This window comes from Marmota flaviventris, chromosome 19 (genome assembly GCF_047511675.1).
Source record: "Marmota flaviventris isolate mMarFla1 chromosome 19, mMarFla1.hap1, whole genome shotgun sequence".
In the NCBI taxonomy this organism is placed as follows: Eukaryota; Metazoa; Chordata; class Mammalia; order Rodentia; family Sciuridae; genus Marmota; species Marmota flaviventris.
The window spans coordinates 21,956,085-22,077,980 of record NC_092516.1 but is presented as its reverse complement, the minus strand read 5'-3'; the positions used below and the strand labels follow the sequence as shown (position 1 = coordinate 22,077,980).

At 40.4% G+C, this 121,896-nt stretch overlaps 2 protein-coding genes and 1 pseudogene across 3 annotated transcripts; all 3 read right to left on the bottom strand.

Annotated features, from left to right (window-relative positions):
* Positions 1-477: 477 nt before the first annotated feature.
* On the bottom strand, positions 478-1,846 carry LOC114103165 (protein odr-4 homolog pseudogene; annotated as a pseudogene).
* Positions 1,847-2,476: 630 nt separating this feature from the next.
* Positions 2,477-23,761, bottom strand: Itgax (integrin subunit alpha X). The gene is given in 32 exon segments (XM_027948553.2): positions 2,477-4,109; positions 4,619-4,729; positions 5,010-5,111; positions 5,238-5,351; positions 5,527-5,610; positions 5,723-5,830; positions 5,940-6,018; positions 8,347-8,430; positions 8,535-8,614; positions 8,703-8,813; positions 11,310-11,451; positions 11,659-11,732; positions 11,820-11,951; positions 12,611-12,765; positions 12,907-13,064; positions 13,201-13,331; positions 16,629-16,838; positions 16,931-17,074; positions 17,239-17,336; positions 17,339-17,380; positions 17,469-17,598; positions 17,761-17,834; positions 18,139-18,289; positions 18,552-18,705; positions 18,939-19,084; positions 19,203-19,333; positions 20,846-20,960; positions 21,112-21,182; positions 21,478-21,581; positions 22,264-22,363; positions 22,965-23,067; positions 23,693-23,761. Coding segments are annotated over 31 exon segments (3,471 nt in total). The 5' UTR covers positions 23,002-23,067; positions 23,693-23,761; the 3' UTR covers positions 2,477-4,010.
* An 18,833-nt stretch (positions 23,762-42,594) lies between these two features.
* Itgam (integrin subunit alpha M) lies at positions 42,595-88,484 on the bottom strand. Of its 2 annotated transcripts, none has more exons than XM_027948437.2 (30): positions 88,369-88,484; positions 87,130-87,235; positions 84,772-84,875; positions 84,383-84,453; positions 84,119-84,236; positions 76,548-76,678; positions 76,052-76,197; positions 74,797-74,950; positions 73,137-73,287; positions 72,537-72,610; positions 72,235-72,364; positions 71,803-71,945; positions 62,922-63,062; positions 62,620-62,832; positions 51,602-51,732; positions 51,357-51,520; positions 49,587-49,741; positions 49,363-49,494; positions 48,959-49,032; positions 48,556-48,697; positions 48,336-48,458; positions 47,476-47,555; positions 46,561-46,644; positions 46,170-46,245; positions 45,325-45,432; positions 45,070-45,153; positions 44,813-44,926; positions 44,626-44,727; positions 44,268-44,378; positions 42,595-43,829 (listed from the first exon to the last, which is right to left on the bottom strand). In XM_027948437.2, the coding sequence occupies exons 1-30, from the start codon at positions 88,394-88,396 to the stop codon at positions 43,758-43,760; spliced, it is 3,462 nt and encodes a 1,153-aa protein (XP_027804238.2). In that variant the 5' UTR covers positions 88,397-88,484; the 3' UTR covers positions 42,595-43,757. The 2 variants fall into 2 exon arrangements, with proteins under 2 accessions (XP_027804238.2, XP_027804239.2); XM_027948438.2 differs by having other exon boundaries at positions 62,620-62,829.
* Positions 88,485-121,896: the final 33,412 nt, after the last annotated feature.

Here is a 121,896-nt window from a genome sequence, read left to right as displayed (position 1 = left end):
AACTGCCAGGCACCATGGTGAGCTCTATGATGGAAAGGTGGCATGATAAAAGAATGACCTTTTGATTTTAACTCCTTTAGATATATATTGATTAGTGGTATAACCAGGTCCAATTTTTTTAAGGAACCCCATAACTGGTTTCCAGAGTGATTATACCAATTTGCAGTCCCGATAGCAATGAATGAGTGTAACTTTTTCCACACATCCTCACCAACATTTATTACTTAAATTAATGTTACTTGTATTCTGGTAACTTGTATCTTGATAATTGCCATTCTGACTGGAGTAAGATGAAACCTCAATGTAGTTTTAATTTGCTAATTGCTAGAGATGTTGAACATTTTTTCATATATTTGTTGACCATTTATATTTCTTTCTTTTTTTGTGTGTGTGTGTGTGGTAGAAGATCTGACTGCTAGTGTCTTGACTATAGAGGGACTGTTTATATCTTTATTATTTATAGTTGTTGACCAATGTTCTCTGGATGATCAGGAAGCTCTTTGTGCCTCACCCTAATCACTGAAGTAATGAAAGGAGATACCCGCAGCAAAAACTGCAACTGCAAATGCTGCAATCACACCTGTGTTTTGCCGAATTTTCAACATTACTGTAGTTTTAATTGGTTGCTCTAGCTGTTTATCATCTTTGTGTTCCAGTGAAGCTTCACTATTCATAGAGCTCATACAAGCTGTGTTGACTTCCTCTGCAATTTCCAAATCTTCTATTTGAACCATATGATCTAACATTTCTATAAAATGGTCTCTGATTTCTTCGGCTGATTCATCACCAAATTTATAATCACATAACTTTACAGTGGATCCAGGAATGGGGACAATGTAGAACTCTTTTTCAGAATCTTTTTTTTTTCTGGGATTTCATTCAAAAGCAGGTCCTCAAATAGTATTTCACAACGATCAGCAACTGTGTTCAATATATCTCTCTTCACTGCCTGCATAGCATCTTTAACCTTGGGTTTGTTGCTGTGAATATAAGCTCTGCATTTCACAGAACCCTTAAGGTTTACAGAACCACTGCAGATCTGAACTGTGGCTGTAGATCTGTGGTCTGAATTCAGAAGCAATTGTGTTAGCACTCTCACATCAAAAGAATGACTAGTTGCTTGAGTATTTCCTCTGAAAGATTTTTTTCTGTCCTTCTAATAGATCACAATCTTCATCTTTAACTTGTCCATTAATCAAATAAACACCATTTTCTATTTGCTTGGCCCAGCATGTAAGTCCATTCTTTGTAATTTTTTCCAGAGTATAGCTGACAGAAGTAGAAGAAAGTAGAATGTGAATATCAATGTGAATGGTACAATCTAGAGAAAGCCATGAAGTAGACAGTCCACTTTGATACTTCCAATCGGCTGGTCTTGCTGAACTCTTTGGGTCATGGACATCATGACCCAAAATATCGACAAGATATTTTTTTTGTAGATGAGCAAATGTGAAGTATTACTCGTTCTGAGAGCTCCTCCTCTGTGAAATTCCACATTCTTTTTCTATTCATACACTTTTCCATAGCAAATATTAGTCTGCGCAGGGCATTTTGAAAATCATTTGCCAGTTCCAAAGTTGTAATGATAAATACTCCAAGAACTAAAAGTCCCCCTGGATACCTGATTGGCATGTTCTGTGGCCCATTCTTCATCCAAATTATCCAACTTAGCTTTGGAATGTTTGAGGTTCTCATTTTGTTCTTCTTTGGGTGGTGTTCTGTCCTATCAAAAGACCAGAGACAAAAGCTTTTCCTTGGAGACTGATGTTTGAAAGATATTGGCCAACACTCTCTTCTACAATGTAGGTTCTTCCCATTTTTGAGAACTAATTCAACTCCTGTTCTCAGAATGCGTACACTGCCAGATAAATCTTCCGAACCGTCGGTGCACTGAGAAAAGGAGTGAAGTACATGAGCCCCAGCCTCCAGGGGCCAGAATACCCTCTGGTTCCAATTCCACAGCCAATGAATTCATCCGACCATTTATATTTCTTCCTTAGAGAAGTGTCTGTTTATTTCCTTTGCCCATTTATTGATTGGGTTATTTGGGTTTGTTATTGTTGTTGTATTTTTTTTGGGGGGGTGTTAAGCTTTTTGAGTTCTTTGTATATCCTGGAAATTAATGCTGTATCTGAGATGCAGGTGGCAAAATTTTTCTCCTATTCTGTAGGCTCTCTTCACACTTGATTATTTCCTTCACTGTGAAGAAGCATTTTAGGGGCTAGGGTTGTGGCTCAGAGGTAGAGCACTTGCCTACCATGCGTGAAGCACTGGGTTCAATCCTCAGCACCACATAAAAATAAAATAAAGATATTATGTTCACCTATATCTGAAAAATAACTATTTTTTAAAAAGAAGCATTTTAGTTTAATACCATCCCATTTATTGATTTTGGGGGAGAGAGGAAGAATTCATTGTATTAGACAAAGGGAATGAAGGGGAGGGAGGGGGGGTAAAAATAGGAAAGACAGTGGAATGAATCTGACATAACTTTTTTATGTACATATATGAATACACTACAGTGAATCTCAGCATCACATACATCCACAAGACTGGGATCCTAACTAAAATAAGATGCATTCCATGTTTGTATAAATACATCAAAATAGATTTCTGCTGTCATATGTAACTAAAAAGAACAAATAGCAGAAGACTGTTCTTTTTAGTTACATATGTTCTTTTTAGTTACATTTAAAAATGTAACTAAATGACCTTTTGGGGAGAAGCAAGTTCCTGATATGGAAGTAAGAGTGTTATTGAATCATTAACCATATGCAATCAGTATGCTTTGCAACACATGCTAGGATTGGTGAGAAACACTTGTGTATTGGTTCACTCCAGTGACCTCTCCAGATGGAAGAGAAGCCAGTGAGGGCTGCCATTTCTTTGTTCTTGCCTCCTCCCACCAAGTCTTTCTCCACAGCTCCATCAGCTTCCATTAGCAACAGTCAAGAGAACAGAGTGAGTAGAGTAAGAGGTCAGGTTATCTATCCTCAATATAGGGACGGTCCTAATCCCCATTCTGGTTAACTGTCTTGGCCTGACTCCAGGTCTCAGGGCTGGCCAGAGTCCACCATGGTAAAGGGACCCATGGGCATTAATGTCCAAGACTTACTCCATAAAAGGCCTGAACTTTAGACTTTTAACATATTTTCCATTAAAGGTACATACATCTTTTTGTGCATGTTTTAATTTACTAATGCAAACATTTAAAACACACTTTTTAAAAATGTTCTGGCATTTCTTCATTTATTATATTGGGGGCCTCAAAAAGTGGAAGTGGCTTAGGCCTCTTTGGACCTGGAACTGGTTGAGCTTCAGTAGCACTGGGGCAGAATCCCTTCCGAGAGGATACCCTCCCTCCCAGTTATCAATGCTGACCAATGCCAGAAGCCAGCTTTATGAATTCCAGTGTATAGTCATTTCATTCCCAATTCAGTTTGAGAAATCTGGACTGAAATTCCCAAAACAAAGCTAGGAAATGACATGACAGTAATTTACTAAGAATGGGGATGACAAGGAGACACAGAGCATCTCATGCTGTGTGCTATGAAGCCCACCTTCTAGAAATGGAATGGGATGTCTAACACCAAAATGAGAGTTCAGACATTATCCTAAAAGTAACGGGAGCCACTGACGATGGATGAGAATGAGTGACTCATTTAGTTCTGTATTTTAGAAAGATCACTGGTGGCTAGCGGAGGGAGGGAGACTGGAACCTGAGACTATAGTCCATGGATTTCTGGGTAGAAATTCCAAGCCCTCTAGATCATGACAGAGACCCAGTCCTCAGGGTTTCCAGCTGGAGCCTTGACAAGATGAATAAAACTTCCCAGACAAGACACTCTGGGGTAGACATATTGCATTTTCCCAAAAAGTGAAAGCAGCCTGATCCCAGCCTCCTTCGTGTGGAATGTTCTTTCCCCCTTAGGCCCAACACAGGTGAGAGTAAGAGGAACTAGAAAACCTATCGGGGAGAATAGTTCCAAAGGAGAACAGGAAGTCATTTTTCACTGAGCATCTTGGGGGTCTAATGTTCCATTTTCTGGGACAAGCTGTCCATTTGCTTCCTCCATCATTTCCTTATATTGACGTTTGAAGAAGCCAACCTGTAGAGAAGATCAGGAAGTCCAGTAAGAGAAAGGAAAAGTGGTGAAATGGGGAAAAGGAAGGGATCACCATTTGTAGAACTCCTACTATGTTCAAAGCACAGCATAAGGAGCTTTGTACTCATTATCATTTAGAATTAGATCCAGATTCTGTCAGCCATAAGTACAATCAGCTTCACAATGAGAAAAGTAAAGACTTACAGTGGACTAGGCACTTTCCTACAGTCAAAGAAATAATTAATGGTGGTATCAACATTCAAATCCAAGTATTCATGGCTTTATGTTATGTTCTGCTGCAAAGGGAAAGACTAGAAAGGTAAAGGAGCAGAAAAGAAAGGGAGAGATGAGATGATATCTGAGAATCAGGAAGATACAAATGGAGGGGGGAATTGGTGACTGATAATATGAGGGGAGGGAATTTCTCATATGAACAGACTTAATGAGAATGCACATCCAACTCCAAAATGAGCTCTTTCTTACCCTCATGGCTAGAGTGGGTTTAAACTTGCCTTATACAATGTGGCAGTGATGAGAGCCAGTAGCAGCAGACCTCCCACACAGCTGCCCACAATGAGGGGGATAGGGTCATAGACCTCATTCTTCTCCAGCACTGTCTTCATCTGGAGTAGAGGTGACCCATCAGAAAGTATTGGGCCTCATGCAATCTCAGAAACCCCCAACCCCAACCCAGTTTTCCTGGCTTTAGATCCCTCCCCTCCTTCCCTAGGCCCTGCTCTAAGAGGTGAGATGCAGGAACACTCAAACTCTTCAGGGCAACTGTTTTGCCCAGGGACCTTCCTCCCTCCTCCCTCTAAGCTTGCAAACCCCCCACCCAGCAGCACAGATTTAGTATCAGGAGCCTCTTACCAGCCTGGCCACTGCCTACCCCACAGTCACTACCTGGGCTCTCAAAAATGCCTCCTGTCCTGGAAGCTGGGCATACACAGATCTGTCAAATGTGATTTCAGCCACACTCATGACCGACAGCTTCTTCTGCAATGTCTGCAAGACAGTGTTAGGGTGAGGGGATCTGGAGAGGGAAGCTCAGAGTTCAGAAAATGATCTGGCCTAAGGCATGGTACAGACCCATCAGGTACCATGTGAATCTGAGGGAAGGGGCCTACACACCTGGCTGACCCAGCCAAAGCTGAGGTTGCCCTTCAGGATGAAGTCAAGCTCCTCCTGGATGCCGAAGGAGGGGATGTCACAGCGGAACCTCAGGCAGCCAGCAATGGAACAGTCCTAGGTAGAGAGACATAGTATCAGGCCATAGGAAGGTGAGTTTGAAGGTAGAAGACAGACTTAAACCACATGATTAGAGGGAAACATCCACATCTGAATCTGATGTAACAGGATTCCTGAATTAAATTCCTCTGATATGTGGCTAAAGTGGCGAATAGCCCAGAGCCCACCTCACCAGCACAGGATTCTTATGAATATGAGTCAGGAAGTCAGACTCTGTGGGAACTAGTCTCTCCGAAGAGCACTGAATGGATGGGTTCTGGGAGAAAACATGAAAAAAAGTCTCAGTTGGGACATTGGCAGCTCATGAGGAAAATAGGTAATCCAGGTAAGGGATATTAATGGAGGAACCAAACACAGTCTTTGGGTACCTGAAGGGGAGAGACCTCCACCTCTGTCCACACAGCCACTCCATTCAGATTCACAGGCACGCAGAAGTCAATGCTGACAGGCAGGTCCCTTTGTCCCAGGTTATTCACCTGCACAGAAGGCAGTGAGGGCAGAGCCCATGCCAGATTCCCATCCCTCCTGGCTCTCCAGTTCCAGGGCTCCTTCTCTAGACCAACCTCCTTTGTCTCCACCACTTGCCTGGTATCTGTGCTTGGCCACACTGCCTCCCTTTTCCTCTGAAGCTGAGAAGTTGAGGTACTTGGTGGATTGGTCGTGGCTGGAGAAAGAAAAGGCATGAGTGAATTTGAAGACCCATGGTGGTCTTCTGAGGAGGCTGTGAATCTGGCATGATGAAAGAGGTGGTCAGTGGGGCCTCAGCATGACTTGGAATGAGATCTGAGTTGGGATAAAGGATGGTTTCGAGAGTAGGGCCAAGCTTTGACATGGGTGTAAAGTACTTGCAGGAGTTGCCCACAGAGGAGATTTCTCAGGGCACTGAGCAGGGTGGCAGTGAAAAGAACAGTTATGCCACTAGCTTCTGGGAGGGTGGGAGCCAGAGCCTGCCCCTCTCTGCACCACAGTTCTCCTTTCAGTTCTTCATGAGCATATAGGATGCTGGTGGGCATATAGGACACAGCAAAGATTGGGGGAGACTCAAGCTGACCCTGCCAGCCATGTGCCTACTAAGCACTGTGCCCCTTTCTGAAGTCCCACAGGCCTTCCCTAGGGCCCTTCTCTCCTGTTTCCTTGGCTTTTCCTGAACTGGGGCTTGGGGTGAGGGGTCCCAACAACAGACTCTTCACGGGTTCTCACTGTCACAATACTTCCTAAGGTCTACTTGAGCCTAAGCCAAGAGATGCATTGGCCAGGATGATGGCTGGTCTCACCTCTGACCCTCACTGCTCCATTCCTTGGGTACCCCTCCTTTGCCTGCATAGTCCAAATTCCAGCCCACTATTCCTAATTTAAGTTTCATTCTTCTTTTGCAAGAAATGTTTCAGACTGGGCCTGGGGCCCCCTTTGAGGGTCCCCACCCACAGAGCCACATCTGCAGAGTGTGGCTGAGCTGTAGGGTCACACATAATGATAGTGTACCCCACCTATGGGTCCCCTGAAAGAAGGTGTGAGAACCCCAGTATACACCCCAGCAAACGAGTTCACAGCATGCATCTGGCTGGGATCCCCCAAACATGCAGGTGCAAATGAGAAAGTGAAACTCTAAACAGGAAGAGATCAGTTAGTGAGGCATGTCCCATAAGAGCAGAGGCTTATATTTAGCTTTGATGATGCATATGAGCTCAATAGATTATTGTTGAAGGTCAAATGAATTTATAGAAAGTAACCACAGCACTGTGCCTGCCACATAGCAAACACTAGGAAGGCATTTGTTGAAGGAAGTTATCTGCTTAAAAACTGGCTACTTCTTAGTTTTAAACACCTCATCTAATCCCCTTGAGCAGCATTTTAAGGCCCTATCCTTTTATCCAACTTCTTCCTGACATCCAATCTCTGTAGCAGGCAGATCATCTATCCTTATTCTTACCAGGAGGGCAAAGGGGGAGGGGATTCTAAAGTCCTATGGTATAAATCTGCTCTGTGAAAAGAAGTGTCCTGCCCAAATGCCAAGAGCCCCTTTCAGAATCACTGTTGGTCAAGACCAAGGCTGTAGACCCTTCAAAATTTATCTGAGACCACCTCTTACAGGAGGCCCTAGTCTCCCCTTGGAAACTCACTACTGTGGTTTGGATATTGAATGTCTGCCAAAGGCCCATGTGGCACTTCTGGGAGGTGGTAGAGCCTTTAGGAGGTGGGTGTGGCCTAATGAAAGGTCTTTAGGTCATTTGGGGCCTGCTCCTAAAGGGAACTGTGATACCACAGTATCTTTCTTTTCTGTCATGAAGTGAGCATTTCTGCCATGATGTGATACCTCATCACAGGCCCAAAGCAACAGGGCCACCTGATCATGAACTAGAACCTCCAAAACTGTAAGACAAAATTAATCTTTTATATTTAAGTTGATTATCTCAGGTGTTTGTTATATTGAGGAAAGACTGACTAACACACCTATATCATCTTAGGGTACAGAACCATAGAGCAGCCCTTGATGAGATTCTGGCTTGGATCAGGGTAACATTGCTACTCAATAAGGTTGTAAAAAACCTCAAAGTCAGGGACTTGTCTCATATATCCTAGGGAACCCAAGAGAATCTTTTTAAAAAATCTCTTTTTTGGTATTATTTTATTTTTTTTATTTTTCCTACATTTTCATTGGTGCATTATAATTATACATAATAGTGGGGATCATTATTACATGCACACAAATCATTATTACATGCACCCAAGAAACAATCTTGAGGATTTTTGGAAAGTGTTCTGAGACTTATAAGCTCTGTTAAATTATTAAATGCAGGATATAATATCATATCTATCCCACAATAAACAACCATTGATTAATAAGCACTACTAGAAGATTTACCTAGCACTTGAAAGGATAATGATAAAACCTAAAATAACGCAGACGTTCACCTGCTGCTGAGGTGAAAACCACTTCCTTCTCCCAATTAGGAAGATGGAGAAGAACCCTTTTGAGGTCTCAGTGGGGTACCTGCTGATCACAGGGTAGACAGCATACTTCACCGGGAGCTCCAGCTGGAAGGTGGTCTTGCTGGTCCTGGGGGAGTTATTCTCACTGGAAAAAGATGAAATGCCAGTTTCCAAAGGCCCCAGAGGAGGAGGATGGGATGTGAGGCTGGGGGTGAGAAGGGTGCTGCCCCTGGGCCTAGCCCATCTCACCTGCTCACATTGGCTGTCAGAAGCAGCCTGTCTCCCAGCACAGCTTTGGGGGAGACATCAAAGGTAGCCAAGAAGGTGATCTGAGAAAGAGAAAGGAATAGGGAGGTCACAAAGGAGTAAAGCCTGGTGGAGGCAGGGGAGGAGGGGGTGTGCAGAAGCCAGGCTGACCTTAGTGCCCCCGCGGAAGATGAGATGGTGGATGCTGCAGCTGGTTCTCCAGGTACCCTGGCTCCCTGCTGGGGTGCTGTCACATGTCCAGTGCACGGGGCGCAGCTTCAGCTGATTTCAGAAAAAGGTAGGCAGGAAGGAAAAAAAAAAACAAGATGCTTATTTATTAGAATTTCAAAGAGACTCTAATGTAGGGACGAGGCAGGGTATTGTTTTCAAAGATTTCAGCAAAAGAAAAAAATAGACAAAACAAAATGAGCAATCTACCTTCATGTTATCCCCTACACTCTATCTGCAAACTTCCTCCTAGGGTAGAAATCTCTAATTATTAGAATTTTCCTTTTTTATTTATTGTCATTTCTAAAGGTACTTGTTTTATTCAGCTATCTTCACCTTCTTTTCCTGAATAATTTATTTTTTAATAGAACATTAAAATTATATGTAGTATTTGGGTTCATTGTGATAAAAATCATGCATGCAAGGAATTTGATTTGAATTCCCTTTGCCCCTCTTATTCCTCCCAATATTCTCCCTCTTCTGCTCTACTAAACTTCCTTTGGTGAAATTCCCTTTGTACCTTCATATATGAAGACAACATGATTTTGTTAAATTCATTCCATTTATTCTTTTTCTGAATAATTTAAAGCACATTCCAGACTTCATATGGTTTTATCCAGCTTTACTTCAGTGTCTACCACAAGTAGATACCTCACCACAAGCCCAAAGCAACAGGGCCACATAACCACAAGACCCAATAAACCACACCCAGAAAAATTAACAGTAACTACTTAATATGAACTTCACGTTCCATTTTCTTGGACAGTCTCCAGGTATTTTTCACTACTCATTTGCTAAAATCAATACATAACAAGGTCTACATATTGCCTTTGGTTGATATGTCTAGAAACACTTTCAGTGACAGGACAATATGGGAAGAGCCCTCCCTAAGTGAACAAAGTGATTTGCATTCCATCTTTCTCAGGTCAAATACTGTTTTCCTTTAAGTTCTCTAAAATGCCATTTCAGGAAATCATGTTTTCTGTTCTGTAAAATGACTCAGGTAAAAGAGGTCTTTTGTTGTCATTGGCATTAAAAATAAATTCAGGATAAAATAACTTGGAACCAGTTTTAAAAAAAGTATGATCCTATTGGAAATGTTAGACTAAGGAAACATAGCAAACATGACAAACAAATTTAATGTGCAGACCTAGTTTAGATCCTTGTTCAAATAAACCAGGCACAAAAAGACATTTTTGAGACCATCAGGGAACTTTGACTATGGTCTAAATACCAAGGACTCATTCATTTTTTTGAGTGAGATAATGGCTTTCGGGTCATGTAAGATGTCCCCATTTTTCAGAACTACAGACTAAAATAAGAACTCAATGTCTGGGATTTATTTTAAAATATTTTCAGCAAAAGAAAACAAAAAATGAAACAAATTGAGCAAAATATTGATAATTATTGAATCTAGGTGATAAGTTTTTAGGAAACTTGTTGAACTATTCACTGCTTTGGAAATGTTTAAATTTTCTCATAAAAATTGTTTTTTGAAAAAAAAATCTGTTTCTCTTTGACTCCCTATAGCCATAGTTCTGTCTTCTAGAAGAGAGAATGGCAAACAGTAGCCCACCACCTATTTTTATAAATAAAATTTTATTGGATCCTAGCTTTGCTCATTCATATACATATTCTTATCAATGTCTGCTCTCATTCTACAGCAGTGGAATTGAGTGGCTGGGACAGAAAATGTTTGGTCCACAAAACTGAAATATTTCTTATCTAGTCCTTTAATAGCAATACTTTGAATTAGTAATTCAATTCAAAGTAATTCAAAGTAATCAAGAAATTCTTTCTTCTACAGAACCATGTTTTAAAATACTTGAGGGTTGAGATAGGTTTTCCTTTAAATGAGGATATGGTAAGGCATAAAAGAAATTTAAAGCAGGCTACCCTCTCTCCATACTAGTAGCCTCCTAGGAACTTATTTCTGATAGTCAGGGTCTTAAAAATGCAATGTTCAGCTGGGCATGGTGGTACATGCCTGTGATCCCAGCAGCTCAGGAGGCTGAGGCAGGAGGATCATAAGTTCAAAGCCAGCCTCAGCAACTTAGTGAGGCTCTAAGCAACTTAACAAGAGTCTGTCTCAGGGCTGGGGATGTGGCTCAAGCGGTAGCGCGCTCGCCTGGCATGCGTGCGGCCCGGGTTCGATACTCAGCACCACATACCAACAAAGATGTTGTGTCCACTGAGAACTAAAAGTAAATAGATAAATAAATAAAAAAAAAAAAAAAGAAAAAAAAAAAAAAAACAAGAGTCTGTCTCAAAATAAAAAAAATAAAAATAAAAAGGGCTGGGGATGTGGCTCAGTGGTTAAGTCCCTCTGGGTTCAATCCCCAGTACCCCCACCAAAAAATAACCAAAGTCAAATATAGCAGGCATGAACAGGGACAAACCCCAAACAGCACAACTATATCCATCTAACCAAGATCAGCCCAGATCTCTTGGACCAGTAGAGGCTGCTAAGCAGTGGCCAACCAGCCTGAGCGTTGAACCTAGAACAGGTATATCCTGATTCCCAGCCTCTTCCATCCCCAGAAAGAATACCTGGCCCCCTGACACACGTCGATAGGACAGCCCTGTTGGGTAGAAGAAGGTGACTGTGGTTCCATAGGAATCTTCACCGTCATTTGACACTGTTACTTCTGCGTTCAGCTCCAGGTTACTTCCCACCACCAAGGTCTTCATGCTAGGTTATTGGGGTGGAAGGAGGAGATGACTCTGTGACTGAGGCTAGAAATGTTCTGGGGATAAAATATGGGGTAGGAGGATGGAAAGTAGACAGGTGACAGGTTCTTAATCCCAGGTGGGAACGTTAGGGAGCCAGAGACAGGAGTCCCAGGTTGTGGGAGTGAGGCTGGGGCCCAGGGTCAGGCCCAAGCAGGTGGAAGCTCACCCTGAGAAGTCAAAGGTGATGCCAAGGTCATCCTGGCAGATGTGGTCAGCCCCACAGTTCTTCTCAAAGGGGAGCTGAGAGGAAAGACAACACAGGATTTTCCAGAGATCCAGAGGCCATCCTGTGTTATCCCTCTGGGAGACCCCAACACCAGGGCTCACCGAAGCCGTGAAGTATGTCTGAGCATCTGCAGCCAGAATAGGCCGGAGGTCTCTGAAGGAAGGGATGGGCTTGCCCTCCAGAGAGAAGTTGAGACGCAAGATGATGGGAGTCAATGAGTCCTCCACACAGGACTAGAGGACATTGAAGGGAGGATGTTAAAGAAAATACTGCGCAAAGTTACTAAGTGCATCTGTAAACGGAGTAATAATGAGAGCTATCTGCACTCAGTATGTATTTGTTGCTATTATCCCCACCATGCAGAATCTTTGCCCAATATTCACACATGGTTCCCTTGATTTGCTCAATGTCTTCTCAAACTACACTCCTCCAAGAGGCCTCCCTGACATCCTCCTGATTTTGTCTTTCTTCCTAGTAGTTTTCACAACCTGACACCTATTATCTGGAAACTTATTTGGTTTGGAATTCCCCCCACCCCACCCAGAACCTCCTGTGAGCAATAGCTGCTTTGTTCCCTGCTGTGTCCCCCTAGACAGGGCCTGTCTCAGAGAAGCAAAGCCATAAATAAGTGCCCACTGGATGCCTGAAAGTCAGCCTGAAGGAAGCTCCTGAGTTCTCTCAGCAGCCCTTTTCTCTTTCCTGAAATCCAATTGTGTAACCTCTCGCAGTTGCAGCCCACCTTGTTCATTCCTTCACTCATTTAGTTAACATGTTTGAAGCACCATCTGCATGCTAGATTCTATGCCCCATTCTTTATCTGACCAGCCTGCTGCCAGCCTCCAAAATGGCCTCTACCCACATCTCTCCCTGCATCCATCTGAGGACCCCTCACCGGAAGGAGCAACTTCATAGATTCACAGTACTTGTTCAGTCCAAGGTCTTTGACTCTAGTAAGGGTCCTGGTATTTGTCTCTTTGAAGACAGCACGGGGACTCAAGTGACCAGGGTCAAGGGCTAAGTCAATGGTCACAGAGCTTTGGAGGTTATCTGTAGGGAAAGCAGGGCATGCAGAGGGCTGAGTGGACCAGAAACTCCCCAGGTGGGTAAAGGTCAGGCAGGAGACAGGAGTCCTAGGCAGGAGAACTCCAGAGGTCAGGGTGTTCTGGGTAAGAGAGGGAGAGGACTCACTTTGTTGGTTCTTGGGAGTTCCATAAATATCAAGACAGATAGTAGCATCACCCAGTTCCTGGACAGAGGAGTCCTGCTCGTGACACTCAAACACAGACCTGGAGATCTCTGCAGGTGTGAAGTGTATGGTCACCCACACTCTGAGAACAGGTCTGGTCCTATGGGCAGAACATCAAGCTGAGAACAGGTCCTTGGCTCCTAGGAGCACAACCTGCAATGGGGGGCGGGGGTGCAGGTATCTGATCTGGACCTAGGACCACATGGGGAATATCTGAGGAAGGAATCTGTTCTTACCTGAGCAGCAGCACTTGTCCCTGGGACCCTATAGCCAGGTCCACCAGTCCATCCATAGTGAGGTCCTGACCCCCACTCAGTGACTGCCCAAAATACTGGAGTGTGGGGGAGAACTGAGAGCCTGCAATTCTCTATTTAGAAGAGAAGGTGAGTCAGGAGGAGACAGTATGGATTTGATTGGTCCTCCAAGGGTTCCTTTATTAGAGGCTTGGTCCTTGGTGCAGCAGACCCTTTAAGAGGTGGAGGCTAGTGGAAAGTAACTGGGTCTTTGGGGCATTGCCCTCTCAAATCATTAAGTAGTTCTTATGTGGGCCCAATTAGTTCCATAGAGAATTGTTATAAAAGAACAAGACCATCCCCTCTCCTTATTCTCTCTGACATCTTGTCTTGCCATGTAATCCCAACTTCTCACATGTGTTCCCACCATGACACCATCTGCCATGATGTGATGAAGCCAAGGGCCTTTTTTTTAAATACATTATTCAGCCTCAGATATTTTGTTGTAGCAACTGAAAATGGAGTGAAATGGGGTAATGGGACAAGTTGGAAATAAGCAACAAAAAAAATAAGAGGTATGAATGTGAAAGATAGAAAGGGTGAGATGTGAAAAGAGGTCACCAAGAAGGGCCTAAAAAGAAGAGGTTATAGTGGGAAAATTATGACTGAAGAAAAGAAACAATTCCTAAGAAGTAAAGAAGCGGAGATTAGAAGGCTATGCTGTTGACCTGAGTTTCATTTATTCATTCATTCATTCAGTTAGTCCCTGGTTCCAATTCTAACTTCTCCACAAATCTTTATGTAACTCAGTTTCCCCCATCTTCTACAGGAAGTAGTAATACTTCCAAGTTTAATTATAAGCGTAGATGAATTTATCCATATAGCTTTTAGAACAGCACGTAGAGTATGGTCAATAAATAGTCAGTGACTTTTTGATGAATCTCAAGGTTAAAAGTGACCAAGAATCCATCTAGTCTCACCTTTCATTTCACAAATAAAAGAGAGAGGTTGGGGGATTGTGCCAAATTCCCATGACCTTTTGGAGGCTGATTCCAGACCTCAGACTGTCTGCCTCCAAGCCCAAGGCACCTTTTGCTATCTCTTCAAAGAACAGGAGAGGCTGAGTTGGGATGGGGGTGGCCACACCCAACCCAGATTCTACCTGCCTGGGCATTACTCCTGTGGGTTCTTTTCCCTTTATTTCCATTACTGTTGTAATGCCCAATCCTAATCCCCTTAAATCTCTCGCACTGTGAGGACTAGCAGAATAATAATTATTAAGAAAAATAATGAAATAAAAATAGAAACTTACCAGTTACTAAGGATGGCAAGGCTAGTGGGGTAGAAACAGCACAATCAAGTCAATGCTCAGGGCCTCAACTCTCAGAAAAGCTGACCCCAGTGCTGTGTCTTCAGGGTTAGTGTAGGAGCCAGCAGAGAACAAGGCAAGGCCAGTCCAATCAAGTGTGTGATGAGACAAGTGATGGAGTGGAAGGAAGGGGAAATCCTGGTGGGTCAGTGAATTCAGAAAGGCTTCCTCTTGGAGTCAGGCCTTTCAGGTAGAACCCAGGTGATATTTGTAATCAAGGATCTACCCAGATATACCTCTGAGCAAGCGGAAATTAAACAAATTAGTGTGGACTGAATGCAGTTTCTGGTTATTCTCCACAAGGTCTTTCACCCTCTTCTTTAGACCCCTCTTCTTGAACCTATATTAACAGTAGTTACAACATTAACTGATTATAAGAGTATAACACCTTTTATGAGCCCTCCATCATGCTCACCCTCATAGCATCAGCCATATGAGGTTGATTCTCTTATGATCACCATTTTACAAAGAGAAACTGAGCACAGAGAGGTGAGTAACCTGACCAATATATAGATATTAGTAGAACTACAGGGACCATCCTTGATACCTTTTTTGTGCTAATTTTTGTCTCTCTGTATTTGCCTATTCTGTTCATTTTATGTAAATGTAATCATGTAATATATAGTCCTCTGTGACTGCCTTCTTTCACTAAATATAATGTTTTCAAGATTCATCATGTTGTAGCATGTGTCAGTACCTTGTTACTTTTATGGCTGAATAATATTCTATCTAGTGGGCATACCACATTTTATTTATCCATTCATCTGCAGATAGACATTTGGATTGTTTCCATCTTTGGGCTATTATGAACAATGCTGCAAAGAACATTCTCATGTACAAGTTTTTGTGTGGATTTCTTCCAGTAGTGGATTTTTTGAGTCATAGAGCAACTCTAACATTTCTGAGAAACTGTCAGACTATTTTGCAAAGCAGCTGCACCACTTTACATTACCACCAGCAGTGAATGAGGGCACCAATTTCTCCACATTCTCACCAATTGACCTTCTTGATTCTAGTCATTCTCATGGGTATGAAGTTGTACCTCACTGTGGTTTTGATTTGCTGATGCCTGATGTCTAATGATGTGAATATGTGCTTATTGGCCACTGCCCTCTTTTTTTTTTTTTCCAAGTCTTCTTTGGTGAAACATCTACCCAGATCCTTCACCTGTTTTTTAATTTGGGCTTTCTTGATTTTTTTGCCAAGGAAATCAGCTTTCTCTTCTCAGGGAATTCTTGCTCCACTGGGTGAAAGGTTCCTGCCTATATGGGCATTTGGTAGGATCACTGATGGCAGGAATGGAATAAAATCAGACAGCATCCAGTGAGATGGAGGGGTGAGTGGACAGGCTGACTGAGGCAGCTACATGAGCAACAAGGAGCCACTGAAAGGCTGAGAACTAGGCTAGAAGTCGGAAGACCCAAACCAACCTAATGGTCATTCCTGGTCCACCATGAACTTTGGACAAGTCAAGTCACATCTGTAAAATGGGTTTGCTAAACTAAGAAAGTCAAGGGTTGTATGTTTTATCTCATATGTGGAAGCTAGAAAGAAAAAGGAGGAAACAAGGTAGAGGAGGATCTCACGAAAATATAAGGGAGAGCAGTGGAGTAGAGGAAAGGAACCAGGGAGAAGGAGGAGGAAAAAGAAAGAGAAGGTCCTCGGGAATTAAAGGGACCAAATTATCCTACTCTAGTGTGTGCATGCATGAACATGTAACAAGAATCCCACTGCTATGCATAATCATGATGCATGAATAAAAAGGTTAAAAAAGAAGAAGAAAGAATATGGGTTTGCTAATGCCTAGTCTGGTAAAGCTTCTGTGGGATTAAAAGTCCTGAGTTGCAAATTACACAAGCATCCAGTCTCCATACAAAGCAGGGTGTGCAGCAGTGAGTGTTCCCATGCCTCAATTCTTCGGGTTTTACTCACTTCCACAATATGCCCAGTACTATGGCAGGGAGGAAAATGTACTAAAGGGGGACATTTTTCCAGTTGATATTGTGAAAGGAGGAGAAGCAAAGAGGAAGCTGTCACAGTGACAGGAAAAATAGTGCTTCACCTGGCTGTGGGAGGGACTGATGTCCAGTCCTGAGGTTCCATGAAATAAGTAAACAGCACCCTGGTTCTCCTCCTCTCCAGGGGCCCCAACGGCCACATCTGTCAGATAGTCCCCATTAACATCTCCCAGCACTGTCAGAGCTGCTCCAAAGCGACCCCAGGGATGGCCCCGCTCTCCACAGAGAATGATCGCACACTGCCACCTGCTCCTCTACAGAACAAAAAAACCAGTGCCAGGTCCAATCCAGGCAATCCACACCTCACACCCGGGCCCCACCCAGCCCAGGTCCCATCACCACTCACCCCCCTGGGCATGGGGCACACGGACACCTGCCCTCCTCCTCGGGTCTGCTCGTAGTAATGGGGGGCCCCAATTAGGACCACATCGGTGCTGCCATCGCTGTCCACATCCACAGAGCAGAGGGAGGCCCCAAAATAAGAGCCGACCTGGGAGGAGAGTCTGAAGTCATCTTGCCTGCCCCTGCCAGAGGCACCTCCTTTCTGGGCCAGGTCCTGCCTCTCCTCAGGTACCAGGACCTGCCCTATCAGCTCCCTGCCCCTAGCCACCCTGCCCGCCCTCATGTTCCACCAACATGGTCTTCCACACCAACCTGGGTCCCTGTGACTTCAGCCTTTGGCCTCCATTGCCTGGATATCTGGGTGAAGATGACAACCTTCCCAGTGTGCTGGTGGCGAGGGGCCCCAAGATAAGGCTGTGCACCCCTTTCCAAAGGGCCAGCTCACTGGAGTAACCTGAGGGGGCCCAGAGTCAGCACTAAGGCCTCTCCTCCCCTTCCCACAGCTTGTCATCCACCTGTCCCCCACCACAGCCTTTTCTCACCTAGGTAAGAGTCCCTCATGTCCACATTCTCCTGAGACATGTTGATGAAGGTGGGGTTCATATGTGGCGGGTACAGGAAGGCACCTCCAGACCAGCTAAAGCTCCCCACAGTCCCCAGAACTGGTCCATCCTGGGAGGAAAAGATTCCAGGGCTGAGCAGAACAAAGCAAGAGGGCAGCCTAAGCCAAACAAAGTCTGCCATTGGCTCTACACAACCATCCACTCCTCCTCTGCCTTCCCTCCTCCCAATCTTCCTCATCCTTCTTTGTCAGCCTGAAGAGACCCCACTCACAGGTGTGAACACAGCGCTGAAGCCCTCCTGGGACATTTCCATTTCGAAAGAGCTACTGCTTATGGTCTCTGTACCTGGGGAAGGCATGATGTTTGGATTTCAGGGAGAAATTCAGCCTTTCCAAGTCCAGGAAGGATTCTTAGGAGAATCTAAGATTGGAAATCAACACCTACAACAAGGGTTATTGCCCATGACATGGGGATCTAGATTCAAAAAGGAAAAGAGGCTGGGAATATAGCTCAATTGATAAAGTGCTTGCTTTGTATGCATAAGGCCCTGGGTTCAATCCCCAGTACAAAAAAAAAAAAAAAGGAGGAAGGAAGGAAAAGCCCTTGTGGATGAGGATTTCTGAAGCAAGTAGCTCTATCTCTGACTTACCTTCAATGGCAAAGATCTTCTCCTGGAGCTGGTTTTGAATATCCTTCAAAGCATCAAAGTTCTCCACTTTAAATATGTATTCATGAGCAGGCCTCGATGCAATGTCATTTAATTCTTTCCAGGAATTACTCATTTGAAAAGCCTCTCCAACCTGTCCAGAGAAAAGACCAACTCCATGGAAATAAGAAATACAATATGCCTGTATGTCTGGGTGTTGATCTCTTCCAAGAACACTGCACGTCAGGCTTATAGCACAGGTGAGAAAAATAAGGCTCAGATAGCATCAAAAGATTTGAGGGAAAGGATCATGAGTCCCCAAGCTGAGTTTTAATCCAGAAGGCAGTAGAATCTCTACCCTTGAAAGGGAAGTTGCCTGCTGGGGAGTAGTAGTAGGTAGCATCTCTATGCCCTACCCCAATTGCATAACGGATGATGCCTGCCGCCTCAGCCATGGGAATGACATCCTTATAATCCAGGTAGTCCCCTTGCTTCTGCCCATCAGTGATGACAATCAGGATCTTGGTGGCATCCTTGCGGGCCCCACTTTGGGTGGTGAACAGTATGTTTCTGTCAGGAAAGAAGAGGGTCCAGAGGCCTGTGAACAGAACTACAGCAGCCTTTGATGGCTTTGTAAAAAGAAGGCCATGCCCCTTGCAGTCCCACTCAAGAGTCCCCAACTTTGCAAGGGGGTCCCAGGCTAGATTTTCAGTCTCTGCCTGGCCCTTTCTTGAGAAGGCAGATGAGGCTCAAAGGAAGACCTGGATGCTTTGGGAAAGGAAGTAGGAGAAGTCTGGACTCACATGACCTTTTGGATGGCTGTGGCCGTGTGAGTGTACCCTTTCAGCTGGTGTACAGAATCCAACAGTGTTAGAGGGTCTGAACTGGAGATGAATTTGTTGAAATTGAAGTGTACCAAGAATTTGCTGGAGAACTGCATCAGAGAGAACTGGGAGAACCATATAGAGCTGGGGTATGAGACTGCTTCACCAGGTCCCCAGACTTTCCCCAGCAAGCCTGCCCCAAGCAGTGCCCAGCAGACTTGCACCCCTCTCCCAAGAGCTCACCTGGGTGTTGGGTCTCTGGAACTGGCTCATCACAGCCTTCACGAATCTTATCATTGTGGCAAAATTTGTGTTGGAGATGCTGCCTGAGCCATCAATCAGGAACACGATATCCTGATTCTGCCTTGGGCATTCTAGGGAAGGAGGTGGCCCTGGTCCTCCAGTGGATTCTCCAAAGAACCCATGACCTTAGCTTTCTGGTCACAAGAACTCAGTTTCCCAACACCTTCCCCCTCACTCCAGTCTGACAATCAGAGTTCAGCCCCCACACCCTGGTCCTCTCCTTGTTAGAAAGTGGGGGGGGTCTGGGATTGTGGCTCAGTGGTAGAGAGGTAGCCTCCCATGTGCGGGGCCCTGGGTTCAAAACTCAGCACCACATAAAAATAAAAAATAAAGATATTGTGTCTACCTAAAAAACTAAAAAATAAATATAATAAATGGAGCACTTGAGTTTCCTAAGGTCTCAGAGAGGCTACAACTGTGATTGAGCTGCTTCAGCCTCGTCCATCAAAAAACAGAAAAGTGAAAGTTCCTTCCATCCAGATGGTAAGAAGCTGAAAGCCTCCCCTACCCCTGGACCTGACCCCACTTATTCCCCTCTACCCCCAACTTCTTGCAAGGAAAGAAGCCTGTGCTAGCCCTGGTCAGTGTTTGTTCTTGTTGGTCAGTGCTAAACTGTACTTTTGTTCACTATTTTTAATATCATTCCTGGCCACAGCTACACACTGGTCCTATTCTGTTCTCAGCTTAAATATACACCCTTACTTTTCTCCTGGGCAAATGTGGAATCTGTCCTCAGAAAAAGGAAACTTCCAGATCAGGAGGGGAGGCCCCCATTCCATTCCCGCCTCCCAGCTTCCCCTTTCTTCCCTGGAGGTCTCCCATAGAAAGACTGGTATCCTGGGGGTTCTGATGGCCCCTGTGGGTGGAGTCTCCACCCAAGGAGGTGATAAAAGGGGCACCCTTCAGTAGTCAGATATAGTTTTCTCCAAGGGCATCAGAGTGAATGTGAAACCAGGGAGTGGGCTCAGTCTGACATGGGTAAGTCTGAAAAGCTCATTCACTGTTTAGCCTCCTTATCTTGGATTCCCCATCAACACCAGAGAAGACAAGCCCGATGCCTCAACCTGTATGAACACATGCCCTTGCGCATGCACACACACACACACACACACACACACACACACACAACTTAGATTGCACCCTTACCACCATTCCCAGACTGCTGGACAAACCAATTGGTTATATCTATCTCAGAACACACTGGAGGAAAATGAATCCCCTTCTCTCTAAACATAATAGCAGTTTGCATTAATGGAGCTCTCCCCTTGTGTCAGGTACTGTGCTAAACTCTGGCCACAGATCATCTTATCTTACTTTCAGTGTGGGGTGTGTTATTATCCCCATTTGGCAGATGACAAAACCAAAGCTCAGAGGGTAAGGTCACATAGGAAACGTTGTACTGTTGAACGGTGATGGGACAGGGTTTCAAAGCCAGCAGGGAAGCCATGTTTGGAGTCACTACACTGTCTAGTAAAATTTTTTCTAGATCTCCCCTTCTTATCACTCTGGTAAAAGCATCTCTGACCCCAATGCACCCCCAGTTGGATATATGTGAGCTCCCCAAAAGATCACCAAAAACTCACCCTGCAAAGCAGCTGGGAGCCTTTGGCCCTGCTCAGAGGGGGAGACCAACAGGAAGCAGAGCCCATTCAAATATATGTTCTCTCTGCATGCATGATGTACAGTGGGGCCACAGGCCTGGGGACACAGAAGGCTAATGGGAGCAGCTGTCCCTGTCCTGCCCACCCTCCTATCCCAGCACTTCTACCATCCACAAGATCACCAATCTCAGGAGTCCCAGGTCCCCACTCCTTCCCTCAGGACCCTTTTGTGACCCAGGGAAACTCACCAGCAACTTGGAGGGCTTGGTGGTGGTTGCCAGGGACAGGCCTAAGGACATATTCACAGCCTCCGGAGGGACTAAGGAGACAGACACATGCATGTTCACCCTCAAGAACAGTAAGATATGGGTAGACATCCCCTCAACTTGGGAGACAAGGAGGTCTAACATGTGAAGGAGGCTTCCAGGTCTTGAAGGAGCTGAGGGAGTGCGGGGGTGCAATGGGCTGGAAGGTCTTGAGGGTATAGGAACCTCCTGTCTGAGGTCGAGGGGCTGCAGACAGAGCTGAAGCCAGCCAATGGAACACCTGTGCTCTCCGCTGGTCCCAGAGCATTGGAGCCTGGTGCTGCATCCCAGGCAAGGGCAGTGACTCACCCTGCAGGTGGATGGGCTTACATGTGCCCCTGCTGTATTCACACTTATAGAGTCCACCTGTTTGGTTGTCAGCTTTTATCTCCTTGGGGGCTCCAACCACCACCCTATGGAGAGACAAAGAACACTGTAGTGAAGAGTGCCTGGCTGGGGCCTGACGGCCACTCCAGAAAGTTTGCTCTCCTCCCTGAGCCTCGATTTCATCTATAAAATGGAGATTAAGAACAATTTAAATTCTGCAAGGGCAGCACTTTTGTCTGACTCATTCTCTGTTATATACCCTGCTCCTGAAATATATAGTAGATGCTAAATTGATATTTGTTGAATGGCTGATTCCTATAAGGTTGTGGTGAGGACTAAATTAGTGCCCATCTATAACATCCATGCTAAAATGCCTGGCACTTAGTAAGTGCTCAATAAATGTTAGCTGTGATTATTGAAAAAGCAAGACAGTGGGGCAGGAAAAGGAAGTATTGGGGACTGATTTAGAGCAAGTTATACTCTGTGCTTTTCTAATTGTGTTGAAATTAATCCTAATGCTAAGTATAATTAAAAAGAACCAATAGAAATTTTAAAACAAGAATAAATAAATGAATTATTTAAAAAAAAAAAAACAACAAGACAGTGTCTACTCTCAGACCAAACATTCATCACTAGGAAAAGTTGCCACACCCAATAGAGAGAAAGTATGCAAATAATGCCCTGGAGTGTGAGAAGGGGAAGGACAGGGCTCTGTGTGGGGAGAGGAGCTGATGAAAAAGCTAGAAGTCAGTCACTACCGGTCCTCACCAGGAGTTGGCATACTGGACTACACTGTGTCCAAACCCAGCACTGTCCACACGGAAGGTTGTCACCTTCTCTGTGTCCAAGTTGAAGCCAAGAGATGAAGCTGATGAAGAGAGTGAGAAGAGAGCTGTGGAGAGAAGGGTCTTCCTCCTGCCTGACGACCACACCCAGATGCTCAGTCCCATCTTCCAGGGCCCCAACTTCCTGCTCTACTCTCTAGGTCCAATACCCCAGAGTCCCCTGGCCTCCTGGGCTCCTAGATTCATCTCACTTTTCTCTTTTGCACAGTATACAGATGGCTCTTCACCCATTGTTCCATTGTCAAGTTTCAATTCTCCAGTTCCACAGAGCAATACCCAAGCTCTAAATATAATCCTTCCCTACCCCTTACTTCTGAGGCTTCTATGAGGGAGAATCTAGGGAAATGTGGGGTCTGAAGGGGCACTATGGACACAGCACAAAATTGATTTCTTCTACTTCTGAATTGTCAATGTGGTTCACCTCTCTTCCAGCAGCAAATTCTCCCAAAATTGGTTCCTTAATATCCTTTCCCTCCACTAACTCCAGATCCCAAGCCCTACGTACCAACCTCCCCCTAGTGCCAAGTCTCTCTCCCTACTCAGACCCTGATCCCCACAGTTCAGGGGGCCTGGAGCACTCTGACCCAGGTTCCTGAGACCCCCTTCCTCAGGGCCCATGCTCACCCAGGAATAGCAGGAGGGCCGTCCATGTCCTGCTCATGACTGGAAGGTCAGCTGTTGGGCTCTGAGCTCCTGGGCTTGCTGAAGGCACCACTGGACAAAGGTACTGAGGAAGAAATGAGCAGAGAAGTGGTCAGGAGGCCAGAGGCATGGAGGGAAGTTGTCAGTATGACTCAGAGGTGGGGGAGGAAAATACAACTATCATGATCAGAAAAGGGAACCCAGGTAGCCCACGCATTGCTGATCAGGAGCTGTTCTGATCAGAGATGACCTGGCTCGCTTCTTTGGCTTGCCAGTTTTTACTTGGGTGAGTGCAAACCCCCGACCAGCCTCACCTCTCGCACTTCCCTTTTGCACTAACGGTGTGCTCCCCTTGATCTTGAAATATCTATCATCTCAGAGAGGAGAGAAGAACAATGTAGCCCTTCGGGAACTAATGGAAACTCTGGTGTAAACCCTTTACTTCTGACCAGGAAGCCTATAGGCCAAGGAGTAGATCATCTGGTCCCTAGGAGGAGCACAGAGTGGGCATTCATTCATTCCTTTGCTCATTTATTCATCATTTATTCAAAAAGCCTAATTTGAGGCCGATTATAAAAGTCTTTTGCTAGGTAGAAGAAAAAAAACATAAACCACAAGGCCCCCATTCTGGGGTCAGTGGAGAAAGCAAATGGGTAAATAGCAAAATGGTTGCTATGAGAGGGGAGTACGGAGACCACAGGGTGTCTTACCTGGGCTGGGAGGGTGTGAGTTTCCAAGAAGGCTTCTTGGAGGAGGCAGCACTCGAGTTGAACCTTGAAGGCAGCCTAAGTCAGGAGACTGCAAGTGGGGAGGAGGTGCTTCAGAAGGGGCATGAGGCAGAAGGGGCATGAGGCATGAGATAGAAGGGCATGTTTGAGAAACTGATGATGGGAACGATGCACGTGGGAGGTCAGAAGTGACAAGAGATGAGATCAGGGCCTTGGGGAGTTGACAAAGGGGAAGCAGGGCCTTTAAGACATGTTATTTTGGTCCTGCCGGCAGGGGGGGAAATTAAAAGGAATTAGTGAGGACTGGGATCTTCACTTCCTGCAAGTGGGTGTGTGGATCTGAGTCTTAGGAGGAAAGCCTGGTTTGGAGGTATCTTTTGGACCCAACTGCAGAATTGCTGGGGTAGGTCCTGGTGAGAGTGTGAAGAAGGAGGAGAAAGATGGGTCTGGGGTGAATCCCAGGGAATTGCCAGTGTTGGCAGCAGAGCAGGAACCCACAAAGTGGGAAGAGGGATCCTCAAAGAGGGAGAGGAAAGCACGGGGCAAGAAGAGCATCATCCAAGAGAGCTGGAGAAAAGGGGCTCAAACACGGTCACAGGTTGCTAAACATCAAATGATTCTGTTGGTTCTGGCAACAGACACCATCAGTGACCCTGGCGTGAACCATGCCAGGGTAGGGAGAGGCCAGGCTGACAAGGGATGATGATGAGGGGTGAGAACAGCAGTGTCACCTGGAGGTGAGTATCTGCAGAGACTTCAAACACAATATGGGGGGGGTGGAGGGGGCTGGAATATGTGTAGCTAAAGAAAATTTGAAGGGGGTGGGAGGAGAAAGGGTTGAATTCCAAGAAGGAAGTAGTAACAGAAAAACCTGCTAAATAAAAGATGGGGGCTGGGGTTGTGGCTCAGCGGTAGAGCAATCAGACCCTAGGTTCGATCCTCAGCACTACATAAAAATAAATAAACAAGGGGCTGGGGATGTGGCTCAAGCCTGGCATGCGCAGGGCGCTGGGTTCAATCCTCAGCACCTCATAAAATAAAAATAAAGATGTTGTGTGCACCAAAAACTGAAAAATAAATATTTAAAAAATTTTCTTTCTCTTCTCTCTCTTAAAAAAAATAAAAATAAAAATAAATAAATAAACAAAATAAAGATATTGTGCCCATGTATAACTAAAAAAATATTTTTTAAAAAAGGTGTGTGGGAGGGAAGTGGTCCAAGATCTGGATAAAGCTAGTCTTCCGGACAGAGTGAATGCCAAAGAGGCCTCGGCCCTCCAAGATAACACAAATTCTGACCTTTTTGTTGCTCCCTTTCCTCAAGATTTGGCTTTACCCTTAGTGGGTGAGGGAAGTGACAAGAATACTGGAAGAATAAGACCACACTTCTTCTCTCAAGCCACCCAACATGCTTCTGTAATACTTGAGGCTGATTTGAGGTGAATTCTAACCAGAGAAAAACCAAAGTAAGATAGCTCACTTTTGCCAAGGACAACTTCAGATCATTAAAGTGCAGAACACAAAGTGTTCTTAATATAACCCATCCATTTTACAGATGAGAACAGTGAGGCTCCTGCCAGGACCTTAGGGTATTGCAACTTACAGCCTTATTTCAGTGCATCATGACTGTGACATTTCCTTTCCAAAGGGCAGGAACTGAGGGGATGGCATAAGCAGAAAGGGGCAGAGGTGCTGCCCATCTCCTCAGCCCAGTGAGACTATGAGTCAGCCAAAGCCAGCTCTCTCTGTCTGGCACCCCTGTGTGCACAGAGCCCAGACCAAACCTGTGGCAAGAGATCAAAGCCACACAGAGGGTATGGGAGAGTTTGAAGAGCAGCCATTTGGAGAGTTTGGCATTCCCTACTCAATAATTTTCTGCTACATCCTTGAGCTCAGAGGTGCTGAAGAAGGTTCCAGCAGGGTGAAAGGCAGGAAGGGCTTCATCTGATCTGGCATATATGTGTCATAGTGTAAAGAGTGGAGAAACCACATCAGAAGCAGAAGCTTCTTATTTGGTAAGTCTCCCAGGGAGATTCTTGCGGGTGGGGAGATAGAGTATTTTGATGTGCCAAGTGTTGGGGTAGGGACTGTAGGCTTTCTCCAAAGTAGGTTCTGTGTCCAAATTAATTCATGTCTCTGTTTTATCTGCTGCCTACTGGGTGGGAAAAAGAGAACAGAAACCTTGTGGGAAGAAGCCCTAGGGTTGGATTTCTCAGTCCGTTTCCATCTTATTCTGACCCACGCAGCCTGACTGGACCCACCCCACAACTGCTATCCTTCCTCTTGCCACATGCAATCTGTCTTTGAAGGAAAAAATGCTGTCTAGCCCAGGATTTTCTTTAAAAAGAATTTATTTTAATTCTATCTATAGAGTAGAAACATACACATACATAGGAACTCATAAAGAGGATCCTTTCCAAAAGCACCTGGTTCTTCCTGCACTCCTGGGCATAGAATTCTGGAGGGATGCTTTAGGAGTGCTAGAGGACTTTAGCCAATGGTTAGAAAGCTTGGACCATGAAAGGGAAAAGCAAGCATAGGGTAATAACATCTCTATGGCAGAACAAAGGAGCTGTCATAATACTTAACATTTATATCTCTCTCCACTTTCTATTAGCTCACTGAATTCTCACAGTAGTCCTGCAAAGGAGTCTATCATCCCCATACCACAGATGCAGAATGGAAGCCCAGAGAAGTTGAATCCTTTTCCTTGGGTCACCTGGCTAGTACAAGCCAAGGACAGAATTTACGGTGCTGAAGTCTTAACCACAGACTGCTAATGATTTTACTTTCTGCTGTCTACACAACTTCACTCATTCATCACACACACACACACACACACACACACACACACACACACTGATCACAAGACCCAAGCTCTTGGCCATCTAGTATGGGAAACAAGACAAACATAAAAGGGTCCCAGCTGACAAGATTGCACCCTAGAAGACGACATCTTGGAAGTTTTATTAAGTAGCAGAATGACCCAAAAGAGGAAGTAGTCATCTCTTATTTGGTAAGTCTCCCCGGGAGATTCTTGGGGGGTGGGGAGATGGAATATTTTGATGTGCCAAGTGTTGGGGTAGGAACTATAGGCTTTCTCCATTGTTCTGTGTTGTAAACCTTCTATCTACCCCCAGCTCTCAGCACAGTGTTTGACAATAAGAGGCACACAGTTAATCCTTGGTGCATGAATGAATTTCATGAATGACAGAATGTTACTCAGGAAAAGGAATAGGACACACACACACACACACACACATACACACACACAGGGGATTTAATAATTCTTGTCTTTTCACTTTTGCAGCTCAGTTATGTGTATTTGCTACTATTTGTTGTGGCAATTGATATAACCCAATCTTATTTTTTAAAAATTTTTAATTTTTAAAAATGTTTTAAATTGGCACAAAAGTTTGTTTATGGGCAACCATGTGATATTTTTCCATGTGTACATTGTGTCATGTTCAAATAAGGGAAAATATATCTATCTCAAATATTTATCATTTCTGTACAGTGAAAACATTCAAAATCCTTTCTTCTAGCTTTTAAAAAATATACCATCATCATTATCTATGGTTACCCTGTTGCAGGATAGAACACCAGAACCTATTCTGCCTGTCTAAGGAGAAGGTAGTACCTGTTGTTCAACCTTCCCCATTCCTCCCTATCCCCTTCCCTCTCCAGCCTCTGTGAACCACTGTATCTCAACTTCTATGAGATAATGTTCTTTGGATTCCATGAACCATGAAACCATGAGACCATGCAGTACACATCTTTCTGTGTCTGTCTTATTTCACCTAAAATAATAATCTCCAGTTTTATCCACACTGTCACAAATGACAGGACTTCATCCTTTTATGGCAGTCCATTATGCACACATAACACATTTTCTTCATCCATTCTTCAGTTGATGAACACTCAGGTGGCTTCATTTCTTGGCTACTGTGAATAGTGCTATAATAAACATGAGAGAGCAGATGTCTCTTCAACATACCAATTTCATTTCCTTTGGATATATTTCCAGTAATGGAATTGCTGGATCATATGGTAATTCTAATTTCTTTTTTTTTAAGAGAGAGAGAGAATTTTAATATTTATTTTTTAGTTTTCAGCGGACACAACATCTTTGTTTGTATGTGGTGCTGAGGATCGAACCCCGGCCCCGCACGCATGCCAGGCGAGCGCGCTACCGCTTGAGCCACACTCCCTAGCCCTCATATGGTAATTCTATTTTTAATTTTTTAGGAACCATAATACTATTTTAAATTGTTGTCCTGATTTTTATCTGCACCAACTGTGTTTCTTTTTCTCCATATTCTCACCAACACTTGTTGTTATCTTTTGTCTTTGACAACAACCATTTTAACTGGAGTGAGGGTGATATTTCATTGTGGTTTTTATTAGCATTTCCCTGATAATAATGATGATGATCATTTTTATATACCTCTTGGCCATTTTTATTTATTTATTTTTTTTCATAGCAAATATATTTTAATTTTTCTTTTTTTTTTTAATTTTTTATTGTTGGCTGTTCAAAACATTACATAGTTCTTGATATATCATATTTCACAATTTGATTCAAGTGGGTTATGAGCTCCCATTTTTACCCCCTATACAGATTGCAGAATCACATCAGTTACACATCCATTGATTTACATATTGCCATACTAGTGTCTGTTGTATTCTGCTGCCTTTCCTATCCTCTACTATCCCCCCTCCCCTCCCCTCCCCTCCCCTCTTCTCTTCTCTCTCTGCCCCCTCTACTGACATTCGTTTGTCCCCCTTGTATTATTTTTCCCCTTCCCCTCACTTCCTCTTGTATGTACTTTTGTATAACTCTGAGGGTCTCCTTCCATTTCCATACATTTTCCCTTCTCTCTCCCTTTCCCTCCCACCTCTCATCCCTGTTTAATGTTAATCTTCTTCTCATGCTCTTCGACCCTACTCTGTTCTTAGTTACTCTCCTTATATCAAAGAAGACATTTGGCATTTGTTTTTTAGGGATTGGCTAGCTTCACTTAGCATAATCTGCTCTAATGTCTTGGCCATTTTTATATCTTCTTTTAAGAAATATCAATTTGGCTCCATTGTCCAAATAGATTTACTTATTAATCAAATTGAGTTCTTTGTCCATTCTGGCAATTAACTCTTTGTCAGAATGGACATTTCATAGATTGTATCTTCACTCTGTTGACTATTTCCTTTGTTGTACAGAATTTTTTAGTTTGAAGTAATCCCTTTAGTCTATTTTTATTTTATTTTATGTGCTTCTGAGGTCTTATCAAAAAAAAATCCTTGCCTATCTCAATGTACTGAAGGTTTTCACATATGTTTTCTTCTAGTAGTTGTATAGTTTCAGGGCTTATATTAATGTCTTTTATATATATATATATATTGAGTTGATTTGTGTGTGTGGTGAGAGAGGGAGATCTAGTTTCATTCTTCTGCATATGCATATCCACTTTTCCCAACTGCACTTATTGAAGATACTGTCCTCCATTGCATGTTCTTAGCGCCTCTATTGAAGATCAGTTGGCTACAGATGTGTGGGTTCATTTCTAATCTCTCTAGATCATATAATGCCTCCTGCTTTGTTCTTGTTCAAGATTGCTTTGGTTTTCAGGAGTTTTGTGGTTTCTTATTAACCATATCACATCTCTAATTTCTTTGAGTAGTATGGACATTTTAAGAATATTAATTCTTCCAAACTTTTTGTGTCATTTTCAATTCATCAATGCCTTATATACTTTTCCTTGTAGAAATCTTTTTGTCTTTGGTTAAATTTATTCCTAAGTTTTTGTTTTGTTTTGTAGCAATGGTAAATGGGATTGCCTTCTTGATTTATTTTCCAGATAATTTTGTATGTCTTTTAATTGGAGAATTTAGTGGATTTACATTTAGGTAATTATCAAGTAGTAAGGTCTCAGTACTGCCATTCTGTTGCTTGTTTTCTACCTTTATTGTAGTTCATTTCTTTTTCTTCTTCTCTTACAGTGTTCCTTTGTGGTTAAGTGATTTTTCCTAGTAGCATGTTTTGATTCCTTGTTTACTTTTTTGCTTATTTTTTTTTATTGGTTGTTCAAAACATTACAAAGCTCATGACATATCATCTTTCATACATTTGATTCAAGTGGGTTATGAACTCCCATTTTTGCCCCAAATACAAGTTGCAGAATCACATCGGTTACACATCCACATTTTTACATAATACCATATTAATGACTGTTGTATTCTGCTACCTTTCCTATCCCCTACTATCCCCCCTCCCCTTCCCTCTCATCTTCCCTCTCTCTACCCCATCTGCTGTTGTTTAATTCTCTCCCTTTTTTTTCCCTTTCCCCTCACAAACTCTTATATGTAATTTTGTGTAACAATGAGGGTCTCCTTCCATTTCCATACAGTTTCCCTTCTCTCTCCCTTTCTCTCCCCCCACTCGTCTCTGTTTAATGTTAATCTTTTCCTCATGCTCTTCTTCCCTGTTCTGTTCTTAGTTGCTCTCTTTATATCAAAGAAGACATTTGGCATTTGTTTTTTCTCAGCAAGAGAAACAATAAGAGAGGTAAATAGGGAACCTACATCCTGGGAACAAATTTTTACTCCTCACACCTCAGATAGAGCCCTAATATCCAGAATATACAAAGAACTCAAAAAATTAAACAATAAGATAACAAATAACCCTATCAACAAATGGGCCAAGGACCTGAACAGACACTTCTCAGAGGAGGACATACAATCAATCAATAAGTACATGAAAAAATGCTCACCATCTCTAGCAGTCAGAGAAATGCAAATCAAAACCACCCTAAGATACCATCCCACTCCAGTAAGATTGGCAGCCATTATGAAGTCAAACAACAGTAAGTACTGGCGAGGATGTGGGGAAAAGGGTACACTTGTACATTGCTGGTGGGACTGCAAATTGGTGCGGCCAATTTGGAAAGCAGTATGGAGATTCCTGGGAAAGCTGGGAATGGAACCACCATTTGACCCAGCTATCGCCCTTCTCGGTCTATTCCCTGAGGACCTTAAAAGAGCATACTATAGGGATACTGCCACATCAATGATCATAGCAGCACAATTCACAATAGCTAGACTCTGGAATCAACCTAGATGCCCTTCAATAGATGAATGGATAAAAAAAATGTGGCATTTATACACAATGGAGTATTACGCAGCACTAAAAAACCACAAAATCATGGATTTTGCAGGGAAATGGATGGCATTAGAGCAGATTATGCTAAGTGAAGCTAGCCAATCCTTAAAAAACAAATACTTTTTTGCTTATTATTTGAAAATTTTGCTTCATGATTCCCATGAGGCTTACAAAATAAGTCTTTTGATTATAACAAGTTTTTTTGAAATAATAGCACCTTAACATTGCTAATAAAGATAGAAAAATAGAAAACATTTAGCCTTTGGTTTTATAGGATTGGCTTATTTTGCTTAGTATGATATTCTCCATCTCTATCCATTTACCTGAAAATTCCATGATTTCATTCTTCTTTAAGGCTGAGTAATATTCTACTGTGTGTATGTACCACAGTTTCTTTATCCATTCATCCATTGAAGGGCATCTAGGATGATTTCATAGTTTAGCTACTGTGAATTGAGCTGTTATAAACATGGATGTGGCTGTGTCACTATTGTATGCTGATTTTAAGTCCTTTTGGTGTAAACCAAGGAGTGGGATAGCTGGGTGAAATGATGGATCCATTCCAAGCTTTCTGAGGTATCTCAATACTGCATTCTATAGTGGTTGCACCAATTTGTAGTCCCACCAACAATGTAGGAGTGTTCCTTTTCCCCCACATCCTTGCCAACTCTTAATATTGCTTGTATTCTTGATAATTGCCATTCTAACTGGAGTGAGATGAAATCTTAGAGTACTTTTGATTTGCATTTCTCTAATTGCTAGAGATGAACATTTTTGTCATTTTTTAAAATTTATTTTATTTTATTTATTTATATGTGATACTGAGAATTGAACCCAGTGCCTCATACATGCTAGGCAAGCACTCTGCCACTGAGCCACAATCCCAGCCCCTTTTTTTTCATATGTTTGTTGATCAATTATATTTCTTCTTCTGTGAAGTCTCTGTTCAGTTCCTTAGCTCATTTATTGATCCGGGTTATTTGGGGTTTTTTGGTGTTAAGTTTTTGAGCTCTTTATATATCCTGGAGATTAGTGCTTTATCTGAGGTATATATATGGTAAAGATTTTTTCCCATTCTGTAGGCTCTCTCATCACATTACTGATTGCTTCCTTTGCTGAGAAGAAGCTTTAAATTTAAACTAAAATCCATCCCATTTGTTGATTTTTTATTTTACTTCTTGTGCTTTAGCAGTCTTGCTAAGGAAGTCAGGTTCTAAGCCAACATGATAAATATTTGGGCCTACTTTTTCTTCTGTTAGGTGCAGGGTCTCTATTCTACTGTCTAAGTATTTGATCCACTTTGAGTTGATTTTTGTGCAGATTGAGAGATAGAGGTTTAATTTCAATTTGCTATATATGGATTTCCAGTCTTCTCAGCACTATTTGTTGAATAGACCATCTTTTCTACAATATATGTTTTTGGCACCTTTGTATAGTATAAGATAATTGTATTTATGTGGGTTTGTCTCTGTTTCTTCTATTTTGTACCATTGGTCTACGTGTCTATTTTAGTATCCATACCATTACCATTTTTGTTACTATTGCTCTGTGATACAATTTAAGGTTTGGTATTCTGATGCCTCCTGCTTCACTCTTCTTGCGAGGATTGCTTTGGCTATTCTGGGTTTCTTATTTTTACAAATGAATTTCATGATTGCTTTTTCTAGTTCTGTGAAGAATGTCATTGGGATTTTAATAGGAACTGCATTAAATCTGTATAACATTTTGGTAGTATGACCTTTTGTCTATATTAATTCTGCCTATCCAAGAGCATGGGAGATCTTTCCATCTTCTTCAATTTCTTTCTTTAGTATTCTGTAGTTTTCATTTTAGAGGTCTTTCACCTATTTTGCTAGATTGATTCCCAAGTATTTTTTAGGATATTGTGAATGGGGTAGTTTTCCTAATTTCTCTTTCAGTGGATTTATTGCTTATGCACAGAAATGCATTTGATTTATGGGTGTTGATTTTATATCCTGCTACTTTGATGAATTAATTTATTCTAGAATTTTTCTGGAGGAATTCTTTGGATCTTCTAAATATAGAATCATGTCATTGCAAATAGTGATAGTTTGAATTCTTCTTTTCCTATGTGTATTCCTTTAATTTCCTTTGTCTGTCTGATTGCTCTGGCTAGTTTCAAGGACTATGTTGAATAGAAGTGGTTAAAGAGGACATTGCCATATTGGTCCAGTTTTAGAGGGAATGCTTTCAATTTTTCTCTATTTAGAATGATGCTAGCCTTGGGTTTAGCATAGATAGCTTTTACAACGTTGAGGTATATTCCTATTATCCCTAGTTTTTCTAGTGTTTTGAACAAGAAGAGGTGCTGTATTTTGTCAAATACATTTTTCTGCATTGATTGAGATAATCATATGAATCTTGTCTTTAACTCTATGGATGTGATGACTTATGTTTATTGATTTCCGTATGGTGAACCAACCTTGCATCCCTGGAACAAGCCCCACTTGATTGTGGTGCACTATATTTTTAATATGCTTTAGTATGCAATTTGCCAGAATTTTATTGTGAATTTTTGCATCTATGTTTATCAGAGATATTGGTCTGAAATTTTCTTTCTTTGATGTGTCTTTGGTTTTGGAATCTAGGTGATACTAGCCTCATAGAATGAGTTTGGTAGGGTTTGCTCCTTTTCTATTTCATGGAATAATTTGAGGAGTAATTGGTATTAGTTCTTCTCTGAATATCTTGTAGAACTCTACTGAGAATTCATTGGCTGGGCTTTTCTTGGTTGGTTTGCTTTTGATGGCACCTTCTGTTTCCTTGCTTGAAATTGATCTGTTTAAATTGTGTATATCCTCCTGATTCTATTTGGGTAGATCATATGTCTCTAGAAATTTGTCAGTGTCTTTGAGATTTTCTATTTTATTGAAGTATAAATTTTCCAAGTAGTTTCTAATTATCTGCTGTATTTCAATAGTGTCTGTGGTGATATTTCCTTTTTCATCACAAATTTTTAGTAATTTGAGTTTTCTCTCTCTTTCTCTTTGTTAGCATGGCAAAGGGTTTATCAATTTTATTTATTTTTTCAAAGAACCAACTTTTCGTTTTTGTCAATTTTTTCAATTGTTTCTTTTGTTTCAATTTCATTGATTTCAGTCCTGATTTTAATTATTTCCTGTCTTCTACTACTTTTGGTGTTGGTTTGTTCTTTTTCTAGGGCTTTGAGATGTAATGTTAGGTTATTTATTTGTTGACCTTTTTATTCTCTTAATGAATGAGCTTAATGCAATGAACTTTCCTCTTAGCACTGCCTTCATAGTGTTCCAGAGATTTTTATATGTTGTGTTGATGTTCTTATTTACCTTTAAGAATTTTTTATCTCCTTCCTGATATCTTCTGCCATTCATTGTTCATTCAATAGCATATTATTTAGTGTCCAGTGTTGGAGTAACTTCTATTTTATTTTATCATTGATTTCTAATTTCATTCCATGATGCTCTGATAGAATGCAGGGTAGTATCTTCTATCTTTTTATATTTGCTGAGAGTTGCTTTGTGGTATAACATATGGTCTATGATAGAGAAGGATCCATGTGCTGCTGAGAAGAAGGTATATTTGCTCGATGATGGATGAAATACTTTATATATGTCCATTAAGTCTAAATCATCGATTGTATTATTTAGCTCTATAGTTTCTTTGTTTAGTTTTTGTTTGGAAGATCTATTCAGTGGTGAGAGAGGTGTGTTAAAGTCACCCAGTATTACAGAAAATAAATAAATATAATTATATTTATTTATTATATATACATACATGTGTATATATTTATTGTTTTTTTTTAAAGTAAAAATATAAGGATACACAACAAAACTGTAATATACTATTCAGGTACCTCATTCCTCAATAAATTGATGTATGAAAAGTATTTGGATTCAAAGATGGTAGAGATGTGAGACAGAGGGCAATGGATAAAGAAAAAAAAGGGAAAGTCTCAATGGAAAATTGAATGATAGCTTCAGTTGGCTTTCAAACATTTTCTCAGCTGGGGCTGTAGTTCAGTGATAGAGCACTTGCCTCACATGTGTGAGGCACTGGGTTTGATTCTCAGTGATTGATATAGATATATATTTTTTTCCTCCGCTTACCTTCTCCACCAGTAGGTAGAGTTGTCTAAAGATTGATGGTAGCTCCAGGTGGGTAAGCCAATAGCAAAAACTCTCACACCTTCTTCCAGTCTTCCTACTCATTGTAGCCAGCCTCTTCAATCCCCATGCATTTCAGGACTCACTGAGCTGGAGAGAGCCATATTTTCTCCAGTTTCTTCAACCTGAGCTCCCCCTAAGGAACTGTCCTAGTCTCTAGGGTTCCACAGGCTTTCTAGACCCAGCGTGGCACACACAAGCCCAACAACAATCTGACAGACAAGTGATCTGTGCTCAAATGGTGGACGATATGCTAGTAGATTACAGGGATCACCTTCAATGAATTAAAGGGTAAACAACAGAGAGTCAGTGGGCAGCAACTGCTGCCTTGCAAAGAAACAGTATTCCCTCTGCTTGAATCCCAAGTCACAGAGAGTTGAGGAATGTAGCCTCCCTCCAGTCCGCCATCTTGGATCTCCCTGCACTAGAGTGAGATGAAATTGTAGTTTTGATTGGCATTTCTCTAGTTGCTAGAGATGTTGAACATTTTTCCATATATTTGTTGCTCAATGGTATATCTTCTTCTGTGGAGTCTCTGTTCAGTTCCTTAGCCCATTTATTGATTGGGTTATTTGGTTTTTTGCTGCTAAGTTTCTTTGAGTTCTTTATATAATTTGGAGATTAGTTCATCTGATGTGCATGTGGTCTCCCATTCTGTAGGCTCTCTCTTCACATTATTGATTGTTTCTTTTGCTGAGAAGAAGCTTTTTAGTTTGAATCCATCCAATTTATTGATTCTTGATTTTATTTCTTGTGCTTTAGGAGTCATATTAAGGAAGTCAGGTCCTAAGCCAACATGATGAAAATTTGGGCCTACTTTTTCTTCTATTAGGGTTTCTGGTCTAATTCCTAGGACCTTGATCCATTTTGAGTTGAGTTTTATTCATGGTGAGAGATAGAGGTTTAATTTCATTTTGCTACATATGGATCTCCTGTTCTCCCAGCTCCATTTGTTGAATAGGTTATCTTTTCTCCAATGTATGTTTTTGTTGCCTTTGTCTAGTATGAAATAACTGTATTTATGTGGGTTTGTCCTTGTGTCTTCTATTCTGTACCATTGGTCTTCATGTCTATTTTAATACCAATACCATGCTGGTTTTGTTGTTATAGCTCTGTAGTACAGCTCTGGTATTGTGATGCCTCCTGCTTCACTCTTCTTGCTAAGGATTGTTTTGGCTATTCTAGGTCTCTTATTTTTTCAAATGAATTTCATGATTGCCTTTTCTATTTCTATGAAAAATGTCATTGGGATTTTAATAGGAATTGCATTAAATCTGTATAATGCTTTTGGTAGTATGGCCATTTTGACAATAGAATATCATGCTAAGCAAAATAAGCCAATCCCCAAATGTTTTCTCTGATATATGGATACTGATCCATAATTGGGGAGATCCAGGGAAGAATGCAGGAACTTTAGAGTGGGCAGAGGGGAGTGAGGGGAGGGGAGGAGGTGTGGAGGTGGGAAAGATGGTGGAATGTGCATGTATATACCCTATGTACATGTATGATTGCACAAATGGTGTGACTCTGCATCATATACAGCCAGAGAAATGAGAAGTTGTGTTCCATTTGAGTTGAAATGCATTCTGCTTCATGTATAACTAATTAGAACAAATCGAAAAACAAAATTAGATGGTCAAAGTAAGTTCAATAGTATCAGTAAATAACAATAATTGCAAGAGGTTTAAATTTGCTTTTAAAATACAGAGCTTAACTGACTAAAAAAAATCCATTCTGCTTTTAAGAGAGACACCTATTTTTAAAACTCACAGAGGTTTGCTACTGTATTACAAAAGAAACTCTATGCAAAATGTAAAGCTAGCTCTTTGGAATATATCTGTTTGGCATTCTAGTATGGAAATGTGCCACAAGATATTTAATCATCCCTCTATTTATGGTTGTTTTTCATTTTTTACTCTTACAAAGAATATTTATCATAATAATAAATAAATTAAAGCAAGTTGCAACAAGATATATAATGTCTAACACAATTTATATTATTTAAAATATGCAGAAATTGTATATATTTTATGGATGCAAATGTAATAATCCCATGCATATATGCACAGGAATAATAAATACCAAATTCTGAATGATGGGGTTTTTTTGGAGGGGGGGGTTTGCAGAGAGTAAAGTATCATAGAGGAGGTATACTAGGTAACTCAATTCTACCTGCATTATCTAATCTTTTTTAAAACATTTTTTAGCAAATATGGAAAGCATTAGTATCTGATTAAACTGTATTGAGAACACAGGTATTTATTTTGTGAACATGTCTACATTTTCTGTACACTTAAAATATTTTATATTAAAGAATTTTATGTGAAAAAAGAAAAGAATACTAATTTATAAAACTTTACACTTGTATTACATTTCTCCCCACATTTTGATATTTTTTTCTTTTGCAGTACTGGGAATTGAACCCAGGGGTGCTCTGCCACTGACCTACATCATCAGCCCTTTTTATTTCTATTTTGAGACAAAGCCTCACTAACTTTCCTAGTCTGGCTTCAAACTTGTGATTTCTCTGCCTCTACCTTCCAAGTAGCTGGGAATACTGGTTGTGTACCACCACGCCCAGCAATATCTTGAATTTTTGATATCCCAAACATTTCCATTTTTCTACACTGCCTCTTTTTAAATATTTTTTAGTTGTTGTTGGATTTTTATTTTATTCACTTATTTATATGTGGTGCTGAGAATCAAACCCAGTGCCTCACAAATGTGAGGCAAGCACTGTACCACTGAGCCACAACCCCAGCCCTATACCGCCTATCTCTTAACATAATAATATATTTTTTAAACCGTTTTGGGTTCTAGTCTTTGTACTAGAAGCCAAACTTTGTAATGTTTATACAAAAAAACTTTGTACAAACAAATTTTGTAATGTTTATATAGCATTCTTACATTATTGAAGCATTCTGAATTTGTCCATATAGTTAACCTTATCAATGAGTTCTGTATCTTCTCGTGTTTCTTCCTACTTGTTAACATCTTTCTTTCAGTTGAAAAACTCCCTTTATCATTGCTTTGTAAGACAGATCTGATGATGACAGATTCTCTCAGTTTATTTTGTCTGCATCACCTGAAATAAGTAGTGATCTGTACAAGAAAATATTACTAGGTCCATTTATTTCCACTATATATTGCCCAATCACTTTCTCATAATTTACTGAGCCTAGTTCAAGCCTCTTTGTCTTGTCACTATCATTAATTAATTTAACAAGTATCTACTGAGCTCCTTACTCTTCTCTGAATATTATAGGTACCACAAAGACAATCTCTGCCCTTAAGAGCTTGACTATAGCCAGAACAAGGAAACAAATAGACTTTTTGTGTTTTATTAAGATAAAAACATATAGACCTGGGAGCTCTTCAGAATGGCAATCATCCTAGGTCAAGTTTCCTAGGTTACAGAATCTGAGATGGCAGTTTTTTGAAGGAGGCTCTTAGGAGAAGGGCATGAGCCAGGATAGAGCAGGAAAAGAAGCTAAAGTGACAATGAATTGGTCTCCACTAGAATTTGACTTCAGCCTGATCCCAGAGGAAGCATGAATTGCACCATGGATAGGTCCCACTGTGAGACTAGAGTCTGCCCATGGTGCTCCCTTTGACAGTCAGTCATTGGTCACTGAGTGCTCTTCCACCTCTCAACCCCACCACCCAGTTTCCCATTCAGCTAAGAAAATTCTCCAGAAAAGGGAACAATTGTAAGCCTTTAGCAACCAACATGGCAACTGAAAAATTGGTTTTAACCCAGAAGATTGGATCGCAAGGAAGCACAGACAGCAACTAGGGACTGTAAAATAGTTTGATCTTAATCTGTTTTTAGAGCAAAAGGAAGGAACATGGGAATCCTAGGGAAATGAACTAAGAACACAGAACAGAGCAGATATCCAGGGTCTCAGGGAGATTGTGGGCCAAGTGGGGCTGTGCCTGGGAGAGGCTGAGCTGGAAATTCCTGTGTGAATTGAGAGAAGAATAATTCCAGAGAGGGGGAGTAAGGCTAGGTCATCACATCCAGTTTCTATATCTTGGCCTTGGCTCAGTAGTAGGATGGCCCTCAATAGGCAGATGTAAATATGGCAGAACTTGACTACCAATGCCTTCAACTTGTGTTCACTCAGCCTGGATTTCTGAGACACCTCATATTTTAATGGTCAATGTGGGGTGGGAGGAAGATAAAAGGAATGATTTTAGCAATTGTTCTCCAAAACCTGTACTCAAATAGGAACGCCCACGGAGAATGTGGAAAGGAAATTGCTTTACTCATTTATTTTTCACAGTTGTTGGACCAAAGGACTGTGCAAACAAAGACCAACCAAATGAGAACAGGCAAAGGCAATTCTGACACCATCACTGCAGAGACTTAAAAAGAAGGAAGAGGAGTAGGAAAGATTAATAGTAGAAAAAAAAGAAAGGTTTATATGTGCTCTGATCAGAAGCTGTAAGCAGGCAGCTAAAAGCAGCCATCCTATGAGATTGGATAAGTGTACATATTTGATTTTCTCTGATTGGTCATGAATTGGAAGCAAGGACAAAAATTAAGTAAGTTTTCAATTATTAATCAAGACTTGGACATGAGGCCAATTGTTAAAACCATTAGATTTCATGGACTGGTTGTTAGAGATAGTGATCGGACTTCCTGTGAGGCTGACTTCCTGGGCTGGTTTTTGTAGCTAATGTGTTGATTGCTGCAGATGGGAGTCAGAGGCCTAATTTTATTTTATTTTTTTTTTTTAGTTCTATTTTTATTTATTTGATGGACTTTATACTGGTTTTTGATAATGGCAGTACTAATTTACATTCACATCAACAATATATGAGTTCCCCTTTTTTTCACATAGAGGCCTAATTTTATATATAGTCTGGCCATTCATTTTCCTTAGTATATTCAGTCTCTTAGGATATAGAGAACATGAAGCAGCTCAGTTGGATACTATATCATTGTGAAGAAATTTGTTGGGATGAGGGAAATAGATTTTTGAGAGCATTTTATGTTAGTAGAAAACACAAAAGAACAGGGATCTGGGGAAACACAAGTCTTTTCATTCACAGATTCATTTACTCAACACATATACTCAGCAATTATTTATTACATGTTCCAGATATTGTTCTAGAGTCTGGGGATGCAATAGGGGTCCTGTCCTTGAGGAATGTATACTTTTCAGAGGAATAAACTCAGGTTATTATGGCAGCATGTGAGAAGTAGGGCTTCTCTCAACTAGAAAGTCAAGAGGATCTGGAGGAAGTAACATTTAAACTAAGACAAGTGTCAGATGATAGAGAAAGGAACTGAGTTCTGGGAAAAAAAGTAGAACATAGGCAATAGTTGAAAAGGGGTATGGGTAGGGGAACAAAACACATTCTGATCTGTCCCAGACAGGCCTAGCATCTGAGTGCAATGACTAATCATTGTACCTTTCACTTTCAGAAGGATTCTGGTTGGTCACCTAAGTATGGTACATTTGAGAACTGGGAGCTTGAGAGGGAGGAGCAGGATCAGAAGGGGACTGCAGAGGTACTCAGGGCCTCAAATAACTGATCCTGGCCTCAGAGACCAGAGTGCGATGCAGAGAGGGAGGACTGGATATCCATACCACGACTAACATCACATTTCTAGTACCTTCTCCCACTTCTACAGTGCACACAGGTCAGTTAATTTCTCTATCAGGTCATTCTGCCACCAGGTAGGAAAGGATAAAGGGGTAGGACCTTTCCCATGGTGCTCTCAGAGATTGAGGATAAACCTTTGGAGACAAAACCAAGAAGTCCTACCCAGCAGGGCATGGTGGGAGGCTAAGGCAGGAGAATCACAAGTTCAAAGCCAGTACCAGCAACTTAGTAAGCCCTAAACAACTTAGCAAAATCCTGTCTCTAAATAAAATATTTTTTAAAAGTCTGGGGACATGGCTTAGTGGTTAAGCACTCCTGAGTTCAATCCCCAGTACAACAAAAAAAAAATTCTACCCAAGAAGAAAATGAGACTGTAGCCCATGACCATCCCAGAATGGATATGGGTATTGTCCATATCATGATAAGTAATAGAGGAAGGGGACTGAAATGCTAGGAGATAGGGCATCAGTAAGGAGCCTTCAAATTTTGTCACAAGTTCAGTTTCTTGGAACAAAGAGGAAAATGATCTTTGGGAAAGAAGTGATATTAGTTACAATAAAGGAGCAGCTGCTGTATCAGAGGCTCAAAATAACAATGTCTTCAAAAGACAAATTAAAACAAATTTAAAGATCTTAACTGGTTTTCATTTACAATTTTAGAACCAGGCAACCCTCAGAACCAGAACTGTTTCAAGAATTCTGGCCTGCAACATGGCCAGGCAGTGTGCATGGATAGCAAACTGAAGTGCGCTTAAATAGCCTTGAAGGAATCATCTGGATGCCTGCCATTGACTGCAGCTCAGCCTGTATTCAGCCAAGATTCAGCTGTGTTACAAAAGTGGACTCCTGAGTTAGACTTTTCATTCAGTCATGTACTAAGTCAGACTACGATTCATTATATAAGGAGTCAAATGTGAAAACATCTTCAGGCCAAATTTAATGTGTCTACCTTCAACAGTGTCAATGTTCCTTCTCATATATATATATATATATATATATATATATATATATATATATATATATATATATATATATATCAGTATAAAAATGTGGAGTACAAGGCTAACATGGTAGTTCTTCAAAGTCAATATTCAGGTTCCTTCTGTCTCTGGCATTCTCTGGTGTTGCCCTCATCTGCAAGGTCCAAAAGTGGCACACCATGATGTTTACTCTTCATCCCTTGGAAAGATGGTAATGCCACAGAGAGCTGAGATTAAATGCCAGCTTCATTCTCTTCTTATCAGTGTGACCTCAGGCCATTGGTATGATCTAAGCCTTGTGAGTGAAATTCAGATGAATAGCCAGTGGTAGCCCCTTAACAGAGCACCAGTATTAGAGAGGATATATGTTAAAGCCAGGGGAATGGTTACTGCAGTCACAGAAGTGTAGGAGATGGCAAGTGGGCTTCTGACAGAGAAGGGAGGTCCCCTGGAAATAGTTATCAAAACTTCACCTGCACTTGATAGCCAGTGCTGCTGGTACCCCCACTCATATCCCCATGGGATTGCAAGGAGCTGTATTCTTCTCTCAGACTTCAACTGGCAGCACTTACATCTCTTTCTCTGGCCATCAGAGTCTACTCTGCCCACATTCAGGGCAAACCAGAAGTGCCACAGGATTGACACCCTGTCCCCACCAAGAGTGACCCTCAGCCAATAACTATTGGTGTTCTCTACCCACTGCTCCCTTGGCTGGGATAATGCTCACACACAAGTTCTTCATTGTCTCACAGAACTTTCCACTGGAATTAAGCTCCAGGGGTTCATATCTTTGTTGACAATAACACCATTAACATCTGCCTTCCCTTTCCCAGCTTACTTCCCCACCTAAGGCTATTTCATGGAAACACTTCTTAAATTAACTTCTGTCACTCAAATTCTTGTCTTGGATTTGTTTTGGGGAAACTCAAACTTCTAGGAATGTATTCTATAAATTATCCTTACACATATGTGAAAATGGCGCATCCAATTTATTAATTCAGCATTGCTGATAATAGTGAGAAGTTAGAAATAAAATATCCAAAGGAGACTGGTTCACTACATTATTACACAATCACACAATAGAACATTCTGCAGCTGTATAAAAGAATGAAAAAGTAATTTATCTTGGCATGAAACAATCTGAGTTATTAATGGAAAAGTAAGATACAGAACAGTACAAAGTATGCTACCATTTGTGTAAAAGGAAAAAAAGGCTTGTATGTATGTGTGTTTGTGTGTGCGTTTGCACATGCCTAGAATTTTGAAGATATATAACCCTGACTGCCCCCCAAGGAGGGAAGAGAGACTTTTCACCATTCACTCTTGAATGTCTTTCAATTTTTGTAATGATGGACAGGCTTATCAATTCAAAACGAAAAGTAACTTTGAAATAATAAACGAATAAATAAAGGGAGGGTTATCATTCCTCGTTGGACATCTTTATTGGGCCCACTGACTCTAGTATGGAATGGATTTGGACAGAATCCTGCCAGCTCACAAGCTCCTGGTTCCTTCCACGGCTTCTCTGTGTACTTTAAGTTCTGGCTTCACAGGCTCCAGGGGTCTGCTCATTTGCCCACACAGGAAAGTCACTTCCTTTGTCAAAGGGTGGAGCTCCTGCTGCATTTCCCTTTATTTTCGCCCACAAGGGCTGCTGCCATCACCTTTCTCAGAAGAAGGCACAACAGCATCTTTACCCCCACACAAGGAAGCCCAGCCAATTACCTTATTATTTTTTATTATTATTATTATTAAATAATAATAATAAGGTAATTGTCTGGGCTTATAAATATTATTTAGTTGTAGTTGGACACATACCTTTATTTCATTTATTTTTATGTGGTGCTGAGGATCAAATCCAGGGCCTCACATGTGCTAGGAAAGTGCTCTACCGTTGAGCCATAACCCCAGGTCCCCCAGCCAATTACCTTCTGACCAAGAGGTGCTGAAAACACCTGAATCATATACACAATTTATGCATACACACAAATGGAAGCCCAAGCAGGTCTTCATGAGACATAAATATACCAGTTTCCTAAAGGTCATGTCTGTTCAGCACCCTAGGGACTTGCATGTTAGTCTGACTCAAGTCCTGCTTGCTGTCAAAGAGACCATGCATTGGAGAAGGAGCTGTTATTGGGGTGGTGCCTCTTGGGGGCCAGTTTCATTCATCATGTCCTTGTACTGTCGCTTGAAGAAGCCAAGCTGTTGGGGCAGAGACAGAGGTGTAAGGACCACAGAAGCCAGTGGAAAGGCAAGGGTCATGCAAAACAAGAGTGGGGACAAAAGGATAAAGAACAGTACAAAATAATGGGGCAGAGAGTAGAAGGGAACTGGGGAAATGAGGCAGGAAAGGAAATCCCATCAATGTTGGAACCAGGAAAGAAATATAAAATAAAATAGGAGAATTACTCCCTCTATGACAGTCCTTCAGTACCAGGGGCCATTCTAGTTGCTCTACATATATTAACCCAATTTCCTTCACAAAATGGGTATTGATAACTGTTTTACAGCTGAAGAAACTGAGGCACAGAGAGGCCCTAATCTGCCCAAGATCACATAGCTAGCAGCAGTACTAGGAGTCAAACCTCTGCACACAAAGGGATGGGAGGAGGGTTAGGAAGAGGGCCAACCAGGGGATACCTTGTACAGTCCAGCAGTGATGAGGGCCAGGAGCACCAGACCCCCAATGGAGCTACCCACAATGAGTGGCACAGGGTTGTGAATTTCATATGGTTCCACTTTGGTCTCTGTCTGGGGAAGGAAGAGGAGAAAAGAGGTGCATCAGAGCAGACAGATGCCAAATTTCTGGAGGTTTCCCCAATCAGACCTGTACTCCCCCTGAACCCAAAGGCTGTTCCCTCCCCATCTCTCCCAGTATCCCAGCCCTCACTCTTGAGTCCCCACCTGTTTCTTTTTCTCCCTCCCTGACCAGAAATGATCTTGATAAACCCAGTTTCCTCTCCTCCCTCCAACAGTCCTCTGTGTCTGAGCCAGTTACCTGGGACCTCACAAACATCCCCTGTCCAGGGAGTAGAGCAAACATGGAATCGTTAAACAAGATCTCTGCTGTGCTCACAAGCAGGAGGTGGTTATGTGAAGTCTGTGGAAAAGAGCAGAGCAATAGCCAGGTCTGGGGTCCTGAAGTATCACATTTGTGCCCTACAAAGTCTCAGGATCCCACATACCTTGATATACCAGTCAAATGAGAGGTTGCCTTTGAGGACAACGTTGAAGTCTTCCTGGATGCCAAAGAATGGGATTTCACACTGGATTATCTGACAGACAGCAATGGAGCAGTTCTAGGGGGGAAAAGGAGAAGAGAGAAATGGATAAGGATGCTGATGCAGGATCATCATTGGTGCTCAGCCCTCAGTCAAGAGACCATATTGAGCTCCAATGAGGGGACCACCAAGGGTCTACATGTATTCCTGAGGCTACTCACCACCACTGGGGTCTTCTTAAGTACAGCCTGGAAGTCAGAGTGGGTAGGGAGTCTCTTATCAGTATGGCAAGCACTTGAGACATTCTGAGGAAAGAAAGACACCATGAGAAGAGAAAGGAATGGGAGGATGAGACAGCCTGGATCCAGGAGAGGGTCAGAAAGCCTCCAAAGTCCAGTGCAGGAAACAAATTTTAGGAAAGATCAAGACTATGGAGGGAGGAACCAGACCCACTTCTCAGGCCCAGCCAGACTCACCTGGGAGAAGATGACCTCAAGGTGGTCCCAGACTGTCACATGGTTCAGCTGGACAGGGACCCAGAAGGTCACATTGATTGGGAGGCTCCTCTGGCCCAGGTTGTTGAACTACACCAGGGGAAGAATGAGAGATCAGGCTTCTGGACTTGTACTCCACCAACTCTTGGACTCAGCCTCCCTGTTTCCTAGAGCCCAGTACACCTAAATAAGGCCCAAGTGTCCTTTCCCTTTCTGGGAGGGAGAGAATAGCCATTAAACACACACTTGAGAGCCAGACAGGCATGTCCTAAATCCTGGCTAGTCTACTTATTAGTTGAGAGGCATTGGACAGGGTTTGTTTTTTTTTTTGTTTTGTATTGTTATTTTGGTATCAGGGATTGAACTCAGGAGCACTCAATCACTGAACCACATCCCTAGCCCTATTTTGTATTTTTCATTTAGAGACAGGGTCTCACTAAGATGCTTAGTGCCTTGCTTTTGCTGAGGCTGGCTTTGAACTCATGATCCTCTTGCCTCAGCCTCCTGAGCCGCTGGGATTACAGGCATGTACCACTGCGCCTGGCACTTGGACAGGTTTTGTTAACCTCTCTGAGCCCCAGTTTCTTCATCTGTAAACTGAGGGTAGCAACAGTGCCTCAGAGAGTCTTTATGAAGATAAAATGAGTTCATCATGTAGGTATGTGTGCACATACCGATATATATGCTTGTGTGTGTGCAGAGTGAGATCTTCCTTGGAGCTGTGTCTGGCACACACATTTCCCATCTCCATCATTGTTTATATATTTTCTTCACATAAATTTCCCTCCCCAACATCCTCTTAGGACCCAGACATTCCCTGTGCTCACCTGATATTGATGCTGTATAACATGACTAGTCTTCTCTGAGGCCGTGAAGTTGAGATATTTGGTAGAAACCTCAGTACTAAAGGAAGAAAGAAAGAACAGGAAGTGACAGAAATGAGGGGTGCCCTGGAAGGGGCTCACAGGCTAAGTGTGTAAGGAGTAAGCAGGCACATAGATAATGCAGCCCTGAGAATGCAAGAGCAGGGCGATGCATGTCAGAGACACGGTGGGTGCCAGTTAGGCCACTCACACAGAAGCAACATGTGCACACATACACACCATACATGCACACACACACACACACACACACACAAACACAAGCACAGATTCATGAACACAATTGGCTGTGTCCAGCCAATGGAGAAGGCTCAGCTAGGTCGCTGGGGGCCTGCACCTGGTGACTACTGTGATGACAGCATATTTCACAGGCAGCTGCAGTTGGAACTCTGTTTTGTTGGTCCTGGGCATATTGTTCTCACTGAAGGGAAAGAGAGAGCTTAGTCAGCACTTAAGAACTGAGAATCAGCCTTTTCTTCTCCTTCTCCTTTATCTCCTAACTCCAGTCAGTCACCAAGTCCTATTATCTCTGCATCCTAAACCTGACTATTTTCTAACTCCCTTCTGCCCCTACATAGCCCAGGCCCGTGGCTAAAACAGACTTCTAACTAGACCTCTGAATTTAAAACTGTTTCCAATCCAATTCCCAGCCCTGCTGAAAAGTGACCTTTCTAACATGCAAATATAATCATGTCACTCTGATAAGTTAAACTGCAAATTCCCTTAAACCACTTATGGAACATTTTGTGACATGGCCATAACCAGTGCCTTAAGTCTATATCATGTGCTCAGGCCATTCTCAAACACATCTTGATCTTTCCAGGCTTTAGGCTTTGCCTGGTAGGTGCTTCTTTCTGTCTGTCTTTCTGCCCACCTTCAGTTCCTGTCTTTAAGTGATTGACTCACAGACAAAATATATTTTCTTCAGGAATCTTCTCTGAACACCAAGCTCCCAAGAACACTGGACATCCCCCATCTAGTCATTCATTTCATACTGTATTATGATTGCCAGTTTTCTTGTCTATCTGTGCCACATAACCTCTGTGTCTATAACCTCTGTGAGGACAGGAACCACAGTTGTCCTATCTGCCACTGTCCCACAAGCCTTCAACACAACTGTGAGTGCACAGTAAGTATTTGTTGAATGAACAAATGATCTAAATGGAGAATCAGGAAAGGGGAAAGGTTCACTATGGACAAGGGGCTGGGGCCTCAAAGGAGAGGGTACGTAGGAGAGGCAGGGACAGCGCACCTGGTCACATTAGCCTTGAGGAGTAGCTGGTTTCCAAGGAAAGCATCAGGCTCCACATTAAATGTGACATTAAAGGTGACCTGGAAGTAGAGAAAGGAGACACAGTGATAAGAATGGGAGAGAAGAAACAACACAAATATCTATCAACTGTTGAATGAATAAATAAAATGTGATCCACCCATACAATGGAAATACTATTCAGCAATAAAAGGAAATGAAGTACTGATAGGTGAATGATTCTTGAACATACAATGTTAATTCAAATAAATTGATTCCAAAGAATCACATGCTGTATGTTTCCATTTCGATGAAATATCCAGGATAAGCAAATCTATAGAGATAAGTAAATCAGCGGGTGGAAAGCTGATAACAAGGTCTCTAAATCTGATCATGACAATGGATGCACAACTCTGCATATACTGAAAGCCACTGTACTGTCTACTTTAAATGGATGAGTTTATAGTATGTGAATTATATCTCAGCAAAGCCGTTTGATGTCAGGCGCAATGGCACATGCCTGCAATTCCCAGCAGTTCAGGAGGATGAGGTAGGGGGATGACGAGTTCAAAGCCAGCCTCAGCAACAGCACAGCACTAAGCAATTCAGTGAGACCCTGTCTCTAAATAAAATTCCAAAAAAGGGCTGGGGATGCGGCTCAGTCATTGAGTGCCCCTGAGTTTAATCGCCAATAGCAAAACAAAAGCTGTTTTGCAAAAAAAGAATCTTCAATTTTTAAGATGAGAAGAAGGAGGAGGAAAAAGGAGAGGGGATAAGGAAGAGAAGGAGGAAGAAGAGGAGGAGGAGGAGAATTCCAGATGAAGACAATGGATAAAAGGAGAGGAAGAGCTGGTAGCTCAGACCTCTGAGTTGCCTGGGAAAATGGGGTGGTTTATGATGCAGCTGGTGCTCTTCAAAGCCACAGGCCCTTCAGTGGAAGAACCAGAGTCACAGGACAGACGCCAGTATCGCTGTGAGTGCTGGTTCTGGAAGGCAAAGGAGGCAGAAAGGGGTATTAATAACCAGCAGCCATGAAGATGGGGAAAGCAAAGGTCAGATTGGGCCTAAGAAGGACCTGGCTACCTGGGCTGCTGACACCTTCCGAAAGAACAAGCCAGATGGGTGGTAGAAGGTGACCTGAGTCCCATAGGAATCCTCACCCTCATTTCTCACAGTCAAAGTCACAATGAAGTCCTGGGGATCACCCACCACCAAGGTGTCCAGGCTGTAGGGACAACAAAACATGCCAGGAGGTTCTTGAGGGCTTCCCTGTGGGAAGGCTGTTTGAGTGGAAAGGGAGTGCAGCACTTAGAGACATTTCAGACAGAGTAGCCACTAGGGACCTTGCAGCACACAGAGCTCCAATAGAGCTAGCTGTTCTCCGAAGGCTCCCTTAGGAGCCAGGAGAAGAACAGGGTTCTACATCATGAACAGGGTTCTACATCATGCACAGGTTCAAAGGAGGCAATGAGGAAAAGAAACTCACTTCATGAAACTGAATGTGAGGCTTAGGTCATCCTGGCAAATGTTGTCATCACCACAATTCTTCTCAAAGGGAAACTGTAAAAAAAAAAAAATAGAAGAGAATAAAATGAAAGGAAAGAAAATAATGAAGTGAAACAATTAAACAAAATGTTGAAATAAAATTATGTAAAATAAGTTTCAACATAAGACCCCACAATAAATGTGACATTAAAGGTGACCTGGAGGTAGAGGAAGGAGACACAGTGATAAGAATAGGAGAGAAGAAACACCACCAATGTCCATCAAGTGATGAATGAATAAATAAAATGTGATCCACCCATATAACAGAAATATTAGTCAGAAATAAAATGAAATGAAATACTGATGTTTTCCATGACCCTGTAGAGCCCCAACTCAAGGACTCACCAAGGCTGTGAACAGTCTCTGAGCATCCACAGCCAGAACTGGCCGAAGGTTTCCAAAAGAGGATGAGGGCATCCCCACCAGAGTGTAGTTGAGGCGCAGGGCAATGGGGCTCACTGAGTCCTCCACACAAACCTGAGAGATAGTGGGGATTTGGGAATCTGCCCTCCTCAGCTTCCCAAGACCACCCATTCTCAGCCCAGGGATCTGGCCACTCTCCTGCTCACCGGTAATGATAGCTTCAGGGTCTCACATTTCTGCCTCAGGCCAAAGGTCTGTGTCTGTCTGCGTGTGCTGTTCTTTGTCTCAACAAAAATGGCACGGGAGCGTGGGCGGCCAGGGTCCAGAGCCAGGTCATAAGTGATAATGCTCTGGATTTCTCCTGAAGGAATAGAGCAGCATAGTGGTGAGGAGCCTGGGCTATAGATCAGGCAGAGAGGAGTCTGAGGCCCAGCTCCTCTGCTCCCCAGCTGTGTGACTTGGTCCATGTTATCTGACCTCTTTTGAGTCTCAGTTCCTTATTTTCAAAGTCAGGATAATAATCATACCTTTCCAATGGTAAAAAATGAAATAAAATTGTGACCATAAAGTAATTGCTCAAAAAAAGGTAGCTATTCTATTATATATTAGAAAATTGATTGTATTTTTCTGGCTTCATTCAAGATTTTTTGTTCTCTTTGTCTTTTGTAATCAGCAATATGACTATAATGTACTTTGGTATGGCTTCCTTTATATTTATCCTGCTTTGATTATTTTTAAAGAATCTTAATCTTTCAAGATTCTTAACACTGTTAGTTTATTGCTTCTTCTGATTATCCCCTACACTCTTTTTCTCTCTCTCTCCGTTCCTTCCTCCCTCCCTCTCTCCTTCCCTCTGTCTCTAATTACATTGTTAGATTTTTCACCATATCCTATATGTCTCTTACAATTTTGTCTGTATTTATCATCCTTTTCTCTTTGTGTGTTAATCTGAATACTTTGAATTAACTTATCTCTAGTTCAATAATTCTGTGTTCTGCTTCTAAGCTGCTATTAAATCTTTTGAATTCTTAATTTCAGTCATTGAATAGTTCAGTGTCAAAATTTCAGTTTGATTCTATCTTATGAATTCCAGGTCTTTCCTGAAGTTTCCCATCCTTTCCTTTTTCTCTTGAATATATTACTTGTAGGGGGATTTTATTTTTTGTTTCTGTCTGATCACTCTGATTTCTAAATCACCCATGAGTCTATTTCTATTACCTATTATTTCCCTTGGTTACTGTTCATTGTCTTAATGGAAAGACCAAGGTATTTACCAAGGCCCCTCTTAAATCTGACTCCTCAGCACTGGGAAGGTATTTAATTCTCTGCTCAGCTCTTTAGGTTTTCAGCTGCTATTTTCTACTAGATTGCCTGGAGTATTGTCCTGGACACTTGTGGCTTATGAGTCAGCCAATGACTTAAGAGAAATTTCTGTGTAGATTTTGGGGTGCCTTTTACATAACTCCTTATTCTCCAAAACTTTTCTTTCAATTTCAATCCATGTTGACTGCCCCAATCTCTGTTTATTATCTCCTCAAGCCAGTAAGACTGCTGCTAGAAAGATGATTTTTTTTTTCTCCTCCTCTCACTTCTTTCAAGTACTGTCATTACTCTTCCCCGACCAGAGGCACAATTCTATTCTTTGAGAATAATGACAAGGGGAGATTTCAGGTCACCAATGAGTTGCTACATCAATTCTATTTCATCAAATGAGTTCTCTCACAGTTTAAGAAAAATGAACCTAATCTGTTCACAGGAATGGGGCCCTTAGTTCTCTGGAGAATGAAGAGTGTAAGGGGGTTATACATGTTCGCTTCTCTGGTGAGTTTTGCTGGGCTTCTCACCCGGCTTGGAAAAGTCTATCAGAGCCCATCATAACTTTCCTCTGGATTACTAGAGGCTGGGCAGACTGAAATGAGCCACCTATCTATGCCCCTAGTCATTTAATCTCTTGAGACCTACCCACCAAGCCTCACCGTCGTTTAGCCGATCCCGTGTGCTCTTGCGGACAAGGAGGCAGACTCTGACCTCCCCAGCAGCCTTGCTTGTCACCACCTGTTCATGACACTCAAATACATCCCTTGCTACTTCCTTGGGTGTGAACTCCATGGTCACCACAACTCTTAGCACTGGCTGGGATCTACAGGGACACCAAAGGACCATCAGAAAACTTCATACAGCAAGGAAACTTCTTCAAGAGTAGAGTGCACCAAATTCTCACCTGAGCAGCAGTATGTGTCCCTGGGCCCCTACAGCCAGGTCCGCCAATCCATCCATTGTGAGGTCCTGACCGCCACTCAGTGACTGACCAAAATACTGGAGCTGGGGGGAAAGCTGGGAGCCTGTAATCCGCTGCGGGTAAAAAAATAGATGAGAAAGGGAGGAGGAAGGTACAAGTAGAGATTCTCCAGGCTGTACTTAACTCTCATCCCCCACACATTTTCAGGGAATTAGGGCAATTCAAACTTATCAAGGAATTATTTACCTTTAAACCACAACCTCAAGATGATACCCAAAATTCCCATTAATTACCTGGGCTTTCTAGAGAAAACAAGAAGTTTTATAGGAAAGAAGCAAAAGTATATTTTGCGCCCCTTTGAATCTCACTTACATGGTCAGAATAATGCAAACACTGAATATTAATCTAATCAAAATTATCATATAATTGCAAGGAGGGAAGAGGGTAGAGAATGTGTTCAGGTGTGGCAAGAGGGAAACCAAAAGAGAACACAATCTTCACTTTTCATACTAGGAAATCTATGTTAAAACAAAAATCAAGAAATAGGAAACATTTTTGGAGTGGGGGGTATGATAATTGATCTCAGGGACACTCGACCACTGAGCAACATCCATCCCCAGCCCCTATTTTGTATTTTATTCAGAGACAGGGTCTCACTAAGTTGCTTAGCGTCTTACTAAATCACTGAGGCTGGCTTTGAACTCGAAATAATCCTGCCTCAGCCTCCTGAGCTACTGGGATACAGGAGTGTGCCACCACGCCCAGCTAGGAAACTGTTCTTTATGCATTCATGCATAGATGACTCCATATCTTAGCTATTGTAAATAGTATTGCAATTAACGTGAGAATGCAGGTATCTTGTCAATAAAATGATTTCATTTCCTTTGGATATATATACAGTAGTGAGGTCAATGGATTATATGGTAATTCTATGTCTAACTTTTTGAGGAAACTCTATACCATTTTCCAGAGTGAATATACTAATTTACATTCCCATAAACAGTAGATGAGAGTTGCCTTTTATTGACATCCTCACCAGTATTTGTTTTTATTTTTTTATAGTAGCCATTCTAACTGGGGGTTAATGCTATCTCATTATGGTTTTAATTTGCATTTCCCTTATGATTAGTGATATTTAATACTTTTCATATATCAATCATTTGTAGGTCTTATTTTGAAAAATATCTCTTTAAGCTCATTTGTTCATTTTTAATGTGCAATGGAATATTAGTCATCCATAAAAAGAATGAAATCCTATTGTTTGTGGCAATGTGGATCAAACAAGGAGGATCCTGTGTTAAGTAAAACAATCCAGGCCCAGAAAGACAAATACTTCATGCTCTCATTCATTTGACGAAGCTAAAAAAAAAAAAATGATTGCATAGAAAAGAGTGGAATAGTGGTCACTAGAAACTGAGAAAGAATGGGGAAAGGGAAAGAGACAGAGGTTAGGTAGTGGCTACCAAAATACAGTTAGATAGAAGGAATTAGTTTTGGTATTCTATAGCATAGTGGAGTAATTATAGTCTACAATAATTTATGATAAACTTCAAAATAACAAGAAGAGTCTGAAGGTTCCCGACACATAGAATTGATCAAGTTGGAGGAGACAGAAATGCTAATTGCTCTGATTTGATTATTACACATTGTATACAGAAATGCTAATTGCTCTGATTTGATTATTACACATTGTGTACAGAAATGCTAATTGCTCTGATTTGATTATTACACATTGTATACATGTATCAAATTATTGTACCATACCTCATAAATATGTGCAAATATTTTGAGTCTATTAATTTAAACGTGTTTAAAAAGAAGTAGGAAAAATTATGTTATTTAGACATATAGAAAATAATTGGAAAGGGGCTGGGGTTGTAGCTCAGTGTAGAGTGCACACCTGGCAAGTGTGAGGCACTGGGTTTGATCCTCAGCACCACATAAAATAAATTAAAGTAAGGGTATTGTGTCCATCTACAACTAAAAAAAAAATTTTTAAAGAAAATAATTGGAGGAACTGAAATAGGTGTCTTCAGAGGGGAATACAGCAGAAATCATAATGTGTATGGAAACTGGTTTTTGTGATAAGCCTATTTTTACTTTTCAATCTGTTTACAAGAATAATATTTTAAAAACTAAACAATAAACTTTTTAAATTTTTTAATGATTTTATTATGTACTTAATGCCAGTGAATTGTGCACTTAAAATGATTAAGATAGTAAATATTATGTCATATTTTACCACATTTTTTAAGTGATTTTTGTCAGGGCTGGGAATGTATGTAGCTCATTGATAAAGCATGGGCTTACCAAGTGCAAAGGCAGAGGTTGATTCCCAGCACCACAAAAGAAAAAAACTGATTTTTTTCAGCTGCAAAGAAGGATGAGGAAACATAAGATGCTAGAAATTTTTGACATATTAATCTAGGTGGTGGTTACTTGGGTTTACTAATATACAAAAAGTCATCTTCAAGATTTGTGTGTTTAGTGTATAGTTTATACCTCACATTTTTTTGAGAACTATATATACTATTCTGTTGGGAGGATGCTTTGTTTTGAACTGATGTATAAAAAGGCAGTTTGGAGATCCACAGCATGTTTGCTTGTCTGAACACTGACCATTTCCAATTTCAATCACTAGGGAAAAAGAAGTAAAAAATTTAAATAGAAGAATAACAAAATAGTAGAACTCTTTTTGGTTTTGCTCTTAATCCAAAAGTGTGTGTGTGTGTGTGTGTGTGTGTGCACGCACAGGCATTTAAAGTACCCTCCTCTCAACAAATGTGGAATGCTTTCTCTGATATAAGGAGGCTGACTCAGTGGGGTAGGGAGAGGGAACATGGAAGGAATAGATGAATTCTAGATAGGGCAGAGGGGTAGGAGGGAAAGGAAGAGGGCAGGGGATTAGCAAGGATGGTGGAATGTGATAGACATTATCATCCAAAGTACATATATGAAGACACAAATTGGTGTCAACATACTTTATATACAACCATAGATATGAAAAAATGTGCTGTATACATGTAATAAGAATTGTAATGCATTCCACTGTCATTTTTTTAAATCAATTAAAAAAATAAGGTACCCTCCTCTAAGCCTCGTTTTCTTTGGAAGGGTGTTATGGAGAGTACAGTGAGGGAACTAGCGCTTTCACTGTTTATTTTAGAATTATATATTTGCATGACAAGCATATAAATCTTTTATACTAAAAATTTTTAAAAACCAAAACCTTCAAATCCTATTTATGTAGAGAAACAACAGGCACCAATGAAAAGAAGCATTATTGCCAGATTCAGTGGCACAGGCCTGTGATCCCAGCTACCCAGGAGGCTGAGGCAGGAGGATCACAAGTTTGAGGCCACCCTGGGCAACTTAGCAAGACACTATCTCAAAATAAAATAAAAAAGGGCTGGGTGTATAGCTCAGAGACAGAATGTCTGCCTAGCATGTGCAAGGTCCTGGGTTCAATCTCCAGTACTATAACAAAGTAAAAACAAAAAAAGAAGGAAGAAGGAAGGAAAAAAAATGTTTAAATATTGTACAATTGTGGAAAGAGGCTTCTCCATGCAGTGAGAAGTTAGTAAGGCAATGGTTCTCATCCCTGGCTGCACCTAACAAGCTTATAAAATATACTTGGGCCTATGTAGTGTATTATTCCATAGTGTATTAATCCATTCATATGAAGTTATAAAATTGGTAAAACTAATCTATGTTAGAAAATAATCAGAACCTTGGTTGTTCCTGGGAAAAGAGGGGAGGGGTTCTGTTAATAGATGGTAGAAGGGAGGGTGATCGTTATCAAAGAACAATATGTGCATGAATGGAAATATCACAATGAAACCCATAAACTTGTACAATTAATATGTGTTAATAATTATAATTTTAAATTTTCCATGAAGAAAGAAAAAGAACTTTTCCATAAAGAGAGAAATAGAACTTTCTCTTTTGGGTTAGTAATAATATTTTGTATCATGATAAGAGTTTGTCAAAATTCACTGAATAAAGATTTGTTCATTTCCTGTCTGAAAGTTTCATTTTTAAAATAACTGTGAACAAACGTTTAATTTTAATTAATAATATACATGCTGAAGCACTTGGAGTCAAAGTAGACTGAGTTCCAATGCAACAAAAAATAAGGTCAGTGACACCAACAACATGGTGGAATAGGAGTTCTTCAACTTCACCATTCCCACCACAGAAATCCAATCAGCAACTCTTCACAGGCAAGAATACTGTCATGAATACTCCAGAACTCAGGAATGAGGCTGAGACACCCCCACTGAACCAGAGAACTCTGAAAAGTCACAACTGAAAACTGAAAAGATAAGAGGAATGGTTCTCTTTGACCACCCCAAGCCACACAGAGAATTCCCAGAGGCCCAAAGTTTCTACAGTGGTAAAAGTGTTGAAGATAGGTATTCAGATTTCCCACCATTCTGGGACCCTTCTATAGAAGGCTCATCCTAAGGGAAACAGAAACAAAGAATGTGGGTGGGCTCATAGCAGCCAGTATGCAGATCTCTACCTTCTGGCCAACTGAGAGGCCACACTAGAAAAACTAGCCAGCAGCCTTGTACTGCAAAACACACAGTCCACAGGTCTTCTACACTTCAACCCCTGGCCAGCTTCCTCACACAGCCTGAGCGCTCTCATCAAGTCTTCCCCAGACTAGGAAGTAACTGCAGGTTGGTGATTACCAGCAGAGGGAGCATCTGGCCTTGCCAACCCCAGGCTGGGCAATATGTATTCTACTAAACCTCATTCTCTGCTTTAAGCCTACCCTAGGCCAGGAGGCAAGCCCAAGTCCACATATATCTGTGGAGCAAGACTGTGGCTCTGCCCATCTCATACAGATGAACAGCAATTCCAGAGACTTCACCTAATCCTAGAGACACCATGGGTCCCTGCCTGACTACAAATACTTCTATAGTGTATCAATCCATTTATATTAATCCAAACAATCCAATTGCCCAGTCCAGGAAGACAATCTTTATTCTGCCTGATCAGAAATTATCACAGAGCTCAGGCAGCAACCCCATCTGCTGCAGAGTCTAGCCAGTGGTCTCTCCAGATCCCGGAGCATAGACATCTAATCTCAGAGCACAGGAAGTAACTGAACACAACTAGAGAATCCAAAAACGACAAAGAACCTAGAAATTAATACACATATTTACAATCAGTTGGTTTTGGCAAACAATGCAAAAGAATGAAATTAGAACCTTATCTGACATACATGAAAAAATCAACTCAATGTATTAAAGATTTAAACATAAGATATAGAACTACTAGAAGAAAACATGGGGGAAAGCACCACATTAGTCTGGGCCATGATTTTTTTAAATATGCTCCCAAAAGCACAGGCAACAAAAGCACTAATAGACAGATGGGATTTTAAACCAAAAGCATTCTGCCTAGCACAGGACACAATCAACAGAGTGAAAAGACAACCTGCAGGATGGGAGAAATTATTTTCAAACCAACATCTGGTAAGGGGTTAATATCCAAAATATATAAGGAATTCAAACAACTTGATAGCAAGAAAACAAATAACTCAATTTTTTAAATAAAAAAGAATGTATATTAAAAAATGCCAACAGGTATATGGAGGGAACTGCTCAATGTAAATAATCCTCAGGGGGAGGAAATTTTAAAAACACAAAGAAATATCATTTCACTCCAGATAGAATGGCTATTACCAAAAAGACAAAAAATAATAATGGTAAGGATGCACAAAAAAAAAAGAAAACCCTTACACACTATTAGTGGGAATTTAAATTAATGCAATTATTATGGGAAAATAGAATGAAAGTTCCTTAAAACACTAAAAATAGAATCACCATATGATCCGGCAACCCCCTGTGTACATATCTAGAGGAAATGAAGTCAGAATGACAAAAAACTATCTATGTTCTCATGTTCTTTGCAACACCATTTAAAAATTGGCAAAAGGACCTTCCTCATCTCTTTTATGTTGCTATAACAAAATACCCAAGGCTGATAAATTATACAAAAAATAGGTTTATTTGGTTTACAGATTTGGAGATTTAAGAGCACGATGCCAGCATCTGCCTGGCTCTGGTGAGGGCCTTCTGGCTACATCAAAACATGGCAAGTTGGCCTCATGAGAGGAGCCAATGGGAGAGGGAGAGATCGCATGATGAGTCAGGAAGCAAAAGAAAAAGCCAAGGAAACCAATTGCACTTTATAACACTCCATTATTACAGGAACTAATCCACTTTTCCAGACAAGCATTAATCCTTCCTGAGGATGGTGATGCCCCCATGAACTAATTATCTTCCACTAGGCCCCACCTCTTAAAGTTTCTACCACCTCAACACTGCTACACTGGAGATCAACTTTCCAGCACATAACTCACTGTGGAACACAGTCAGATGGTCTCCAAACCATAGCAGACCTAAATAGACATTCTTCAAAGAAGGTATGAGGGGCTGGGTCTGTAGCTTAGTGGTAGAACACTTGCCTATCATGTATGAGGCACTGGATTCAATTCTCTGCACCACATATAAATAAATAAATAAATATCCATCAACAACTAAAAAAGTATTTTAAAAAAAGAACAATTAGAGGACAGAAAAAAATTAAAAACAAGGTATATGAAAAAATGCCAACGGATATATGAGGGGAACTGCTCAATGTAAATAATCCTCAGGGGAAAAAAATTTAAAAACACAAAGAAATATCATTTCACTCCAGATAGAATGGCTATTATCAAAAAGACAAAAAATAATAATGGTAAAGATGAAAAAAAAAAAAGGAAACCCTTACGCACTATTAATGGGATTTTAAATTAATGCAACTATTATGGGAAAATAGTATGAAAGTTCCTCAGGACACTAAAAATAGAATCACCATATGATCCGGCGACACCGTATACATATCTAGAGGAAATGAAGTCAGTAGGACAAAGAACTATCTATGTTCTCGTGTTCTTTGCAATACCATTCACAATATCCAAGATAAGCAACCACGAGTACATCAACTGATGTATGACAAAGAAAATGTAAAGTAATTACACACTATTCAGCTATTAAAAAGAAGAAAATCCTTCACTTGTGATTAAAAAACTTTTTAAACAAGGTGAAAAAACAACCTTTGCACTGAGAGAAAGTATTTGCAAACTATACATCTAATACAGTATTAATATCCAAAGCATGAAAGGAAAGCAAACAACTCAATAGCAAGAACACAACCCAATTAAAAATTGAGCAAAGGACTTGAACAGATATTTCCCAAAAGATAACATACAAATGCCCAGAAGTACATGAAAAAAAATATTCAACTTCATTAATCATCAGGGAAATGAAAATCAAAACCACAATCAGATTATTATTACCTCACTTCTGTTGGAATTACTATTATTGAAATGACAGAAAGTAGCAAGTGTTCGCAAGGAGGTGGAAAAAGTAGAACCCTAGCAGAACTCTTGGTGGCCACGTAAATTACTGTAGCCATTATGGAGAACAGTATGAAGTTTCCTCAAAAAATTAAAAATACAACTATTAGATGATCCAGCAATCCCACTTATGGTGTGTATCCAGAGGAAACCAGTCTGGTGAAGAGATATCTGTACTCCCATAGGCACTACAGCGTCACTCAGAATAGCCACCATATAGAATCAATCTAAGTGTCTATGGACAGATGAACAGATAATGAAAATATTGATTATATAGACCTATATACTATTCAGCCTTTAGAATGAAGGAAATTCTATCATTTGCAACAACATGGATAGACCTGGAGGACATTATTTTAAGTGAAATAGGCCATGCACAGAAAAACAAACACTGTACAATCTCACTTAATGTGAAATCTACAAAAAAGCTGAACTTATGTGAATGAAGCATAGAATAGGGATTGCCAGAAGCTTGGGGAAGGAGACCTGGGGAATGGGGAGATGCTATTCACAGGGTACAATAATAAATAGTGTATTGTATATTTCAAACTACAAGAATAATGGGTTTTAAATGTTCTTATGCTTAAAAAGTAAGTGTTTGCAGTGATAAGGATGTTAATTCATTTGACATAATCATTGTACAATGTATACATAGAGATACAGATATCAAGTTGTATCCTATAAATATGTGACAATTAAAAATAAAACTTAAATTAAAAAATCCACTGTGCTTCTACACACTAATAATGTGATATCAAAAAGAAATATGAAAAATAATACCTTTTATTTTTTCTTATTTATATACATGGAGGGTAACTGGGAATGAAACCCAGGAGTGCCCTGTGCTACATTTCCAGCACCCCCACCTTTTTTTTTTTTTTTAAACAGGATCTCACTAGGTTGCTTAGGGCCTTGCTAAGTTGCCTAGGCTGGCCTTAAATTTGTGATCCTCCTGCCTCAGCTTCCCAAATCACTGGGATTACATGTATACACCACCATACCTGGTTAACAATTCTTTTTATAATAGCATGGAAAAATAATTTAGGAATAAAGCTAAATATAACTAAGGAATTGAAGGTCTCATACACCAAAAACTACAAAACATTGCTAACAAAATTTAAAAGACAAAATCAGAATGGAAAGACATTCCGTTTTAAATTGGAAGGCTTAATACTGTTAAAGTATCAATACTATCCAAAGTAATCCTCAGAGTCAATGCAATCCCTATCAAAATCCCAATGGTGTTTTTTACAAATAAAAGAAAAAAAAACTAAAATCTATGGTCTTTGGACCACAAATAACCTAATCAGTTTTAAGAAAGAAGAACAAAACTAGAGGTTTTACACTTCTTAATTTAAAACTATATTACAGAGCTGGTCACAGGAGCGCACACCAATAATAGAAACTCAGTAAGCTGAGAAAGTTAGCAAGACCCTGTCTCAAAAAATAAAAAAGGCTGAAGATGTCCTCAGTGGTAGGGCACCCTTGGGTTCCATCTCCAGCACTTCAAGAGGTAAAAACTATATTACAAAGCTATAGTAATTAAAATAGCATGGTACTGGTATAAAGACAGAAATAGAGACCAATGGAACACAATATAAAGCCCAGAAATAAACCCTTGCATATAGGGTAAACTGATCTTCCAAAAGAACACAAAAAATACAGAATAGGGAAAAGATAGCCTCGCTAACAGATGGTGTTGGAAAAACTGCCTATTTACTTGCAAAAGAATGCAATCGGAGCCAGAAGCGGTGGAGCACACCTTTAATCCCAGTGACTCAGGAGACTGCAGCAGGCGGATCACAAGTTCAAAGCCAGCCTCAGCAACAGCAAGGAGCTGAGCAATTCAGTGAGATCCTGTCTCTAAATAAAATACAGAAAAGGACTGGGGATATGGTTCAGTGGTCAGGTATCCTTGAGTTCACTCCCTAGTACCAAAAAAAAAAAAAAAAAGAATGCAATTGGACCCTCATCTTATACCATGCACAAAAAAAAAAAAAACTCAAAATGGATTAAAGACAAACATAAGACCTGAAAATGTAAAATTCCTACAAGAAAACAGGGGAAAGATTCTTGACATTTGTCTAGGTAGCAATTTCATTGGATATAACAAGAAAAAGCACAAGCAATAAAAATAAAAATAATTAAATGAGACTATCAAACTAAAATTTCTACATAGCAAAGAAAACAACAGAATGAAAAGGTGGAGAAAATATGTGCAAACCATTTATCTGATCATGAGTTAATCCCCAAAATATATAAAGATCTACTACAACTCAATAGCAAAAAAGACTACTAATAATATAAATTTTAAAAATAGAATTATCATATGATTTAGTAATCTCATTTTTGGATATTTATCCAAAAGTATTGAAATAAGGACCTTAAAGAGATACTGGTAACTATATCCACATTCATTGCATTACTATTCACAAGAGCCAAGAAGTAGGAACAATCTAAATGCCCATTGAAAGATGATGAATTACCAAAAAAAAAAAAAAAAAAAAAAAAACGTGGTAATACATACACAAATATAATTCAGCCTTTAAAAAGAAGGACATTCTGTCATTTGTGACAATAGCAGTGAAACTAGTAGACATTATTCTAAGTGAAATAAGCTATACACAAGAGGACAAATAATTCCATTTATATAAGTTATCTAAAATACACAACATCATAAAAGCAAAGACTAGAATAGTGGTTTCCAGAGATAGTGGGTGGGGAGGGGAAATAGAGAACTGCTAATCAATGAGTACAAAATTCTGGTTATACCAGATGAATAAGCTCTAGAGATCTGGGGTACAACATTATGCCAATGGATCACAATACTACACTGTAGATTTAAAATCTGTAAAGAGGGTATATCCTATGTTAAGCCTTCTAGCCACAACAATTTTCTAAAGAAAGAAAAATGTGAAGTTGAAAAAGAGTTAAAGAGCAGATACCAGAAGATCAGATGGCCTTAGCTAGCTACAGTGGCATTTGTAAGGTGGAGCAAGACTGTGAGGGTCCCTCCAGACAGTAAGCCCCATGTGATACAAAACAAAAAACTATCCTAGAGGGAACAATAGTAGGGGCCCAGATTTAGGGTGAACAATCATCAGGATGGGTTACTTAATTTCAAGATCCAGTGTAAATAAAAATACAGTGTTCAGAAATTATTAATAATTCCAGTGTATATTAATAGCAGAGTATTAAACCAAACACAGGGCCCTTTGGAAAGAAGCCCACCAAACAGTGCTAAAAATGGGATGGATTTGGGAAACCCAGGACCCTTGGTCACCCTGCCAGGACCGAGATTCAGAAGGCATGAATCCCTACATCCCAATATTTCCAGATTGCTATTTACTATTTCTGGGCCTGGATGTCCTTATCTGTAAACTTAAGAGTGAGGACATACCCAATCACCTCCTATCATTACAGTAATAATTAATCTAAAATTGAAATCCTTTATGGTTTTTGTGAAGTGTGTGTTATTATTTTTGAAGGTTCTAAAAGGAGTACAGGGAGACTCTTGAATTAGAAGGGAATAGATTCAGCAAAGAGGTTACTGATATGATAAGGACAGTAAGTGACCTGGACTTACCTGGCTGTGGGAGGAGCTGATGCCAAATACTGATATTCCATGAAAAATGTAAATAGCACCCCGATTCTCCTGTTCTCCTGGGGCTCCAATAGCCACGTCTGTCAGCTTGTCCCCATTCACATCTCCCAGCACTGTCAGAGCTGCCCCAAAGCGGCCCCAGGGATGGCCCTGCTCACCGTGGAGAACAGCCTCACACCGCCACCGAGCCCTCTGCTAAACAATAACAGTTTAGGCCTTAATGCAGACAACCTCTCCATCCCACACCCAGACCCCATCCATCCCAGGTCCCATCAGCCACTCACCCCCTTAGGCAAGGGACACACGGACACCTGGCCCCCTCGGGTCTGCTCATAGAAATGGGGTGCCCCAATGAGGACCAGGTTGGTGTTTCCATCACCGTCCATGTCCACCGAGCAGAGGGAAGCCCCAAAGTAGGAGCCAATCTGAAAGAGATGGATCCAGTATTTCATACCTCTTCCCACCTAAAGCAGAGTGTGATTTTTCTGTGAAGAGAAATCATTTTAAAACAAAAAGAAAGAAAAATCATGCCTGCTGGTGAAAACCCTTTGGAGAGGATGTGATTTTTCTATATGATTCATGATGATTCATGATAAATTCTTATTTGAATGTGCTGCCAGTTATAGAAGTACATTGTGAAGTGAATCTGCAGAGGTTTGGATTTGGGGTATCAAATGGTATTCTAGAGAGATTATTAAGGCAACAAAGAAGAAGTTAGATTGGAAAATCCAGATATAAAAGCCTAGAAGAATAGACAGGATATCCTTTCAATATATTGGGAGTCTTTGAGTGGGGTGATAAAAAATCAAAGTTGGCAGTCTTACAAATAAAGAATCAATCTGGGAGCTGGGGATGAGGCTCAGGTGGTGGTGCACTTGCCCTGGCATGCATGAGGCACTGGGTTCAATCCTCAGCACCACATAAATAAAATAAAGATATTGTGTCCACCTAAAACTAAAAAATAAATTTAAATAAAAGAATTATTCTGTTTGGATTAAAATTAACAATTGCTACCCAGAATTTTTTTGCAATAGTGAAAAATAATGTCCACCTACCAGCAAAAAGATTTTTAAATATGTTCAATGTCAATATAGAGAATTCGTCTCTAGAATTTTCCATTTAATTATTCATTCATTCACTTATTTTCACATACACATACAGACACACACACACACACACACACACACATCAATTTAAAACTGGGATACATTCTAGATCTAGAAAGAAAAAATGATCTCTGCCCCACACCATTGAGGAAGGCCTCACTGATAACCCAATAAAGGCATTTAAGCTTCATCCTGAAGTCAATAGGAGTACAAATTTTTTAGGTCAGGTTTATTGGTGTATAATGTACATGCAACAAACCCAGCCTTTTTATTATATAGTTTTCGAATTTTGAAAAACATTTAAAGTCATGTAATCATCACTACAGTCAACATATAGAAGAACTTCATCATCCCCAAAACATTCCCTCATGCACCATCATAATCAACCTCTCCCTACAATCACCCTAGCAACCACTAATTTGTTTTCTGTCCCTATAGTTTTGTCTTTTCCAGAATGTTATTTGAATAGAATTAAATATTTTATAGTCTGTGGGGACTGGCAACTGTTTCTAGGTTGGGACAATTCATACTATAGCCACTGCAGACTTGCACACAGGTCTTCACATAGACATCTGCTTTTATTTCTCTTGAGTAATAAAAGAAATAAAATTTCTTGAGTAAATGCTTAGGAGTGGGATTGCTCATTAAACTTCTCTGCTAATGAAGAGGAGGAGAGAGAAAACTCAAATTACTAAAATTTGTGATGAAAAAGGATATATCCCAACAGACACTATTAAAATACAGAAGATAATTAGAAACTATTTTGAAAATTTATACTCCAATAAAATAGAAATCTCAAAGACACTGACAAATTTCTAGAGGCAAATGATCTACCCAAACAGAATCAAGAGGATATACACAATTTAAACAGATCAATTTCAAGCAGGGAAATAGAAGACACCATCAAAAGCATACCAACCAAGAAAAACCCAGCCAGATGAATTCTCGATAGAGTTCTACAAGACCTTCAGAGAAGAACTAATACCAATACTCCTCAATTTATTCCATGAAATAGAAAAGGAGGGAGCCCTACCAAACTCATCCTATGAGGCTAGTATCACCTAGACTCCAAAACCAGACAAAGATACATCAAAGAAAGAAAGATTCAGACCAATATCCCTGATGAACATAGATGCAAAAACTCTCAATAAAATTCTGGCAAATCGCATATAAAAACATATTAAAAAGATAGTGCACCACAATCAAGTGGGGTTCATCCCAGGGATGAAAGGTTGGTTCACCATACAGAAATCAATATATATAAGTCATCACATCCATAGACTTAAAGACAAGATTCATATGATTATCACAATAAATGCAAAAAAAAATGTATTTTACAAAATACAGCACCTCTTCATGTTCAAAACTCTAGAAAAACTAGGGATATACCTCAACATTGTAAAAGCTATCTATGCTAAACCCAAGGCAAGCATCATTCTAAATAGAGAAAAATTTAAAGCATTCCCTCTAAAACTAGACCAAGATGGCAATGTCCTCTTTCACCACTTCTATTCAACATAGTCCTTGAAACTCTAGCTAGAGCAATCAGACAGACGAAAGAAATTAAAGGAATACACATAGGAAAAGAAGAATTCAAACTTTCACTATTTGCAATGACATGATTCTATATTTAGAATATCCAAAAAATTCCACCAGAAAACTTCTAGAACTAATAAATAAATTCAGCAAAGTAGCAGGATATGAAATCAATACCCATAAATCAAATGCATTTCTGTATATAAGGGATGAATCCACTGCAAGAGAAATTAGGAAAACTACCCCATTCAAAATAGCCTAAAAAAATAAAATACTCGGGAATAAATCTAGCAAAAGAAGTGAAAGCCCTTTAAAATGAAAACTATAGAGCACTAAAGAAAGAAATCGAAAAAGACCTTAGAAGATGGAAAGATCTCACATATTCTTGGATAGGCAGAATTAATATACTTAAAATGGCCATACTACCAAAAACATTATACAGTTTTAATGCAATCCCTATGAAAAGCCCAATGACATTCTTCGTGGAACTAGAAAAAGCATTGGAATTCATTTGGAAAAATAAGAAACCCAGAATAGCCAAAGCAATCCTCAGCAAGAAGAGTGAAGCAGGAGGCATCACAATACCAGACCTTAAACTATACTACAGAGCAATAGTAACAAAAATGGCATGGCAGGGCTGGGGATGTGGCTCAAGCGGTAGCGCGCTCGCCTGGCATGGGTGCGGCCCAGGTTCAATCCTCAGCACCACATACAAACAAAAGATGTTGTGTCCGCCAAAAACTAAAAAATAAATAAAAAATTAAAAAAAAAATGGCATGGTATTGGTACCAAAATAGATATGTAGACCAATGGTACAAAATAGAAGACACAGAGACAAACCCACATAAATATGGTTATCTCATACTAGACAAAGGTGTCAAAAACATACATTGGAGAAAAGATAGTCTAGTCAACAAATAGTGCAGGGAAAACTGGAAATCCATATGCAGTAAAATGAAATTGAACATCTATCTCTCACCCTGCACAAAAATTAACTCAAAGTGGATCAAAGACTTAGACACTAGAATAGAGACACTGCAACTAATAGAAGAAAAAGTAGGCCCAAATTTTCATCATGTCAGCTTAGAACCTGACTTCCTACTAAATACTGAATAAAGAAAAGCTTCTGATCCTAGGTTTGCTTCCCATTTCCTGCCTTCATCATGTGTTATTTGTCCTAATAGTTCCCTGAACAAGAGTAAGGTAAAATTAACCCTTCGCTGTCCCCCCTGAACACTTCCTCTTTCCCTGTAGTTAAGTCCAACAATTGATGGGATCTGGGAAGTGACTGTTAAGTATCCAGCATCCCCAAGGATCTCTGAGGTTGGGGGAACAAACCCCCAGCCACAGCTCATGCAGCTAGGGCCAAGTCCCTGAACTGATTGCATTTCCTGACCCCATAGAACATAGGCCTTCCACACCCTCTACTGTCTACTTTCTGCAAAACATAAAAAATTAAAAGAAAAAATCATGCATAAAATGGGAGAACTCAAAGCAACTCCCTAGTGTTACACCAAGGTTTTAAATCTAAAATCTGACTCCTCAACAGCCAACAGAGATACCAGATATCAACCACCTGCTAAACTTGTGTGGCTTTATACCCCATGGACAGTAAAGAGATCTGTACCAAACCCTTTGTTAATGTTAAAGGAGGCCTACTTCTACTTCCCACCCCCAAACTTTCCCTTCCCTTGCACGATCAACAAACCTCTGGATCAGGGACCTTGCCATTTTGCTTCTATACCCACCACCAACCTTCTTATCTTCTCATCTCTTTGGAGAGATAAGACCCCATTCATTATTCATTTCATCTCTGCTGAACAGAAATTCTGCCCTTAGGATGACTGGGACCATGTCCCTTACCACTTGGATTGAGGGAAAGATGTTTTCCCAACTCCTCGTGGGGAAAGTCCAGTCCAGGACTGGCACATTGATGGCATAAAGAGTGTAAGGTATACCTTGCCCTCTGTTGTCACCTTCTGTAGTCAAGCTTCTCCAAGGCTGAAAACTACACAATCAGCTTCCAGAGATACCCCCTAGGTTGTCTCTGAACCCATTTTAAGACCCTCTACTCCCAAGCTGACCTCAAAATTAATGCTTCATTAGCCTTAGCACTCAAACTGGCCACAATACAAATTAGATTATCTGTACTAATGGTGCAAATATGAAACCTTTGATCAAAAAATTCTCCAAAATTAAAAAATTACCTACTATAGATTGGAAAAATTGTCTCAAATTACAGAACGGCAAGTTTGTCTGAGGTTTTCTGCCTCCAAGCTTTCTTTTACCTTCACTCAATTATCAAATATATCACCCTAGACCTTCATACTCCTGCTGGTACTCTCTTTCCCCCATCCAATTTTTCATCAGTTCTACACTTAATACCCATAAAAACTTAAAACAGAGAAGGGCACCAAAGCTTCCCAGAAACAACTTCTATATACTGCTTTCTAGACCTTTAATAATAGGGAAGACAAGGCCAAACAGAAGAAAGAAAAGCATCAGCTCCTAGCCTCAGCCATCCATAGGCCTAAAAAAGGCTATTGCTGCTCATGGCCCCACCAGACCTTCTAATAAATCTCCTGGGCCCTGTTTCAATGTGGAAACTTTGAGCAAAAGCCTGCCTAACCAGAAGCCCGCCCACCAAGCGTAAACAAAAGTGACACTGGACTAGAGAATTGTCCCCAAGGCAAAACACCCCTCCCCCCCATGCAGCCATCTTCCCAAGTCCCATACACTAAGCTTCTGGAGGGAGAGGACCCAAATCCCACAGCCCTGGTAAATCCTCAGCACCATATAAAATAAATAAACAAAATAAAGATATTGTGTCCATGTATAACTAAAAAATATTTTTAAAAAAGAAAAGATAATACATCTTAGGAACCCCAAGTTATAAGGATGATGAATGACCAAGCAGCAGGCAAATATTCTACTTCTGAAGAGATTTTAAGGGCACAATTAGCTAGTAAATGTCTCCCCTTAACTTAAAATAATTATCAAAAGGTTAAATAGTATCCTCATTTTTGAGTGAGATCCCAACCCAAAGTCATATGAACAGGAGACTTATTCCAAGCCCCTACCCTACCCTCAATTTACCTATGGAGCAACAATTTAATCTGTTTGTCACTGAGAGGAAAAATACTTAACACTCTCAGTCTCAAAAGTAATGGGAAAGGATTGGGGTTGGCCCAGTGGTAGAGTGCTTGCTAGCATGTGTGAGGCGCTGTGTTCGATTCTCAGCACCGCATATAAATAAATTAAATAAAGGTCCATTGACAACTAAAAAATATTTTTAAAAAGTTATGGGAGGGGCTGGGGATGTGGCTCAAGCAGTAGCGTGCTCGCCTGGCATGCGTGCGGCCCGGTTCGATCCTCAGCAGCACATACAAACAAAGATGTTGTGTCCGCCAAAAACTAAAAATAAATATTAAAAAATTCTCTCTCTCTCTCTCTCTCTCTCTCTCTCTCTCTCTCTCTCTCTCTCTTTAAAAAAAAAAAAAAATAGTTATGGGAAATAGGGATGGGATTGTGGCTCAGTGGTAGAGCACTTGCCTAGCACAGGTGGGACCCGGGTTCGATCCTCAGCACCACATAAAAATAAAGGCATTGTGTTGTGTCCATCTACACCTAAAAAATAAATATTAAAAAAAGTTATGGGAAATAATGTTTCATAATTTTATACATCCAAACCTGACCTGATTATTACCAACCAGGGAAAAAAGGGTTAAAAAACTCTAGGCAAGAGATTTCCCTAGTCTGGCTACACTGAAGCTTACACTGGAATGCAAACAACAGACTCAATAGGGGGTCTAAGACTAAAAAGAAGGAGGAGGAGGAGGAGAAAAGTGTATGTATATATTTTGCAGTTTACATGATTGCATTATACATACTATACACAGACAGATAGACAGACAGACAGACACACACACACACACACACACCACACACACACACACACACACACACACACGTATGCATAATGAATATACTATCTAGCCTTTAAAAAGAAGGAAATTCCAGCCAGACGTTGTGGCACATACCCATAATCCTAGCAACTCGGGAGGCTGAAGCAGGAGGATCGTGTGTTCAAAACCAGCCTCAGCAATTTAGGCTGTAGGTAACTTAGCAAGACCCTGTCTCAAAACATACAATAAAAAGGACTGGAGATGTAGCTCAATGGTTAAGTACCCCTAGGTTCAATTCCCAGAGAAGGAGAAGGAGAAGAGAGGAGAAGGAGGAGAAGAGAAGAAGATTCTGTCATTGAAACAGCATGAAACCAGGGGATATCATGCTAAATGAAATAAGCCAGGCACAGAAAGACAAATACTGCATGATTTCACTTATATGTAGAATCTTAAAAGTCAGATGCATCACAGCAGAGATTAGAATGGTGGTTGCCAAGGGGCAGGACTTGGGGAGGAACAGCAGAGATTTTGGTCAAAGGGCACTACTACATTTCAGTTAGAATGAATAAGTTCTGTTGATCTCTGTTGTAGCATATAGAGACCATAACTAATAATAATGCATCATGTACTTAAAAATTACTAAAGGAATAGATTTTAAATGTTCTCACACTCCAAAACAAGATAAACATCTAAGGCAATAGATATATTAATTTAGATTGGTTTAATAATTTCACAATGTATACATATATTAAAACATCACATTTTACATGGGAAATACATACTACTTTCATTTGTAAATTATACCTCAGTAAAGAGGGGAACAAAACTTTATAAAAAGAAAATCAGTTGACTATGTATGTGTCTATCTATTTCAGGGCTATTCTATTCCACTGATCTTCATGTCCTTCTTTGGCAATACCAAAATGTCCTGATTACTATAACTTAAATTGTTAAGTCCTGAAATTCAGTGATATGTGAGTTCTCCAGTAAATACTAATGATATTTATCTAAATTCTTTGCAAAATTTTTTTCAGATATTCTACTTTCTTTTATTTCCCATATAAATTTTAGAATTATCTTCATCAATTCCACAAAACATACTTCTAGAATTTTTATTACATTGAGTGTAACAATCAACTTGGAGAAAATCGACATCTTAACTATACTGAGTCTTCTATCTGAGGATAGAACATCTGGCCATTTATTTATGTCTCTGATGTCTCTCATTAATATTTTATAGTTTTCAGCATATAATTATTGCACAGATTCTATGAGATTTATTCCTAAGCATTTCTTGGTCTTGGTTTGCTATTGTAAATGGTACTTTTTTCGTATTCATTTCCAATTGTTAAATGATACTACAGAAAAAGAATTAATTTTTATAAATTGATCTTGTAGCCTGAGAACTTACTAAAATAACTTATTAGTTACAGGAGCTTTTTTGTAGATTCTTTGAGATTTTCCATGCAAATATGTTATCTGCAAACACAGACAGTTTTATATCTTCCTTTCAGCTCCATGTGCTGACAACAGGGTATCACTAAGTTTCCCCCTTGCTTTGTTGAACCAGCTAGATCTTCCAATATGATGTTGAATAGAAATAGTAAGAATGAATATTCTTGCTTTGTTTCCAATTATAGCAGAAAAGCATTCTCTTGCACTTTTGACATCAACTGCAGATTTTTTGTAATTTTTTTCCAAGTTGAGGAAGTTCTCCTTAGTTCCTATTTCACTGAGGTTTTTAATCATGAAAGAATTCTATTTTTTGTCAATTACTGTTTCTGTGTCTACTAAAATAATTACTTTTTTATTCTCTAATTTCTTATTATGGTGGATTACATTGTTTTCAAAATAGCTATTTTTTATTGAGATAAAATTTGTATAACATAAATTCACCATTTTAAAGTATAAAATTCAGTGGTTTTTAGTATAGACATACTGTTATGTAACTATCATCACTAATTCAAGATTGTTGTCTCCCCAGAAATAAACTTAGGGTCTCCTAGTCATCATTCCCAATCCCTTAGCCACCCCCATTCCTTGACAACCACTAATCTACTTTCTGGCTCTATTGATTTGTAAAGTTTAAGTGTGAGGCTTCCAACTTTGTTCTACTTTTTCAAGCTTGTTTTGGCTATTCTGGATCCCTTGCATTTCCATATGAACTTTTAAAAATATTTTTAGTTGTAGATGGACACAAAACCTCACATGTGCTAGGCAAGCACTCTACCACTAAGCTACAACCCCAGCCCTCTATATAAACTTCAAGAACAGTTTGTCCTCTTGGGGAATCTCAAAGACACAGCCATTTGTCAACTGATATGGAATTATTAAATTATGTGGCTATATTGTTTATGTTACTAGTTGAATATCAGCTCTGGATGCAGTTAAACTCATAGAGAGCTCTGTACAGGTCAAAAATTATTATTTATTATTGTTAGAAAACTAAGAACACAGCATTCTCAAATGCAGAACTGATCCCGTGACTCCCCAACTTAAAGCCCTCTGAAGGCTCCTTTTCAAGTCTCTACCATACATGGCATCTGGCAATGCCCACCCTGGAATCTCTCTGTCCACAGGGTACCTCTGCACATTCACACTTTTTACTCTGCTCTTACCTGGTTGCCCTTGATAATAGTGTTGGTCTCCCAGGCACCAGCATTCTGTCTGAACATCGCCACCAGGCCAATGTGTTGATATCGAGGTGCACCCAGAACCAGGCTTTGCACCCGGTTCCTCAAGATGACTGCAGATGCATAACCTGAAGATGGTGGTCTAATAGGCAAAGTGCTTTCCCTCACAGGCCCTGCCCTCCTTTCCACTTTGCAGGTCATACTTGAGTGGGGGTAATGGGGCAGCCCCATGCTTGGCAGATTGGGGTAACAGCACTATACTATATTCCTCTTTGTGAACATAATTAAAATTAAATTTTGAAATTTATGTCTTTGCACATATCCCAAGGGCCTGTGAAAGATCCAATGGCAGTTACACTAACTGAGTTACATGAAATCCTAATCCTTTCTTAGGGGACCCCTGCTTTCCCCACTTACCCAAGTAAGCATCATTCATGTCTGAGTCTACCCTGGTTGTGTTGATGAAGGTGATTTCATTCTTGGACCTATGCAAAAAGGCCCCACCAGCCCAGTCAAAGCTCCCCACGGAGCCCAGCAAAGGACCATTCTGGAAAAAGAGGTCGAACAGGATTGATGAGGGAAGAAGAGACCATTTCTGCCCATTAAAGAGTTACCTCACTACAAGAGTCCATCACAGGAAGAGCCCCCAGACCCTTGGACTTCTTCTCTCTTTTCTTCTTGCCCTACCTCCACCCCCAATTTAATGAAGGGCCACTTACAGAGGTGATGGCAGCACTGAAGCCTTCCTGAGACATCTCATGCTCAAAGGAGCTGGTACTTCCTGTCTGAGTGCCTGTGAGGAGGAGAACTTTCTATATCAAAGAAAGCAGAAGAGCATAGAATAGTGCTGGAAATGCAAATGCTATTGTAGCCAGACAAAGGGAGGCTCCAATGGGATCTGTGTTGAACTCTAAAGTGTGTGCCCTTCTTTTGGCAGCTAATCACAGCAGCTACTTTCTGTCAGATGAGAATGTGGTCCTCAAGAAGTCTAATTCCTTTATTCAATATGCATTTATTGACCATCTTCTATGTACCAGGTAGTATTACAGGTGAAGAGTAACAGAATATTGAATAAATGTCAGCAACACATCTGCATTTTAGGGAAAATGCTGTATGGAATTTGACTTCTCCACACTTGGATTTATCAACCTATAGCCAAGATTGGCAAAATTATAGATGAAAATAAAGATTCTTCGATTTCAAAGGAATTGACCTGGTGAGGCCCAAGTGGTAGAGAAGAGTTGAGGTCAAGATTCCAGGAATTAGGAAGGTCTAGTCTGCATCTTGAGCTCTTCTGGGAACACAGATGCCCAGCTCACCTTCAATTGCAAAGATCTTTTCCTGAAGCTGGTTTTGAATGGTCTTTAGAGCTTCAAAGTTATTCACCCGGAACACATGATCACGAGCTGGCTTAGAGGCAATGGTATTAAGCTCTTCACGGGATCTGTCATTGTTGAAGGCACCTCCCACCTGGTTGCCAAGAAACAAGGGTCAAAGCAGACAGTGTCTGTAGGTAGCAGTATCATCTAGCAAAAATTCCTTAGGAAAAGTATCAGGAACATTGTCAAATAAGAGAATGCAGCAGAAGGCCTCTGAGACACTGCCAAGTGTAGCTGGGCAGAGTGTACATTGCATAGGCAGCAGCTGGGGGATTTTTTTTTTTTTTTTTTTTTTTTTTTTTTGCACTGGAGATTGAACTCAAGGCCACTTTACCAGTGAGCTATATCCCCAGCACTTTTTATTTTTTACTTTGAGACAGGGTATCACTAAGTTGCTAAGGCTGACCTTGAACCTGCAGTCTTCCTGCCTCAGCCTCTGGAGTTGCTGGAATTATAAGCATCTGCCACCACATCCAGATTCAAACACCATTTTTTTTTAATATTTATTTTTCAGTTTTCAGCGGACACAACATCTTTGTTTGTATGTGGTGCTGAGGATCGAACCCGGGCCGCACGTATGCCAGGCGAGCACGCTATTGCTTGAGCCACATCCCCAGCCCCTCAAACACAATTTTTAATGTATTTTCTCTGCCATGCTTCCTGGCTGCCCTCCTCTCAGAGAAAAGGGAGAGATTTTTTCTTTATATGAAGGTCTTACATGGTAATCCATGCACTCAGAATGATACTTTTTCTATGTCACACAAGTACTGTGGTAGTTTGATTATACTGATGATCCTCTTCCTTGTATCCAAGCCCTTTCCCTACAAACTTTCCTGTGCCCTTTACTCTTAGGGGAGTAATCTGAACCACTCACTGTCTCTGGGCTCAGCCATGTATCTTGGTTTAGCCCATGGATGTTATCAAACTTGATGCAAACAAAGATCTGAAAAAATGTCTGCAACATTTTCACTTTCTCGCTTGTTCCTCTGCCTTCACCAAAAGGACATGTCAAGGACAGCCCACTGTAGAATGAGACCCAGGGAGCAGAAGGGCCAAATCACCCAGTTGTTCCAACCAAGGTCATCTGTCCAGCAGACAAACTAGCTTGCAATCCTCAGAAATGGAGAAAGCTGGCCAGGATGTAAGCACGAGGATTACAAGTTCAAGACCACACTGGGCAACTTAGTGAGACTCTGTCTCAAAATAAAAAATAAACAGGACTAGGGATGTATCTCTGTGGTAGAGTACCCCTGAGTTAAATCCCCAGTGCTAGAAGAAAGAAAAGAAGGAAGGGGGAGGGGGAGAGGAGGGGAGATGGCCTGACAACGTGTAGCTGATTAAAAATGTGTGAATGAGCCCATCTGAGACCAGAAAAACTATGCAGCTGATCTACAGGCTTACTTATTATTTTTAGCCATTGAATTTGTAGATCATTTGTTACACAGCATTATTGTGACAATAGATAACTGATGCACAGGTCTGTCTGGGTTAGCAGGAACCCTTGCCTCACTGATTTCACCAGTATTTGCAAGTTGAAGGGAGGGTATGTCCAAGTAGAAATCCACAACAAAAGCATCAGGCCCAAAGACACATTTCCTACCCCAATGACATAGCGAATGACCCCCTTTCTGTCGGCCTCAGGGATGACATCCTCATAATTCAGGGGATCTTGATACTTTTCTCCATCTGTGATGACAACTAGGATCTTAACAGCATTTTCCCGGGCTCCATTGGCACTCTGAAACAGTTCTCTTCTGTTCACAGAAGAGGAAGAACAAAGTCAAATGCAAATAAAGAGGCTATTAATGTGTTGGGAGGAAATGTCAACAGAGTCACAGACACAGTCGCAGCTGGGCTCTGTCTAGGAAGGGGCTCTCTCTCTCCTGAGATAGAAAGGCAGCGGGGGAAGGGAGAAGAGAGAGAAGAATGGGGAAAAAAGTAAGCCTTTACCCTTATATATGCTTTTGTATGTTTTGACATTTTAAACTGAATATTATTCTTTTAAGTTTAGAAAATTTAAAAAAAAAAGAAATAGACAGTTTGGCCTTCATCACATCTCTCCTAGAGTACTACTACAGCTCTCCAGCTCATCTTCCTGCACTTCTGTCCCAACCCCACCCTTTCTGTTACACACACACACACAATCAGAATATTTCCAAAACATAATAGGATATCTTCCTACTGCTTAAGATCATCAATGGATCCTCAGTGGCTACAAATTTGCCTTTGGTTACCGAAATCAATCAATTTTTCTGGCCTCCCTCCAGCCACCTTTTCCTCACTCACTTTTTTTTGTTTGTTTGTTTTTGGTGGCAGCGGTAGGTACCATGGATTGAATTCAGGGACATTCAAAATGGCACCACATCCCCAGTCCTTTTTTTTTTTTTTTTTTTTTTGTATTTTTAGAAAGAGGGTCTCACTGAGTTGATTAGTGCCTCACTTTTGCGAAGGCTGGCTTTGAACTCGCCATCCTCCTGCCTCAGCCTCCCAAACCACTGAGATTACTGGTATGCATCACCCCACCCAGATTTCACTTCCTCTCTTTACTTCCACATTTATGCACAATTTTTTTTCATTGACATATTAGAGAAAGGAGACCCGGGAGAAGAAGGAGGGCAAGAGAAGGTGAGGTACTAGAGAATGAGATTGATCAAATTATATTATGTGCATATATGAAAATATCTCAATGAATCTCACTATTAAGCATAATTATAATGCACCAATAGAAAAAAAATACTACATACAGACCTCCTTCAAACCTTTGCCCCATTCTCGTCTGAACAATTCCCACATCCTTCAAAGCCCAGTTAAAATCATCTCCTCCTTCCATCTTAAGCAAAGAAGGAAGAACTTACACTACTTTGCGGATTCCTGTGGCAGTGTATGTTGTCCCATGCAGTTGTCTTATTTGGTTTACCAGCAATCTTGGGTTAGGATTTGTCTTGAAATAATTGAAGGTAAAATGAGTCTGGAAGTCATTTGAGTACTGCATCAAAGAGAACTGGAAACAGGGCAGTGGCATTAGACTGAAGAAGGTGCTCCTCATCTCCAGCAAGCCTTACATAAACCTTGCAACACTCCAATTTCCAAATTTCTTCTCCACAGCTCCCACCCACTTTCAATAATAGAATTCTACAAGAAGTGACATGTGGGTTTCATCTCCCATGCCACCCCTATTCGTCGAGCTGCCTACTTGAAATAATGCTTATGGTGCATCCAAGCAGATCAAAAAATAGAATCATAAAACAACATAACAATCAGATGTCCATTTTGCCATGTCTGCCATTGCAGTAGTGGGGAACAGTGGCAATCTGGCTGCCATGTATTTGCCACCCTGGTATGAGCCCTTACCAAGGTTTTAGACTTTTTGAATTGGTCCATCACTGTTGACACAAAGTCCTTCATCTTCCTAAAGTCGTTTTCATTGATGCTACCAGAGCCATCAATCAAAAAGGCAATGTCGCTCTCCTGCTGAGGACATTCTAGGGAAGAGGAAAAAGAGTACAAATTGATTAAGTAATTAGAGACTTGTTATCAGGTAAACAAGATTCCACCTATGTTCTGGGCTGAATTTTAAAAATGGCAGACTCCTTGGACATCAGCAAAATGACTGCTAGAAGTCATTAGTGCTCAGTCATCCACAAAGACAGCCAGAACAAGAAACAACCAAATAAATTTTGATGAAAATAAAATAACTAAAGGAGAGTACCAGAGTATATCAATCCCAGGATGGCCTCAGGGAATGGAAGGAAATTCCTGGCCTCCATCCCCCATCTCCCAGCAGATGTCAGCTTGGAACCAGGAGGGATTTCCTCCCAAGGTGGTAAAAGTAAGCAAGAGAACCCAGCAGCTATCACCAACATGTTGGGCACTTACATTCCTCACCACTGGGGTCTACAGTTGTCCTACAGAGTTTCAGCTGTGTGAGCGGCCTAGAGTACACAGCTGTGCTCCCTCAAGAGAAGGAGGCAACACTGAGCCCCAGCCCCTGTGGCCTATGCAGCTGAGGCCATATTGGAACCAGAGCCACTGCTGGAGTGTGTCCTGTTCCAGGGATGATAAGAGGTCATGGCACCTTTCCACCCCTGAAGTGTAGCCACCTGGTGGCTGTGCCCTTCTCCTTGGGGGCAAGCTGCCATAAAGCCACTTCATCTACCCTTCCCATCCCTGCGACCTATCCAGTCCTGCCTGAGCTGAACCAGTGCACTAGCTCTACAGAGAATAGTACTTGAGCCAGGCGCAGTGGTGCATGCCTATAATCCCGGCAGCTCAGGAGGCTGAGGCAAGAGGATCGCAAGTTCAAAGCCAGCCTCAGCAACAGTGAGGCACTAAGCAACTCAGTGAGACCGTCTCTAAATAAAATACAAAATAGGGCTGAAGGTGTGGCTCAGTGGTTGAGTACTCCTGAGTTCAATCCCTGGTACCAAAAAAAAAAAATAGTACTCAGGGTCATTGCAGTTCCCTTTCCCCTAAGTTGAAGCGACACTCTGCGTACCAGGGTTTCCAGAAAAGTGGCTTGCTGCTCAGAGAAGTCATGCTCCCTGAGGCTGAGCTGAAGTAGTGCATCATCTCCTGGGAAATTAGTGTCTTGGCTGACCAAGCAGCCATGCATCCCAGGACTGAGGTGAAGCAGTACCCCCATTTGCATTATGGAAAGTAAGAGACAAACATGGGGACAAAGAGCTTATTTAATGAAAAGAAAAAAAGCATTCAATTCTTAGAAGAGGTATGGATATCCAGATATATGAAACTGAAAATTCCAAAAGCAGATTCAATCCCAAGTGGTCTTCACTGCAAAGCACAATAAATTAACTGTCGAAAGTCAGACAAGGAATTTAAAAGCAGCAAAAGAAAAGCAGCCAGTCACTATAAGACAGTCCTTGTTAGACAACTGAGTTCTCAGCAGAAACTCTGTAGGACAACATAAAAGGGAATGATATATTTGATGTGTTGAAAGAAAAAACAGTCAACCAAGAATACTATATCCAAGAATACAATCTCTTTCAGGAAAAATAAAATCTTTCTTAGACAAGCAAAATTGAGGGAATTCATCACCAAAAGACTTGTCTTACAAGAAATGATTAAGGAAATTCTTCAAGTAGAAATGAAAGGACACTAATTACTAATACAAAAATATATTAGAGTATAAAATTCACAGGTAAAAGTAGATATATAATCAAATCCAGAATACCACACTATTGATATTGTGCTCTGTAAATCACATATATCTCTAGTATGAAGGTTAAAACTCAAAATGATAAAAAATAAATAAATAACAATAGGGGCTGGGGTTGTGGCTCAGTGGTACAGCACTTGCTTAGCATGTGTGAGGCACTGGGTTCAATTCTCAGCATCATATATAAATAAATAAAGTTCATTGACAACTAAGAAAATATTTTTCAAAAAATAACAATAGCTTCAATAAGTTTTTAAGAAATATATAATATAAAAATGTCAAATGTGACATCAAAAATAGAAATTGGGGGCTGGGGGTACAGCTTAAGTAGTCGAGTGTTTGTCTAATATGCACGAAGTCCTGGTTTCAGTTCTCAGCACTGCAAAAACAAGTGAAAAAAAGATAAAAGGGAGATATAGATATATATATATATATATATATATATATATATATATATATATATATGTATACACACACACACACACACACACACACACACACACACATGCATGCCTTCTGGGGAGAGATTTAAAGTCTAGAGTTCTGGGCTGGGAATGTTTCCCAGTGGTAGAGCACTTGCCTAGCATGTGTGGGACCTGGAGTTCAAACCCCAGCACTGCAAAAAATGACTAGAAGTTAACTGAAGTTAAGGTGTCATCAGTGTAAAATAGACTACTGCAACTATAAAATATTGCACATAAGCCTGTGGTAGCAAGGCAAAAAAAAAAAAAAAAAACTAGAGAAGACACACAGATGATAAAGAGAAAGGAAATAAAATAGAGCTCTAAAGAAAATCACCAAATCACAGAGAGAACAACAACAGAGAAAGATAGGAACAAAGGTCTACAAACAATGAGAAGACAGCAACAAAATGGTAGTAATAACTGTTTACCTATCAATAATTGCTTTGAATGTGAATGTATTAAGATCTCCAATCAAAAATCACAGTGGTTGAAGGAATTGAAAAACAAGATCCAACTATATCCAGCCTGGTACATTAGTCTTAAGGAGATACATAGGCTAAAAGTGAAGAGAGAAAATAAGGTATCTCATGCAAATGTTATCCTAAAGAGAGCAAGTACAGCTATTCTTATATCAGAATTCTTATATCTTATATCAAGTTTAAAACTGTTACAAGAAGGATTGGGGGCTTAGCTCAATGGTAGAGTACCGGCTGGGTTCAATCCTCAGCACAGAAAAAATCTGCTACAAGATACAAAGAAAGTCATTATTTAATGATACAGGGCTCAATTTATCAAAAAGATATAATAATCAAATATATATATATGTATATATATGGCTAGCCAATATCAGAGCACCTAAGTATATAAAAAAATATTAATGGACATAAAAGGACAAATAGATAGAGATGAGAGTGATACAATAAAATTAGGAGACTTCACTACCCCGTTTTCAACAAATTAATCAGACAGAAAAATTAACATGGAAATACTGAAATTTAACTGCACTTTAGACAAACTAGATCTAAGAACATTATACATAACCTTCCAGCTTACAGTTATAGAATACATATTCTTCTCAATTGCACACAGAACATTCTCCAAGAATGACCATTTAGTAGGCCACAAAACAAGCTTTATCAAATATTTTAAAAACTTGAAATATATCAAGAATTGTTCCCAACAACAATGATACATAATTAGAAATCAATAATAGGAGGAACTTTAGAAACCATAAAAGTACATGAAAACTAAACAACATTCCAGAGCTAGGGCTGCAGCTCAGTGGCAGAGCATTGCCTAGTATGTGTGAAGCCCTGAGTTTGAACACAAGCCCTAAAAAAAAGAAGGGGGAAAAAATTCTCCTAAACAACCAATGAGCCAATGGAGAAATTAAAAGGAAAAATTTTAAAAATCTCCACAGACAAATGAAAATGTAAACACAACATACCAAAAATTATGAAAGCAAATGCAACATTCAGAGGGAAATTTATAGCAATAAATGCCTACATCAAAACATAGGAAAGTTCTCAGACTGGGGTTGTGGCTCAGCAGTGGAGTGCTTGCCTAGCATGTGTAAGGCCCTGGGTTCAATCCTCAGCACCACATAAAAATAAATAAAATAAAGGTATTGTGCCAGACTACAACTAAAAAATAAATATTAAAAAAAAAACACATAAGAGGGGCTGAGGTTGTGGCTCAGCAGTAGAGTGTTCGCCTAGCATGCACGAGGCACTGGGTTCAATCTTCAACACCACATAAATGTAAAATAAAGATATTTTTTTTTTAAATAAGAAAGTTCTCAAAAAATCTAATACTTTACCTCATAAAAAATAACAAAATAACAAACCAAACTCTAAGAGAGAAGAATAAATAATAAAGATCGGAGCAGAAATAAACAACAGAGAGACTTAAAATACAATGTAAAAAAATAAATGAAATAAACAGTTGTTTTTTCAAAGGATAAACAAAATCCACAGGCTTTTAATCAGGTTAATAAAGAAATAACTGAGAAGAATCAAACGTAGAAATGATAAAGCACACATTAAACTGATGTCACGGAAATACAAAAGACAAAAATACAAAAGAGAGTATTATGAACAACTATATACCAACAAATTTGAAAACTACAAGAAATGGATAAATTCCTAGATACATGCAACCTACAGAGATTGTGCCACCCTGAAATGGAAAATCTGAATAGAATAATGAGTAAGGAGAGTGAATCAGCAATAAAAAGACTTCTTGCAAAGAAAAAGCCAGGAACCAGATAACTTCACTGCTGAATTCAACCAAACATTAAAGAATTAATACCAATTCTTCTCAAACTATTTCATAAAATTGAGAAAGAGGAAAATCTTCCAGATTCATTCTGTGAAGTCAGCATTACCCTGATATCAAGGTTAGACAAAGACAAACAAAGAAAAAGAAAATTACTAGTATACCTAGTAAGGATACATGTAAAAATCCTCAACAAAATTCAAGGGAATTGAATTCAACAGCAGATCAAAAGTATCACTCACTATGATCAAGTAGGATTCATCCCAGGAATACAAGGATAGTTTGACATACACAAAATTTGATTCATCACATTTACAAAGTGAAGAACCAAAACCATATGATTATTTCAGTAGGTACAAAAACACATTGGACAAAACTTAACATCCCTTCATGATAAAAACTCTCAAGCCAGGCATAATGGCACATGCCTATAATCCCAGCAGTTTGGGAGGCTGAGACAGGAGGATCAGAGTTCAAAGCCAGCCTCAGCAATAGTGAGGCACTAAGCAACTCATTGAGACCCTATCTCTAAATAAAATACAAAAAAGGGAAGTACCCCCCAAAAAAATAAAAAAATTAAAACTCTCAACAGATTAGGCATAAAATGTACCTATTTCAGCACAGTGAGGCTGTGACAAACTCACAAACTCACAGCCTACGTCATACTGAATGGAAAAAGCTGAAATCATTTCCTCTAGAATCAGGAACAAGACAAGGAGGGCCCTCTTAATCACTCTTATTTAACAAAATACAAGAAGTCCTAGCAAGAGCAATTAGGCAAGAGTAAAAAATAAAAGGCATCCAAGTTGGAAAGAAGTCAAATTGTCTCTATTTGCAGATGATATAATATTATATATAGAAAAACCTAAAGACTCCAAAAAAAAAAAAAAAACTGTTAGAACTAACAAATGAGTTCAATAAAGTGTCAGGGAACAAACATGTGAAAATCTATAGTATTTCTATATGATAATAGTAAGCTACCAAAAAATGAAGAAAAAAATCCCATTTAAGAAATAAGAGGGCTGGGGCTGTAGCTCAGTGGTAGAGCACTTTCCTAGCACATGTGAGGCACTGGGTTTGATCCTCCACACCACATAAAAATAAATAAATAAAATAAAGGTCCATAAACAACTAAAACATAAAAAATAAATAATATACCTAGGAAAAATTCAGAAAGTTGAAATATCTCTATACTGAAAATTATAAGAGTGTTGAAAGAAACTGAAGAGGACATAATTAAGTGAAATCACATCTAGTATTCATGTACTGAGAGAATTAATATTGTTAAAAGTTTCACATTACCTAAGTGATCTACAGATTCACTGCAATCTCTATAAAAATACCAATGACATTCTTCATAGAAATAGAAAAAACAATTCTAAAATTCATATAAAACCACCAAAGATCCCATAGAGTCAAGGCAATCTTGAGCATAAAGAACAAAGCTGGTAACACCCAAGAAGCAGTGGGGGTAGAATAGAAGTGTTGTGAATTAGACAAAGGGGAATGAAGGGAAGAAAGGGAGATAGGAATAGGGAAGACAGTGGAATGAATCTGACATAACTTTCCTATATACATGTATGAATACACCACAGTGAATCTCAATATCCTGTACATCCACAAGACTGGGATCCTAATTAGAATAAGATATACTCCATGCTTGTATAAATATGTCAAAATAGACTCTACTTGGGGCTGGGGTTGTGGCTCAGTAGCAGAGTGCTTGCCTAGCATGTGTGAGGCACTGGGTTTGATTTTCAGCACCACATATAAATGAATAAAACAAAGGTCCATCGACCAACTAAAAAAATAAATAATATTTTTACAAAAATAGACTCTACTATTATGTACGACTAAAAAGAACAAATAAAAAAGTAAATTACCTTCACTAATACTACTAGTTTCAAAATATCATTTTATGTAGTAATAACAATTTCAAAATGACCTATGAAGTGTGAATTATTGTGTAAGGGAAATATCTGAATATATTTGTGTATGCGTTTCTTTTACTAAATTGTCATTAAAAAGGGGCTGAGGTTGTGGCTCAAAGGTAGAACGTTTGCCTAGCATGAGTGGGGCACTGTGTTTGATCCTCAGCACCATAAAAAAAAAAAAAAAAGATATTGTGTATACCTATAAAAAAATAAATATTTTTTTTAAAAATTGACATAAAAAAGAGTCATCAAAATGTTAGTGCTTTGGGGCTGGGCTGTAGCTCAGTGGTAGAGCACTTGTGTCGCATGTGTGAGGTGCTCGATTCTCAGCACCACATAAAAAGAAATAAATAAAGATATTGTGTCCATATACAACTAAAAAATGTTTTAAAATAGTGTTAGAATAAATAAATACTTTTTTTAAAAAAAGAAAGATTAGCATGGAGTTTATACAACTCTATTCATGATCACCAAACATTTTTCAACTCAAACATCCTTTGGTGTTAACAAATGGACTTGTGAATGGGGCTGTGGTGAATCCATGCAAAGGAATATCACTCACTGGTATAAAAAGAATGATACACACGACAACATGGATATACGCGGAAATAATGCATTGTCAGCTGAGATCTGGAGAAGAGCATGCCTAGCTAAAGGAATAGTAAGCACAAAGGCCCTGAGGCAAGGACAGGTTGGTGTGATTCCTGAAGAAGAAAGTCAGCTAGAGTGGCTGAAGCAGTGATTGAGGTAGAAGGCAGTGGGAGAGTAAGAGAGGTAAGCAGGGGCTGCACCATCTAGAACATCAAAGGCAGGAGAACAGGCACTTACTCCATGGACAATGGTTGGGACATCTATGAAGTCAGGTGGCCTGGTCCCCTTGCAGAGGTAAGTATATCAGGACTTTGCTTAAAGTGAGTTTCTCCTACCCCGCCCCCACCACCAATTGTTTTTAGTGGAATGGCTTCCCCATCCTTCTGCACCTAGACCTCTAAGTTCTCCCCTAGACCACGAGCAGTCAATCACAGCTCAGTCCTACCCGCTATCCTCCAGTCTCTACCAAAAGGCACATACCTCTGAGGGCCTCTGGAAACCTCTGGGGCTGCTGCAGTAGGTTGGATCCAAATAGGAAGCAGAAGCCATTCACATAAGTGTTCTCCTTGCAAGTTTGGTGCACAGTGGGGCCACAGGCCTGAGGGACAGGGTACCAGTAGAAGGGGCTGCCCTGCTCCCTCTCTTTTCATAGCAGCACCTCCACCTCCCACAAGACCCCAGCCCCAATAGCCTCAGGTCCCCATTCCTCCCCTCAAGACCCTCCTGTGACCCAGAGCAACTCACCAGCAGCTGTGAGGGGTTGATGGCAGTCGCCAGGGAGAGGCCCAAGGACATGTTCACAGCCTCCAGGGGGACTGCAGAGATAGATATGTACATGGTCACCCTCAAGGGGATGAAAGGAGCTGTGTAAGAGCTAGGCAGGGATCACTTCAAATAGGAGACACAGAAGTGTGACAGGTCAAGGGGACACCTAGATCATGGGAAAGTAACAGAGAGAGGCCACCTGAGAGAGTCTGAGGTAGGGTTTTTCAGATTGAGTAGAGACTGGAGAGCCAGACTCCCTCTGTCCCCCAGTGTAGATCCCCCAGAACATGGGGATTCCTGGAAAGTACAGGTGAGTCACAGATGGAATCCAGCACTACCAGGGACCCAGATGGGGGCCAGTGACTCACCCTGAAAGTGGATGGGCTCACACTTGCGGGTGTTGATTTCACATTGATAGAGGCCTCCTGTTTGGTTGTCAGCTTTTATCTCCTGGGGGGCTCCAACCACAATCCTGGGGAGAATAGAGAAAACTCTGATGTGCAGGAAAAGAAGGAGATCATGGAAGAGTTCTACCACCCAAGGGAAAAGTAGGGACTCTCATGTGGATTCTTGAATTTCCATTAATAGGAAGAATAATTTGCCCAGGAAGAAATGGAAAAATATTAAGTCTCAATGAGAAGGGCCTGAGAATGACATGCAACTCAGAGGGCATTTTCAAAATGAATAAGTTCATCCACAGAGTAATTTTAAATAAATTTCTGCATATGATAAACTAGTTCATGCAAAGACAAAAGATAAATAATAAATTGTAAGAAAGGATATTAGCAACTTATAACTCAGACTACCTTCAATATAGTCAGTTCCTACAAACCAGTAAGAGAAATAAAAGAATAGAAAATGGTGCAAAAGATTTTTTAAAAGAATTTGCAAAAAAAAAAAAATTTAAAAAGAACTACATGTCTGGTAAAAAAAAAAAAAGAAAAAGAAAAAGAAAGCAATTTAAAACTAAATTTACTCATCTACTCACTTTTACAAAGATCAATAAGTTTGATAACAAATTGAATTGGCAAGTGGATGGGGAAATAAGTGTTCCCACAAACTTCTGGTGCAAGTGAAATTTGCTGCCATGCTTTACAGAGGGCTTTACATGCTTTACAGAGGGCAATCTGGAAAATTTTATTGTAATCACATATGCACACACAGAAGTGCATCCCTGTAATTCCAGCAGCTGGTGAGGCTGAGACAGGATTGCAAGTTCGGGGTCAGCCTAAGCAACTTAGGGAGACCCTATCTCAAAGTAAGTAAGTAAATATAAGGCTAGGTGTGCAGTTTTGTAGTAGAGCACTTGCCTAACTGCCCTGCGTTCAATCCCCAGTACCACAAAAATTTAAAATTGTATATGCATTTTTGATCCAGCACTACCAGTTCTGGGAATTTACTTCCAAATATACTTGCACATGTGCAAAAGAACAGTATAGTCCATATAAAAGTTTGGAAATGATCTAAATGTGCCTTAAGAGATTTAATCCCCTGCCCATGCAAAGAGTACAGATGCATCTCCTGCAAGGGAGGAGGAGGAGGAGGAGGAGAAAGAAGAGGAGGAGGGGGGGGGAGAGGAGGGGGGGGAGAGGAGGGGGAGGGGGAGGAGAAGGGGAGGAGGAGGGCAAAGCAAAGCAGAGTTGCTGCTCCTATGCCAAGTGTACCCAGGGTTGTGTCTACAAAGGGGCAAAGGACAAGTGCAGCTGCTGCACCTGATGTGGGAAGAGCCCTGCCCCCACCTGTACACCGAGCAGACTTGCATTTCTTGTCCTAGTCCCCAAACCCATTTGAAGCCTTCCTTTTCCTATGAACTATGTGAATAATAATACAACTGTTGACAACTTTCTTGGGGAAAAAAAGAAGAGATTTAATGTAATGTAAAAGCAAATTCTAGTATCTCCTAATAACAGAATATGATGCAAACAGAAGACAGAATGAGTATGCTTTTTATGTACTTAATCTGGTAAAATCAGATTAATGTACAAAATCAGCAAAATGTAGTAGAAAGTAGAGGTCAACACATTTTTCTGAAAAAGTTATAATAGTTCCACAAATATTTCTGGTAAATGTTTTAGTCTTTATGAACAATACAGTCTCTGTCACAGATATTTTATTTTACCAGCATAACTCAAAAGAAGTCATAAACAATAAGTGGCAAATGGGCAGAGTTGTGTTCAATAAAATTTATTTACAAAAATAATTGGCAAGCCAGATGCAGTGGTGCACACCTGTAATCCCAGCGACTCTGGAGGCTGAGGTAGGAGGATCACAAGCTCAAGGCCAGCCTCAGCAACTTCACCAGCTCCTAAACAACTTTAAAAGGGCTAGGGATGTGGCTCAGTGGTTAAGTGCCCTTGGGTTCAATCTCTGGTACCAAAAAAAGTACAGGCAACAGCCATAGATTAAGTATAATGTGTGGTATAAATTGAGTATGGAGTAGAAACTAGGGAGATAGATATAGACATAAAGATATAAATATATAGATAAAAATCTCTGAAAGAACTCACAAAGAAATTATTTGTCAATGTACCTCTTGGAAAGGGAAGTGGGGGAAGGGTTGCGGAAGAGCTTTTTATTCTTACACACTTTTGCATCTTTTGAATTTGGAAACTTGTCCTGGTTCCAAATTTGCTACCTACTCAAAAATCAATCAAGGAAACAGCTTACTGTTTTCCAACAATTTAGGGAAGCACATGAGACAGAGGATGTCCCACTGGTGCTCTTACCGGGATCCCTCAAACTGGACCACACTCTGCCCAAACCCCCTTGCGTTCTCTTGGAAGGTCATTGGATTTTCAGTGTCCAGGTTGAATGCACGACACAAAGCCAAGGCTGGAAGGAGAATAAGGTGTTTAGGGTCAGGAGAGGAACCTCTACAGTTAAGGAAGGAGCACACCTTCCTGCACCACACACCATCCTGTCCAGATTCACCCTAACCCATCATCAGGATGTCTGCCTCCAGGGTCTAGTTCTGACTGCCTAGGGCAGGGGCAGCACATTTTTTCTATAGAGAGGCTGATATTTCAAGCTTTGCAGGCCAAGAGTCTAATAGAATACATAGGTACAAATATAACAGGAAAAATTTTCACTTCCACAAATTTTTCATCAAGGAAATTCAAAATATAATTATTAATTACAATTTTTTTGTAATATAAGTTTAATAATGAGCCAAATGAAGTTCTAGGTAAGGAGATGGCATTTCACCTCACTGGATTCCAAATTTCTATTCCCTGTCATCAAATTGGTTATAAATGTTATCTTCAACCTCTGGCTTGCAGATTATAGCCAACAATAGGTGGTGAGCCACATTTGACACATTTACTACCATCAGAGGATGCAGTCAGTCCATCTCTGAGCTCCACCCTCCCTTCTGAGCACAAAAAATGTCCTCTTCATCAAATACTTTGCCCAACAATCCTATAGACAATGCTATTTGCCCAAGTTCCTATAGACTCAGTTAGATAATTTCCTTCCCATGCAAACTTCCTTCTCAAGCATTTCCTTCCCTTCTTGGCTCATTCTCCACAAAATATAGGCATAAAAGGAAACAGACTCAAACATTTTAATTCATCAGTCATTCAACAAACATACCTGATCCTTGTTAAATAGAACTCTAGCAAAGTGGAGGCCATGATAGAATCCAAGAGGAAGCCCTCTGGGACAAGAGTCTAACACCTGCTGTGCATCTTCAGGCATATCACTTCATCTCTCTGGGCCTCAGTTTTCTCATTTGTGAAGTGATTGGATGCCAAAGAGCCTTGAATTTAGTCATTCATCCATGCTTCGTGGCCACCTCATCTTGATCTTACTCTACTCTCTGCTTCGTCCTTAAATGATCCTTCCCCCCAAACCCCTCTACCTCTCCCTAGCCTACCTCCTACATATTCTGTGTCCTTTCTCTCCATTCACAGCCCCAAAAGTTCCCCTCCTCCCCATCCTGAGGTCCCCCCAAGTCCCTGGTGTACCTGTTAACAGAAGAACTCTACAAGTCATGGCTGAAAGGAGCAGGAACCGGGAAGAAGCATGAACTGTGGGGTTGCAAGCCCCACTGAGCCACTTCAAGTAAGCCACCAAAGCCAGGAAGGGAGAAAAAGAGAAGTAGGAGGGCTAAAGCTGTTAAGAGACTCAAAGAAAGAGGAGGGAGGCTCACTGAGCACCCAGCCCCACTTGACCTTCCTGGGACTGCACACAGCCTGATCTCCTGCCCTGCCCAATTTCCTGACCCAAACCATAAAAGTCACTCTCCAAAAGATGCCATTTGTCACCTGGGTTTGGCCAAAGCATTATGGAAAGCAAGCAAAATAGCTTTTGAGCCTGCCTTCTGCAATGTGTGTTCTGAACATTAATACAGATCAAATGAGTATAGGAGCTTCAACCTTGCTTCTCCCTAAAAACCCTTTGCCAAAAAATGGCCCTCCTCTAACCCCTAAAAACAGGAGCACCCTTCACCAGAGCTGTTTGTTATAGCTATCAACAAGGACAACTCGATACAGAGAAAGATGATGTTTTATAATATTTTGCTTTTAAAAAAAGCCTCAGGGAACTGGGGTTGTGACTCAGTGGTAGAGCACTTGCCTAGCATGTGGGAGGAGCTGGGTTTGATCCTCAGCACCACATAAAAATAAATAAATAAAATAAGGATATTGTGTCCAACTACAACTAAAAATATATATACATGTTGAAAAAAAAAAAAAAAGCTTCAGACCCCTTATCCAAAATTTTCACCTCCAAGAATTTGTCTTAGGAAATAGCTAAAAGCTGGGCCTAATGGCTCCTGTTTATAGTCCCAGTTACGCTGGAGGCTACAGCAGGAAGTTCAGGGCCAGAAGTTCAGGGCCAGCATAGTGAGATCCTGTCTCTTTAAAAAAAAAATGAAGAAGAAAAAAAATATATTAACGTCACTAAGAAGTGCAAAGAGATGCATACAAAATCATTCATTGCAGCATTGTTTTTTTGTTGTTTTTATTGTTGCTTGTGGTGCTGGGGATTGAACCCAGGGCCTGTACATGTGAGGCAAGCATTCTACCAACTGAGCTATATCCCCAGCCTACAGCATTGTTTTTAATAATGAAAAACTAGAACAATCTGATATCCAACAGAAAAATGTTTAAATGATATCTTACTCTGTAATCTATCCTTATATTTCCTTGTGTATGGTAATCTCTAATTCAAAAATGCAGGAAAATACTTTCATCAAATACATAGACCATCAAACTATATCTTATATGTGACTGCTAATGTGATTTCCAATCCAATGATTTTCTTCACTTTCTTAACACATTTTCCTTTGTTCCTAGTGCCACTTTCCTAATAATCAAATGAAAATAATGTTTACCAGCCAAAAAAAATTCTGCACATTTTGTTTAAAATTATGTTTAAATATATACGTGTGGTTGAGCAACATGGGGCACACCTGTAATCCCAGCAGCCCAAAGGCTAAGGTGGAGAATGCAAGTTAAGGCCAGCCTGGGCAACTTAGAAAGGTCCTATGTCAAAATTTAAAATATTTTTAAAGGACTAGGAGAGCTGAGCACAGTGGCACATGCCTGTAATCCCAGCAACTCAGGAGCCTGAGGCAGGAGAATCACAAATTCAAGGCCAACCTCAGCAGCTTATCAAGATCCTGTCTCAATAAATAAATTCTAGGCTACTGTCATGTATAACTAATTATAACAAATAAAATATATTTAATTAATTAATTAATTAATAGAAGGGCTGGGGATATCACTCAGTGGTAGGGCACCTCTGGGTTCAATTCCCAGTGCCAGAAAGAAAGAAAAAAAAAAAGACCAAGGGTGTAGCTTAGTGGTAGAGTGCTCATTCAAGTGGTAGAGTGCATGTTCAAGGTATCCTCAGTACCAAAACATATATATATATTCAGGAAAACAAAAATGTTAGTAGTGGTTAGCTCCAATATGCTAGGGTTACAGATATATCCCAGTTATCTATTACTTCATTGCAATATCCACTTCAAAATTTAGTAACTTAAAACAGCAACACATTAGTATCTGTCATGGTTCTATGAATAGCCTGGCCTCAGCAGTTTCCACTGGAGTATCTCACATGATCACAGTCATATCATCCTCATGGGCTGGACTTCTAAAATGGGTCATTCACATTAGTGCTGGCTGTAGTCAAGCAGCTCAATTAGGGTTGTCAACTGCAACACCTACATGTACCCTCTCCATATGACTTGGGCTTCTCCCAGCATGGAGGCTAGTTTTCAAGAGAAAGCGTTCCAAGAGACAAGAAGTAGAGGTTTGTTGGAAACCTCTTCAAGGGCTAGAAACTGGCATAGATTTACTTCCACCATTTTCTGTTCATTAAGCAGACACAAAAACCCATTCATATTCCAGGAGAAAAGACACAGATCTCACTTCTCATAGTCGTGTCCAAAGAACAGTGGCTACCTTTAATCTGCCACAGAGTGATTTCAGTTTTTTTGTATTTAAAACTTTAATGCAAAAAAGAAGGAGTTTTTAAATCAGAAAAATTATACCAGTAGATAATTTAAAACAAAATGCCTATATCATTTAAAAGGCTGAGGAAAGGAGGAACCATGGGCCCAAGATGAGAAGATCTTTACCAGGATGTGGGGGAGTGCTTTCATAGATAAGATGAGTTTGTTTTGGCCAGGCCTGGTGGCAACGGGCCTATAATCCCAGCAAGTTTTAGGCTGAAGCGGAAGTATTGCAAGTTTGAGGTCAGTTTGGGCAACTTAGTGAGACTCTGTCTCAAAATACAAGTTGTTTTAAAAAGGGCTAAGAGTGTGGCTCAGTGATAAAGCACCCCTGGTTCAATTCCCAGTACCAAAAAAAAGATAAGGTTGTTTTAGCAAAAGCTTTCACATTCTAACCACCACAAGGGGCTACTCTAATTCAGATGTTGAAGCCCTCCTTGTCTAAACAGTGACCAAAGTTCCACTGTCTGTAAAGATAAAGCAAAGTCTCAGAATGACTGTCCAATATGCAGAGCTTTTCTCAATGGCCCACCAATGGGTGTGTCCCTCACTTAGATACTGAAGGTAAGTACATATTTACAAGCTGCCAATCTTTCCCTCCCACTTGTCCCTCACCCCCACATTTGATTAGCTTGAAGCTGAGCACAGTAACTTCTTGTAAAACCAGCAACTCAGGAGGCTGAGGCAGGAAGATCCTAAATTCCAGGCCAGCTTTGGCAACTTAAGGAAGCTCTGTCTCAAATTTTACAAATAATAATAAGAAGAAGTGTAGTGGCATTCCCTTTTTCGACAGAAAAGTCTTAACTGGGCTTCTCCAGAAATCTTCACCATGGCTGATTTGGGGACTGTCAACAAAAGAGTCTCTGCAAAAGAGTTTAATGTAGTTAAACTTCCTATTTTCATGTTGCCCTGTTTTACTTGGCCACTGGCCAGGAAGATACCAACACTTAAGGTGCTGGACTCCCCTTACTAGTTTCCAATATAATAGTTTATAGAAATGAGCAAACAAGGCCTCTGCCCTTGAGCTGGGCTTCACAGAGACGTCTATATTTCTAAGATAAGAGAAGATACCAATTGGGCTCCATGGTAACAGCTGGCATGTGGAAGGAAAGAAAGGGGAGAAGAAGCTCTCCCCTTCTCAGGTGCTGTCCTTGAAGGGTTAACTTGCCCAAAACAGTGAAAGAAAAAGCTTTTACAGACTGTGAACTTCTGAGCCCCTCCCCTTACATACTGGGTATAAAATTCTGAAACTACCTGAGCTCAGGGTTCAGGGGATTAATTAATTACAGCAAAAACTGTGCCCTCTGAACCTGGCAGCAGCCAAATAAAATTGTTTCCTGCTATCTTTGGTGCTTTGTCTACAATAGAAGGACTGGGGATGAAGCTCAATGGTAGAGCACCCCTGGATTCAATCCCCAGTACCAAAATAAAATTAACTTTTTTTCCTCTGTAAGTGGACCCTGAGACAAGGATTCAAGTATAGGTAATGTATTTGGAAGACCATCTGGGAAACACTAGTGGAAAGTGCAGAAAGAAGGAGTTCATAAAAGGTATGTAATGAAAAAACTGAAGACTATGGACAACTAATGCTCAATACACTGAGGAACTTTGGAAGTCATTTTAGAACAGGCCTCACAGTTTTCCTGCCCTGGGGGAAAGAGAACTAGATTCTTATTTACAATTCATAACAGCTATTGGTTGAGTGGTTTTTTCTTGGGAAGCCTGAATTCTCTGGTACATCCAGCCTGCCCTTCACCCATGCAGAAAAGCTTCCAGGAGCCAAAAAAAAAAAAAACCCTCAGGCAAGGCCGGGCATGGTGGTGCACACCTGTGTGCAACTTGGGAGGCTTGGGAAGCTAAGACAGGAGGATTGCGAGAGGCACTAAGCAACTCAGTGAGACCCTGTCTCTAAATAAAATACAAAAATAGGGCTGGGGATGTGGCCCAGTGGTCGAGTGCCCCTGAGTTCAATCCCCAGTACCAAAAAGAAAAAAGAAAATCCTCAGGCAAGTATTTGTGGGTGCTGCAAGCAGGAAATCAGGCCACCTTACATAAGAATGTAAATGCCAACAGAACATGAATGGGGCAACTACAGCATCTGTTACAGACACTCAAAAAATTTCTTTATGTGTGTGGTACTGGGGATCCTTCTGGATTCTTTTCTCACAGATTTGAAGAATAAAATCCACAGACAATAATGAAAAGTAAGAGTGAACAGAGTAGGATTTATTTTATTTAAGTAAAAAGGGAGAAAACTCCCATATATGGAAGGGGACTGAGAGTGTTTCAGGGCTGGAGCCTTCCAGAAAACTGAGGCAGCATGAAGACACCCCCCAAATACACACTTCAAATCCAATTCTTGTGATCAAGTCAGAAGGATCTCAGACATGTCATTCAGAGAAACAGGCATGAATTTATTGAAGGAATAAGCAAAGGAAAATGGGACACTCTCAAAGGAGAGAGTGGGTCATCTCAGAGAGAAAAGGGACAGTGTGCCTCTCCTGTGCTCCAGTTTTGGGGGATCCCAGAGAAGTTTACATAGAGTCCTGCCCAGGTCCACATTTTGACTTTTGACTGACAGTAAGATGACATCAGACTTTCAAGTCCCCACTGCCATGACAACTCTGGTTCTAATTGGATTTTCAACCATACATTCTTACAGGTTTTATAATTAAGAGGAATTATCCTTATCTCCCTGAGTTCCGGGATCTGGTCTATGAAAAGAGTCACAAAGTTCCTCCCCTTCAGAATAATTGGGCCTGAATTTCACCTGGAGATAACAGGTAATTTGGTGAGAAATAAGACATATCCTGTCCACTTAAGCCCAGTAGGGCTGCAGATTAATTGCTTCTTGGGGGAAAAAAAAAGCACATGGGGGTCAGCACACTGGGCCCATTTTATAGAATTATTATCTTAAACTCATAATCCTACCACTTGCATCTGTCTGCCCCCTATCACCAGGAGTTACTTGGCATTATAGGAGCCAGAGTGGACAATAAGACCCCATCCTCCAAATATCAGGTTAGTACTCCAGTTGTTGATTACCATTCCTGATCTCAGATGTACAGACAGAGATGGGAAATCATTGTTGGACCATCTCCATGTTGTTACAAAAAAAATTCCACCTCTGACTACAGCAGCTGGGAATTTAAAAAGCCAGAGCCAAAGCTGCCTTCTCCCCTCCTCCTTCTCCTCCTCCTCCTCCTCCTTCTTCATTTTTCTCTTTTTTTCTGCTTTGAGAGCAAAGCTTTTAAGGACTAGGCATTCAATAGTAATGCATTAAATAAGACCAAAAAATAACAACAAACCCTAGGAAAGGGGAAGAATCTGATTTCCAAAATTATCACATTATTATTTTAAAAATTCAGTTTTAGACAACAACAAAATAAAGCATAAGTCATACAAAGGAAACGGAAAATATGTCCTATTCAAAGGAAAAAAATAAACCAGTAGAAGCCATCCAGGAAGCTTAGACAAAACTTTAAAATATCTATTTTAAAGATGATCAAAGTTGGCATAAACCTAGAAGACTTAAAATCAGCATACTATAGTAACACAGCCACATTAATGTTTACAGAAGTGTAGTGGCACCTCCTTTCTCCACAAAAAAGTTTTAACTGGGCTTCTCCAGAAATCTCCACCATGGCTGACTTTAGGACTATCAACAAAAGAATATTTGCAAAAGAGTTCAATGTAGATAAACTTCCTATTTTCATGTTGCTCTGTTTTACTTGGCCACTGGCCGAGAAGATACTAGCACTCCAGGTGCTGGATACCCCCTTATTAGTTTTTCACAAACATATCCAGTATAGTAGTTTGTAGAAATGTGTAGACAAGGCCTCCAGACTTGAGCTGGGGCTTCACAGAGATGTCTACATTTTTAAGCTAATTTACCAATTGGGCGATGGTAATAGGTGGCAGGGGGAGGAAAGAGAGGGAAGAAGAAGCTCTCCCCTTCTCAGGTGTTATCCTTGAAGGGTTAATCTGCCCAAAACAGTGAAAGAAAAAGCTGCTTTTATGTGAACTTCTGCAGACTGTGAACTTCTGAGCCCCTCCCCTTACATGCTGGGTATAAAACTCTGAAACTACCTGAAGTCGGACTTCAGAGGATTAATTGATTACAGCAAAAGCTGTGCCCTCTGAACCTGGCTACAGACAAATAAAACTGTTTCCTCCTATCTTTGGTGCCTTGCCTCGTCTGTCCCTACAGCAGAAGCTCAATTCACAATAGCTAAGCTATGGAACCAACCTAGGTGCCCTTCAACAGATGAATGGATAAAGAAAATGTGGTACATATACACAATGGAATATTACTCAGCCATAAATAAGAATGAAATTATGGCATTTGCTGGTAAATGGATCCAACTGGAGACTGTCATGCTCAGTAAAATAAGCCAATCCCTCCTCCAAAAAAAATGCCATATGTTCTCTCTGATAAGTGTGCGCTAACTCACAATAGTCAGTGGGGAGGGTTACCAGATTGGACAGAGAGGAGTGGGGGGAAGGGAGGGGGAAAGGAAGTAGAATGAATCAGACATTACTTTCCTATGTTCATATATTAAATCAAGACCAGTGTAACTCCACATCATGTACAACCACAAGAATGGGAAGTTATGCTCCATATATGTATAATATGTCAAAATACATTCTACTGCCATGTATAAAACAAAATTTAAAATAATATTATTATATCATTATTATAGTGAAATATTATTATATTATTACATATAGTAAAAAAATGCTCAAAGAACAAAAAGAAGATATATAGAAAGTCAAAAAAACAATGCATGAACAAAATAGAAATATCATCAAAGAGATTAAAAAAACTAAAAAGAAACCACAAACAAGTTCTGCAGATGAAAGATACAACAACTAAAATGAAAAAATTCACTAGAGAGATTCAAAGGCAGATTTGAGAAAGTAGATGAAAGAATAAGCAAATCTAAAGATAGGAGAATGGAAATTATTGAGTCCAAAGAACAGAAAGAAAAATTATATTGAAGAAAAGTGAACAGTGTAAGAAATAACAGAATTAAGGAAATAAAGAGAGAGGAGAGGTAGCTCAATAGTAACACAGATTTATTCAGGACAAACTTGCGGTGGGGGGGGCAAGGGAGACTGAGACACATCTCCCACTTACAGCCTCAGGTAGATAGATGTAGGAGAGTGAGGGAGGCGGGAATTTTGCAGTCAGGGGATGTCAGAAGAAGGGTCTTTTGTTGAACCAGGTGTTTTTTAGGATTTCAGTCCCAGATAACAATTTCCTTTCTTTGCATGATGATGGAGTATTTTCTAGGGTTTAGCTCAGGTTGAGTAAGAGTGACCATAAGGTGACTCTTGTTCTAAGATGAAAGATATGTTTTAAAATGGCCATGCCTATGTCAAGTTCTTCCTAACAGACAGAGCCTAAAGAACCTGTAGAATACCATCACAGGGATTCACATATGCCTTATAGGAGTCCCAGAAGAAGAAAAAGAAAGGGGTATTTGATGAAATAATGGTCAAAAACTTCCCATATTTGATGAAAGTCATAAATCCAAGAATAACAAACTCCAAGTTGGATGAATTCAAAGAGACCCATATTAAGGCACATTCAAAAGATGAAGAATTTTGAAAACAGCAAAATGGAAGTGTTCAAGAGATCCTCAATAAGATTATCAGAAATTTTGGAGGTCAGAAGGAATGGATCTGATAAATCCAAAATTCTACCAGGAAAAAAAAAAAAAACTCACAGCCAAGAATCTTATTTCTGGCAAAACTGTCCTTCAAAAAAGAGAGCCATTTAGTCAGGCATGGTGGCACACACCTGTAATCCCAGTGATTCGGGAGGCTGAGGCAAAAGGTATTTGTCACAAGTTCAAGGCCAACCTCAGCAACTTAGTGAGGCCTTCCAGCAATTTAGGGAGACTCTCAAAATAGAAAGGGTGGAGAATGTGACTCAGTGGTTAGGAACTCCTGACTTCAATCTCTAGTACCAAAAAGAAAAAAAGTAAGGAAGGAAGAAAGGAAGAAGAGGAGGAGGAGGAGGAGGAGGAGGAGGAAGAGGAAGAGAAGAAGAACATTTCTAGATAAACACAAGCCAGGAGAATTCATTGCCACTAGACTGATGCTTCATGAAATGCTAAAGCAATTCCTGCAGATTGAAGTCAAAGGACACTAAATAATATCAAAGTCACATGAAGGAAAAAGATCTCAATAAAGATAAGTACATGGACAGCTATAAAAGCTAATATTGTAACAATGGTGTATAACTGTTAGAATCTGTAAACAAGTCTGGATGGTGCCTGGCAAAATGCCAGAGGGAGTGGTTTGTGAAGTAACAAAAGCGAGCCATTAAGTGTGGAGATTCCTTATTGGTTGACTGATGTATCTAGTTTATACTAATTAGATAAGCTGTGTGGAATGTATAAATACTGCTCCTGTCCTACAATAAACGGCTCCCTCTCCTGCTGTCAATCTACACAAGTTGTTCGTCACCCCCTGGTTAGTTTGCCCAGCCAGCCGGGCTGCGGCATATAACTCTACATTTTGTTTTCCACATAATTTAAGAAATAAATATTTTTAATTATTATTTTATGTTTTCAGACACAACATAAAGAAATATTAAGATTAGGGCAGAGATAAACTAATGAGACTAGAAAAATGATAGAGAAAATCAAGAAAAATAAAAAGTTGGTTCTTTTCAAAAGATAAAGTATTTATCAGCCTTAAAAAGGAAAGAAATTCTAGGTCTGGGGCTGAGGTTCAGTGGTAGAGCACTTGCCTAGCAAGTGTGAGGCACTGGGTTCAATCCTAGCACCACATAAAAATAAACTAATTAATTAAAGGTATTGTGTCTATCTACAACTAAAAAAAAATTAAAAAGGAATGAAATTCTGACATAGTCTACAACACAGATGAAACTTGAGGACATTATGCTAAGCAAAACAAGTCATCTACCTAAAGGCAAATATCATATGATTTCAATTATCTGAGGTCTCTATGTAAGCGCATACATAGAGAAAAAAAGTAGAATGCTTGTTGCCAGGGAACGGGAGGAGGAGAGGGTGAGTATAGAGCTTTAGTTTTGCAAAATGAAGAGTTCTGGAACTACATGATATTGACTTCCAGCAACAATATCAACGTGCTTAATACCAACTGCACTTTAAAATGGTTAAGATTGTCAATTGTGTGTTACATATTTTATCACAATAAAATTTGGGGGAAATACTAAGTGAATGAATGAGTTTTGATCTGGACTAAAAATACGAACTACACCCATTCAGGCATCCTCCCCTAGGAATTTAGATTAAGAACTAAAACCTACTGAAAGGAGGACATTTGGTTGGCAGTGGAAACTGAGGTTGAAAGTTCAGGGTGCAGATCTTACTTATAAAATTATAAGGAGAGCAATTTGCAGAGAGGTAGAGATAGCCTGAGTGAGAAACAGCACAGTCCCCAGAAGAAAGAAAAAGAAAAGCACTCTAGAGATGTCTCTGATTTACATTAGTTTTCAATCCAGATTATGAATTTCTTCATCAGTAAAGATAGGTGAAGTTTTGCTGCAGTAATAAACAGTACCAACATCTCAGTTCCTAATATGAAAGTTTATTCTCATTTATCCAAATATCACTGTGGTTTAAGAACCTCTTCTAAGCAGCTATCCTCCATGTGTTATCTCAGTATTCTAGCCTTTTTGATTACATTAAAATTCCCTGTTAACATGTGACTCTATGACGTGAAGAACCACACACAGGCTCATAAATATTTCTATCTGAAAGTGATATACATCACTCTGCTCACATTTCATTGAGAATTAAATAAGTCATATGTCCATACTCAACTTTAGGAGCACACAGGTGCAGTCATCTCCTGTGCCTGAAGTAGTAGTGATGTCTATCATGGAATCTTAATGACAAAATACCCCAAACTTGAAATAATTTAAGTGAATCATATTCAAAGCATCAAATCAACATAAATAGAACATAAGGCATCCTGGGGGGGGGATGCAAAAGTGAAAGTAATCACCGTTTACCTAGTGCTTTAGAATTCACTTTTCTAGACATAATTCTGATACTCAAGCCGGAACTATAAATTAGATAAATAATAAATTAATTATTATTGTCATTTTTCTTGGGCAGCTCTCAGGGGTTGCCAAATTCATTAATCTCCAAGGCCCTGGATTCAATCCTTACCAACACCAAAAAAAACGTATTCACCAATATATTCTTGCCAACTTGTTTTGTTTCCATTATTTAAGCTATTATTTTCTGCAGAGGTAATCTTTGTGTGTGTGATGTGAAATAAGAAATTCAATTTCATTTTTGTCCATATGAATAAATAATTTCCTAGGCCCACATATTGAATTTTATTCTTTGAAAATAAACTGTTATCGCTTCTCGGCCTTTTGGCTAAGATCAAGTGAAAATAAACTGTTAAGGCTAAGGGTGTAGGTTTGTGGGTGAGCACTTGCATAGCATACATAAGGCCCTAGTTTTAATCCCCAGGATTGTAAAAAGTAAAATAAGAAATAGAAAATTTTAGTTCCCTATATCTTTCAAACTTTTATTTTACTGCATATTTAGCCTCTACCCAAGTCAATATAAAAGAAGATTCCAGTGTTATTTTTCCTTTGAGTGTGAACAAATATAGATGCCCACAACCCAACTCTATGAGCATATATTTAGGAAACCACCTCAAAAATGAATTGTTCAGACCCATTTATTGCCTCTTCAAATGCAATAATGATGAGCAGTGGAAACATCCAAACATAACACTATTTCCTACCCTCAGCCTTAAGTTGAATTCCCTACTTCATATCACACACACAAGGATTTCCCACATGAGGTAAGTTAATTAAAAAAAAAAAAAAAGGTCATCATTTGCAGAGAGTCTGAGAATCCAAGACCACAAGTTGACAACTTGTTACAACAAGATAAATCTATGAAAGTCTAATCCATTTCTTATTCAGTAGTATAACTAAATAGAAATATAATAGGAAAAACACCATGTAATTTTTTTTTTTTTTTTTTTTTTTGTGTGTGTGTGTGTGTGTGTATGTGGTGCTAGGGATTGAACCCAGGACTTTGTACATGCAAGACAGGCACTCTACCAACTGAAGTATATCCCCAGCCTGGAAAAACACCATTTATAACAAAAAAAGATCTATAAAACACCTAGACACAAATCTAACAAAAAAATATGTAAGAACAGGGCTGGGATTGTGGCTCAGTGGTAGAGAGGCTTGCCTAGCATGTGTGAAGCACTAGGTTTGATTCTCAGCATGAAAAAAGATATTGTGTCCATCTACAGCTAAAAATATTTTTTTAAATATGTAAGGCTGGGCAGGTGGCACACACCTGTAATCCCAGCAGCTAGGGAAGATGAGCCTGGAGGATTGCAAGTTCAAAGCCAGCCTCAGCTATTGACAAGGCACTAAGCAACTCAGTGAGATTGTCTTTATATAAAACACAAAATAGGGCTGGGGTGTGGCTCAGTGGTTGAGTGCCCCTGAGTTCAATCCCTGGTAACCCCCCAAAAAAATCCTAGCTCTGTAAGTATCTGACCTTAAGTAAGTTACTCTCTGGACTTTATTGTCCTCATCTGGAAAATGGGGATAGTAATACTATGAATATCAGGGAGTTGTTGTGACAATTAAATGATATAATAGATGTCAACGTACATGTAATGAATGTTCAGTCCACAATAGCTGTATCTATTCTATTCTTGAATTCATGTATATGTGGCTCAGTGGTGAGCCTGAGTTCAAGGCCCCTGAATTCAATCCCCAGAACAAAAAAAAAAAAAAAATGTAAGAACATATATTTTTAAAATCATTGGGTTTTCCTGAAGGAAATAAAAGAATAGAGATATATACATGAATGACAAGACTTAATATCATAATGATGATAGTTCTCCATTACTCAGTTATTTAGTATAATGTCAACAGAATTTTTTGGGGGGGAGTGATGCTGGGGATTGAACCCAGGGCCTTGTGCATGCGAGGCAAGCACTCTACCAATTGAGTTATATCCCCAGACCCTATTTCTTTAATATATAAGCAGTCCTTAGGTAGACTCATGGCTACAAATATCATCTGCATGCTGATGATTCTGTCTCCATCCCAGGACCTCTCTCTTGATTTCCAGACTCAGATACTCAACTGCCCACTAGATGTATAACTAGTATCTCAGATCAAGTATGTCTAAAACTGAACTCCTGATCACTCTCAATCTTGCCTTACCTCAGCTTGCCCAACCTATATATCAAGCCCATAAGACAAAGCCAGGCCAGCCAAAGCCCAAATGATTTGACCAGTAAAGATGCAATGGACCATTCTTAGGTTCCAATAGTTTATTACCTACATAGACAGCAAAAGTAAAAGTAGCCAAAATTCATTATAGTTCTTGTCCAGCACATCAAGAAGGATGATACCAAAAAAGGCAAGCAGCTGTTGTCAGATGTTTAGGGGGAGGCCAAGGCAAAAAGTCTCATACTTTTTCAAACCTGAGAAATGACAAAAAAAATTGTCTCCTGCCTCCCTCCTAAGGGAGGTAGGAAGATGAGCAAGAGAATACCCCCAGAGCAGTCACTGACAGGTCTCCTACCCTCTATTCAGAGGGGATTACAAAGTGTTTCATCATGACTGAGATTATCTGTGATCCAAGCCTTGGTTCATGTGACCTGTGTAGACGCACACAACGTCACTAAGGCACCATGTTGGAGCTTTTCCCCTACATTCATTCTATTCAGCATCCTTCCAGTTACAGACCAAAGTCATCAGGAACTCCCATGGTTCTTCTCATCCACTGCCCTATTACCAAAATCGTGGAATCCATCCTCATCCTGCCTAGACTATTACAGAAGCCTCTTTCTGTGCCGTAGTGCTTGTACACTAACCTCCTTCCAAAGTCAGTTTTTAATACAACAGCCAGAGGAATCCTTTTAAAATACAAGCCATCTCATTCTGTTCCTCTGCTCCACACCTTGCAAAGTCTCCTCAACTCGCTAGAAGTAAAAGCCAGTCCTGTTATTCATGGTGGTGCATGCCTATACCCTGGCTGCTCGAGGCTGAGGCAGGAGGATTCCAAGTTCAAGGCCAGCCTCAGCAACTAAGCAAGGCCCTAAGCAACTTAGCAAGACTCTGTCTCAAAATAAAAAATACAAGAGCGGGCTGGGGATGTGGCTCAAGCAGTAGCGCGCTCGCCTGGCATGCGTGCGGCCTGGGTTCGATCCTCAGCACCACATACAAACAAAGATGTTGTGTCCGCCGAAAACTAAAAAATAAACATTAAAAAAATTCTCTCTAAAAAAAAAAAATTTAAAAAAAAAATACAAGAGCTAGGGATGTGGCTCAGTGGTTAAGCTCCCCTAGGTTCAACCCCTGGTACCAAAAATAAATAAATAAATAAATAAATAGGCCAGTTATTTCTAAAACCTACAAGGATATGTGTGGTCTGTCATTTCATGCCTCTGCCCCTACCACTCTGTGCTCATGTTCTTTTCTCTATCCCTTGCTCCTTCTACTACCCTGGTTCTTTTTCAAGCATGCCAGACACACCTCCATCCTAAGGCCAACCATACTGGCTATTCCTTCTGACCAGACCATTTTTCCCCCAGGTATCTGACTCACTCCCTCCCCACCTTCCAATAAGTGAGCTTGACATCACATGATTCTCTATCCTCAACTTCAAAGATCATCTTTTCATGTTTCTTATCTCAATTTTTGTTTTTTAGCTTTGCTCTTAAGGGAATGAAGGCATCATGGTCTCCTTCATCTCCCATTGCCCCATGGGGCTCCCAGGATTATGGCTTCTCTTCCCAGCAAAATCTCCAAAACCCACCTTCCCTTGCCCACATGGACAAATTAATCTCTATCAAAACTCCTCCAGCCAGGTACAGTGGCACAAGCCTATAATCCCAGCAGCTTGAGAGGCTGAGACAGGAGGATTGAGAGTTCAAAGCCAGCCTTAGCAATGGTGAGGTGCTAAGCAACTCAGTGAGACCCTGTTTCTAAATAAAATACAAAATCGGGCTGGGGATGTGGTTCTGTAGTTGAGTGCCCCTGAGTTCAATTTCCAGTACCAAAAAAAAAAAAAAAAAAAAACAACCTCCTCCAATTTACATGACTCACCACATTCAAAAGAACTTGCCACATAGAATCCACTCTCTGGAGGAGGTTCTGGGAAGCACTAATAACAACATATTGGTTTTCCATTGACCCTGGATGGTCACTAACAGTTGATTAAGAGTGGCACCATCTCATATTCCCTTGACCATCTGGTTAAGCTGTTGGGGCATGAGGACAAATATAGGGTTAAAATCCTAGCTGTGTGGTACATGCCTGTAATCTCAGCATCTCAGGAGGCTGAGGCAGGAGGATTGCAAGTTCAAAGTCAGCCTCAACAAAAGCAAGGTGCTAAGCAATTCAGTGAGACCCTGTCTCTAAATAAAATACAAAATAGTACTGGGGATGTGGTTCAGTGGTCAACTGCTCCTGAGTTCAATTCCCCTTACCTAAAAAATTTTTTTAAATCCTTGCTCTGTAAGTACATGACCTTAAATAAGTTACTCTTTAGATCTTACTATCCTCATCTGGAAAATGGGGGTCATAATACTATGACTATCTTGGGGTTGTTATGACAATTAAATGATATAATAGATGTCAATGTATATGTAATGAATGCTCAGTCCACATTAGCTATAATTATTCTACTAACTCTTGAATTCATGTACATGTATGGCTAACATAGCCTCCAAAATACATAAAGGAAATATATATTGGCTCAAAGTTTCCAGGTGCTCAGGAGGAAGCATTCTACACATTCTTGTCCCCAGTGGGTACTCCACTGCTTCCTCAATTGTCCAGTCAGGGAACTGAATGTCAGGCGAAGAAAAAGTTCTACCACAGGTTTTGTGGAAATTTCAGGGGTTTCCACTAAAGTCACACTAAGAACATGGTTGGCTAGAGTTCACTTTGGGGACAGAGGAAGTCATTTCACCATCCTTAAAACAGTTCCTCCTGCTTCCCACTCTTGAAAGCAGAAATAGCTCAGGGCCTGACCTGAACAAGGTAGGGGAATAAAACCAATTTTATTGGTAGTACAAGAAGGAAGTTTTACTAGTTGGGGAATGAGAACTACAAAGTCCTTGCTTCTAGAGGTAAAAGGATGAATACAAATATCAAAGGGCAACAATCTCTTCCTAACTCCACAGGGCAAGTCTTTTCTGAAGAATGAGTCAGATATGTCCGAAGATACCTGACCCTGTTCAACCTCTGAGAAGTTGAGCCAGACCCAAGAAGCCATTGTAATTCTTTTTTTCTCCCAATTATATTGACTATGCAAACAACAAGATGGCAATATTTTAAAGAATAAAAAAGACAAAGAAATAGTCCCACCACCATATCAGCTTTTCTGCACTAACTCCCAGGCAGATACAGTTTAGCAGCTTTTCATGATGGGGTAGGTTTAATTCTGTACTATGGTTTTGCCATATAATATTTTAACACAAACATATCTCATGTAGCTGTTATAAGAATCATGATTATAATTTTAATGAGCATAAAATATTCCCTTGAGAATTTTTAGCATTTTACCATTTTAGACAATGCTGTATTAAATTATTTTCTATATTATACCATTATACTTCTTTGGAATTTTCCCTCCAGAGGTTATTTTTAAATTAAATTACTGGAGCCAGGCATATTGGCCATTTCCTGTAGTTCTAGCAGCTTGGCTGGAAGATTACAAGTTCAAAACCAACCTCAGCAATCTAACAAGGCCCTAAGCAATTTAGCAAGATTTTGTCTCAAAAAAATAAAAAGGGCTGCAGATGTAGCTCAGTGGTTAAGCACCCCAGAACCAAAAAATTAAATAAAATAAAATGACTAGGGGCAAATTAAATGCACCCATGGGACCTTCCATGCCTACTGCCAAACGACCTTCAAAATGGTTTGTACAGCATGCATTTTATTTTTAAGCCAACATTTACAGAGTGTGTTATAGTTTTGAATTATTTCATAAGTTGCATCTCAACTAAGATGGCAGGTTGACATGACTTCTGCTTCCTAGGGCAGATACTTCAATGGGTCAACTCCAAGCCTCTCTCTAACAGATAGACTGGAAAAACTACTTACAGGCTTCTCAGCCAGCTTGCAGCTGAGAGTGGCCATGTAGCCACACTCTGACCAATAAGAAAAAGTCTACAAGGCTTCTGGGAAAGTGCAAATGGAGAAGCTGACTCCTCCCCTCCTTGCACTTCCTGCCTAGAATGTGGAAGTGATGCTTGAAGCAAACCAAGTTATGAAAGAACAGAGATACCAGGAAGAGAATGTAGTCTACTCACAGAATAGATCAGAGAAACCATGAGGGAGCCACACAGCCTCTGAGACAGAGGTGAAGAGTGAGATGGGAGCAGCCTGATCTCTGGATGCTTTCCAACTTTAGTTCAGCCCACACACAACCTCATGCCTGAGCCCCAACAGACCTTCACACCATGCCCCCATTTTCTTGTAGAAATTTGAGACAAGTCTCTATTCCTATCAACAATCAAATCTGCAGGGATTACAGTTGTTCTCACAATTTCTGTTTCATGTTGGTAGACTCAAAGGATCAAGACCAGTTAGGAATTTTGTTCTTCCCATACCACACAGGGAGAGGAGTCTGTTCACACATGAGAGGTCACTTGAATGCTATCTGAAACATTCGGGCCTTGCAGAACAGTGTAAGGTCAAGCAGCCTGTAAAGGTGTCAAATTGGTCCTTTTCCCCAGTGGGTACCAGGAAGGGTCTCCCATACACTATTTCTTCCTGGACTTAATTTAATCCTGCTTCTAGCAGATACTCTAGTTGAAGGGAGCAATTGGTAATATCTTGTTGCACTGCAGTTGGGTTTTCTGGCATAATAGAGCCACCATCTTTTTAAGTATGATTTATCTTTTCTGTTTTCCATATAGAGTGGGGTCTCCAGGATGTGTGTGACTTCATCAGATAGCCTATGTTTTGCTCACTTTTTGGGTCACTTTTGCAATGAAAGATGGCCTGTTGTCACTTTGCATGAAGGAATGGAATCAGCTCCTTCAAAGGGGCTTTAATTTTTTTGAAGCTTTTTCTATTCTGGAGGGATATCAAAGGAGGTATCTATCAGTATAATCAAATGTTTGAATTTTCCTGTGGCACAGAGCATTTGAGTAAAATCTGTTTGTCAATCATCAAATGTCTGCATTTATATACATTGTTTTCCTTTTACAGTAGGCTGCCTTCCCATCTTAAGAGGGTTTCAGACACAATTTTGAGTCATCTACTGAACAGTCAGTTGGAGGTGTGGCTCTCACAAGTGGGGCTTGATGAAATTCACCAAGGCATTCTTCCCATATTCAGCACTTTCCTGTAGGTGTTCAATCCAGATCAGACCAGTGCTTCAGGCAGGAGGATGAGCTCATGGGAATTTCCTCTCCACTTGGCAGCTATCCCAGGAGTTAAAATTCCATTCACTGGCCTGTTTCTCATCCTCCTCAGTATAAAACAGTTTGTACTGGTCCAATTCAAACTGAGGTATTAAGTCCCTAATAAACAGTTTGCTCTTTGTGGTCATTTTGGCTGCCCTATCAGAAATCCCATTTCTCCAGGCCACATAAGTATGGATGGGACAGTGCATGAATACCCTCTGCTTCCGTTTGGCCATAGCTTATATTAATGCCAATATTTCAAGGGCATGTTTAATGTCCTTGTTCTTAGCTGTGAGGAGCCCTCTATCTTTCCAGATAGCTCCCCATGTGTATATCTCATGGAAGCATGTCTTGAGTCAGACAGTTTGAGAGTTCTTGTCAGAGCTATTAGTTCAACTTTCTGAGCTAATGTTTTCAGCAGTAAAGCCTTGGCTTCTAGCACTTGTTGTTCCCTGACCATGACATATTCATTCATCTATATGCCTTTATCCACAAGGCTGATCCCATCAGTGAAGAGGTCCCAGTAAGGCTCTGTGATAGGCTGATCAAGCAAATCCAACCTGCTAGAGTAAACAATCTCTAAGATCTCTGAGCAGTCATGTTGTATTGGTACATTATCATCTGCTGGCAACAGAGTTGCTGGATTTAACATAGACACAGTTCCAAGGTTGGCATTTGTCTAACAAATATTTTAATGTCAAAAAATACTTTAAAGTGGTTGAAAAAAGCAGTTAGTGACAAATACCAATACTTATTCAACATGGTTGGATAAAAGGCACTGCATAGTACCATACAAAGCCAGTCAGTCCTTTCAATGCCAGTGCATGAGAGAGACAAAATTTAAAAGCAAAAATACAACTAAAAAGCCACTTTCTGTTTTTTATGCTGATTACAAAGGTCCCAGGTTAAAACCTCCTTTCCCACTGTCCTTTTTTTCTTCTTCACAGTCTGACTTACTCATATTCACCCAATAGTTCAATGTCCCTCTGTCGATGGCAAGCAGGTATTGAAACCACCACCACACAAGGCTATATGCCGGAAAGCATGCATCACCCACATCCCGTACAGGCGATGGATTCAAGGTCACTCCACGTGAATTGGGCTAGCAACGAAAAAAAAAAAAAACACAGAAATACCTTTTGCAGGATCAGGGACAGCTCTGAAACCTTGGGTGTCAGTTCCCATGCTGGAGAGCAAGAGGAGCAAGAGAGGCAAGGGAGCGAGTGCACTCCAAACCCCTGTACTTATTAGGGGAAAGATATTTGATAGGATTGTCCATTCAAATAAGGCAAGGGATTGTGTTACAACAAACAGAGAGGTGTAGCCCAGTCCCAATAGGTGACATGCAATCCCAGAGCTGCACTTCCTTGCTGAGCCAAGGTAAGGCCCACTTGCTTCTCACTGCGTGCATGCCATTCAATACCCCCATTTCTTAAGGGTTGGGGGCATGCGCAGCTCCTGTTCAGGGCGTCCCCCCACCGACAAGCACGGTTAAACCAAGGTACACCTTATTGAAATCAATATTTTCACAGGCAAAAAATGAAGGTGTTTGCGAAAAATGAAGGTTATATGAAGTCTGCCAACAATGTGGCAAAAAATCGTTATGACCAGAGAAGGTTATCTCTTCCTTAAACAAAATCTCATTTGGGATAATATTGATCACCTTTCCTAGGTTCCCTTCAGCCCATACAGCCTTACTTACTTTTTTAGTAGATCCCTAGAAAACAGGCTCAGTTTCCTTTTCCTGGATGGCCAGTGAAAGATGGAACCAGAGCATTTCCTGGTGGTACTTGCAAATGAAGTTGTTGCTTTTTAGGTGAAAATGTCATCCATGTATTTAACACAAAAAAAATCATTCAAGAAGAGAGATCAGAAAATCTGGCATATACAAAAAACTATGCCTTAATTTTCATTTGCTCAATTTGCATTCAAGGGGTTGCACACAGGAGGGGATTGAGCCTGACCTGTCACTTTTATCATTATCACAATGTCATCAACTTTGAGCTACCCACTGTCAGTTGTACCTGCGGGCTCCTGATGGGCCTTTTTCTTACAATAAGAATACTGATTCTTTTAATATAATTTTTTTAGTTGTAGATGGACCTTTATTTTATTCATTTATTTATATGTGGTGCTGAGAATCAAACCCAGTGCCTCACACGTGCTAGGCAAGCCATCTACCACTGTGCCACAACCCTAGCCTGGCATACTGATTTTTGATGGAGGGAGGCCCTTCCTATCCTTTTCTTTGAGCTTCCTTGAAGATTCCTTTGCAGGAGATGTCAACAAAACATGAGTTGGCTTTAGTTTCTGTTCCTCTGGGTATTAAATTATTAAAAGGCAACTGTGAGGGATTCATGCCAGTGTCCCCTCCACTCACTAAAACTTTTTTCTTGTGACAGGGCACTCTTTCAGATGAAGGTCACTTTCACCATATGGAGATTTTCAAAGGCCTCTCTCTGTAGAAACCAGAAGAGCCAAAAGGCAGGTGCCTACACACATGGGGACTCCAGATGGCCCTTGTTTCTACTTAGCAATGCGGACAGCAAGCAGGGCTCCACCCAGAAGTGTCCACTGGCAGGAAAAACAGCTCAGTAGTGGGCTGAGGTTGTGGCTCAGCGGTAGAGCGCTTGCCTTGCATTTGCAAGCCCTAGGTTCAATCCTCAGCACCACATAAAAATAAATAAATAAAATAAAGGTATTGTGTCCAACTACAACTAAAAAATAAAATATATTTTTAAAAAAATCTCAGTGGTTTGGAGCACACAAGGTGGGGGAGCATGCATGGGGGCCTTTCTTCTCCCTGACTACCTCCACCTACCTCAGAGAGCAGCCATGGCCTGGGAGCTTTGTCCCATATTCTGAGTCTCCTCTTTCTCTTCACCTGAAGGCAGTCCCTGATGCTTATGGTACAGCTACAGCACAGCCCAAGCTTCCAGGGCTATTAGCTTTTTTGAGCTGGACCTTAGAACCCTTAGGTTATTCAACTCATCTGCTGTTTTTACCCAGTGCCAAAGAGGCTGCAGTTTTTTCCTCTATTCTAACTATATGTTTTAAAGCCAGAGCTGGGCTTTTTTTCTTCTTCTTCTTCTTGTATGCAGTTATTTATCCTTCCAATCCTCCTGTGCCTTTATGTTGAGAGGATGCTGTCAGAGCAAGAATTGGTCTGCTCCAGTAATGGGTGTCCCCTAGAAAAATGGAGGTATCCTGTTTGATCTTAAAAGGGGAAAGCATTCCTTTTTTAATATTTATTTTTTAGTTAGAGATGAACACAATATCATTTTTGTATTTTTTTTTAATGTGGTGCTGAGGATTGAACCCAATTCCTCACACAGGCTTGGCGACCGCTGTACTTCCGAGCCATAACCCCAGCCTGGAAAACCATTCTTAATCTATGACCCAAGCCATAATCTAGCAGTGCTGACACCCATGTCTTTTCACACACACACACACACACACACACACACACACACATTTAAGCAAAGTAGGCTAGAAGGCAGGACAGAGGTCAAATCATTTTTATTCATTTTTCTAAAGCTCATACAACTTTTCTGGGATTTTTTTACCCCCAACCCAAGAATAGTGTCCCTGACCCACAGTAGGATGATTTGCAACTGCTTGGGGCCAGACTGAGAAGCCATGCCAAGCCTGCCAGCACTGGGTTGAAAATATTTAAATTTTTTTTTAACTTTTTCTTCTGGTGTCCTGCTATCCTTGCACACCAGAGGAGGTGCTATTTTGTTATTGTTGTTGTTGTTGTTGTTGTTGTTTGATTGGTAGGTTGGTTGGTTTTGCACCATCAACTTAGTTCCTGGATGTTCAGACTCCTTATCATGCAATTGCATAAATGCCTGCACATAAAGAATTTCTTCTATTTGTTTGACCTCTGATAAACAAACTCTGACTGCTGCAAGAATGTATAATTATTCAGAGTATCCTTATGATCAGATCATGTTACAGTAAAATATTATCTTTTTTTTTAGTCATAGGCTTATATTATATGTGACCCTTTCAGCCAAGATCTTTCCCAAGAGACTACCATGGGGATCAACATAGCATTGCCCATGTTTTAAAAGCCAGTAACAGATAAAAATAAAAAAACAGAGACAGACAACAGGAGGGGAATCCCAAAACCAGGAAGCAATTAAAATAGAAAAGATTGGGAGTATTGTGAAATCCTCCAGCTTCCCTACTCCCCCTTATCTGTGCCTCCTACACCATACTGCCACAGATATCCCACAAAGAGAGACTAGGTATTCCCATGAAGGAAAACCAGATGTCCCCACAAAGGTGGACCAGATATGTGGAATCAAGGGTCTTGGCATACACACTGGGGGAGTTTACCAGATAGCATTTAGTGCCTTTTTTCTCAGAGTAGACCAATTGGTGGAACAGCCTATATCATTCAGGAAAAGAAAAAAGGAGTTCTGTAGTGGCATCCCCTCTTCCACAGAAAATATTAACTAAGCTTCTCCAGAAACCTTTACCATAATTGATTTTAGGACTGTCACCAAAAGAGTCTCTACAAAAGAGTTCGATGTAGTTAATCTTCCTATTTTCTTGTTGCTCTATTTTACTTAGCCACTCGCCTGGAAGAAATCAGCACTCCAGGTGCTGAACGCCCTTTACTAGTTTTTTCACTAACATTTATCCAGTATAATAGTTTGTAGAAATGTGTTTGCAGATGCAAAATGTGATTAAAAAAAAAAAAAGAAAGAAAGACAAATCCTTTAACAAGACCTCTGGCCTTAGGGCTGGGGATATAGCTCAGTTGGTAGAGCGCTTGCCTCGCATGCACAAGGCCCTGGGTTCAATCCCCAGCACAAAAAAAAAAAAAAAAAAAAGACCTCTGCCCTTGAGCTGGGGCTTCACAGAGATGTCTACATTTCTAAGAGAAGTTACCAATTGGGCTCCATGGTAACATCTTGCAGGGGGATGAAAGAAAGAAGCAGCTCTCCCCTTCTCAGGTGTTGTCATTAAAGGATTAACTTGCCCAAAACAGTGAAAGAAAAGGTATTTTTATGTGAACTTCTGCAGACAGTGAATTTCTGAGCCCTTCCCCATACATGCTGGGTATAAAGTTCTGAAGCTACCTGAACTCAGGGTTCAGGGAATTAATTGATTACAGCAAAAGCTGTGCCCTCTGAACCTGGCTGCCGCCAAATAAAACTATTTCCTGCTATCTTTGGTGCCCTGCCTCGTCTGCCCCCTACAACAGTTCCTCAAAGCAAAAGGAGACTTAGCAGTTGTTAGGACTCCCCATCAGCTCCTTCCTTTATTCACAGGAGGATCTCTTCCAGGTAAACCCAAAGTAAATTCACCCCTTTATGTTGAGAGGATGCTGTCAGAGCAAGAATTGGTCTGCCCCAGACATGGCAATTCTACAGTGTCTCCTAATTCTACAGTGGTCATTCTCAACAAACTCATCAGTCACCTCACATCCTCAGCATGAAAGTTGGGGGCAAGGAATCACTTAGAGTGCCAGACTGCCCCCAGAAAGGTGGAGAGGGGTATTCTTAGGGTCTAGCTGGCTCAAATTTGATACTGAAAGTTCAATTCTTGTTCCCAGTGCTGATCCAATAACAAGGACAAGTTTTTAAGGGGGGGAAATAAGTATAAAGGAATTTTATTGCTTTGCCAGCAAAGGAGAAACTCTTGGACCTCTTGTCCCAGAGGCTGTGACTCTAACTGCCAGGAGAACCGTGGGCTTTTTAAAAGGAGATACAAAACAGAGGCTACACTCCAGCTGTGCTCTGTCCAGAGTCATAATTCACTTGTAGACTTGAGAAATAGCTATTTCTTAGTTCCACAGGTACCAATGTCAAAGTCCAGAGTCCTTTATTCCTGTGGTCCATGAACCAAAGGACAGATAACTCAGTCTAGGACCAGAAGGTTAATCTTCCTTCCCCTGTGGTTAGAAAAAGGGAGAGGAAGAAGAGAAGGGGAAAAAAATTACAGTTTTAAAGTAAATCACAGTGGCAGAGCAGCAGGATTATATTCAAAGAAGTGGACCTGATAAAATGTCCCTGATTTTCCAAAAATTTCAACTTCAAATATTTTGTTCGGTTGTCAAAGTATGTCCCCCATTTGTGGCCAAATAAGGCCAAGAATCAATGGGAAAAAAAGTTTCCATTAGACTTATCTTTATACTCTCTTAGAAGCAGCATCAGTTGATAGAAAGCTCACTGGGTACAGAACCGTTATGTGGAGATTCAAACATAAACATGGCTGGATTGAGTTAGCCACCGGAAACCACACAACATTGTGGTTTAGAGCAGGGTAGTAGATTGGGGACATAGCTCAGTTGATAGAGTGCTTGCCTCACATGCACAAAGCACTGAATTCTATCCTCAGCCATATCAAAAAAAAAAAAGAGAGAGAGAGAGAGCAGGTCCAGGGTTCCTTCACTGACTCTGCATGACTTTGAACAGGTCAACTGACCTCTCTGAGCCTCATTTCCCTTGTCATATAATCAAATATATTACTTACCCATAATGGACATATGTCATTTTTAGGCCACTCAGCATCATTTCCTTCCTTCTTCTACTAATAGCACCAAATTTCCTTTGGTCATTTCCCTCTCTATCATTATATGTCATCTAATTAAGGGGCCTTCCCCTTGACCCAAGAGAGGGCCATAACACTTTTTACATTTTTATTTCTATTTTGAGCACAGTAATACAGTATACTAACATTTTATCTTTGCCGGTAGGAACTCCAAAGCTGAGGTGTCTTGTTCGCATTGAGTCTGCATCTTCCACTCTCCCTCCCATCCTGTGAACCACCCTATTTCCTTCCAATAAATTCTATTTTTCGCTTGGTACCAAGAATCTGCTTCTATTTTTTGCCCAAAAGGCCCTAAATACATATGGTTTTTGTCAGGGATAAATTAAGTAGTGTATATGAAAAGCCTAGCACAGTACCTGGCATATGGGCTGTATTCAACATGGCTATATGTATTAGTTGGGACTGAGGTTCAACTGCTGTAATAAGACCCCAAATTATATAGGGTTAAACCATTCTGTCCTGTTGACAGTCCAAACATAAGCAAACCATGAAGTTTATAGAGAATTTAGTGCTGGAAATCCAAGTTCCCTATAACAGATTGCTTAACATGAGGGTTTTGTCCTCATCCTCCTCATGAGGGTTTTCTCCTCATCCAAAGATGGTGCACCACCCTCTCTAGCTGGCAGGAAGAATAAAGAGAGGAAGTGGTGGGCATGCCTCCTTTCTTTAATAGTTAGACTTAAAATGTTCGTATCATTTTCCCTCACACATCATTGACCAGAATTGAGTCACATGACCACACAGAACTGCAATGAAGGCTGGGAAATGCAATCTTTATTCTAAGTAATTATGTGCCTCAATGAAATTAGGGATTTGTTCTTTGCCACCTGCACCTCAGAGCATTAATCTCCAGGATATATAAAGAACTCAAAAAACTCAACACCAAAAAAAAATCAATAATGGGCAAAGAAACTGAAGAGGCACTAGTTAGTATACTGTATTACTGTGTACTTCAAAGAACAAGAAATATGAATGATCAACAAATATAAAAAAAATGTTCAACATCTCTAGCAAATTAACACTACACTGAGCATTCATCTCACTCCAGTCAGAATGGTGATTATCAAGAATGCAAGCAACATTGCCTTGCATGCATAAGGTCCTGGGTTCAATCCCCAGCACCACAAAAAAAAAAAAAAAAAGAATGCAAGCAACAATAAATGTTGGTGAGGATGTGAGGAAAAGGATACATTCATATATTGCTGTGGAACTGCAAATTGGTGCAACCAGTATGGAAATACCTCAAAAAACTAGGAATGGACCCACCATATGACCCAGTTATACCATCCTCTATATATACCCAAAGGAATTAAAATCAGTATACTATAGTGACATAACCACATCAATGTTTATAGCATCTCAATTCACAGTAGCCAAGCTATGAAACCAACTAGGATTCCTTAAAGAGATGAATTGATAAAGAAAATGTAGGGCTGGTGTTTTAGTTCAGTGGTAGAGCACTTGCCTAGCACATGTAAAACACTCTCTGTGTTTGATCCTCAGCACTACATAAAAATAAATAAATAAAGTTATTGTGTCCATATACAACTAAAAATATATTTTTTAAAGAAAGAAAATGTGATATATATATATATATATATATATACACACACACACACACACACAAGGGAATATTAGCAGCCATTATAAAGAATGACTTTATGACTTTTTCCAGTAAGTGGATGGATATGGAGACTATCATGCTAAAAGAAATGTCAATCCCAAAATACAAAAGGTTGAATGTTCTCCCTGATAAGCAGATGCTAACGCACAAGGAGGAGGAGAGAAGGAGAATAGAAGTTCAGTGGATTAGACAAAGGGAAATGAAGGAAATGGGGGGGGGGGATGGGAATAGAAAAAAGACAGTGAAATTAATCAGACATAACTTTTCTATGTTCAAATATGAATACACCACAGTGAACCTTCATATCATTTACACTCATAAGAATGGGATTCAAGGGCTGGAAATATAGCTCAGCTGGTAGAGTGCTTCCCTCATATGCACAAGGCTCTGGATTCAATCCCTAGCACCACCATTAAACAAAAAAAAAAATAGGATCCTAGCTGGGTGTGGTGGCACATGCCCATAATCCCTGTGGCTCAGGAGGCTGGGGATTAAGAGTTCAAAGCCAGCCTCACCACCAGCAAGGTGCTAAGAAACTCAAAGATCCTGTCTCTAAATAAAATACAAAATAGGGCTGGGGATGTGGCTCAATGGTCAAGTGCCCCTGGGTTCAATCCCTCATGAAAGAAAGAAAGGAAGGAAGGAAGGAAGGGAGGGAGGGAGGGAGGGAAGGGAAGGGAAGGGGGGGGAAAGGAAGGAAGGAAGGAAGGGAGGGAGGGAGGGAAGGAGGAAGGAAGGAAGGGAAGGGAAGGGGGAAAGGAAGGAAGGAAGGAAGGAAGGAGAGGGGAGGGGAGGGGGAAAGAAGAGGAGGGGAAAGGACCTGAGAAAGAAGGGAAAGCAAGTAAGTAAGCAAGCTGGAAGATCTCACGGTAAATCTAGTCCAGCTCCTAGTTCTTGAGTTTACACTGAAAACTCCTTTCCTTGATCATAAAAATACCAATGAAACCCACGTAAGCTATAGTGGGTGGTGCCATAGTATCTTTTGTCCTCAAAAAATTTGTCCTCAGATAGGAAAATATAAGAACTGCTACAACAAAGATCAATAGTATGGGCCAAGGCTGAGTTTCAGGGCCATGATGGGAGGAAGGAAGCTGGCTCTCTGTAGCATCTAGAAAGGAGGAACATAAGGTTTGAGACACTTCCTGCTCACACAGCAAGAGGAAGTGTGGCTTAGTAAGGGAACTGCCACTGAAGCTAGCAAAGCCAACGCTTGGGGATCCTTTTCCAGAATCTTGACAGTGAAAGTTATTTTTGAATTAGAAAATAGGAAGTTCTCAGAAATAAATCTAGAAACAAACAAATTTCAGAAAAGGCATTCTAACCGTTTAGATGATGTCTAGTTATAATGTAAGAAGGAGAGGTAAATTTTAGAAAGATTTCCAAAGAAGAAAAGGGAGTAAAACTTCAGATTTTATTATAGATAAGGCAGTTTAAATGGTTTATCTGAACAACACTAATAAGATAACATTAATAGATATATGTTGAAGACTAACTTTCAGAAATAGTTCTTTCAGATTCACCACTAAAGCCTATTTTACAAAACATTCCAATTTTACACTACAGAAGGACAGAAATCATACATGCCAAGTTCTCTGACATTAACGTAAAACAGAAAATATAACTGACAACCTAATTCTCAGAAACTGAAAACATTAAGAACATAAAATAAATAATACAGTATAATAAGTAGTAGTATAATAGGATAATAAATAATATACTAAATAGTATAATAATATACCAGTTTTTTTATTTGTTTTGTTTTGTTGCGGTTTTTTGGTACCTGGGGATTGAACCCAGGGGCACTTTACCACTAAGCCACGTCCCCAGCCCTTTTTTTTATTTTGAGACAGAGCCTTACTAAGTTGCTGAGGCTGACTTTGAACTTAAGATCCTCCTGTCTCAGCCTCTTGAGCCACTGGAATTACAGGCATGTACCAGAAGGCCCACATTTCAAAATTTTCTGGCCAACAGGTTAAAAGGAGACCCCAGAACAGCATGATTCAGAAACTCAGTGGCATATTTAAGGATCCAGTGATTTCAATTCATATCACTCAAATTTCACAATTAGGCTTGAACTGAACTGTTGTCAAGTTCTTCTATACTACTATAAAATTTCTCCTTACTTCCCCTAGTTCACATTAAAGTGAGGCTCCCTTAACTTAAGTGTTTAGCTTCCCCAGTATCTACTACAATAATTTATTTAATCACTTGCCAGATCTTTACAATTGAATTAGTGAATTCCTCACTCATTTATTCATTCACTAAAATAATATCTATTAAGCAATTACTATATGACAAGCACTAGAAGTAAACAAAACACACAAGGTCCCTACCCTCAGGACCTTATATTTTATCTTGGGAGTGTAGTAGACACCATCAACTTCCTGTCCTCAATGCTACAGATCCTAACATCCCTCAGACCCTATCTGTCAACTTCTGGACATCTTCAATGCCCGCATCCCATTGAGCCAATAGTGCAGAAGAATTAACACCCAGTCCAACCCAGCACCAAATCAGCTCTCACTCACATTGAGAAATTAGCATATAAATACCTCGGCTCCCACACACCTTATGTGGGATAACTCTGAGGTGTTTTTCATTTTTCCTAGTTCCTCAATGGATTAAGGTCCAACCACCCCGCTGAGATAGATGACTTAATAAGGGCCCTTTTCACTAGGCCTGGTAATGCACATCTGTAATCCTAGAAACTCAGGAGACTGAGACAGGCAGGTCCCATGTTGGAGGCCAGCCTTAACAACTTAGGGAGACCCTGTCTCAAATAAAAAATTAAAATAGCTGTAGATGTAGTTAGTGGTAGAGTGCCCCTCGGTTCAATACCCAGTGCCCTTTATTAGTCCCTTTTCCATTCCTGTTTCTTTACCACTGGTCCCTGGACTACCACCCCCTCCCCATAAATGAGCTATTTGTACTTGAATCCTTTGTCTCAGGATCTGCTTCTGAGAGGACTGAAACCTAAACAGAGAGACAGATGAAAACAAGAGTGAGAAAACTACTTTGAGATGCTGCTGATAAGAACAAAAAAAGTGTCCATTGTATTTATCCACACAAAAAGGACCTTAAGAAAGACAATTGCAGAGGCGTAGGGATGTGGCAACAGCCCACTGTAGCTTGAAGAATAAGCAGGTGTGGCTTTTGCACCAGAAGGAAGGAAGGGCAATGGCCTTGGGCCTGAGGCCACACCAGACCAGAAGTCAGTGAGGTAAAATGTATCAATCCACACTGGGTGGAAGATCTGATGTTGAAGATCTGACATTGAAAGAAGCTTCAGATGCTTGGCAGAGAGGTTGATGACAAAATTAGTGATTACTATGACTAAGCAACCAGAAAATAAGGCAATTATTAACTATAAGAAAAAACAAAAAGTTACACAAAAGGGGAAAAAAATCAGAACTTTTTACATGATTTCATAGTAAAAGGATTTACATTAATTTAATCAAAAATATTTAGCCAGGGCCGGGGTTGTGGCTCAGTGGTAGAGCGTTTGCCTAGCATGTATGAGGCACTGGGTTCAATCCCTAGCACACATAAAAATAAAAATAAAGGTATTGTGTCCATCTACAACTAAAAAAAATATTTTTTAAAAAATATTTAGCCAGGCATGACACATGCCTGTAATCCTGGTGACTCAGAAGGCTAAGGCAGGAGGATCTCAAGATCAAGGTCAACCTCAGCAACATAACTGGGATTAAGGTTCAGTAGTAAAGCACCTCTGGGTTCAATCACCAGTAGAAAGAAAGAGGGGAGGGGGGGAGAGGAAGGAAGGTGGGTAGGAAGGGAGGGAGGAAGGAAGGAAGGAAGGAAGGCAGGGAGGGAGGGAAATTTTAACTCTATTGGCATGATGGAGAGAAGGGAGAGGGAATAGATAAACAAGAACAAAATCCCATCTCCCATAATAGGAAGGTCTAGTAAATAATGCCTAAGAAGTAGTATTATAGGTGTGTTGGATTTATGGAGGTAAATACCAAAATCAACAGCTAAACAAGTTGAAATAAACTGTCTCTGTTGTTGGAGAATGGAGGGAGAATGACTCAGGTACTAAATCTTATATAAATATTTGACTTTTCTGAATATAACCAAGTTGGAAAAATAAATTTTACTTCCATACATTCATCTAAGAAGTATTGGAGATGCTGTGGACCACTGGGATCACTGGCTAATGTGAAAACTGACAGAAGCACTTTTTGAAAAACAGATACATAGCACTTTTTTAAATTGCACGGTACCTAGCAATTTCACTTTTAGATCTGTGTCAAAAGAAATTTCAGCACATATACACCAGGAAAAACATGCAGGATATTCATATCAGCACTGTCCATAATGGTTAAAATCTAGAAACAGTCCAATGTCCATCAATGAGATAATGGACAGATACAGTGGATAAATAGTATATTATACAGCAAAATGGAACTTCAAAGATGGATCTTAGTAATACAATATTAAGCCTTATTTGTAAGCACGAAATGATGGGTGCAGACCTCAACAGATTCCAGGGGAAGCCATTTATTGTTCTTCTCAGTCTTGGGTGGATGGGGACTCATTTTCTGGATGCAAAAATGGCCATGTGTGTTACAGAGGGGATTTTGGTTTTATAGGGTACAATTAGGGTGGTTTCATCATTGAAACTTGTAGGTGTACCACTCAGATAGTCAGGGGCTAGTTATATAGGTTAAAACTTTAACTCAGGAGGGCAGCTGTAAAAGGCTGAAATTCATTGTTACTTGGAGAGATAGGAGTCCAGATTGTGAGGGATGGGTATTTCTTTTTCTGGAACTTATTGACTCCCAGAGTTTCAGTATTCATTTCCTTCCTTCAGAGCCCATTGTTCAGTATTACTGTGTGTTCCTTTAGGACTAATTTGCAATGGGGGAAGGTCAAAGTCCAGAGCCTAACATTCACCCAATGTAATCAGGAAAGGATTTACTAAGGAAGGTTAACACTTGGCTAGTTTCCCCTTCCTTCCCCTTCCCCCAGCTTCATTTCTCTCTGTTTTTCTTTGGGGATTGTTTCGGAAGATTATCACTTTCCATAACTCTTCAGTATTAGCAGGTTCCTGGTGTAGGATGTTGCTCAGGAATTATTGATAGTGTTAAGTGTGACAGTTGGATTATGTCAGAAGATGCCAACAATTTTTAAAATGAATGTTAATTTATGTATAAGTAAAATAAGGTGTAGGACTTGCTTTTGAATATTCCAGGAAAATAAAAACTTAATAGATGAGGCAAATTCTTGCTTATTGTTGAACTGGAGTGATGAGAACCATTGGGTGTGTGGGAGACTCCTCACTGAAGTCAAGTCACAAGAAAGTCACCTAATCCCTTACCCCTCCCCCTCCTCTCTGAAGGGTGCCAAGCCAAGTTTTCTCAAAAGTTTTCTCCACCAATCCCCGCAGGACAAGGTGTCCACTCTCTCTGCTCTCCTCCTCTCTTCTCTGCCTCTCCTTTTCTTCCCCTTCAGACAGCCCCCCAATAAAATCTCTTGGTTGAATCTCTGTCTCCATTGAGTTACTCGCCTTTCAAGAAGGAAGACATTAATGATGTGAATCTGAAATTTCATAATGAAACCCCTCCCCAGGGACTGAACCTGAAGGATATAGAAAATAAGTCCAAGGACATTTTCCCTATGCTCTTGTCATTTAAAATCCCAGGCCTCAGCCAGAACAGAGAAACACAAATGAAAATGGCACCTGACCCCCCAACACTAATGGGTCACCTGACCCCAATACAATAAGCCCCAGGAAATTCCCTATTCACATTTCTGTCCTACCCCAATGAATCAGGGGGATCCCAATACAATGAACCCCAGGAATTGCCTTCCTGTTTCACCCTAACTGAAGCCTATATAACTCAGACCCTTGCTTCAGCCCACCACCATTTTCTGCCCTGAAAATGAGCTACACCAGGGTTCCACCAATTGATTCCACTGCTAAGTACTGAATAAAGAAAAGCTTGCTGATCCTAGGTTTGCTTCCCATTTCCTGCCTTCATCATGTGTGCGTTATTTGTCCTAACAGTTCCCTGAACAGGAGTAAGGTAAAATTAACCCTTCGCTGTCCCACCTGAATACTTCCTCTTCCCCTGTAGTTAAGTCAAACAATTGATGGGATCTGGGAAGTGTCTGTTGAGTGTCCAGCATCCCCAAGGATCTCTGAGGTTGGGGGAACAAACCTCCAGCCACAGCTCATGCAGCTAGGGCTGAATCCCTAAACTGATTGCATTTCCCGACCCCATGGAATATAGGCCCTCCACACCCTCTACTGTCCACTTTCTGAAAAAAAAAAAAAAAATCATGCATAAAATAGGAGAACTCAAAGCAATTCCCTAGTGTTGCACCAAGGCTTTAAATCTAAAATTTGACACCCCAACAGCCAACAGGGATACCAGATATCAACCACCTGCTAAATTTGTGTGCTTTATGCCCATGGACAGTAAAGGGATTTGTACCAAACCTTTTGTTAATGTTAAAGGAGGCCTACTTCTACTTCCCACCCCCAAACCTACTCTTCCCTTGCACAACCAACAAACCTCTGGATCAGGGACCTTGCCATTTTGCTTCTATATCCACCACCAGCCTTCTTGTCTTCTCATCTCTTTGGAGAAGTAAGACCCTATTCATTATTCATTTCATCTTTGCTGAACAGCAATTCCGCCCGGAGGATAACTGGGACCATGTCCCTTACCACTTGGATTGAGGGAAAGATGTTTTCCCAACTCCTTGTGGGGAAAGTCCAGTCCAGGACTGGCACATTGATGGCATAAAGAGTGTAAGGTATACCTTGCCCTCTGTTGTCACCTTCTGTAGTCAAGCTTCTCCAAGGCTGAAAACTACACAATCAGCTTCCAGAGATACCCCCTAGGCTGTCTCTCTACCCATTTTAAGACCCTCTACTCCTAATGACCTCAAAATTAATGCTTAATTAGCCTTAGAACTCAAACTTGGCCACAAAACAAATTAGATAATTTGCACCAATGGTGCAAATATGAAATATTTGATCAAGAAATTCTCCAAAATTAAAAAATTACCTATTATAGATTGGAAAATTTGTCTAAAATTTACAGAATGGCAAGTTTGTCTGAGGTTTTCTACCTCCAAGTTTTTTTCTCCTTCACTCAATTACCAAATATATCACCCCAGACCTTCATACTCCTGCTGGTACTTTCTTTCCCCCATCCAATTTTTCATAGGTTCTACACTTGATACCCATAAAAACTTAAAACAGAGAAGGGCACCAAAGCTTCCCAGAAACAACTTCTATATACTGCTTTCAAGACCTTTAATAATAGGGAAGACAAGGCCAAACAGAAGAAAGAAAAGCATCAGCTCCTAGCCTCAGCCATCCATAGGCCTAAAAAAGGCCATTGCTGCTCATGGCCCCACCAGGCCTTCTAATAAATCTCC

Bases quoted from the DNA above. Each gene is read 5' to 3' on its own strand.
- Itgam (XM_027948437.2), bottom strand. From the start codon at position 88,396: ATGACTTGTAGAGTTCTTCTGTTAACAG. The intron at 48,698-48,958 runs GTGAGTTTCTTT...TTGTCCCTACAG, and splicing joins CTCACATTCAGTTTCATGAA to CCTGGACACCTTGGTGGTGG. The intron at 45,433-46,169 runs GTGAGCACAGGG...CCCCTGGTGTAG, and splicing joins TTATACAGCATCAATATCAG to TTCAACAACCTGGGCCAGAG.